Below are 144,179 nucleotides of genomic sequence, written 5' to 3' on the forward strand. Positions count from 1 at the left end.
CTGGACTTTTCACCACCGTCTGCAATTTGTTTGAATTTTCTTGCAGCTGGAAGTAGTCCATCTGGTGTCTCTGTGCAGCATTTAATTGTGGGAAAATGGACCCTTTTCAGAGCAGACATTTTGACATGAAGCAGGAAAAGCTCAGGCATAATTAAAAACATTAATGGTGGTTACATGCTAGGTATTCAACTTCCAGCGCACTGCTGTGCCTCCTTGCTCAATGACATGGGCTTACTGGGACACTTAAAATGGAGTTGAGAAATTATTTATTTGATTAGTTCCACCTTTGATTTTCCTGCTATGACGAGTCAACAGTGAAAGTATTGTAGCATTAGGGTAGAAACACACCTAATGCACTGAGGCCACCGGAAACTGTCAATCCAAATGCAATTTACAGCTGGTTATACTGGGACATATTTCAGAACGTGACTTTAAGCAGCTTTTGATCTTGATCCCAACATTGCATGTTTTTTTTGTTTGTCTTTTTGTCCAGTTTGAGTTTCATAAGTGCTTGTGTATTTTGCATTTGGTTTCATTGGTAGATATATTGCATGTTTTAACAGTTATTATTTGCATGGTTTTGTGGATTTGCTGTGTTTTGTTGTGGACATTGTATGTTGGACTGGGGATCAAGGTGATGAGAAGAAAGAATCTTGGGTGTGAACGGCTGGAGGAGAGTCTTAGTTTCAGTAGTTTTTATGCTGTACAGTAACCCGTTTTATTATATATATATATATATATATATATATATATTATATTGTATATATTTTTTAACAGTGGAAATACTTTTCTTTTGCTGGTAAAACAGGACCTTACACTACCATGTGACACATACAATAACAGGTAATGTATGATCATTTTCAATAAATATTTAATTGAAAAATCTCTGTAACCTTGTTTACTTTTCCAGACCCTTAGGTCACATTTCCTTTATTTATTTACTTACTTGCAATATCAGGCCCTGTGACAGCCAGATATCCAATAATAGTCTTTAGGCGAGCTAGGCCCTTCATCAAGCTGAAAGCAATTAGTGTGTTTCCACCCCTAATGACAGGCTGCAGGGCTCAGGGGCGTGCTGGTTGATGTTGGTGCTATCTGATTAGTGGCTGAGTTGCACCTGGGACACCAGGTGAAGCCAGTTAACTGTTAACGAGCTGGAAGGACAGAACCGCAGCACAAGTAGCAGCATTTAAAACCACTCTTACTGTGGTTTCGTAAGCTTTTACACCTTGATGTCATATTTAAACACATCTTAATGGAATACGTCACTGTTTGTTGAAATAGGGCTTGTCACGGTCTACCCTGGCTATAGATAGGTGGGCCAATGCATTTTTTGTCTCAGTGCAAGTAATTAGGTTGTTTTTTTTTGTCTTTTGTTGGCTCACTTTTACTCACAACATGCTAACCGGCAACATAGGATTCCATTCACTACGCTAAGCTAACTAGCGGCGGCGCTGCCGGTGTTGCACCGGACTAAAACAATGCATGCACAAAAAAAATGCATTGGCCCACCTATGACCAGCTAGGGGAGAACGTGATAAGCCCTATTTCAACAAACGGTGGTGTATCCCTTTAAATGACAATAAGGAATTAGGCCTATAATAAATAATAATGTTGTTTCAACCATGACACTCAATGGTGCTGAAAGAGAAAAATCTTCCATTCTCATCCACCATTACAGTGCACTGTATTACTTGACCATTCAGTTTCTGTTATCTGTAATTGTTATGACAATAGGCATAATGCTGCAGCGCGCTCCTTTTACAAACATCGGCTTGAGAAAACTCACTGGTTTTGTCTCTGGTGAAGGCAAATCAAAGTGGTATATATATTCTGTCCCTCATTCAGCTGAATGTCAGAAACGCTCATCGCTGCCTCCCCACAGACCTCATTATCCTCTTAATTTCCAATTATTTCAAAGACAAATGAGTACACCTGGCATCCAAGCAAAACCTGTCAATGATGAACACTGGAGACTGCCATCCTCACTTCTCTCACTGGAGATAAATGGGCTGATGATCAAACCTTTTTTTCATTTATTTCTCCTATGGCGTCTAGCTGCAATTTTAAACCGATGTACTTTTTTTTTCCCAACATGTACATATTTGAAATTATTTGTTCTTATATTCTATCCTATTATTATTATTTCATGTATATTGTATCCTATTATTTCCAGGTATATTTTGTATGTGTGCTGTGTGTCTGATATTTTGCTGCTGCAACACTGGAATTTCCCATCTATTTATCTATTTTTGCTTTCACTCATATTCACAAATGGGTCACATGCTATCCACCATGTCCTGCCATGCTGTTGTGCTGCAGCCTATTTGTGGTTGACATTGAAAGAGGATCTCCCCAGTGTTTCCGCCAATTTTTCCTAACATGTACAGGCGTCCTTGGTTTCCCAGCTGTTTGGAGCTATTGTACTGGGTTCAGCTTTTACCTGGGACCTCCTCTATTAGTTAACAATAGTAGTAGGTCTTGGATGAAGAGCAAATAAAAGCTGGATAAATGATGTGTTTGGCCATTGCATTTGGCCTGAACATCTCTTGTAAAATAAGTCAAAATAAGGTTACGAAATGCACATTAATCTGCTGCAGTTTAAATTAGTGAGATTGATTGTTTCTCCCAGACTCATACAAAACTCATCAAATTTGTGCATCAAATGAGATCAATATGAAGGAGAGAAAATAGCACTAAATATGTTGGAATAAAATTACCGCATTTGAAGTTGTTTATTTAAGATGATAAATTTTGCAATTTTTCTGATTAATTGTGGTCAACTCAAAATTTCAAATGAATTTTAAATATTTGCAGATGATTGTAATTTGTATGTTTTATTTGTACTTTTGGGACGCTTTTCATAAGTTTTGATAGGTTACCACCTGTGGGGCAAAGGATTTTGGAGCCCAGCAGTGTAATGAGAGTACAATTTTTGAGCATTAGTAATTCATTCCTTTTTAAATAAATAATTCCTGGCCGAACCCCAGGCTTCAGAAATGTCTTTTAGAAATCTGGGAGTGAAGTCACAGATTAGCTATTGCGCGAATCACTTCTTGCATGATTCACTGCATATATTATTTATTGAGTACGTCACATTAAAATTTGACCTAGTGTTGCTCTTAAGGAATTTTAAGGAGAGATGGCAGGTGTACTTTTGGGTATCAAGTGGGAACCTCCCATCACAGATGTTTAACTGAATTTAGCCCGTGAACACCGATCAGACCTTGACAAGCTCATACTGTGCTGACAGTGCACCGGCTTATATTAAGCCCACAAGAGGCCAAATTATTATCAAGATAAAAACACACCTCATTTGAAATCAGTGCAGTAAAGCATGAATCCACCCACTGAGCACTGGGAATAATGTTCTGATACATCAGAGATTCCATGTTGTGCAGTACATGTGGCTTCTTTCACACTTCATCATTTAAACTGTTGTGACTCGCGACTGTCAGAACAGTGGGGAGTACCAGAGCACCTAGATGAATTGTAAATGTTTAACATGCATCCGCAGTAATCATTTGTTTTGTTTATGGGGTTGTTGACAGTCGGGAAGATATCACCACACTCTTATTAGTGAAGTGCTGTGAAAATTGCTTGCAGCTGCCATCGCTCGTGTATTACAGTTTTCATATCTAACATGCTCTAACAGAAGATGATAAAGACATGGAGTAACTTAAGAACCATATCTGTCCTTTAACCACAGGTTCCTGCTATAGAGCAAATTATCTGTTACCTTGCACACTACAATCACGGGATCATGAGATCTAAAAAAAATCCATCTTTTTAGGCTTCAAGTAATGCATTTTTGTCTGAACCACAGCAGACCACTCAGCATCCTATGAGGAGCTACTGACAGCTACGGACGTGGTTAAGGTGTGTGTGACAACAGGCAGCTGTTCGTTCAATACAACAATGGCGGCATATAAAGAGGTTAGCCTATGCTGCAATAGCATCGGTTAAATCAAAACTGGAGAGTGTTTCTTCATTAAAAGAGCAAAGAACAGCACTGTAGGCTTTTCTCCATGGAAAATATGTTTTAGCGCGATCAACCGTCTGGCTTCAAAGGAGTTTGATAGACAGATGGGTCATCCAATCACCTGCTAAGTATTTCGCCCGCCCTTTTCCAAACAATTTCCAATGACGGCTTCTCAGATAGTTCTGTGTAACACCAAACAACTTTTCAAGCGATTCCACTATCGCAGACAAATTTCCAATATCGGAATGATATAAGTCTTGCTAGAGTTGGGGACACTCCTGTTGTCTCAATCGTTTGGCGTAAGGTGGTCATAAAACTCAAGAGTCCCAGTCAGCCTTTTTTCCTGTCTTGACGTTCCGACAAAATCAAACATGTTTGATATTATCGTAAGTTTTAAGTCTTGGTAGTGAAATCAAATCATGTGAACATTGTCAACAACCAAAGGGTTCGGTCCCTCCAGCACCAAACAGGAAGCAGCAAACGGCTAGAGCCAGTGTTGTTTATGGTTGCTATGGCGTCTTCCCAAGCTAAACGCTAAAGAGGAAGAAGTTGCGATTTTCAACCCTTCTGAAGTGCGTCATCCAACAGGAGTTTAACCGGCACATAAACACAGACCTCAGATGCAGATGAAGGTACTACCGCCCTTCATCTGCATGTACGGCAGAACAGAAAACCTGCAAACTTTCCTTTTAAGTTACCAGCTAGCAATAGCTAGCTAGCTTGGTTACATTTTAAAAAATCAATCTAGTTGTAGTCTTGCAATGTGTGACCCTGCAAGATCCCCAGTCTTTACATATTATGACAACGTTAGATGTGAGATGATTGTCTTTAGATGTGAGATGGTGTCAGACTTCTGAAGTCTGTTCAAAGTCGTGAAAGTGTATGGTAGACATTAGGTGATCTGATTAGATTTGCCAAATTCACATATTAATGGTGGAACATTTGATCATTAGTAGATTAAATCTTTAATTCTACATATTTATACAATGATACTGCACGTGTGATAAGAACAGCGACCAAAAGTCTGAGTCCATAACAGCAATGTGGATCCAAGAACAAGCCAAATGAAAAAAGCCAAGATACTCCAGGTACTTAAAAGGTTTTCTACTGGCAAACTGCATCCTCAACAACAGAGTAACAGTTTCCAAACAATTTCACTAAAAAATGCCACAAAACTTCACTACTGAGAACCAATATGAAGTCATTTTTCATAGATGAATCAAAATTTGAACTTTCTAATTTCAGTTGGAGAGCTTACATTAGAAGAAATTCACAACAGGGACTAATTAGTGCAGTAAATCCTAATGTTGGTGGAAAGATTCAGGAATGTTTTGCCTACTTAGTAGTCACACAGAATCAGTCCTCGCTCCAAAGACAATTGCTCCTTCATTCTGCAGTGGCCCTTCATCCCCTGAGGCAAAAAGCTGTGGGAAAGAAGATTCATTCTCCAGTAAAGTGACTGTAAATTTGCACCGTACCCGTTTCCACATGTATTGAGTTTAAGGAAGAGAAAGGAGTTCTGGCTTGCATTGCTTTCTTGTTGGATGTATTCAGGAACCTTGGGGGACCAGGTCAACAATGTCCAGGTGGAGAATAAAAACACTCCACCGCCATACCTTTCAATCCCCAGCTTTGAGATTAGAGCTCCATCAAAACCGACTGGCAGTGTTTGTGGGTGTTAGGCCACTGAGGATCCTTGTTTGAGCTTTATGAAATCTCTTAGGGCACATGTGGGGCAAGGGATGGTAACTAGAGTGGGTGAAACATGATTCTTTGAACATGTTACACCCTCATGAAGTCCTAGACCTCAGATTGAAAGACTTACTGTGTATCAGAGAAGGCACCTGGTGGTATGCACCCCTCTGAGCAAACAAGCTTCAGATGCTCGACATTTTTTAAGCTGTTGTGAAGGACAACGGTGAATGTCTCACACGCCGAGGCATTTGCTAAATATTAAATGAACTGATTGAACTATGAAAAAAAGTAAGTTGAAAGGTGTATTCAGACAAACATGTTGCAAATTTTGGAGGCAGTGCAAATGCATATAGAGTAAATACAAATGTACTCTTCCACTACTTTGACGGTTAGTAGATGTAATGCACTGAGTAATACGCACTGGGTAAAGAAGTAGAAGACTGCTAGGTAGCAAACCTTGTTTACATCGACTACGATTCAGTTCCGGGATTGTTCAGGTGCCGCCGGAACTTCCGCCAGATGTCCCTCATTTTGGTCGGATGTCCATCACCTTACGCTTTCTTTGTGTTGGCATTTTTAATTCCGGTGAATTTATGGACTATGGAGTTCGAGGACTATGGTTAACTGCTCCTCAGCTCTCTGGAGGGTAAATCGAGACAGCTAGCTAGACTATCTATCCAATCTGAGTTTTCTGTTGCACGACTAAAACAACCTTTGAACGTACACATGTTCCACCAAAACAAGATCTTTCCTGAGGCACCGGAGACCTTTGCATAGGCAACGTTGCTCCTTCCGGCGCCAAAGACAATAGTGATTGGTTTAAAGAAATGCCAATGAACCTGAGCACGTTTTTCTCCCATCCCGGAACGCTGTGTGGACTAGCCAGACCGTCCTCCACAGCGCTGTGGCGGAAGGCCTGGCAATGCGACACTATAGCAAACCTGAATGTGGACAAAGCGGATTTTAAATTGTCAAAATAATCAGCAGTAATTCTATTTAACATGGTTCAACACACTGAAAGTAAACATACGTTGTATTTTTTTTAAAATTTCTTTTAGAAGTTTTCTCTAAGACCGCCACACAAGCTGAAAATATTCCAACTTTAGCAAACAAAGTTCTCATGAGACTTGATGAATATAATTCATGAACATTTTGGAGGATAATTAAAGAGGTTCTGGTAGGTTATGAGCTCATGCAGAGGCTTTGACACAAAAACACACATACTGTATGTCCATAACTAACTAGCTACAGCTAGCAATCAGTGTTTTGCCTGTTTGGTACAAACAAGCATGTGTTGTTGGCATAGCTGGTTATCTTTAATACTGTATATAATGGTATTAATGATGAATTAGCAACACCAAATATCAATACATACAAAATGAGTTTTCATCCTTTCATTTAACTTCCGGAATTCCACAAAATAAACAAATACAATTCTGTAGGCAAATGCAATTATCTTAGTCTAGCTAACATACTAACTGAATAATATTTTGAGGGAATTTGTGGTTCATTATATGTGCATTAAGCAGCACATGAATCCGTCTCATATTCATTAAGAGGTTTCAGTTTCATGATGTAGCTTTATATTAGTCACACGCTAGTGAAGAAAGTCTGCAGCAGCCTGTCCTCACGCCTCCCCTGCATAACTTTTTAAGGCTATGTAGGTCAGCTGTCTCACTGAACGGTGCTGTTTTGAACCATGATTCTTCATTGTTTGTTCTCTCATTTCATTGAAAATTATTTATTAAGGCAGAGGTGACGTGTCGGGGAGACAAATGCTAATCAACACATTTATAGCGTTTTTTTACCCTTTCCCAAGGCATGAAAAAGCTCCACAATCAGAGTTATGTAATTGTACTTTCTGAATAGACTTATTTTCACAGTTTTTGCACATTATGGCCTCTCATCCATCATGGAAGAAGATGTGACCGATGAAGTCGCTTTGCATCTTAAAGTCAAAACTCCAACTTCTACAAAGAACTTTCTCAACAGCAAACAAACCTCAGCGTACCCAAACTTTTGGATAAAACAACTTTAATGATCGCAAGCTTGAATTTGAAAGGATTTTTAGTCTCTTTGATCTTTTATTTTCAATTCACCTTCACATACTCCAGAGTCATGAACATTTATAATATGCAAAGCCCTCCTCCATTAAATCATACCCCTATGTGAAGGCTTCAAACCTTCTGAGAAGCCTCTGACCTCAAACGATATGAAAAGTAGCACCGGCTGGCCCTGCTGGCCCTAAGGTCTTAGCTTACACAACACACTGAAAAACGAAAAAATGAAAACAAAAATTCTCCCTTACATCTCAGCCAGCCTGATACACAACCATATATGCACATCCATCCTTGACCTGATATGCAAAGTGCAATTAAAGCCGTTTTGGTATGCAAGCATGCTCTGCAAACAAAGTCTACTGTATGATGCATGGCTGCTCAACCAAAAGATATGGGGGTTTTAACGGAACATTATGGGAACCATCACCACTTGCAATAGGGTTGCTATTTTCTTAGATAATCCATTCTGCTTCTTTTGACAAAAGATAAAACCTCGGGAGCTATTTCCCCAACACATATCCTCATACGCCTGTGAGATATTACCCTTGCCTTATCTGGGAAACATATGGGCAGAGCTTTGATAGATTGTGGCTCTAAAAGGAAGAAATCTTTATTCAGGGAGTGACGGTTTAATCCATGTAAACCCCTCTCGGTGTCTAACACTTATCTTGCCATTCGTTTTCTGTACAAAAGCGCAATTTGGCACTCTGGAAACTTTACACCGCTTTTTAATTAATTAACATTTGAGTACATTTCTCAGCAGAAACTTGTTTCCGTAAGTGTCACATATGCTTAATTACCTAACAAGTAACTAATTGCCACAAGATTAGTTTTTCCAGTCATGGATGAAAAATTCCCTCCCCTCTCTTCCCCTCTTAAAAAGCTTTATTCAGAAGATTTATCGTCTACACAAATTGCATGCCTATGGATGTGATAAGAACATGCTGTGTACAATAGAACGTCACTGCATCCGACGAGGAAATTATGTCGATTTCATGTCATTACTCTGGCACAGCGATACTGCAGTGCAGTGTACAGACTACAGTGTCCATTAAGGGTCAAATTCAGTGCCTTCGAATCGAATAGGCTCCTTAATTACACATCGTAAGATCAGCATGCAACTAAATCATTTAGAAGTAGTAAATGATTTCCTGCTCTAGGGCTGTTTATTGACTTAAACATCATCAACTTTACAAAAGTCAGTTCATGTTGGGGTTTTAAAATTATGAGCTACAATATTGAACTTGCTGTTGGATACTTGTGCTCATTGGTCAAACATAGCTCCAAGCTTAACTGTCTGTATAAGTATGAAAACATACAGAAACTGCATATATTAAATAAAGAAATTAGCACGGATACTACTGATTATTTCAATTATTAATTGATCCGTTCATCATTATTCTTTTTTTTCAAAGAACACCTCGGGGAAATTGCAAGAAAGACCCACAACAAGCGCTCAAAACTGAAAAAGATGTCTTCAGTGTAGCTTAGTTCATCCACTCAGTCAAAAAACAAACATTCAATTGATACAAAACAAAGAAAAGAAAAATATCCTCACTCGAACCGGAGAATGTTTGGTATTTTTGCTTGACAAATAATAAAAAATTGTCAATTTTCTCCCAACTAACTGATTAATATTAATAATTTCCCCACTAGAATAATTCAAAAGGCTTTGCTCCAATGATTTCAAGAATGGTGAACATTTCTGCATATGCTGGATCCTACACTCTGTAATGCATTTTGGAATTTTTTTTTTTTTTTTTTTTTTTTTTTAAACCCTTCCTGCCTGGTAAATGCATACACTCATCTTTCAAACTCCACCTCTATGGTTTATAACTTTCTTTCGAAATATCAGTTCTGTTTAAAAAAAAAAAAAAAAAAAAAAAGCTTGATAAAGCTTCTTTAGAGCCACAGAAGAAATGATACCACTGCTTTTAACTGGCTGAGTAGTACACACAATAAGGAGTACAATGATTACAATGTGTAAAATCGGTGGACTGCCCTTTGAATGCTTATTTTGTTATTGAGACCAGTATACGAATGAGTTTTTAGGCACCTGACAAGCTCCCTTGGGAATCTCAACACAAATAGATGACAGTGCTTTGATTCAGGTCACAAACATTTAATAATTGTATTTTATAGCTTACAGACTATTTTACCATTCCCAACATTCTCCTGCTGTATGGGGGCCACTATCCATCTTCCAGAGCAAATCTCCCTTTTTCCAAATCTGCCATAGAAATTTCCAGTTTACAATCACCACCATCCAGGGTTGCAGTTTTGTGGGCTATGTTTCCCTTGACAACCACACTAGGAGAAAATGTTTTTTTTGAAGAATGGGAAATAAATACTTAAAAAAGGGAGGGGGGAGATAGAGTTTGATGCTGCGGCTGCATTCATCTGATAATTAATTCAGAGTCCAATCAAACACAATTCGAGCACTGCAATGCAATATACACAATGCCTCACATTGAAACTCAAGCATAGAAAAAGCTACTGAATGTCAGTTTGAGAACTTCTATGCTTGCCTTTGGCTACCTTATATGACCTTTGCCGTGGGCCAGCCCTCGGGCTCCTCTCAAATGTTGGAGGAATTTCTGTGCTCGTTTCCTCGTTTCAATCCAATTGTGAAAAAGAGAAATTCTCATTCTCATTCGTTCTCAGAGCAGAAGGAAATAATGAGCGAGAAATACGAGGAAGAAGAACGAAAGGGAGGATTGTTATGGAAAGAAGAGAGTTGTTATGTCAAGAGGTACGAGCGGAGGGTCTAAAATATTGATCATCTTCCCTGCGTCTTTCTTGAGACCATCGTCGGAGTTTCTGAAGGAAACAACGCTGAACAAGAGCATGACAGGTCAGAAGAGTCAGGGCTGGGTGGAGATAACTAATCGGCATGTACAGAAACACCATGTACTGTATAAGTGATGAAATTTCAAAGTTAGTGCTAGAGCACTACTTGTTTCCCGTCATTGTTACACAGAGAGCTGGGGAGTTTCGTTGCAAAATGAGACATTCACCATTCGTGGCAGCTACTGATCTTTCCAGACATGACCCCTTTTTAGAAAATGCTTAATAGCACAAAATGAAAGCACAAAATGAAAACACATCATAGCGTTTGGAGGTGAACTGGCTACTTAAACTCCCCCCGCCGAGAAAATGACAGCACTTTGAAGTTTTAGTTTTCTTGTCTCTTAGACGTATTACATAATAACGGCGCGATGATTCTTTCTTCCCTAATGGATGTCAGGGATGGTGGTGTTCCTTCCATTTGATGTCCTATAAAGTATCATAAAGATGTCACTATCTGGTACTTTGAATGGGACATGTCAGACAAGATTTCTTATAGAGAAGGCAAGACTTCACTATTACACCGACAGGAAATCATGTACTGCAAATTAAAATGTGATGAAGATCTTTCACGTTTTACTTGGCGGGTACTGAATAATTAACCCTAACAGGTTTGGCATTATCAAAAGTTGATAATCTGTCAGCTTGTTTCAGCTGCCTCAAAGCGGCCAAAAAAATCCAACCTTTCTCACTCCCAACTCGTCAACATACTGAAGCTTGGTAAGGTCCTCAGCGTCAGATACAAGGCACTTTCGCAAACAACAAAGAACTTTCTCCCAGGACACGGGCCCGTGTTCCATTTGTATCCTGTTTGTGTCCCGTTTGTCACTTAAACGTTAGTCTCACATTGCCAGACCTTCCTCTACAGCGCTGCGGAGGAGGGTCTGGCTAGTCCACACAGCATTCCAGGATGGGAGAAAAACGTGCTCTTGTTTATTGCCATTTCTTTAAAACTCAGATTGGACAGATAGTCTAGCTAGCTGTCTGGATTTACCCTGATCTGAGGAGTACTTAACCATAGTCCTCAGAAATCCACCAGAGTTTAAAATTCCAACAAAAAGAAAGAGGAAGGTGAAGGCCATCCGGGCCGAAAAGTAGGACATCCGGAGGAATTTCCGGCAGCACCGGAGCAATCCTGGAAGTGGAACGTCGTGAATATAGACTTCTTAAACATGCACCTTTTAAACCCCACCCTCAACGAAGCACGTTGAAAAAATGACGCAAGCGTTATACTCAGAGCCTTAAAAAGTGACGCCAAGGGGTACTCACCCACAGCATTAAAAAGTCACACAAAGGGGTCCTGACCAAGCGTCAGTTGATGAGTTGGGAGTGAGGATGTGTTGAATAATCAGTAAATGCAGTTTGAACAAGTTTGCTCAGCTCACTCTTCCCCTTTTGCATGACCCAAATTAAAACAATATACTAGTGCTATGCAGTATAGACAAAATAAAAATGTTGTAGTATACTGTTTTGGCAATTTCAATAGAAAATGAAAGAAATTAAAACATTCCATCGATTTATACTGTACTTACTTACAAGAAATGGACATCAGCACAACTGTGCAAGTTTAGTATGTGTACTGAGTATACTCACTTTTACACTTCCCTTCTCCAGCGTCCAACACTTAACACTGAAAAGCCTGTTCAAATTAGTACGTATTCATTTTAGGACACAGCATCAAAGTTCCTCTGTGCCATCTAAAGAGTGTATTCCCAATATCTCCTTAAGCAGTCCCATTGCGAAAAGCGTCACGCACGAAATAAAATTAATGAGCCGATGCAGAGAGACTGGCTCCTATAGAGGGCCACACAGACGCCTCATGAATTGGAAAGCTGACCATGAGGAGATCCGGGGGAAACTGTGGGATAACAAGGTTTTATTTTTTGGTTCTGTGGCTCCATGAAAAAAAGTCTGCTGCTGCTATTTGTGGGGAAGCAACGTGTTTTACATCTTGGTTGGGTCGCATGTTTAAGCTTTAGCTGAACATTTTTGGCTTTGGAAAAAAGTCGAATTATATTCATTGTTCTCCTTTAACTGATGAGTACAATGCTGTATATATTAAAGATGCTAGTTGTGGCAACGTGTTCCACATAAAGTTGGATTTGCCACTCTTTTCAGTTAAGCTTGGAAAAAAAATTGTACATATGTTAACACATATGGCTGATTGCTGAGTGTTTAAAAGATAATGGCAACATGGAAGAAATGACGCAAAAAATATTGGAAGACTGGAGATGTCATTATTGTGCATATGGCTGGCATAGCATCATCCTCTGCTTGGTGAATCACAAGCACCTTTGATAAACTTAACTGCATGCTGCATTGTATATCCATTCGTGGAGGAAGAAGACAAATGTACACATTTTTCACATATCCACTCATGTGGATTTTAGGACTTTATTGAGCAATAAAAAATATACACCAAGGAAAATTTCCTTTTCCCCCATATTGTTGTTCTTTCATCTTAAAATCTGTTTTAATACTTCCAGATGAACGACCAATAATCCAAAGCGACAAAATGAAAAAGAAAAGAAAAAAAAAAAATAGCAGTCTTTTGAGTTCAACAGTAAAAGTCGTAAACCACCAGAACAGTGTGAAAGCATCTCTGTTTGTTTATAGTGTCCACTGTAAATTTGAAAAAAAAAAACGTATTTCAAACAGATTTGGTTTGCACAGGAGCGAAACTAGGCAGACTAGGTCGTCACATCTGAATCTGCCTCTCCGTAGAGTTCTGCCAGTTTCTGGAACTCAGGCCCCCAGTCGTCCAGATAGTTATAATCCTGCTCTGATTGTGTCCCGGGAGTGTCTAAAGGGCTGATGGATCCCGTGGGTGAGCCCTGGCCCTCGTAAGCGTAGGTCTGGAGGGAGTCGTAGGGCGGCACGCTGGTGTCCACGTCGGCCTCCACCAGTCTCTGCTTGATAAACTCGTGCACGTCCACCTCGTCCAGCTCCACCGCCTTGGTCCGGCGGCTGCGGGGCGTGGCGCAGTGTTTTCTCGCCTCTGGGCGAACGTCCCGCCGGAACTTGAGCTCTTCGGCGGCGGCTGGGTTGCGCAGGGCGATCATGTCAAAGGCCTCGGTGTCCTCCTCGCCTCCGCCCTCGTCGTCGTAGGTGACCACGTTCTCTCGGATGTCCTCTTCGGAGATAATAAGGGGCTCTTTCTTGCTCCGTCTCAGTGTGACGAAGAGAACCACGATTGCTGCAAAGGAGAAGATTTTTTTTCTATCAGTACTTGCAGTTAAAAAAGTTCTGAGGATAATATCCTTAAAAAAATTCTCATGTTACAATAAATAATTATAATTCACGAAAATAACTTTATACAATAAACTGACTTAATAGTTGTAGACAATAGTCAGACAGAAAAGAAAATTGCTTTTGTCAACACTTAAATTGACAAACCGCTCAGCAGAACCACATCACATAATACAGAACGCTGAATGTGGTTACAATGCTCAGCCATGATTTGTAAACAGCCGACCAAATAAAGACGAGCCGACTTTATGTGCATATTTATCCTATTTTCCGACACTAAAACTAACCAAGCGTTAAAGAGTTGTAAATCAATAATTTTGAAATAGCCGGCATTAGCATTGATGTACTGTAACTATGAATGCAAGCTGTTGAGATGATGACAATATACACACTATCATCATCTGCAGAAGCAAATTTGATCTCCCATCCAGCCAAAATGCAAAACAGGGTGTCAGCATATGGAGGAATGTCTCATGTAATCATCTTTTAGTTTTAGGTGAAGCCAGTGATGGAAAAGAATGAGCCATTGTGCCACATTAAAGAAAATATAACATGATGTTGCTAAATGTCTCTGCAGATAACAATCTTCCAGTGTGAAATATATTTTCCAACGGGTTATTAAGTCAAGAAGCCGAGTAATATACGATGACATGCTACAGCTTGGAACTTGTTCGTACAACTAATGAGAGTTATAGTTCTTTGGGTTAATGATAGCCTCACTGCACTGATGTTAACACTAACATCCATTTAATAAAAGGGCATAAGCGAGGGAAGTGCATTCGTACAGCAGTGCAATATCTTAAAGAAGTTCATTATGCCGCATTGAGCGAGCTAGATCAGTGTTACTGCAGAGGCATTTTTGCTTCACAATCAAATTGCATTGAATATTAGCAGGAGGGAAAAACGAGAAATTGAACTGATGAACAACCCTTTTTTTTTTTTTTTTTTTTTTTTTTTTTTTAAAGGTGCATGTAAATGTTTTCAGTATCCTGGCGTTCCACATCCGTTAACTGTTATGTGCTATATTTACATAACCAACGACACTACTGCATTAAATAAGCCTCTCGGGATGAGACTCTTTATAACACATTCAAGGTGAGAGCTCGACAGAGAGACAGGGAGGTGGTGGTGGTGGTGGTGGATTAACAGGAGGTAGAGGTTTCAGCTTTTATAATGTCAAGGATGCAATGATGCATTTGGCTAATCTAATTTATTTACTCACGCAATACATTTTTCTATACATATTGTGGTGAATAAGGAATGATGTAGACAGACTATATAAAGCAATTTCAAAGAGAAGATTTAAGCCCCCTGAGTAGACGTAGACTAAAGGTGTGTTGACTCCAAGCTTCAGCTGTTTAGTCAAACACCGGAGCCTTTATTCCTTCAGTTCACGTGGGCGGGTAAGAATAACTCCATTCAAACTGTAGTAGTACTGAATAAGTGGACCAAAACACACTGAAAAACAAATGGAAACCTGAACCAAATACAGTGCAATAAATCCCCCTTTTATGGGGTCAATATAGATACTCGTCAGGGAGCCCCTATGAACAAAAATTAGATGTAGTCCCCTACTACTGTAAAGCCTTGTGGTCACATTTGAATGAGACCACTGCACAGACAGTGTGGTGCCAACGCAGGATAAAGAAAAAATAAAAAATAAATAACCTGCCTCCATTTTTGCCACAGTATAACGCAGCCTCACGGTCATCCCAATGATAGATACAATTATTGCCACCGTGATAAACTTTGTCTGATAGTGTTACAAACTGCTGTGCAGTGTTTTGGCATCCGATTGGCTTAAAACTCATTACTTAAAGAGTAACTTAACACCTGGTTAAAAAGTAAGGGTTTGCTGCCTTCTTTGGTTCAGATTTTCAATCTCTGAACACACTCAGCAGTCATGTTGGTTGTGCTCAAAGGTGAAACAGACTTCATTTTTTGTCGCACTTGTAACCACACCCAGCAGTGATGTCACAGTGTCCTGGAGTACATCTGTACATCACTGCAGAAAGGTGAGAAGGGAAACCACTGGAGGTAAACAGAGACACCATTTTCAGGGGGTGCTACTCTTTAAACTTCCAATATCACTACATGAGTGATGTAGCCAGATCACACTCCATCCCTGACACAGAGCTGTCGAGATAGGACTGGCAATGCGAGACTACCTCAAACCAAGTAGCAAAGTTCATTAGTATTTGCCTCAAAAACATAATCCAGCCCCATGTATGAGCAGACAGATAATTGGCATTTATTAGCCAGCAGTATATTTCTTTTTCATGTTTTAACTGTGGTGGTAACTGAACTACTTATGAGGCCATGAGGAATCTTCCTCAAGCCCTGAAAAATTGCAATAAAGTAAACTTTTCCATTATGGTATAAAACATGTTTGACTGTACCCTAAAACACCCTATGACCAGGGACGTCGTTAGGCCTTTTTTAGGGGTGCTGAAGCTACCCTAAAATGTTCCTAAGCCCCCCTAAACAATAATAAGAACAACAATAATAATTCAATGGTTTTTTTACAGTGCACTCTGTATCACTAACTACGGTGAATCAATCTTCCTTCACCATTCACCGTGTGTCAGTGTGTAGTGTGTCTGTTTTAATTCTACTTTACAACAGTCAGCTGGTCAAAATGGCAGTGTTAGAGGCTCAACGAGCGCCCATGTGCACGGTAACGGTATGTGGACGAGCAAGGTAGAGAGTGAGCTACTGAAGAGAGCCAAGCAGCATGAAAACAAAGCAGAGAATCAAAGATTCTGCAACTGCATCAAGCATCTCATTATCACTAACCATATCCCCATTCATATTTAGACACAACAAATGATATATATCCAGCTACAAAACAGCCGAAAAGTCAGAAGTTAGACAGAATTACAAAGAGTCTTTTTGCTATCAAGATGATGCACCGTCTCGTTGCACTGGTGTATGAACTGGCAGCTATCAGAGTGTTGCAGACTGGAGCGTTGCAAGTAACTGGAGGATTCATCTCGTCTCGTCGTTATTCTTTTAACGTGCTACTGCATGCAAACACACACACACACACACACACCGATACACACGCAGATGAATGGTGAAGGACGATTGATTACACGTAGTGGGTGATACAGAGTGAAATTTTAAGTTGTTTTTAATGCCCTGCTTACCTTTTAGCTACGTTTTCTTGAGGTAAAGGAAAAGGGATATTTTGGTTTGCTATGGAAAACAATAGTTTAGCTAGAGTGAACGAGCGAAATACAAGAAATGGTTAACCTAGCAAGCTATCCCCAGTTCTTTATTCATTGCCAATAATATAGCCTATCTCTGTAGTATTCTAAAACAATATCAGTCCCCATAGAATGTTGTTTTCACTGAAAACTAAATGTCATAGGGTCCCTGTTAATGCTATTGTACCGGTGTATCCTTCAATTCATTGAGCACATGGATATTTGAAGATATTTTATTCGAAGAGAGAAAGAAAAGAAGGAGATTGGCAGGGCAGTTGATTCTGATTGAGGTCAGTAGTGGTCTACAGGTCTAAGGAAATGTGGGGTGGTTTGTTTTCTTCTAACAATAAGCATTTGTTGGCAGGTCTAGGCCCTAAGGCATAGCCTAAACAAAATTATTTAATTATATTTACAGTATTATGTATGCTAGCTACATTCATGCTTTTCAACACTGCACAGCATTCATTGGCTGTGATAAATTAAATACATATGTACATGTTGCCTAAATGTAGGCCTTACAATTCTGGTTCTTTGGTTATACTGTATGCAAGTCAAACTACACAGCGAAATGAATGTGACTGAACCAATCCACAGTGCAGTTGCAGTAATAAGTGTAATTAAATAGCATTCTTTGGACAACTTATTTTATAGAGAGAGGAATTAGATATAGTACTGTATGCTATTACTTTATCACACATTTACATGAGCAGACAGATAGCATTTAAGTCACTGCCTACAGAAGAACTCATCAGGAGCAAAGTCCGGCCTAAGTAAATTCCCCCATGCAGCTTTGATGTGTCTAAAAGCTATCATTACAGTCACTTTTGTTGAACAGAGTAGAAATAGGATATGTCTGTCACGTTTTACTTCTTAACATCTTGGTTTCTTGACTGGTTGTTGAAATAAGTGTAGTTCTAATACAATAACAAAAGATGTGAGTGCAAAGATTTTGCAAACGCAAGTTACAAATACCCTGGGGGCTAAGCACCCCCTGTCTGTAAATGCTAGTGTCGTCCCTGCCCATGACTATAGTAATTATGCAAAGATTCATCTATCTACATATATTTCATTGTTCAGTGCGGTTCCTTGCCTGTATTTTTGATGAAATGTCCCCTAACCGGCATGTTATTAATCTCTGGAGAAAAAACAAAACCAAAAAACAAATTCACTTTACTCCACCTGGTGCACTAGCGCTGCCCGAGTGGGATTAGAGAGGGTGAAAAACGCAATTTGTGTGGGACAGTGCTTATCGCTCGACTTGTTTAAAGCAACCAATTACACAATGCAAGAATGTGAGAGTGGGCGGGGTGAGCTGGGTCAATCACTGTGAGCAGCAACTAAAAAATAAAGAATTTTGGTTTTCCATTTACTGCCGCATGCATATTTTCGAGCTGCTAAATTGTTTTGGCCACTATCTGCAGTTTAAGACTTCACTGTGGTTCAGAGGTACACAGACATAATACAATGACTCAGATAACACAACTATTATTTACCTTGCATTTCGTTCACCAAATGTACTTTTCACAATTGATGATACTTTTATTTATGTATTCCTATCCACTGTACACACCCTATTGTATTACACTCTCTACATTGCTGCTCCCTCAATGGTCCATTCAGGTCATTTCATTTAAGGCCAGTTGAGGTCTAACTGTTGCTCAGTACACTACTTTTGGCACCAGGGAGCATTACACCAGTCTACAGATACATATACATTTGCAGCAGCAGTAGCCATTGCAGAAGTGCAAATTATACTGCACTTATCCTGGTTATGGAAGATTACACTGGAAGACTAGAGGACTGTTTCATGAACTGTCTTTAATCCAAATAAGAGCCCATTCAGTGTAACTTCTCAAGGCACAGACCTCAGCTCAAATACAGCACATGTATAGAACATAAGTAAAAACACAAAACAAAATCACATTTGCAATATTTTAGGTCCATTTCTCTTGTTTTTTAATCTCATGTTCTCAAAATACAAGTAGAGTTAATTACTTCTTTACTATGATCAATTCTTAAACCGTGTCATTCATCACCTACAATTTCGAGTGTGAACAATCGGTTTTAAAACAGCTTTACATGTGGTTTATATTTCAAAAATAAGAGTCCTTGAAAGGGAATCTTCACCCAATCAGACTAATGTTGGCAGTTTGTGTACTAGCCCTTTAACTTGTTGCTGTGGCACTGGAATGAGAAGGAACTACTAAGGATTATTGTGTTAAATAAGTTCCTGAATTTAACAATACATTTTATATTTCATCAAATACATGGTATTTAAAGTGCCATTAGTATTTTGTTCTGTGTTGATACGTAGTCACTTGGGTTAATTCTACATTAAGCAAGTAATGCTTGCATTTCTAATTCAATTCCTATTTTAACCCAATTAATAATGTAATATTGTACCGTTTCCTTTGAAACTTAATTAGTAAAATCCCCAAAATGATCAACTTATGAATATTTAAGTCATGTGTAAAATGCCACTATCAACTGAGCCAGCTAAGAGATAGTTTGTATCAGTTTTCTGGTTTGCTGCAGGCTTAATTAGGGAGGCTTATTGGAGGGCATGGAGATAAAACATGGACATTAATCGGACAGACAAAGCAAAAAAGCAAAAACTAGCAAGAATTAAAAATATAAGTCATGTCTGTGTAGGTGATGTAGACATTGATGCGCTGGCTCGACCTCTTCTCAGTCTGTCCAATCAACTTTAGTGTAAATTAAAATAACAGCTAGGCACTCTTTCACTCTCTTTGTTCAGCTTTGAGCAGTTTGCTCTTCATGTTCATTTTAGTCAATAAAGCTACCTACCCTAGCCCGCAATAAAATGCTCAGGCCAAAATACATGAATCAGGCTTAATTTGAAAGTTAACATCGTCTAGTTCCTGAAAGTGTGGCTAAAACATATTTTTGGTCCTCATCTATGATATCTATATATACACTCACCTAAAGGATTATTAGGAACACCTGTTAAATTTCAGGTTAATTAAATTATCTTATATACCAATCACATGGCAGCTGCTTCAATGCATTTAGGGGAGTGGTCCAGGTATAGACAATCTCCTGAACTCCAAACTGAATGTCAGAATGGGAAAGAAAGGTGATCTAAGCAACTTTGAGCGTGGCATGGTTGTTGGTACCAGACAGGCTGGTCTGAGTATTTCACAATCTGCTCAGTTACTGGGATTTTCATGCACAACCATTTCTAGGGTTTACAAAGAATGGTCTGAAAAAGGAAAAACATCCAGTATGCTGCAGTCCTGGAGGGTGAAAATGCATTGTTGATGCTAGAGGTCAGAGGAGAATGGGCCAAAGTGATTCAAGCTGATATAAGATGAACTTTGACTCAAATAACCACTCGTTACAAACGAGGTATGCAGCAAAGCATTTGTGAAGCCACAACACGCACAACCTTGAGGCGGATGGGCTACACCAGCAGAAGACCCCACCTGGTACCATTCATCTCTACTAAAAATAGGAAAATGAGGCTACAATTTAAAAAAATTAAAATAAATTAAAATTAAAAATTGGATAGTTGAAGACTGGTCTGATGAGCCTTGATTCCTGTTGAGACATTCAGATGGTAGAGTCAGAATTTGGACAGAATGAGAACATGGATCCATCGCGCCTTGTTACCACTGGGCGGGCAGGCTGCTGGTGGGGGTGGGGGTGTAATGGTGTGGGGGATCCCTTTTGCCTTCAGAACTGCCTTAATTCTTTGTGTCATTGATTCAACAAGGTGCTGGAAGCATTCTTTAGAAATGTTGGCCCATATTTATAAGATAGGGTCAAACACGGTATTAGTATGGTGTTCCTAATAATCCTTTAGGTGAGTGTGTATGTGTGTGTGTATGTATGTATGTATGTATGTATGTATGTGTGTGTAAAACTAGGACATGCTTTATGCCAGAACTATGCAAATAGTAGTTGTTTTATTCAGTCATCCTAAAAATAATAATTATAAACATATCACAGTGTGAACTCCAACAGTTAATAGTGATTGAAAGGATTAGGCTAAAGCAAAGTTTATATATGCCTATCCTATGTTTTTATTGATAACCTTGGTTGAATGTAGCTACCTCAAAGAAAAAGGAAATCAAAACAAAACAAAAAATCAACACACACCATTATCTTGTCAATCACTTTTGTATAAAATTCCAGACCTCTAACCTTATGGGAGCTAGGAACTTTTTAGTATGGGGTGTCACTGTTCACCTCTCCAAAACTATAGAAAATTTATTAAAAAAAAAAGGTAAGGGGTAAATATATACAGTTAAGAAACAAACACAAAAGGGATAATGCACTTACTTAGCATGCATCCTAGACCACTATTCCACCAGGACACCCACATTCCACTATTTCTTAATGTACCTGCTTTGAAAACTAGAGATGGTGAATTATGAAAAATGGTGCAGGCAAGTCAAATTACTTCCTATTAAACGTGTGTGGAATCTGATTTATTTTGACCGCCACCCACAGACAAAATCTCTAATGTCTTGGGGGTTACCAAAGCTACGTGTGAGACACTTCACTTCAGAAAACTTGTAAATAGAAAGTGTGAACCCTAAATGCAACATGGGTCAGAAAATGAAAAAAAAAAAAGAAGGTGTGATCAGTTGCTGTCTCTCCCCATTTCCCTTTCTCTCTCCCTGTCCTAACTAGTATCTGCCTTGTGCTGATGATTAGGGATTCAGCGTGTGTCTCTCACTCAAGCGTTTGTTTCCGAACAATGGTGATGGCCTTTTGTTCGCCTCAGCCAGAGGCTTGGGCATGGAGGAGGAAGACAGCTAGTATGAATATGCATAACCTTCACGCACTAATGTCCACAGACAATCACTGAAGAGAGGAGGGGAGAGCCGCAGTGGTGAGGCCGTTTTTGTCAAATCATGTCCTACTGCAGTTTGGTTCTCCGAGAGAAGGAATCGGTCTGTGACATTCCTAACTTTAGCCGACAAAAAAGATTGTTGACTTTGGTGTATTTGATCTCAGATGGTGTGCCATCTCTCACACATTTCCCACCTGTAAAGCTGACTGTCCACAATTCAAATTCAAAGGGCCACTCGCCATATTCGCAAGTTTATAAATAATCATATGCTGTTGCTGCAACCGACTGGTTGCCTTAGTAACAAGGTGCACACACTCATTGACTGGGGACATGTTTTCTGGGTGCTGCAAGGAGCTGGTAACATGGATGTGGCTCCTGCTTATTTTCACTGTATTTCTGATGTTTTATATTCATGGCGCAGAACACATCCGTCACACATGATCTCAGCGAGAGAGGTTTCTATGTTGGCTGTCACCACGTTCCTCCATGTTTGTCCTCTGCTCTTCTAGCCACAACATGCCATGGCAAACGTGCCGGGCATGGACTGATGGGGAAGAAGATTCATTTGGGTAGTAGGAGAATGGAATTTAACACTGTCAACAAATGTGATTTAGGTCTAATCTTGATTTTCTGATTCGAGGTGCCTGTGTGAATATGACCCCTCCCTTCTCTAGGATTCGAGTCTCCACTCTCTAACCACTGTACGTTTTTATTCTCGGTATTTCAGTTGCACCTCCTCTCTGAATCACACTGACCCTGCAATCTCCATTCCACTCCTCTTTGCTGTCTTTGTCCCCGCCATCTCCTTTCAAGTCACCCCCCTCCAGCCTCCTCTCTCTGTGTCCTCCTTCTCTTCTGTCCTTCACACCCTTTTCTTTTTCATCCACCTCTGCCCTCTCTGACTCTTTCTACCCTCATTCTTAATTCTACCTGTGTCCTCATATGTCTTTTCATCCCTCTCTCCTCCTCTGCCCTTGTCAAACCCTTTCAAACCCTTCCACCCTTCCTTGCTCCTCTATGGTTCATCTCCTTCTTCCACACCCTCAGGATATTCCCCCTGCTGTGGGGACTGCAGCGGGGGAGGGGGGTGCTGCAGTCCCCACAGCAGCTGTCCCCAACTTACCCAGCAGGATGACGATGCACAGCAGGATGGCAATCAGAGCCCCCGTGCTGAGACCCGCCGAGGAGAGGAACGCCTCGCCTTGGCACATCCGGATCCTGCCGTGGCGCTGGCACGGGCACACCCGGAGGGTCAAGGTGCTGGTGCCGCTCAGCGACGGCTCCCCACCGTCCCACACCACAATGGGCAGCTCATACAGCTCCTGGGTCAGGTGGTTGAAACGCCGCCGCCTGCCAATGATGCTGGCTGTGCTGTCTATAGAATGACAAAAAAAATAAACATGCTTAGGGAAATAAGAACCATTGGCTTGATGGTTTCCTCTTTCTTCTCAATTGCGTCGCTCTTTCAGCGAAGCCTGCAATTGCCTATTTATACAGAGCCATTTAGGTAAGGGGTAAAAATCGTCAGCTAAAGTGAAAAGGGAGGGGGGGTGGAATCCAATCCACAACATTTCCCAAATTCCTATTGTGAATTGGACCTTTTGCTTTTGAAGTATCTTAAGCTGGCGGATCTCTCACTGTCATATGGCGGCTTCATTGTGTGCCAAGGCTAATTGATTACAAAGGTGTTTGTTTACTATTTAGATGTGCTGCAAAAAAGCAGTGCACCTTGGCCTCTGCAGAAAACACTTCTGTTAATGGAACATGTCATGCAGATAAACGGTAATAAAAAGGCTGAATTTGTAGAGAAGAAAAAGAAAACGAGAGAACTGGAGAGGATAGTTTTCTAAAAAGACTCAGCGAAGAGAAGGAAGCAAATAAACACACAGATGTAAACCAACAAGTAGGTCAGGGTTTGCCATACCAAGAACCACTGTAAAAAGATTCCTTATCATAAATTTAACATATTTAAATACGGTCTAAAAACAACTGTTTTTTATTCTGGCTTTTCATTAAAGCGCATGGCTGTTTTGGGAGTCAAATCTATTAGATACATACAGTACATTTATTTTTGCTTTAGACAAGGCTACTTTTTGTAGAGAAGAAAAAGCAAATGGGAGAACTCGAGAGGAATGTTTTCTGAAAAACATTCAGCAAAGAGGAGGAAGCAAATAAACACACAGATGCAACACTAAAAAAGGTGACAGCAAAGAAACAATGACGTGTTGCGATAAAACTACTCTAATTGGCTTGAACTCACACCTGTAGCAGACGAGCTGTGAACAACCACTCCACAGCAATATGCTGGATGAAAGACGTTCTGAATTCTTCAAAATGAGTGTATACCAGCCACCACCGGCAGTCTTATTCCCATGTGCTTGTCATAAAGATATCTAATTTATAACATGCACAGCAGGCTACTTGACAATATCCTATATATTGCTGTAGCCAGTATGTAGCTAATTAGGGGTAATTAGACAGACCCTATTAAAATTCAAATCTTCTTCTTCTTATTATTATTCGTCTGTGTTTGAGCACAGAACTGAGGTGCTTGGGCTACTCAAAAACACACTGAAATTAGTACGTATTTTTGACTTTGATGTGTGGCAAATTGGCTCGATAGTGCCCCCTATCAGTTTTCAAAGTTATTGCCCCCTCCTGTAAAGGTCCCATTACACAGTGCTCTTTGGATGTTTTTATATAGGCCTCAGTGGTCCCCTTTGTGCCATTTCTGTGTCTGTAGCTATTGAGGAGGAGAGAGGGGGGGCAAGGTGGAGGGTGGCGGTGTGGCCTTGACCAACTGCCACTTTGCTCGTTTGAAAGCCATGATGCCTCTCTCTCGTGGGTGGGCCAAATTCTCTGGCCAGGCAAAGCAGAGAAAGGGGAGGTAACCTTGCTCCTTATGACCTCATAAGGAGAAGATTCCAGATCGGCCCATCTGAGCTTTTATTTTCTCAAAGGCAGAGCAGGATACCCAGGGCTCGGTTTACACCTATCACCATTTCTAGCCACTGGGGGACCATAGGCAGGCTGGGGGAACTCATATTAATGTTAAAAAACCTCATAAAGTGACATTTTCATGCCATGGGACCTTTAACTTTCATGTAGACGCATGGCATTTAGTAGGCATTTATATCATATCCAGACATAATATAGAAAAAAGCCTCTCAGAGCCATTCCCTAAGCCCAACAGAAAGTCAGCCAAGTTGAATTGAAAATTCATTTTTTTGGATGATTTTTACCATTTTCAGGGGTTGTACTTTAACAACCTCCTCGCTATGCAATATATATATAACGCTATGCACTCCATGGAGGAAATGAAGTCTAACTCTTGCGTGCAGTGTCCAACACTCATATTTATACATTTATACATTATCGATGGCCATGTCGACTGGGAGCCGCCGGCACCCCCGATGTGCGCAGAGTGCAAGGGCCTGTTCATCGCTGCTTGCAGCTTTAATTTATTTTGAAATCAGTGCATTGTGGAACTACATGGAGATTGTATAAATAAGGAGCTCTATTATTATGTATAGACATATATTAATGCGTGTATATGCTACCAAAACAATCCAGCAGTGAGAAGTACATAAAGCTCATGCATGGTCAGCAACAGGGCTAACATCGCTGACGGAGCCACAAGATTAAGCATCTGTTGGCATTCATGGTCCGGTTGCTCACCAAATCCTACCAAAGCTGAGCCAAAGGAACTACCAGTGCCAACAGGATTGGCTGACTACTGATTCACTGCATCTGTAACTTAAATGTACACAAACAGATATAAAGTATATCGTAAGATGAGATTTATTTTCAGAGCTTGAAATGACATTTCAATTATAGGAGAATGTCAGAAGATGTTTACTTTACTGACATTACTAAGTAAAATATGGTGACTCTATATTTTGAATAACTTAATGACTGAAATAAGTGAGATTTCCATTTATATTTTTCTATTATAAAAATTTACTATTGTACAAATTATATATCCCACAACAAGTTTGCACATCCTGAACTACTACTAACTCTTTTTTTCTTAATGTTAAACCGTTATATGTACATATTTGTTTCTGTATTTATTGGTTGCATATTTCATATTAACAATTCAGATTTCTGAAATGCACACAGCCCATATTCAGAAACTGTACCTTTTTAAACGAGCCGTCAGGACTTCTGTACGGTTGTGATGTCACAAGTATAGGTCATAAGTGGCTCTATAGTGCCCCCTACACTCAAACTCACACAACAGGGTTTCTAATTTCACCTGCACCTTTCAATCTGCACAAAAATAGACGCTGTTCAGTTGTCTCCTTTTGCAACAGTACTGACTAAAATGATTTCCCATTTGTAAGAAATGTTAAGACACTTATTTTCAAATGGCATGCATGCTAAGAAGCTCACACAAAGACGTAGGCCATTACATGACCACTTCACATGCTGGGCTTGTCTCAGGGTTTATCCTAACATGCGATGCTTAGTGGATCTTAGAGTGAGATTACGTCAGCAGGAGATCACCAGTCTGTAATATGAAGGGCGTGCAAATAGCTTTAGTTTTATAGAGCACTAACACACCCCAGACTGACATATGGATAACGTAAAGCAAACTGTTCCTTTTAAATAGTTGTATTATGAGAAAAGGCATCAAATAATGTTTGAAAACTAACAGCTACAGTACTTTCTCATCCATCCCTGTTCATTCCAAGTGTATTGCTGTGTGAATCAGGTACCTGGATGACTAACTTGTGCCTCAAATGACTGACTAACCAGAACCTTGCAGATGACACGCTGATATATTTTTACAAGATATTCTGAGTTGCGAAAATGCTGAATCGTGCACAGGGCAACCTTTTCTTTTCCTCCCAGCGAAAACACCTCCGCTGCGCTGTACTATCGTGCTGCTGCTCTGAGACCTCGCCTCCCACTCCAATCTCTGCTCCATCTATGAATAATTACAATGATCGACAGTTGGAATGACAACACGTACTTCAAGCTTTATTAAGTCAGACTCGCAGTATCACTGTATCAGCAAGCAGATGGGTGGGGGGTTGGAGAGAGTGCAATGTGAGAGATGCAAATAACAAGGAAGAGAGATGCGGAGTTGGAGGATGAGCGGAGAAGGGGTGCCGGGTGGGGGGGGCAAGGGGGGTGAATGGAGGAGGTTGTGCGTGAGCCAAAGAGAGCAGAGAGGACGAAGACTGAAGCTGAGATAGAGGGAGACAAACAAGCTGTGTGTACGCGGTGTGCGCCGTCACAGCCTTTACACTCAGAAGCACAGACCCATCGCATGAAAGAAGGGCATTAATATGCATGTGTGTGAGGTTCATCTGTGGAATTCCCCTTGCACTGGTTTCGTTAAGCCAGAGTACTAGCCACTTCCTGGAAAATGACTTAATTTTTGTACTTTTCCAAAAGCATTAGCATGATAGGCCATGTACGTGCGTACTTGCATACGTTTTTTTTATCACATACACATCCCTGTCTCTACATCTCAAAATTGAGTGGCATTTCACAGCAGCAGAGAAAACAGTTGGATCCCTGTGGTCACTTTCTAGTCTTTCTGAGGCTTTGTTTTCTGGATTGAAAACATATTATGATGGTCATGAAAAGACAACAAAGCTATTTGAACTTTGCCATGTGGAAAGTGCATGTAAAACCATAATAGCCATTATTTACAATAAAAAAATGCCCAAGTGCATTTAGATTTAAGATATGTAAGATGATTGCAAATATCTTTGTCAAAGAGCTGACTCACTATACAACATATGAAGTGTGATTGAAAAAAAGATATACAAAAATATACCAACAACAATAGACATGCGACGCAACCACATCTATACAGACTTCACACTTGCCTACACATGCTCTTAGCTGAATTCCTTGTGAACTTTAGTGGGTGTGTGTAGGTGCCGCTTCTGGGATTCAGAACGAACCTTCCATAAGTTGCCACTTGGAGCACAATATGCATTGTGGTGGCACTATTTTGGGATAGACTATATATTCGGTCAATTCAACGGTGGGTATAATGTTGGGGTTGGCTCAAGTTTATACAGGCTACAGGCTGCAAATGTCAAATGTATTGTGTAGGTGGTGCAGCTATTTAACTTCACATCATTTTTCTTTCTGCTTACAGAAATAGCAACATATTTTTCTTAGAATCTTCTAAGGTTTTTTCATAAGCGTAAGGAATTTGCAATTGTTACAATCATTTGGGATTATCTTTTTAACTACAAGGCTCTGAAATAACTGGGCTGCATCAGTGAACCCACTATTATCATCGGTCCTAATATCAAGGTTTATTATAATATCATATATAATGTCACTAGAGACCTCCACCGCCTACTTCAGGTTTAGCCTAGTCTATATCGACAACGTTTAATTTCCGGGAATGTTCAGGTGCCGCCGGAAATTACGCCAGATGTCCCTCATTTTGGCGGAATGTCCGTCACCTTCCGCTTTCTTTGTGTTGGCATTTTAAACTCTGGTTGATTTATGATAAAACAAGTTCCTTCCCGAGGCTTTTTTCCGGTGCTTAGTGCCGCCCACGAAGATTGTGATTGGTTAAAAGAAATGGCAATAAACCACACACATTTTTTTCCCATCCCGGAATGCTGTGTGGACTAGCCAGACACTTCTCCGCAGCGATGTGGAGGAAGGTTTGGCAATGCCAACCTAGTCCTCCGCTAACTAATCCCTAAGAGAGATTAAAGGATTTAATTGAGCAGCTCTTCTAGAATTTCCAAATGTTATTGGGCCAAATGGATCAAATTCTCTCTAACGAGTCATTTTGAGGCGGTTGTGGTGCTGAAAAAAATGTATCCACTGATTTACAGATGTCTCTTTCTCCATGTAAGTCTATGGGAAAAAGTATTTTTGGGACAGAGGGCATCATGTGACAGGCCAGGAGTTACAATTTCATTGTTGGGCCTCTATGGTCAATTTGCTTCAAAGCCCAGCACACTTCCTGGGGGCCTGTGCAAATACCGTTACACATCTGGTATAATTATAGGATGGCTTTGAATATTGATCAGTGGCTCAATCTTGTTCAAACACTAATATCATTTAGTGTAGAAATAATAGGCCTGTCATGCAGAATAACTAACAGCAGATCAAGAGACAAACATACCAATCTCCTTTAAAAGAAGCCCTTGCATTCAATAAGGATTAGTCTGACTGAGTAAGGCTTAGCTTAACAAAACATGGCCAGCAGTGATGAGAGATAGCAGCCAGTGATCGGGCTGCTTTTAAATAAAAGATTATTATGTTTATCCAATGCATTGGTTTCACACGGTCACAGTATGGTTTGTTTGTTCCATAAGGTTGTGTTTTGTGTATTTGAGTTAATTAGGGGTTGGATTGTACGTTTCTGCAGAAACATTCAAAGGGGACTGCAGAGTACTATTAATATGTTTCTCTGTTCCACAGGAACAAATTGGCCCACAGCTCCGATGTGGCACCAACGACTGCTGAGGCCTAACTGCACACACATTGACAAACATTGGTTTATTTAATAATAATAAAAACAAATTCTATTCCTTTTTCCTAAATCATAAAAACAGAGTAATTAGGGAAATATCTTGAACTGAACTGCTTGAATAATAGTAAAGCTTATCAAAGCCCTCTTTGCACAAATCATGCTGTTTCAGCAGATAATGGGAATCTAGAAGTACAGTATAACACCCATTGCAAGTGAAGTGTGAATGACATAGAAGCTAATTAAACGTCCCGCATATCAATGGCTTAACATTGCTTCTTTCAACACAGCCCATTAACTGTAATATTATAAGGTCTTCTGAATGCACACTGGAAGAAGATGCCTTCAGAAATCAATTGATCTATTTAAGTATGTGGGTTATTTAGAGATCATAGCCCCCATTTAATTGCCTTTTCAGAAGCAAATGTCATCACAATGTGACGGATAACAAGATCAAAAAGGCATTCAATTTTCAGTCATTGTAAAGTAGGCATAGTCAAGTTGAATGTATTTAAAGGGCTTTTAACAGAACAGGTTTGTCACAAAGTGCTTTCCCGGGAGCAGATGAGCACAAGCATCCACCTTGTTGTTCAGCTTTAATGGTGCCTAATACGCTGTAGGAGTTTGACCTGCATTTAAGGTAGCACATCCAGCACTTCAGCTGCATCACACATCAGAATACATCTAAAACTAAAATTTGACCCCCAACCGCTTTGCTGATCTGACTTTGTTACACAGAGCTGGAGCTGTTACAGGTCTCGGTAGCAAAAGCACCAATTGTAACAAGATAATAGCTTTTAACAACTCTGATTGCAAGGACGGAAGACAAAGCTTTACTAAAAGCCATAATGCTTTCATTAATTGGTTCTTTTAAAAGTCATGATTGTTAAATTACAGATCAATTGCAGATATCATGCCTTTTAAACTAGTAAAGTAGTCATAAAACATATCAGAGTGCCTTCTGCAGAAACTAAAAAAAAATTCCAAGTTTCATGAGTTTCCATTGTGAGCAATCTGTAAGTGAGGAGGAAAGGAGGTCATGAGAGAGTTAGTCGTGTGAGAGGGATTTTCGTCAGTTGCACAACAACAGAGGGAGGTATTAGGCACTGACACAGAGCAGCTCCCAACTGTTGGACTGCTACAACAGCGATGAAAGGAAAATGTTTTGAGTGTGAAGAGCTTACTTTAATTATCAGACACAGGAGTCAACAGTATGGAGCACTGCGCCCCTCTCTCTCACCCAGATATTGTGAACACAGCAAATAACTTCTAATACTCAGTGGCAGTAGAACGCTTTATGACTCCGACACCTCTTTTCAGTGCTAGTACACCAGGGGTGACTGGAGATGATTGAAGCAGCATGAACTCAGGGTGCAGCGCCTTAAAATTAAGAGGGAGGTTGGGGCTTTAAAAATGCGGATGAGCAAGGGGAAATTATTAAGTGATATGAATCATTCTAAGTGGATAAGGAATTATAAAAAAAAAAAGAAGGAGCAAGCAAATGACCCAGCAGAACTAATCAGATAAGGTAGGGGAAAGGTAATACTGATGCAAAACACTTTAATATAATGGTTTGTCGTGTGGGTTTTTTGGTCTGAGAATGGTGCTTTCCTTTATTGGTAAGCTGTTGCATATAACGTTGGTATGCGTGTGTTTGATAGTGTGTGGTTCTAGAAACAACCCCTTTCTTGTCTAAAAGCTATAGCGTAAAAGAGTGCCCTCGATCAAGGCATTTAACTGCTCCAGTGCAGCTACTCCTTGGTCAACAGAACAAGTTAAAGTCTTTGCTGGGTGGCTGCCTCCCTTTCATGTGGTCAACTACCCATCCAGGTTGTTGCTCTAAATCAGAACAAGCTCTTTAACAGCTTTCTTGTTTGAAGAAGGTACGCTGTGTGAGGAAACACAAGTCAATTGTGAGTAATTAAGGACGACCTATTTATTCCAGAGGGATAATTTATCCCTGAGGGATTCATTTCCATGTCCATCACCAGTTCACTTTTCTTTCAAGCCCTCTCTGACAAACCATTCAAATATGAATAATTTCTTATTTCCATGTCATGACACATAATCAGCCCATCCCACATGGAATTTTATCACAGATATAGTTTGAGAAAAACAAGATCCTGTGGGATGGTGTGCAGCAGGAGCTGAATCCAAATTGAAAGGCACCATTACTCAAACAGCATGAACAGAAAAAAAAACTGCTAACAATCCTTCCAGAAAGAAGGATTTCCTTGCTGAATGCTTTGGGAATATTTTTTTTTGCTGCAGATGGCTCTGTTGTAATACATCTAACAATTTTTTAGAGAATCACTTTGCAAGAGTGTGGGATATATTTGGGTTGAATATCTAGTGTTTTAAGAGTTTCTATGCACTTAAAGAGGCTAAGGCCAAGTAGATCCGGCTCAAGCTGTCCCAATGTTTAAACCTACCCACCAGACACTTCTCTGTAAGGCCTGGCTCCAGGATGACCTGGTTTCCCTGATCCAAGCAGACCTTTCCAAAGACACTGATCCATAGAGGGCTTTGAATTGCTCTTACTTTGGCCCAGGGCTGGACTGGGGTAAAAAATCAGCTCTGGACTTTTGAGACCTGGACCAGCCCACCACAATCAGCCGGACACCACCAATGCTTGCATTCCCCTTCAACACATGTACATATCAGCCCCTAATACTGAGTGGTAATTAAAATAGTTTGATACTGTACTCACTGAGTCAAAAAGGCTGCATGGATCTTGCTGGCTAGATGGCTAAAGGTTTAGTGTGGAGCATGGGTGTCAACAAGATGTTTTGTATAGTAAACAAGTGACAAGTTAAACTAAAGCTGCATTGTGTACACAGTATGCAACTTGTGTTAGTGGAATATGGATAAATCAGAAAGCTGTCAGTCAACAAGTGGGCCAATCTTATCGTCTCTCTTCTCTCTATGGGCCGATCACAAACAAAAAAAAGCTTTCGACGCTGATCGACACAAATAGACCGGCCCACCAGGAAATCCCCTGGTACTCCCAAAGGCCAATCCATACCTGCTCTGGTCCCACATGGACATTGACTTGTTCTGAAAGATCCTAGGAGGAGCTATTACCCCCAACAAAAAGCTGCCAGGATCATGTGGCCGGGTTAGCTCAGTTGGTAGAACAGGCGCACATATACAGAGGCCCTTTGCTGCATATAAATCCCCCTCTCTCTCCCCTTTAATGTCTTAATCTGTCCTGTGGAAATAAAGGCCTAAAATGCCCCAAAAAAATAGCCGCCAGGATCACAAGGTCTGTAATGTATTATATAAAAAATATAAATATGAAACACTCACTCAAGAAAATGTTGGTTACCCCATACCTTTACATAAAGTACTACTTTTTGTGGCCATGGACACCATAATTAAAATTGTACCATCCACAACTATATTATATGCTTCACATTATCTGGCAGACATCATACTATACAGAAAGCAGAACAAGGAGCAGCAGCAGCAAATAATGAATTTGTTTCTATTACCTTTCTCTGAAGTCCACACTGTGATTCGCTAACACAGCATATGGAAAGTCAGCGAGAGAGGTTTTGTAGTCAACAGTGGAGGTGTATCTCTGCGTGTTTCACAGAAACACCCGAGAGAAACAAAGTGACGAAGATAAGAAATATATATTTAACACGTGTTTTTCACAACATATACAGCATAGTCAGCCAAGAAGAGATGCCAAAATAACAGTCCTCAAATAGTTGAGATAAAAAGGGTGTGATTGTGGCTTCAGGTTTTATACCAAGCCCAGAAACTTCCAATGTTTCTTTTTTCAAAGTTTTGGAGAAGTCAAATGTTTGGACCGGGGAATGTGGGCTTCTGCAGTAGACAGTAATATTTATAATAATAAATATAGACTATAAGGTTTATATGGTTGCAACTAAAGATTATTTTCATTGTTGATAATCCCCCCCCCCCAAATTCCATCACACTTCTTGGGAATGTTAAACAGCTCACTTCCTAGCTGCTCTACTGGGTTAATATGTGCAAAACAGAAGCAAACCTCTGCTGAATAAAACTATTTATACCACATTTGCACTCTCAAAAAAATAGAATGCGTTGTCCTTCAGGAGATATGGTACTTTGGAGCAGTTGATCTTTGCTTTGTTTGATTCATCTGCCCCTTAGAAGTGGAGGTAAGCAGGAGGTGAGGGATGTCTCTATGTGCCACTCACATGAATGCAGCAAAACTTGCCTCTGTAACTTAATGTAGTTGAAGTAGGCAAGGCAAGGCTTGTGGTGGGAAGCAACTGGACCAAGGGCTAAACAGACTTATCTCCTATTATCACATCGATTTTTTTTTTTATCTCTCTCGCGCTCCCTTCCTCTCTGTTTTCTTCCCCCTCTCTGGCTCAGAGATTCATCTGGAGTGCTGTGAACTCCTCCTCTCAGTGGGCAACTGTGAGATCTTCTGGCTGAGAGCTTTTAAAAGCCCTGTGATTGCAGACCGACCTAGTGCTAGGTATTCACCTGAGACTCAGATGGTTGCCATGGTAATGCCCACTTTTGGCGATGTGCCGGCACAAAATAATGCACACAGGAGGGGAAAAAGGGGGAGCGCCAGAGCGGGTTATCCATTTCAAACACAATGTGCAAACATGCCAAACCCCTATGACTCTTGTGTTTCATGAGACCAGACTCAGAGTAGATCCCGGTGGCATTTGAATCTCCAGATATCTACCGCACCCAGTTGACGGAGCACATATTTCCATTGCACCTTCAAGGTATGTGGAAATCAGTTCAGCTTATTGGACTTTGGAATGTGAACAATGAGGATGGAGTCCTGCCCTGAAGGCAGAGCGCAACACTCATAAGAAATGCAAACAAACATATTGATCTCTGTAATTACCTCCGTTGTCCTTCAGAGTGAAGTTGGGATTAACTGGTAGCTGGCTCGGCAAAGCATAGGAAAACCCCTGTCCATTGGCAAAGTCATCCTTATCCACTGCTGTGACAGTCTGGATCACCTGTTGTTAAGAGACAAACACACATTGAATTAGCCGCTGCACAGTTTGGAAACCCTTCTACACATTGATTGCATGCAGGACACGAGTTTAGTATCTGATGCATGTCTTGGTGTTCCTAATTGGTCAGAGTCAGTTTTTCTCTGACCTACATCCAACTGGTCTTGTATCATTTTCTCCTCTACCTGTATGCTGACTGGAAAAGAAGCGCTATGATTTCAAAATATGTGGCTTGTGCCAGGGGAGGAACTGGCATCTAACAATGACAGGGGTGCTCACAGGGCAAGCTCACTGGCACTTTTGTCAGCTTGTTGCCCCTTAATTGTTAAAAGAGTGCAAGAGAGCCAGCCTTGTGGGAACAACGACCTGATAGCCCCTGTCACCATGGGGAGCTCTTATCTTCAATATGAGATTTGGGGGTGTTGTTGTGATGATGTAGTATACCTGCACAAGCCTCTGTCTTTAACTGAGCAGTACTAGGATGTACTTATTGGGTGCTTGAGTTTACTTATGTAGATGTCATGGTTGACATTGTGCAAATGGTGGAAGATTCTAGCTGGAAAGAGTAGGGTCCTCTTTCTTCTAGTGTCAATGGCTCCAAAGTTAAGTTGTGATCATTGTGTTTTCCATCAGTGCGAACTGCCACTCCGCACTCTCCAGATCAAAAAATCCGACCCTAAATCAGTTCATTTCATTATTTATTGGCAGACACCCTTAACAACCTGCCATTAACTGCCAAATTTGAATTAAGTTAAAATGTAAATATTGTGAATCGTCATACATTGATATAAGGTTATAATTTAGCTAACACCACGCTAACCCAGTACTTCCTTTTAACACGGAAGCTCTGTTTCATGAGGACTCAATGTTTTACACAAGTGATAATGATGTAAGTTAATAGGCAAAGAGATGCTGTGTTATAATTACCATCATGTGTTTGTGGTCTTTTTAATTAATGGATAGGTCAGTTCTACTGGTGTATTGTTTCTATGGTTTCCTGCTATGGTTTTTTAATATACCTTGAGCATTGATCTAGAAAAGAGATTTATCTCTTAGTTTTGATGGACACCAATCAGAAATACATTTCTGCGGTATAAAACCTAAAATGCAAACAGATTGTAAAACATTAACGAGCAGCTCTATCCTTTCATACATGTTGTATTTTAATGGTGGTGTGCCACTGTCTCATTCAACACATTATAATTCTTCCCACTTAATCCCCTGGACCAACAACCCTGAGGCTGTATTGCAACCTTAATTCATATTTAATGCAAACCTTAATTCAAACTTTTCTTCCACAAGCTTAAAACTATTAAAAATGTATTTAGTTGTGGCTTCCCGGTCTTTACTCCATCATCCTTTGCCGAACCGCCCTTTCAGCCATTTCCATGCTGCTGATTGCTCTATATCTCAAAAAACCTTCTTAATTCGAATGAATCAAAGACTACTGAGAGCAAATTGGAATGAGCTTCGATTTAGAGCCGTCATGGTTTGCTGCTGAGATACTAATTTTGAATGAGGGATGATTAAGCAGCTCTCTCCAATGCCTTTACAGTTTCTTACAGCTCAGCTCTCAGTGAGCAACCCAAACTGCTGAGGAAAACAATAGTTCAGTGCAGAATGCATGGAGTCAGGGAGGCAGCTGACGTTAACGCACAGCTCTCAACACCCTCTCAGGTGTGTCGGCGGTGTAGAGAGATTTCAATATGTGAGATGAAAGGAGAGAAATAGAACAGAGATAGGTGCTGCAGATTTCTCACCTGCCCCGGCCTTGAGCTCTCACACACAATGACCTCCTCGTCTGTAGCTATTTCTGGCGGATTATCGTTCACGTCCAGCACCTGGATGGTAACAGGAATGTGGCTGAGCAGGCTGGGGTTGTCTGTAGCAGAGAGAGCGAGAGAGAGAACAAGTGACAGAGAAGATGAAAGTCAAATGTAAGCCTTAATAACAAAGTGGAGCGTCAACACTGTTATTTTAAACTGGGGCACACTGTGCTCTTCTTGTTAGACTACTTATGGGTTTTGTCTTAGGCTGTGCCACTATAAAAGCACTGAAGGACGCAACGTTGCAGAAAGCAATTAAGCACATCTGATCATCAGCATGCAGCCTTTTCTTGTCCCAGTTGGTGTACTTGGTTGTGATGCATTATTTGCCCCTTGTGCTGCATGAGCAACTCATGAAGCATGTAAATACCTCCTCTTCTGCCTCCTCATCATTTTAACATAAAGTAACCATTAAAAACGTTTAAAATATGTATTTTAGCACTTAAATTAAGATGTTAATTGATGTTAAGATGTTAAACTAACCCTAACCCCAGAAATATTACTGATGTGCCCTAGAGCAAGGCATTTAACCCTCAACTCATGGGGCACCTCAGTCCCCAAGAGAAGAAGACTGCTTTTACTCGGTAGCTTCCAGGTGTGAGTATGCTTTACAGTATGCATGTGTAGCAGGAAAGACCTGAAAAATAGCATGCTCGCTCAGCAATTCCTTGAATAGGAAAAAAGTCTTTCTATTAAACTAATGTTTCCTGATTTTTTTTATTTACTTTATCTTGTGCATGAAGGTTTCCATGCATGGTGTTTTTTTCAGTGCCTAAAGACAAGTCTTACATTGCACCTGCTGTACAATTGTTTCTTCTTTTTTATAACAAGTACCAGATGATCTAACAACTAATTCAATCATGCATTCATTCTCTAATTCACTCACTCACTATGGTCCATCTACTCCTGGTAGCCATTAGAAGGCAATGTAAAGTCTCTGAAGGATGGTTTGCAGTGAACTTTGCAGGCTGTTTTTTGTTTATGACACGGTTTGTCCCCGGTCATTCAAAGTGGAAAAATGTATCCTTTTTGTCAGTGTCTTGGCATTTAACTGTATCCTTGAATTCTAAGGAGAGGTGAAGAGATAAGGAAACATTAGCATGCAGCACCTCTGTCAGTTGGCAAGAGATTTGCCTAATTGTGATTACAAATTACCAAGTTACCTGATAGCAATTCTTGGAGTTAGCAGGGCCTGCATTGATTTAATTAATTTCCAATGTAGACAATGACACTGAAACAATTGGGACTAATTTGATTTTGTAGTTAATTATAAGAAAAAATACACTCTATAACCTATTTGAAAACATTCTAATCAACATGCAAATGATCTCCTTCATCCTTGTTTTCTCCAGACTTTAATTGCTACTTTCACTATTAACTCATCTGGTGTCGGATGTGTTTAAATACCGTTAGTGATTGTGATATTACTGTAAATAATGCTATTTAAACATCTTACTACCATAATAACTGGAGCGGAACACTGTGATGAACTGCACCATACTTATTGTTAACTATTGACAAGGGATGGACATTTTAAGCAATGTCCTTGGTTTGACCATGTTAGTGATTAAGAATCATGATAATACAATATAAAACAAATACTTATCCTTGTTGAAAGCTGTATTTTACCACTGAAATGGGATATTTTCACAGCATAACCCCAATTTTACTCTTTAAATTCAACATAGTAATTCTGTGACAAAGACTTATGTGTTACTTGGTTTTAGTCAAGAAAATGAGCAGAATACCAGCATCTATGCGGAATGAGTTGCATACTCTTCATCTATAAATACAATTTAGCAGACTAGTTAGAGTTGGAGGAATAATTAAAGGAAAGTACTGACACTAAACTGGTTGGCTGAATAGCTGCAGGCGACATCTGCTTATTGCAGCTTTGGTGAAGCCTTTTGGTTCTTGTTTTTGTGCATTATTTCCAAATATTGTAATTGGTCGAATTGTGGCCTGGCAGTTAGGCTATATAGACTGAGGCTACATTATCGTTGCTATGTTTTGGTTTTTAAGCTGAGTTTTGAGCCAAAAGCGATCTCCGTACACATACGTGTTTTTTCCTTTTAAACTAACACGCCCAAACTACACATCTCATCAACATTTTCATATATTGGGTATGTGCATGTGGATAAACGGCAGGCAGCATGTATACTCTGCCCGTTGCTGGTAGTTACCATGGTAACGTTATTAGCTTAGTCTCAGTGAACTAGAAGTCATGATCGATAAGACCCAAGAAGGTGGCGAAACTTTGGCGTCAGTGTTGGTGTTGCCAAGGGTCTCCGTTTGCGGCCGTTGAGACTGAAACACGTTTTCCGGTTAGGGGCTCTGAAATGCCAGAGCAGTGTGAATGCAAGGTGTAAAAGTAGCAAAATATATTAGTTTTTAAATCAAAAAGTAGCAATGTAAATGTAGCCTCAGAATGTGCTCAGTGGCAAAATGGTGCTAATGATTTTATTCCATAGGTAAAGGGAGAGCAGTGCAGATTCATAACATCATTCTTTTTTATGGAACGTCCTTTTTATTGATATTGATTTTAAGACCTGGGCTATTCTCTGACTATATGATCCCCTCAGGGTGTCTTGTTATCTTGTAGGAAAGGGGGAGCGGGGGGCTTCAGGGTAGAACTATAGCACCTACCATTATTTTGAATTTCTATTCTTTAAAGCATGTTGTTGTGGCACAAAGCCCACCCATTATGTCATTGCAATTCTGATAACAATTTAGAATGTCTCATATTAGCTTGGGGCCAAAAAAGATGAGTGTGGAAAGAAAGAGCAATCTCTTTTAACTACCTCTTTCAGGAAACTGGATAATAGTATTTCATGTGTTTACTACAGCCCCTGAAGGTGTCAAACATGGGAGAAATATACCGTGGTTATTTTAAATATGCATATGTCAGAAGGTAAAGAGAATGGTATGTATATTATGTTCAGTATGTACAGTATGCATGTGTGTACCTCTATCTGCTTATTTAACCTCCTGTATTACAAAATTGTAAAATCAATTTCTAATATAAATATACAAATACTATATACATATATTTCTGTTACATAAAATTGCTATTTCACATTAGCACTGAGACAGAACTGGAATATCTTCAAATCTCCAGACTTTCTTTAACTTTGAATGAAAATGAAATCATAATCTGTTTGTGCAATAGGAAGTATGAGAAGAAGAACCATGTCAACATGGCAAGCAAATCAGAACTCAAGAAAATCTTCATCTGCTCACTCATGAAGAATCACAAAAGAGCAAACAGACGCAGCAGGTGCATTACGTTTACTCACCCACTTGTAAACATTCTGTTAATGGAAAGCAACCTGGGTACCTACCAACCTCCGAGGCCATCACAGTGATGTTGTGCCAAGCCATGTCTTCTCTGTCCAGAGGCTGCGTCGTCCGTATAAGTCCACTGATTTCATCGATTCTGAAGTACCTTACTCCTTCCTCTTTGCTGTCCAAAAAGTACCTATTAGGAAAAGGAAAATATATTTTCAAAAAATACAGTGATGGAAAAGATTCCAGATTGCAGTAAATAATCTGCAGGCTACAGGGCACAGTTACGTGGTCATGCCCAGCAAGCATGAATTTTCTTGATTTACAGGTCAAAAGATGTCAGGACTTTCAGGTTAAAACTGTGATAAATGTAGTTGTGAAGTGAAGGTTGTATATTACTAGGACTGGATACCTTTTCAAGGTATCAGTAGAAATAACCCAGTACCAAGTAGTATCGGAACTTTGATACCAACGGTACCTGCATTCGGTCCTTTTTGTACCCATATCTAGAAAAAAAAGACTATTTGTATGGGTTTGTCTGCAACCAATCGCTGCAAGCGTTTTTTGATTTAATGTGAAGTGTGATTGGCCCACTATTGCAGCATATACAAAGTCGAGCACAGTGTATCTAATAGAGGTGGAAGTTCAGCATGCTGAGATGCTTCCATTCACAAGATGAGATATTGAATGAGGTAGAAGAAGAAAAAAGGTATCAAATGAAGTACTCTATTGGTATTGAAATCACCTTAAAGGTACTGGTATTGGTATCGTAATTAAACGATACCCGACCCTATTATCATTTTTTCAACTGCATTTAAATGAAATTTGAACTTGAAGACAAATTAAATGATGGTAATTGCAATGCTGTTGAAAATTAGATGTAACTTTACACGTTTAACAAAGACGTTTACATGTCTTGTGACCTGCAACACGGTGGTGTATCTCTTCCTTCTGTTAGTAGTTAGCAGTATCCAATCCAAGCTAAACCCGAGACAACTGGCTCAATGGTGTTTTAAGCCCCCAACGTCGACTTCAAGGCAGTGCTGTGACCGTCGACTTCAAGGCACCTAACTCTAACCCTAACCATTGCCTAATCCAGCAGCGCTGCCTGGAAAATGACGTTGGGGGCTTAAAACACCAAACACCAGATAACTGATGGTATCATCAGGGTTATTTTTTCAAACTTTGGAAAGCTCCCTTTAGAGCCCCAGGGCACATTAAACAACTGCTTTCACAGACTGGAAATTACTGCTCATTACGAGTAAACTCACCGTTGTGTAAAAGTGGAGTGCCACTTTAAAGCCAAATAGTAATTAGTTAAATGCCTGAAAACACAATGCAGGTACTTGATGTCTTTTCAGTCCTGGCTTTAGTTCACCAATTTCTATTGAGGCCTTGGAAAAGACATATTTACGTACTTTTGTAATATATATTTATTAGGTAACAAAATGTATCACACCAGAAAACTAAACCTTACATTAATGATACGAGATTCTGTCAACCAAAACCACGCTGTGAAATGAATGAAGTGCAAACGCAGCACAAGCCAAAGGGGATGCTCTTATGCTTCTGTGATCTTCAAAGTGTCATCCCAGCTCTAAAGCACACAGATAGAATAATCCTTACTGCTTTCAAACGGACTTTAGGTCTTGACAGAATGTTCTGAAAATACATATTTCTAAGTCAAGAGCAATTATCTTCAATATTTAATAATGACAAAAGGCAATGTTCTGCTGGCAATGTTTACACTGTTGTAATGGCTTTCTAGCAACGCGGTTATCAAACTAGGAGCAAAGCAGCCTGTGGAATACAAAGCATAAAATGGGCTTAGCTGCTCCCTTCATGAGTTCAAGCACAAAATGAGCATTGACTGTGTATTCCCTAATTTATCTCTTAATGACCTATTTACACCTTTAATCCAGCATTCATTCTCCTGAGTAATATAGCTGACACTTTTCAATTGGCATGAGAGAAGGAAACGGTATAGGGATATTAATGCTAGGATTGGATTTATTTGAAATAATAAACTATTTTCTTTTAGCTTGGATTGCTTACAAGAGTAGCCTACAGCCTCAGTAGAAATGTTGTCATGATTTATTAAATACTCAGGCCCATAAGAGCACAAAGGCTTTTCAGCAGTAAAAGTGTGAGTTTAGGTGCTAAGCATTTGCTTAGCACCTAAATGTGTTCTTGTATAGCTTGTAGGGAAATATCCACTGAACAACACTATTTAATTACTGTTACTGGTGAGAAATCTTTGATGTTAAGTTTGTGTTTTGGTAGTTTATTCTCTTATTCTTTCAGATAACTAGCCAAAAGTACAATATGTCACATTAGTTTCCAAAACTGCTTAATAGCATAAAGTCTTTTCTTTTCTTCAGTTAACATCAGGCTTGCTATCAGACACGCCTGAATCAAAAAACAAGAACTGCACACTGTACACATAGCTCCCATCTCTGGCATTCTGGTAAATGTAGGAAATCCAATTCCAATACAGTAATTGTAGATAGATCGTTTTCTAATTGTAAAAGCTTCAGAGTGCACTAAACATCAGCAAGACTAAAAGCCTAGTATTGAAGCCCAGTGAGGCGGTTATGCCTATTACACAGCACAAAAACAAACTTGTTAGATGGATAAAAAAACAAAACTAAAAGGAACTTTGCTGTTCTTTGCTGTACCCTTTCCACCCATGAACAGCACGGCATGCAGCCCTACGCAACAAACAAACTGAATGATTGATCCAACCCTCTGTCAGGAGGTGGTTGTAAGACAAAAAACATAACACAATATATTCACCTTTGTATAAGAGACACATCTGGAAACCATGCAGGTTCACTCATGTGCAGCCTGGAGAAGCATGTCCAACCTGTATCATTTTGTCAGCCTAATGTTAGCATGTTAGCATGCTTGGATGACATCTAAAAACAAATAAATAGCTGATGGAAATGTAGTTATTAGTATTAGAGGTAGTTTCAGACCAGAGTGAATTTTGACCTATTGGTGGCGCTAAATAAGAAGTACCAATCTCTAAAGTCATTGGGATTAACACTATTCCGTGGGGATCATTAATATTAATGAGTTGAACTTTTCCTTTAAATGACTAATCTTTCAGAAGTATATTTCATTTCAATGTAAAACTACTAGAATATGTTAAAACTGGGGTGTAATCAAGTGTCTTGTTTGGTAGCGTTCCCTAGCATCTATTCAAAACTCAGTACTTCTAGTTTATTAAGATAGTATTAGATATTTGATAGTACAGCAGTTTCCACTTGAAGGAACTTAATACAAGCTGAAGACGGGGCTCACCTGAATTCATGCAAGTTAAAAGTAACCAGGCCAAGAAGTTTCCCAACTGCTCAGATGATTATGATAATGTAAAAGAGCAACCAGAGGTAATGAGCCATCAATACTTGGTTGACTATTTTGATGTCATTTTCAGACTAACATTTGAAATGTCACTTCAATGACATGTTTATTTCATTGCATGCATGGGCAGACTTCTGATGATCAAAGAGAGCCAAATAGCCTACTGATCCCTTCTGCTTTGTGCATTCTGATACCGACACAGGGAGCAGTGGCACAGTTGTTTAGCTTTTTTTCTGGGTTCAAGTGGCTGTCATGGAAATACCTCCCGCTGCCTTCTTCTTTATGTGGTGAACATTGGTAGTGATGTACTGTAGGAATGGTCGAGGAGGAGGTATCCCACAAGGAGAGCAAGGAAACTCTTTCATATGTAGATTGCCTTCTTGTTTACAACAAGTCTTTTGCAAATTCTTAAGACTCCGACATGAATCAAAGAATCATTTTTACCCCATGTCTTAAGCACCCCATGTACCAAGGCTCAGTCCACAGCAGCCATTTGCTGTATGTCTCTCCCCCTTCCTGTCTATACCTGTCCTATTGGCAAAAAGCCCAAAAAAAATCTTTAAAAAAACTTAAGAACCACAGAGCTCACCTCTTCAAAACAGGGAGGACAGTAGTATGCTCCTATGTCTGACTGGGCTTAATGCTGTTTAGAAAACCTGTGGGCTCCGCAGCCTATGGCAAGGCTTTAAACTGTGATCCTATAACCTTTGTGATAACAGCAACAGAAGATTGCTTCTTATTGATATATCAGCAAATCCTTCTCTCATGAGGAGTTCCATGTTTACAGCTACTCCATCATTTACGCAGAGGCAATCTAGGGAATTCAAATTAATACAAGCAGTGCAGAGTTGCTTCAGTGTAATGTCATGGAACAAGGTAAGTGTGCATAGCTTAAACCTAGGATTATTCAACTGCCTAAGGCCAATATCAATCTTTTTTCAACAGTTGACAAGTATGTGTTTAGGTAACATACAAATGTGCTAAGCCTAGGGTTACTTCACAATCTTGCAGACAAAATAACAATTTATCTAATTTCATATTGCTACTTTTTAGAGGGAATGTAAAGCAGCAGGAACACACAAGGCCTGGGCTATTAAACATAATGCAGTACATCTCTTAATCTATTTAACATGATGCTCAATAGTGATCGTTCAAAGCCACCTGAAAAATCCTTAATTTGGCAGCCTCAATATTTAGAATATTGTCATACTGGGCTTGAAGACGAAAAACAGACTACTGCATATGTTGAACATGCATGTTGACATATAAAACTAGAGTCTCAAGTCATAGCTTAAAATGCTTTTCAACAGAAGCTACAATTATAAGGGGCATGCTAAATGGAGTTTTAGTTAGACAACATTTCTTGGAGGCAGAAATAATCACATTAGTTTGGTTAAACCTCAGGGGGAAAATTAAAAGCACCTCCGTTTTTTTTTTTTTGCAGCAAAATACATCTCACTGATAAACCTGAATGTCAAAAAACAAACTCTGGATAAACGATGAATAAATAAGCAAGCCATTTCTTTTAAGCTGCGGACAAATTTGGCAAGAATGGACTTTCTCATTATCAAAGTACATATGCTTTACCACCTAGGCTAATCCAAACAGATATGGTAACCAGCCTATTTGGAAATTTCATAGAAATCCATCTGGCGAAGACTGGTATGTTTCTAAAAAGAAATATGACGTTTTTGGCAACCAATTAGTTGACAAAGTGACAGTTCCATTGGCTGCTGGTCACATCTGAAAGAGCACTGAGCCTCAAAATAAGCCTCATAATATTCACAACCTCCTCTCTTACCCTTTGCTTTTGCAGTGGGCTTGTCTGATATTTCTTAACAAGAAAAGCCGTAGATCTTCAATTATATCCAATGATGCAAAACTAATAAGACAGCATGCCCACAGAGCTGCACTGCCTCTGAATATTTGTACTCATTTATGCAGATTGATATGTAGGAGTTAAAGTGTCTTACCTGACAGGACTGTTCCTGCTGTCAGGATCTCGAGCTGTTACGACGCCCACTTCTGTGCCACTCGGTGAGTTCTCATATACGTCCATAATGTAATGATCTATAGAAAACACAGGAGCTTCGTCCACATCCCCAACTGTGATTTTCAGGGTGGCGGTGTCTTTGAAAGAGCCAAGATAGGAAAAACGAGGATCCATATGTGTATTCGTCCCCTCGATGTGGAGAGTGTAGGTCTTCTTTCTCTCGTAGTTCAGAGGCTGTTAGGGGAAAGGCAACATGGGGAAATATAATTATATAGTACAAAGTAGTTACACTTTATCTGGATAGACCAATAAGTGAATGCTAACTTAGGGCTCACTAAGTTACTGGACAGAAAATAATCATCATTTTAGGTTTGTAGAACTCGTTATGTTTTTGCTATTTTCCACTCTTTATCTGAACCAGTGGTTCTCAAAAAAAGGGTCCTTGAGAAGGTTCCAGGGGGTCCCCAGCAAAAGGGGAAATTATTTATTTTTACTTTAAGTCCATCCATAAGTAACACAATAACAGAATGTATGACTATTTTGGTCATGGGTTTCATACACTTCCTGTAATAAAACATCTAAAGCAAAAAATCAGATGGGGGACCTGCGGACAAAATTGACCCAAATTGAACCACTGACCTGAAGTAATATTACAAACATAAAAAATGGATAGACCAATACTTACAAAACTAAATGTAGATGTAATATGAGTTGTCTGAGAGCTGTCAGTTTAATGTCATGTGTGTTGATGAGAAATCTAATTTCAGTGTACGATAGTTAGAATCGTGTGGAGTTTTCGCTGTGAACCAAATTATTTTATTTAAACTCAACACTACTACAAAATTGTAAGCCTCTTAGACCTATATTTTGAATGCATTTCCCACTTATAAACCCTAACAAATCCTACTTTTTTAATCATTTGGAACTTTTGGAACAGTGTACATCAGCAGCTACTCCTCTACCTTTTAAAGTACATTTCTTCCACCAACTTTTACCACCCTCTGCAGATGGCAGAATTGTGTATGAATGAGCACTACTTGTGGTCAAAACTCTCCACAGTACACCTTTAAATCAGTATCCAAGCAATTGACTGATGGCTATTTCCTCCTGAGGAGTCTCTGAAAGATCACATTTCTGTCTTGCAGACAGCATGTTCTTACCTTTTTGAGGCTGATGATGCCCTCTCTCGTGTCCCTGTCTGTAGATATGGAGAACGTGTTGGCCCCCTCTGAGTTAATGATGCTGTACTTGATGTCTGCATTGATGCCAAGGTCCTCATCATTGGCTTTGATCTTCCCCACCGGTTTCCCTACTTGGGCTGATTCGGGGACGTACAGCTGGTAATTTTCTGTGGATGAACAATGATGTGATGAGATAGCAAAAAATACTGTTTTAAACACAAGTTGACCTGCCCCTACATTGTCTGAATGTTCTCCTTAAAAGGCTTAGCTAAGCAATTTGATTTTGTCACCATTTTTTCCTGAGGGAATGTCATTAAAAATACTCTGCAGTGCCTCAATTGACACTAAATGCCAGGCGAGGTTCATAGCACTGCAGTGGAGCAGATGATTATTCAGACAATGTTGATGGTTTTGAAATAGTTTTTCACTGCAGCACAAAATGAAAAACTCTGAGCTGTGGGGGATTGTGCTTGATGAGGCACTTTCAAAGACAACGGATCACAACTTTATCATTACATGAATTTATCATTAAAATGGAGAAAATTCAGACTGCAAAAAAGAGGGTTTTGATGAATGCTAGTCTAATGTAGCTAAATATGGAAAATTTAACTGCAATATTAGACTACTGAGTCACACAATGATGAAGTATAATACATCATAGTGAGGAATGCTGCGTAGGTCTACAAGGGGAAGCCTCAATAATCCATGATTTGCTCTCTAAACCCTCGGGGGATGGATATATGGTTAATCATTGCATGCATGAAAAAATTATAATTAAAATAATTTTGTCTCTGCAAATACTGATGTTGATGTTTCTTCTTTTCATTCAAGAAGCTAGACCAGTGAATACACTGTAAAGGATAATCTGCTTGCCTTTCATGTGCAGACCTATTAGGACTTTGGCTCTACAGTGTGAATGATTTGAAAAATGGCTTTTCTTACAGTTTCCACTTCCACGGGGGACTTACAGTAAAGAACTCTTTTAAAAAATGCTTTTCGGGTAATGCAACTGCCTCAGGCATCTATAGTGGAGGTCTTCTGCTCAAGGCCAAAATGGCTGAGAACAGCTGATTAGATTTGCAGGCACAGCTTGGCCATTAAATAGGCTATCTAGTAACACATTAACATTGGTTATTTTGCTAAATTAGCCTCCTGGCTAGTTAAGCAAAGATACAAATTCCTCAGGGTAAAGAGTTTTCAAATAGAGGCTATGGCCAAAGACAATGTAGTGTCTTCCTTTTGTCTTCCCTAACCTAATGATTATTCATTTAACTGTTGTTTTTTACTGGTTGTTCTGCAAAATAGTTAACTTAAGCCTGTATTTTGTTAGCTGGGCTGTCATTTTCAGGTGATGATGTATACACACTTTGGGGAAACATGGGCGGGTTGTCGTTGACGTCTGTCAGAGTGATGTTGATGGTGGTGGAGCCGGAGAGACCTCCAACCTGGCCTGCCATGTCTTTGGCTTGGATAACAACGGTGTAATGTTCTCTGGCTTCCCGGTCCATGTCAGATAAGGCAGTCCTGATGATTCCTGCATGGATGGAGGAAAACATACCATTTGAGCTAAAATAGGTACCAGCCATTTTGGATAAAAAATAATAATCAGTTTGTAGTTACCTTCAATTAATAAATTAAAGTACATATCCCACCATAAAAAAGTTAGGTATTTTGAAAATAAAAACTAAATCAACCATAAAAATCATAATAATGCTTTTTTTATGAAGACACAAAAAGAAATCACTGTTTAGAGAGTGAAGATAACACTGTTACTGTTGTTGAGATGTTACTGTCATTGTACCAATATTTCCCTCATAAAAACCTCTTTCAGTTACAGACTACTCATACAGCGCCGTATCACCCTTACCTCTCAAGACAAACACTATAAAACGGTTATTCTTTCATTTTTGATTATTGTCAAGGTTAGCCTTTCTTCACTTTTCATTATATCGGAAATGACTATGCAACCTTGGATCGGGGGAAAATGCAACTTGCAAAGGCACCCCCTCAATCACATTTATTACTGCAATACTATAACAAACAAAAACCATGAACTTTCACAATGCTAACTCAGTGATATATGACTGCACCTCTGCCCACTACAGATGAACTGTACACGGGTACATTGCAACACAGTAATAAGCCAAAAAGTCAGGCAGAGTATTTTCTTTGAATATATTACGTACGTATGCACATATATTTTTGTCTGTGTGTGTGTGTGTGTGTGTGTGTGTCTATATTCGTTTTTTGTATGTCTATCTGCGCTGGAGGGTTAATTCGGCATCTTAGCTCCTGAAACCACATCACCACATGGAGCCTGATTTAATATGTTCTAACAGTTACATCAGTGTTCATTGCAAATATTGCTTTTCCCCAGAGACAAGAGCCTCTGGCAACCATTGAACAATTATGTTCCTGTGAACTTGTGAACCCTGCAATAACACACATTGGCTGACTGGGAGCAGGTATCTGCTTTTTTCTGTTGTTTTGTTGTCTTTTTAAATTGTCTCGATGTCATTGTAACCGCCCCTCAATGATTTCTCCAGTATAAATAAAGGTTAAATGAATATGGACTGCTGTTGCCTCGTGTTGTGAGTGGAAAACCCAACAGAAGACGATGTTTGATAAGAGGGCTTTAGAAAATGAATTGGGCATCACTAACAAAAAATGGAAGAAAATGTTGCAAATGAGAATATGATTCAAAGAGTATATATATATATATATATATATATATATATATATATATATATATATATTAGTGCAGTCAAACGATTAAAATATTTACATCGCGATTAATCGCATTAATGTCATAGTTAACTCGCAATTAATCACACATTTTTATCTATTCTAAATGTCCCTTGATTTCTTTTTGTCCCATTATTTTTTCTCATTTTAATGCTCTTATCAACATGGAAAAGTGGATCAGCTTGCTTTGTGCTTTTGTCGCCTGGCTTTGACGAGGGGGCGGAGAATTGGCATCAGCTGTGTGCTCGGCCATCAAGTGGTATTTCAGACTGGACGTGCTGCGATGATAGCTCAGTTCACAAGGACAAAACACACAGATCACTTTGGTCTTGTCAATGGAACCATTTGCCAACTTTTTAAAAGTAAACTTTCCATTCAGAATCTTACTGGCTTCCACTTCAGTGTCTCGCGCTCGCTATCCACTCAAAACGTAACGTTAGCCTGCTACTCTTTGGCCGGCTCGCAAGCCCAAACAAGTATGTGCAGCATGCCTGTTGTTTTGTTTACGGTCTAGTTTTTCTAACGTTACTAGTTGTTGCAACAGCATTTGAAAAAAAAACTACAAAGTTTGCTAGGCCAAAAAGAACGTTAATCTCGCGCTAAAAAAATTGACGCCGTTAAAATGGGTTTGCGTTAACGCCGTTAATAACGCGTTTAACTGACAGCACTAATATATATATATATATATATATATATATATATATATATATATATATATATATATATATATATACATAGTGTGTGTGTGTGTGTGTGTGTGTGTGTGTATATATATACATATGATTGAACAATCAGTCGACGATAGGCATGACCAATCAGATATAACTTTGTAAATACGCACTAGACACGCCCCTAACCCTAACACTCTAACCCCACCCTAACCCTACTATAGACACAACAGCAATTTGAAAAACACAGGCTTAAAAACTTACAAGCAGGACTCTGCAATTTGAAGAAAACATAATAAAAAGCCTACAAGCATTATCATACAATTTCAATGTGACATAGAAATAATTAAGTGTGGGAAATGCAGAAATGGAGAGCTGCACCGACAGTGCCGGCCAGTGCATCTGGCTGGCACTGTCGGACGAAGTTGGAGAAGCCCTTGATAACTCTTCTTATATCTAACCCTAACCCTAACCATCCTGTAAACCACCTAAACTGTAATTGTTATTGTTAAGACAAAGCAACCATCTATACACAGTGAAATGAACAGAGACCTGGGGCCTCATTTATAAAACTGTGCGTAGATTCTATTCTGAAAGATTTAGTGCGCCAAAAAGTCAGAATTTCCGTACGCAAAAACAAAATTCTGATTTATAACAAATGTGCGTTACCTTATGTGGTCATGCACAAGCCTCACGCTCCTCCCAAGGTCGTCCCATATTTGTCCTAATAAGGTCCATGTTAATCAATCAATGAATATTGCAGCCTTGTAAAGAAGCCCTAGATGACCGGAAAAATGGGGTAAAAACACGATTCAGTGATTGTGAGATTGAGGTGCTCCTAACAGAGGTAGAACATCGAAACAAAATCCTGTTTGGAGGCCTTAAATAGATTTATTTGTTGGATATAAATATCCATTTTTATAATTCATGGATAGACCTAATTGATTGTTACAAAAACTAAATTAAAATTTAGAGTGTGCTCACATGCAGTTTGTGCACTATGCATCCAGAGTACTTTATCCATGTGATATTTCGTGTTACCATCGGAGTTCACTAAAACGCAGTCTACAAAACCTTGGGAGCATTACGCACGATCACTCACATGGTCAAAAGGTTGCGGAAAACTGGGCTCATTTTTACGCGTGGAAATTCTTTATAAATCTCGACTTCTGCAAGGAATGTTGCGGCGGCAAATTTCCCCCTGCTTCACGCAACTTTTTCTTGCGTAACAGGTTTTATAAATGACGCCCCTGATCCACTAACTTCCACTACAGTTATGGTAATGATCTTCAAAGTTCTCATGATGATACTGTGATTGGACAAACTATTAAAATGCAGATACTTTTACATAATGAATTAATGTTGTGTATATTTCTTAAAAAGCATTTGCACTACAGTGTTAACTGGCTCAGTTGATTTCACAATTAAATGATCATGTATGAAAACACTTCTGTCAGGGCTCTGTTTCCAGTCCAAACCATAACAGCTTAAATTTCACAAAAAATCATTTAGGAGTGAACTCATGCAGTTTTATGGATTCCTAATTTCACAAAAGAGGCAGCTATAAAGCTCTGTTATACAATAGGTCAATTTCCTCTGTCTTTCTTCAAGACTATAGACAGAAACTAATCCACTCGCCTAAAGCAGAATAATCATTAAAAGTGGGTCAGAGGAGCAAGGCAGCCAACAGTATTAAGATCCAGGGGATCTTAGGTTACACATCATCTGTCACACTAAGCTGTGGCTGAGGTCCCATAGCCTACCTCTGAACCTGAACATATCAGCAGTCAATCAAGAAAACAGGGGACTTCTATTATAAATGGCATTATAGACCAGAATGGAATATATAACTATAATAGGCAATACAAATAAAAGAAAAACAGTCAGAGCAGAAAGAGTCAGTGTTCAGCTGAAAATTGCATCTGAGACTTGACTTAATGTCAGATAACTGTGTAATCTTTAAAATGTAAACCTTAAAAAAAAATAAACTTGACATGGTAATAAAGTTTCTGTGAATGAGCTGTGAGTAGAGTCTCTACCGCTGCATCAACAGTGATGTGAATAAACTCTAACCCATTCCTCTTATTCTCATATTTCTCTACTGGCTGATGCTTCTTTTTCAATGTAAAATGTCAGTATACTGTGTGTCCTCAAATACCTCTTTAATGCTACACAGAAACAGTCAGATACTGTGAGACAAAGCAAAACAAAATGTAGCCACTTTTTGTTAGGTATTCTCAAACATATTACAGGGATTCAGTTTTTTACCTGATCTGACAGTGTCTTCTACTTGTCTGGTGTCATTTTGTGTATATTAGTTCTGCTTGCAAAATAACAGCTAGACAGACACTTTTGTGTTGCAGGGCTTTATTCCTGGGGATATTGAAGCAAATAATTTGCTTTGACTGCCAGATTCTTCTCTGACACGATAAGATGTGTATAACAGCTTTTGTTCAATATTATATTCAGTTCTCGATTCAAGGGTTATATATTGTAACTCTAGTCCTAATTTACTGATTAGCCTAACTGAATGGGAGCCGACTGACCTGTGAGTTGGTGGCGAATTATACTTTGGTACATTCTGCCTCTCAAATGCTAAGCAGACAGTAACAGACTGTGCTCTGTTTGAACTCTGACCGAGTCAACGAGACAGATTAATATTATGCTGCCCTCCCTGTTGGAAATGCCAGAACTCTGTGTCAAATACAGCTACATAATATGTGTTCTCTGTGATCTCAAATAGTCCAACATGTCAATATACACCCACTGTATGAAATATCTGTCTCCTTGTCGCAGGGAAAATAATATAATGAAAGCAATTTCTTGATAATGGACCAATTACACAATTTTGTATTTAAAACACCCTTTGATCGTCAGTTGGCGACTCTTCTCATGCAACTGACTGCTTTATTTTTTTTGAATCCTTAATCTATTTGATTTCAATCAAACTCATGAGGTGCCTGGAAAAAAAGCATACAATGTCTGTCTTTTACATTCCACAACCCTACATGTGTATTAAAACATTTCCCAACAATCAGGACATAAGCACTTTATTTTTGCCATGCTGTTCTTTTTAAATGTCAGGTCTCAGCATGGATCCGCTGCTTTTCTTAGTTTCAAAAGTAATCAAAGTGCTTGCAGCCACTTCTTGTAATAAAGCAGGCTCTGTAAACTCTATTGGAAAACCTTTGTTATTAACTGGAGACTTAACATTACTTAACCTGGGGGTCCTTGAGACACACAGATTTTGACAAGTGGCCACACTTTCCATTAAAACAACACCAAGACAGATGATCTGACCTTTCAAATCTCTTATTACCCCCGTACTCATGAAGGCGCATCGCTCCCGAACAATATTTCACAGCAGCGGGATTAGGCACAATGTCCACACACCAAAAGTATGAGGTTTTCTTTTTTGGCTTTGGGAACTCCACTGTTGTCCACACCAGTGAGAATGATCCATTGTCAATAATTTGTCATCAAACAAACACATTTAAAGCCCTGCTGTTTCGGAACAATTAAAAAACAAAGAAAACGCTCAACAGGAAGAGAGATTTGTCACCATAGAGGAATGTGCAGGAACACATTCACAGCTGACGCAATGCAGCTACATCCCAAACGTGCATTCACTGAACTATTCTTGAATGGAATTCTTTAACAATACGGCTACAAAGGTATTTGGTGAAAAGTGCAAGTATCTGAGAAGTATGTCAGTACTTTGACATGGGGATCACACCCCTGAACTCTCTTTTCTGACCATTTCTGAGCTGTTATACCTTAGATAGTTGCAGCTAAATCTCTATGGAGCTCGTCAGTTAATTTAGAAAATAATTGAGAAAGAGCTGACTTCCTTGAACCTGGGCCCGTTTGACATAGTGAGGTGGTTAGCCTTTTCCTCAACCTCCCCAGTCTATTAGAGTTGATACCATCACACTATCCACCTCTTTGTCTGGCTGGAAACTTCTAAAGGAGGACAATCTCCTGGGTGAACAAAAAGGATTATAGGAGATTACGAAAGCACTCTTCAATCTCCAGCTTCAGGAATCTTGGTTTTTGGCTCATCCAATACAATGTTATCCCTGTGTGTCTGCACTTTAACAGCATTTCGGGAGGAAAAAGGTAGATAACACCAACCAAATCATGGAAATCATAATAGTACATCTCTCGTACAAAGTTTTTTTTTTTTTTTTTCTGTTCATTTATCGGATCATATATCTGATTGAGAATAATTGGTTGGGCCGCTAAAGACGACCGACTGCAGCAGTGACAGCTTTTTCCTTGATTTAACCAGAGGTAAGACTTAATCCATGAACCGCAAAAACTTGATCTGTGTCAGCTCCTTCAATAAACTCGAACACTCCCAAATCCCAGATCAGCAGAGAAATTAGCCTATTTAGAATGCAAAAGGGAGATAGGGGTTTTGCAGTTTGGTGTGTCTTTGCATGCGTGTGTGAGCCAGTACAGATGTGAGGTGGGGTTGGGGGGAAAATTCGACAACCTTGATGTCTCTGCGGGTAAGTGACAGATGCACAGCGGTGTTAGGAAAGACAGGAGTTATGACCCGACTGTAAAAAGGATAAATGCAGCCATGGCCTAAGATGTACTTTTGCTGAGAAATGGAAAGCTCTTAATAAAACTGCTGGTTTGCAGTTTTGCGATTTGCAAACAATTTAATCAAGTAAATCCATTGCAGCAAATGTTCATACCACAGTTAGCATGTTAATTAGCAAATCTTACTTCTCTGGTGATGTGTCAAGCTAGTATTGTAAAAGTGACCTGTCAAATGTACATTAGGCACCATTTGCACCTTTTATCCTGAGTCACTTACATACACAATACTCCGTTGTCCTTGTGCATCCACATTGAATGAGTCTGGAAGTTTTCACTCCAGCCGAAAACTGCACCTGGTGATTTCACTGATTAGCCTCTCTACTCTTTTGAACATGTGATAATTAGTGGCCTTCGTTGCTAACAAGCACCTGTACATTCACATTTGCTCTTTAATTACTTTTTTTATGAATTAGTGACTTTTTTCATTAAGGAAAAGATCATTAGTTGACCACACTCATTGGTCATACGGAGTGGTTAAGATATACATGTAAATCTCTCACACGACCACATAATATGTACTGACACAATGAAAATCCCGTAAAATCATTGGAATTGCACCTCGTATTGCTTTCAAAATGTCAATCCGACATATTTGCAGACAACTTTGCCATTGTATGTACAACTTTGAAAACATTATTCATGAAAAAGAACTGTAGAGGCATACAAAATATTTTGGAATGTCAAATTATTCTAACACTGTGCAAAGCTGACACATTTGTTTTCTTCTGCCCACATTCTTTCCCTTCAGGCCTTCCATCATTATCAGTTGTATCAGTTATATTTCTGTATTTACAAAGTCTGTGTCATGCTCATTTATTTCTTCAGCCAAGTAAATCTAATCCTAAATTCCTATCCCTCCTTGTTTGCATGCCGCATGACACCACCATAGATGCATCAATTTCAATTTGACATCCGTGATTGAATCTTATTTCCAGCGCAGACAAGCAGCTGCCTTAATTTTCTTCTCTGAGTTAATTAGTCAGTTAAGAAGTATGAACACAGATTTATTTTGTATTGAGCTATAAGCACATCTGTCTGAGTTATCTGACTTTAAAATGTCCAGTGGATACTGCTTCTGGTTTAGTAAAATATTTAAGAGAGTTATTGGTGTTTTAGTATCTGGTGTTTGGTCAGGGAAATAAAATGGAAATTGTGCTTTGCGACATTTTATAATGTTATTTTGCAGATCTTGTCTTGATGAACATCATATTTGATGTCTCCACAATTTAGGACACCTAAATTAATCTTAGACTCAGTGAATGGACTCAATGGATCTACAGGATCAGCAGGATAGTGTGTAAAGCCATTGGCTGATTTTGCTTTTGAAACTTTAATGTGCTTATTACACGTAAGTTTACTCATCAAGTAAACTTTATGCATTATTTTTCAAAATAAACAGATGCTCCAAAACGTTTTGGAACAATACATAGATTATATTAAAAGCAATGATTTATCTAACTTATTGAACAGGACAAGAGTAGAGTAACCACACGCACTGCTTAACAGTGGTCATATTACCTGCAGATCTGGATTGTTCTATGTCATTTGGATGGACTCTAAGCAACCTTTAAACCACCATTTACGGGGAGATCATATGAGTGGATTTATAAATTGGTATACGATTGTAAACCTCATACAGAAAATGCTGATGTATGTGTGCACAGTCCGTGTCATTTTTGTAAGAGTCAAAATTCAATAAACATATTGGAAAAAAAAATAAACAGACTTAACTCTAATTAAGCTATAGCATAGCAGTCTTTCAATATTGTAACAACACCTGCACATGTTTGATTAGGGACATTAATGTACAATATTTTAATTCTGACTGCATCAAAAATACTTACTTGGATATTTGATTAAAGTTACAGGAGCTGAAACTCAACTTAATGATTGATTTGCCAAGGCAGCCTGTTACATAATACATTTGTCCTGTTCTAAGGTTGAAACTGTAGTGAATTTACCATTTACCACAATTTCCAAACATTAAGACAGGCCTGTCATTTCAGTCACTGGTGGGTTTGAGATGATGCTATAAAACCACTTAGCCAGGGAGAAGAAACAGGTAAAACTGTTCACTTTGTTGCTTGCTGAGGATTTGGGTCAAGTCTAAGACGGTCCTTTGGGGATTCCTTTAGCGCCATATGTGTAGGCCAATGCTATCATTACCCTCTGTCCTTAAATGATCTTTCCGTCTACCTCATGGGTCTTGTAACATCTGTCACTCTTGTATCAGTCCTCCAGACAAAGGTCAAATGGAAATGGAGATTTGTCAGTGTTGAGTGGGAGCCAGGTGCATGTGGTTATAAAGAGATGTAAGCAAACTAATGCACTGTGAGACAGATGCCGGAGCAGTGTCCTCTCCCCAGTGTGGTGCTCAAATGTGGCAGCATGCCAACACAACTGCTTTAAGACTTGGGCTTATCCTATTAAAGATCACATGCAGGTGCAGCTTCCTCCATGTGCACATTTTCCACTGACCGCTGGAGTTCCTCGTCCTAATTTGAGGGTGGAGGCTGGTTTGCCAGTGGCAAAAACAAAAGCCGACTTGTATAAATTAATACTTGTGGGAGTGCAGCTGGCTAGGGCTTCGATCACCTCCCTATTCCTACTCTGCACGCCCCATGCTGAATTACAATGCAGACAAGATGCTGAGTCAGCTCAAGCAAAGCAAGCCATCTGATGTGTCCAACAGCACACTGCCTTATGGAAAATTGACAGAAAATGACTGCACAATAATCAGTCAAAAACGTGATTTAAAATAGATGTTAACTAAAACAACATATTTGATGGAACAAAATATGTGGCTTTGCGTGAGAAAGCCCAGTTTCTTTAAAAAAAAAAAAGCATTTCTTTTGCCTCAATACACTGCTGTGAAATTGCTTCATCAATCCCCACTGCCTTTTCCCTCGAGGTAAAGTCAAAATATTCAGCAATTCATTTGTGTTGCTCATTCAGCAAAGAATTCATGTTTTACATGGGCGGTACGGTCTCAAAGGGGCCAATAGTTGTTGCAGACGGCAATGAATCAATTCATACAAGTGGATTGTTGTTCGTGTTAACCGACGGCAGCAGCAGAAACAGAGGCAAGCATGCAAGACTTGAGATGTGCACGCGCACATACACGTGCACATACCCACTTCCTTGTGAGACAAAGAGAGATCCGAAATAAAAATACATGCACACACACTCACAACATTTTTTTTACATCATATCAAAGTTATATGTCTTGCACTTTGGAAGGTTTATAAACATTTAATAGATTCCAGCAGAGGCCTCTAAGACAAAAGGACTTTGAAAACTGAACACTGCGTGTGTGTGTGTGTGTGTGTGTGTGTGTGTGTGTGTGTGTGTGTGTGTGTGTGTCTTCTTGTGGCTCGCTCCCTCCTCCTTTCAAAAGGTAGGAAACAATGGCTTTCTGAAGGCATCTCTACAAATGTCTTCTTTGACCTCTGAGGACTTTTAGTTATGGCCCACAAAAAGCAGATTGCGTGTTCAACAATATAGCAGTCGTATGAGTAGTCCATAACTCTGCTGAGGCTGCTTAAGCTTTCATGATGTCAGACGTGCTGCAATAACCGAACAGGATGTTCACTGAAGGAAGCGTATGGTGCACATATTTCACACATGAGACACACATCACTTTAGGAGATCAACAATAAAGATTATAGCAACATTTTACTTCCATTTATAGTTATAGTTACCATGCTTTCAAGAGCAGGAGTGCTTACTTTGTCTAAGCATTTTTACCCAAGCACGCAGTAATACCACACCTGTTTTGGGGTCGACGGAGAAATATGGCTGTCCTTGTAGAATACTGTAGACTATTCTGGCACTGTTTCCATAGGTGGGATCGTCAGCATCAGATGCTGTGACTTGCAACACAGAAGTGCCTGCAAAAGAACACAGCAAAATTATTTCAAGGTATTTACTGTCTCTCTTAAAGTTTATCAAACGTTGAAAGAAGTACATTGATGCGCTTGAACCGGGCAATGGCTACACTATGTTTTGGGAATCACTTAGCAACCATGTCTGGTGCCTTTAGATCCAAGGGTAATTGCTGTGCACAAAATCTGAATATATGATAGCAGGACTAAAAAGAGACAGCTACTTAAAATGCAGGACACATCCTCACTAAAAGAAAACAGAAGAGTTGTAGCTTTTAGAGGATCACCTTATTTAGCTCCAAAAAGCAAACTAAAAAAACATGCTAATTTAGCATGCTTTGGCAAATACTAACAGTGTTTCACACGATAGAACACTGCACAAAACATATCTCTAAAAAAAACTAAAATAAATGTAAACATGTATGTTATCTGTGCAGATATTGTGGTTAGCTACCTAGCTAACAGGTCATGAAAAATGATTGGAACAGAAATTAACTGTCTGTGTAATGACAGACAGTAATTATATAGGAATACATTCACTTATTCACAGGCACTGACTGCAGTGTGCGTGTGTGTGCGTGTGTGTGTGTGTGTGTGTGTGTGTGTGTGTTTTGTCACATTAAAGTTAAATTGCAGGACATTTTTCAGCTGTTAAACCTTTGATGGGAAATAGGAGTGGTATGAGTCTGGCCCTGGTCTTAGTTTTGAAGCATTTTTCATTGCACAAGGTGACAAAAACAAAGACGAATGATTAAAAAACTTACAAGGGTAGCTCATTACTAACACTGTTATTTATAAATCCGGTGTTAAAAGCCATGCTGGCTCTATTTAACACTTAAACTGTTGCTCAACAGCATTACAGGCTTCATTAACCCATTATGATTACATGATGAGTGCATTGTAATTCTGCAACAAGCTTATATAATGCATGAGTATATTTTGAAATCATAGTACGACTGTGTCTGGAGACATATGAGCTATGTGATGCATCCTAAGGCATGCAAATCTTCTGGACACTTTTCTTTTTTTTCCTCTGGGACTAAAACTAAATTAAACAACTGAAACTCCACAGTGTCTCGCCAGATATGACTTTCTTTTTTTTCCTTAGAAACCCGAAGGAGAAGAGTGAAATGCCACCCATAATGAGCCATGCACTCCACAGTATGCTTGGGCACTCTGAATGTCTGTCAACCTTGCAGCGAAAATTGCACTGGGAATTATTTGGACTTAATCAATTCTGGGATTGCTTCGGAAGCCAAGCCGGTTCCAAATCATCTGTCTAAGAAAACTTATTAGTTAGTGCATAATTTAATTGATGAACCTTAAATTGTTCGGTGTCAATGGCTTAAGTAAAGAAAATGATCACCTTGTTTGATTAATATTTCTGAACGGCTTGGTGAAGAATCTGACTGCAAAATGTTCTGTGTAACTTTATCACTATATATTTTTATCTTCCCAGGTTATTAAAACTGTGGAAACAGATTCATACCATTGCAACTTTTGACTGATAATACATTCATTATGCGTAAATGTGTTTTCTATTGCTCACAATGCACTTCAATGAAGTGTTCAAGTACTATGTATTTGGAACTATTAAGGTGATGAGTGCCACATTAAAAGAGTCAATAGTCAGTATGCACATGTTTAAACATTCGCTGTAAAAATATGTTTAATGTTTTTATGTTACAGGCTTCCTGGTGAGTAAAAACACACAATACAACCAGTCAAAGGCTTTGACAAAGGCATCGCCACCGAACAAGACAGTCTGTCTTTTTCTTTTTTTGACAGGACAGCTGAAGAAATGAAAGGGGAGAGAGAGGGGGAATGACATGCAGCAAAGGGCCGCAGGTCGGAGTCAAACCCGGGCCCACTGCATCGAGGAGTAAACCTCTATATATGGGCGCCTGCTCTACCAACTGAGCTACCTGGGCGGCCTTTTGTTGTCTGTCTTATAATAAGGAGCCTGAAACCTCTGTTAGTGCTAGCAATTGAAACAATTATTCAAAACTTTGCTGAGTTTTTGGATTCATCCCACTTTTGGTGTTTTATCCCTTTAAAATTGAACACCTTTTGCAAGTGATAAATTGTAACAAATCAATTATTGATGGGGGAGCCCTTGCAATGAATTTGACATCAAGTCCACAAGAATATATGATGGTTGGTATTTCATGCTGCTTTGAAGGCAAATTGTATTTAAGGTTTTAGTTGTACCGTATACTTCACTTTGCATTGTACCTGGATTATTTTTTCCAATGGGGGTGTTATTTTTAAAAAAAATGCTAGGGCAGTAGAAACAGCAGGTGAGGGTTATTCAAAAAATATACTATGCTTAGCCTAAATCTAGACGACCCATAGCGGCAGCAAATGTAATTTGCAGCCAGGGTCGTCTAGCAAGTCTCCGTTGGCTTGCGAGCTGGAAAAACCAAACTCTAGTCAGGCAATCACATTGTGTATAGAGTCGGTGGGCGGGCTTAACATAATGACGGCAGAGTTGTGACAGTTCCGCGTGAATTCCCTGCTACTTGAAAACAAAGAAGATGGCTGCTGCTGCTAGCGAACAGCGGTCTTTCGAATCGGCTTTGGCCGCGACTCTGGCTGACTTGGAGTTAAACTTTTCTTTGAGAAAAGAACAAAGTACGGCACTGAAGTTCTTCTTAAAAAAAGATGTGTTCGGAGTTTTGCCGACCGGATAAGGCAAAAGTTTAATATGTCTCCGCTACCTTTTTTGTTGCTCTGGTTGGTTGTAGCGCTATCCTATTGCGTGCAGAGGGAATTTGACAGACAACCGCTTATCCCGCCACTCAGATTGAGCCCTGCCAATGGGGAGTTCCCAGACCCAACATCTTGATGTGGGTCTGGCTGGTCAGGCTATACTATGTTCGAAAATGTCTGAATATCTTGCAAAAAACATTTTGGAATCTGGACTTGGTTCAACATACAGTATTGTTCTTTCGAAATAAAAATGATTATTGCATAATTGTCTTATTGTCAATTATTTTATGTAATCATGGTGTCTTTGTTTAACCGCAATTACTTGCTAACATTAGCTTAGGTCCTAAGGGGTATGGATGGTGATGGTAATTGTCAATTTTGTTTAGACATGTTAACTTGTCAGTAATCAAGTAATCAAGTAATTATTGGTCGGACCATTGAGCTAAAACTATGCTAGTGGCAGCTGTCACTTGTTGCCATAGTAACTCCAAACATCCTGGGCTGTAGCTGCCTCAAGCCAGATAAATTGAACTTGCCCATGTTTCTGGCCCGAAATCAAATAACCTGCTGAATAGCCCGAACCTGCTGAATAAATAACCATCACCACCCTTGACTTTATTTTTATGATAGTAAAGAGGCGTTTTTTAGTTCATAGGCAGTGTACCTGTGTTATTACATTATCTGCGTCACATAATAGCGATATAACCTAAAGATGTATCCGGAATTCATTCAAAACTTGAACTTGTTTAAAAAAAGTAATAACTAAATAAATATTTTTTTAAATTTCACTGAAAGAGACAATTATATTGTTAATCGCAGTTATTTCTGAGACAATTTTGTACAGCAAAATGTGGAATAGTTACAGCACAAGTCACATGCTGTTTCCCATTTTTACATCATCACCTCCTTTAGGTTTCAATCCATCTATCTCTGCTGACCCTGCTGGACTCATTGCTGCAACCACAAGACATGATGTACTTCTAAAAGATCTAGGTTGGTCTCTGAAGGTAGATTACAAACACGAGGTTCTCTTCAACCTCCCTCAGTCTGAGTCAAGGCCGGCTCTTATGCCATTTGCAACATTCCCACTTTCATGAAATGAAAGAAACCCATTTCCTCTATGAGTACTGTAATGAAGCAGCAATTAGTTAGCAAGATGTTGGTTGAGACTTAATGGGGTTGAAATAAAATGCCATCTTATCTGGATAAAATATGTTAATACACAGTCTGTTGTTTTTTTTTAATTGGTCTGTGCTTTATGATGTTAAGCAGCGTCTACTGGAAACAACAAAATAGGGGGAAATGAATCAAAAGTATTTGTTCATTCCTTTATACACAACCCTGAATGTCCTTTGTTTTGTTTATAAAGGTTCAACATGTGTGCTATTTGGCTCAATTTCCGTACATTGGTTGTGATAACACTTTATCATAACTACTCATCTAATCCAACCACCCTGCCTCTGTTTTTTGAAATGACTATTAACCAGTGATTTTCCCAGAAGTGAAATGGTTGATAGGAAATGCAGAGATACCATCTCCAGTATGCCCATTATAGACATATCTACTGGGAAATATAGAGTAGTTGGAATATGATACTCCTTTCATGTAGCACTCTAAAACATATTATTGTATTGTATTGTATTAGGTATGAAACGGTGACGTTGGACTACGTGGCACATGCCCAGCTAATCAATTTAGACAGGAAAAAAGAACTTCACAGCAAATTAGTTGCCACACTCCCAGACAGCCTCTTCCTTCACTTGGGAGCACCAGTATTGACAAAATGCTGGGGGATTAGCGCTCTGGAGTGTGAGGACAGTTGATTGTTACAGCCGATTTGACGCTGCAGATGCCGAACCAAACAGGAATTACTTTAATGGACATGAGCAAAAGAGGGGGCGGGAAAAAAGGCTAATTATTTTCCCCTTCACAGTTCTTGATTTCCTCCCTTGGGTCATCAATGGTGATTGATTATTTTTGTGCACCCAATGATGAAGTTTGCAGCGAACATAGAAACTTTACAATGAGTTGTCTCATTAGAACTAAACGAAGGATGCAACATTTTAGGGCTGTGAGTATAGTCTCATTACCTTATTATGCATTCATTCAGAGATAAAGATTACAGCAACTGATGTATCTAATTATCTTTTTATGTTAGATTTAAAGCATACATTATTTGTCTTACAGTAGCAACAGCAACTTTTATCTACCTTAAAGTAAACCTGAATATTGAGTATGTGCCAATAAATATTCCACATAAAAAAGCATCTGAACATACAGTCTAGCACTCTCACAAGAGATTAAGACAAGTACTTGACACATCCAATTTAGGAACAAATATACTCACTGGCAAAGTTGTATGTGTGACAGGCCTGTCTGTTCATGAATATTGATGAATGCAACCAGGGAGATATTGACTGTTTATAAAGAGGGCGCCTACAGGTCTATTGGGGTTTCCATATTTAATCGGTTTTACATATTTCCATCTTCTTCCTGCAAGAAGCCAATGAAGCTGTTCATTCTCTCTCTCTTTGAGCATTTCTGCTTCTTTTCAGCAACTAAAAGGATTATTTTAGACAAACAGATATAAATGGAATGTTTTCAACAAAGTGTCACTGTCACAAACTTACTACCTTTTCGTATATGTGATGGAAAATCGCTCTGACAGCAGTTTGGCCACCATTTCTGTTTGGCCACAACCTACATATGTTTTGAAGGAGTGCTGTGAAATAGTTAAGTACCATACTTTTGAGCTATTGTGCTGAGATGCAGAATCAACCGGACTGGGGAAACGCAGGCTTTTGTTCACCCGGGCTAAAAAAAGAATGGTACAATACAGAAATAAAAAATAGATGTTTGCCACATGATGCTGGGCAGACGAGGAGCAACTGTCTCAGAGGAGGTGGATATAGGCTTTTCTTTCCTCTATGATGTGGAGGACTCCACAGTCTCGATGGCAGGGATTGCTGTGGAGGCACTATTGAGTGCTTTATAAAGACCTTCCCACCCGGGAAACCATCACAGCAACCAGAAAACAAAGATGAAAAAGAGGACTAGGATGGCTTACAGAACATCAAACATTCTGGAGAACATTATCATAGAGAGGACAAACCAGAATGCTGCACAGGACAATAACATATTTGATCACGACTTTTCATACTAATGCCTTCTTTTAAACCAGCTCTGAGCAGTACTTGGCCATAAGTCTACTTGAACCTTACACAAAATGTCCTGTAGTCAAAGGGCTTGCCATAATACGTTTCTCTTTACCGCAGAGATAAAAGGGATTAAAACATGAAGAATATCTAAAAAGCAAAAACAAATACCATGCAAGTTCAGACAGGTTTTTCATCTTCCAGCCCATACAAACAAAGGCTCACTGCTGCTGACAATCATTTCAAGGTCCAGTTTATTTTGTAGCACTACTCACCCACTTCAGACATCTCCGGCACCGTAGCTACAAAGGGTCCATCTGGAAATTTGGGAGCATTGTCATTGATGTCTTGTACTTTGATGATGAATTCCGACTTTGGTTCCAGCGCCTCCTCTGTGTAGCGGTCCAAAGCTTGTGCATGCAGGACATAATGTGTTTTCCTTTCGCGATCCAGACTCTTAGTGGCATGAATATCTCCTGTCACTTCATCGATGATAAATATAGTTCCAGCTCCTTCCCCGCTCAGAATGTACCTGACGGATCCATCGCCTTTATCTGAGTTTGAGTGAAGCTGCAAGGAAAACCAAACACAGACTGTGTGAATACAGAGACTAGAACATTGGCAAAATCCTGTCTTAGAGTTGCTTTAGACTCACGGTTTCAAAATGTTCAAAATTCATGGTTGTAAAATGTACAATGGACACAGTGCACTGTTGTAGAATAGCTGCATGAGAAATCCATGAAGTGGGACCACTATAGCGTCCATATTAGGGTGGGTTAGGGGTTAAGGTTAGGGGTTAGGGTTAGTGTGGTTGATTAATCCATTAGTCAATTGATATAGTGTATCATACTGTAAGTATTGTCAAATGGTTGATCAATTTCAAGAAATAAATACCAAACATTATCTATTTCCATCTTATGTAATTGTAAATTGAATATCTTTGGGTTTTGGACTGGCAAAACAAAAGCCAATTGGAGATGATGGCTTCAGATCTTGGAAATTGTAGTGGGCATTTTCACAACTATTTGACATTTTTTAGATTACTATTTGAGAAAAAAATCAAGGGATTAATTACAATATTGAGAAAAATCTTGGTACAAAATCATAAATCTGGGTTTTTATATTAAGAAATTATGATACGCATCTAAAGTACTACACTTTGATATAATCTCTCCCAAGGCCATTTTAAAACATCTGTGCTTTATATAGCAGTAACCTCTGCTGCATTACTGCACTGCATGGTGGTCCACAGCCCACATTTAAGATTCCAAAATCTCCCAGCATCTAACTGACGTTACATCATGCGCTATTCTGTTTCAGGCTTAACTAAACCCGAGCATCGCTGAAGAAATTCATTTTAAGAGATTAAAGATTTGGGGGAAATCCTTACAAGACTGTTAAAGGCGAGAAGACACTTTCTTACCAAGAGAAGGGGGAATAAGCAAAGACCGAGAAACTTTTTCAGCCATAATTGATACCAAGAGGATTAAGACTGGTTGTAGTTTTAGACTTCAAAAATATATTTTAAAATACCACTGAATTTCCAAACCAGGACATGCCGTGGTATCATCATAATTGAAACAACTTTATTTCCGCCCATGAATAAAACATGTTCTATTTATTTTTGTGTGCTTTTCCTCAGGGAAGTGTCACAGCTGAACATAACCGAACAATCCAATTTCATTGTGAATTGGCGACACTTTACGCACTGGTGGTACCGGTGGTATTTTTGTATTTCATATTTGTAGATGCACATCAATGAGCTGTGAACACAATTTTTTGAATTCCAACACTGTATCGTCATAAACAAGATTTCTGCAAGTCTTTGGAGAACATTAGATACACATGGAGCAAATAAATAATTCATGCTCTGTTTGTATTTCGGTAAGATGTTACTCTTCCTCAAATTATTATATATAAGTAGTCTGGATAAGCATGGATGTTATAAAAACTAGGGGTGTGCAAAAAAAAAAAATCGATTCACATTCGTATCGCGATTCAAGCTCTACCGATTCAAAATCAATTCATTTTTGTTTGTTTTTTTAATTGCATGTATACTATTGTCCTAAAATGAGTTTAGCTCGCCATTCATACAGATGGTGCTGTGTCAAATTCACACTGACGCCTGGGCACTTGTAATCAAAAGAAGAATGAGTGCAGCAGAAGTAGTTTTGTCGGCACAAACATTGGCAAACCTCACAGAATTATTCAACCTGCTCCATCCTCATTGAAGGCGAGAGTTTAGGCACATTTGGGCTTTTATAACCTTGAGGGGAAGACGGCACTTGATAGCAGTCATCCTATATGCAGGCTTTGCAAAGCTAAGTATTTTGGAAACACCACAAACTTCAGAACTCACATGGTACGCCATCACCCAGAGATTAACATTAAAGACGTGGATGAACAACAACCTAAAGTACCTAACATGCCAGTCAACCAACACACTCTTTCAATGCTCTAAACTCCCACCAAACTCTGAACAAAAAGCTCTTTTTTTAACAGTTTTATTTTATACCTGAATTAAATGTATTTGAAAGCTGACCAAAGCTTGGCACTTATTTTTGTATAAAGACATATAAAGTAATATCAAACTACATTTAATTTGTTGTGTTTCTTTTCTTTTAAAATGTATGTCTACCACAATCGCATGGGAAAAGTAACTACATTTACATACTGTGAATCGTTTTTTTTTTATCTCGAATTTTTTTTTCTTGATTCGAAAATCGATTTTGAATCAAATCTTGACCCTAAAAATCGATATTGAATCGAATCATGAATTTTCTGAATCATGCACCCCTAATAAAAACCTGTGTGCAAAGTACCAACATGTAGAGGGGGACGAAAAAAAATGGTAAAATGGCATCAAAAGGGACTTTAACTTCAAAGTGATAAATCACAATTACAACCGTTGCTACAAAGGTGGGCCATTTTCAGTTTAATGCCAATTAGCAACATCTGTTGCATATAACAGAGGTCTGGCACTCAGCACTTTCATATTGCTGTCAGACAACTAACAGAGCTCCACACAGGCTAAATCACCTGTTCTCGAACTGCAGGTGTATTTGATAAAACAGTGAAATAATAAAATAAAAAATATGTATTAACTACAAAGGAACATCAGTCACAAGTTGAGACTACACAACAGGGATATGCTTTGACTTTACCAGTGAAAATTTAAATATGTGTTAATTATGTAATACAGTCCAACCATACACAGCCAAATAAAAGTTTTTACAAGGTAACCCACTGTTTTACATCTAACTAAATTTTTTTTAAATTTGAATTTAGATGCTTCAACATATGATTCAGCAAAAACATTATGTAACTTCTGCATTGTCTCTGATTGGAAATAATTGTAATGTTGTAATGCCACTGTAATTTCACTGTATTTCGCTGATGCACCTGATCAGGTCTGGGAGAAGTAAATAAATTTTTGTTCGGAAAATTTGAAACTTTAATCTACTGCATTGCTTGACAATGTACTTACAACCACTCAAATCAGAAAAACGACACAATTTCTAACCATTCGTATGATTTTCTTAAAATATACACAGCTGGTGGCTCAACTTAAATCTTGTCATTGTTTGGTAGCAAATACCGAATAGTAAGACGGAGCGTTCTCTCAGGCAACGTTTTCGTGAAAGCATAAAAAACCACAGCTCAACAGTCCCCAAAACCTTAAATGTAACGACTTCTTGTGGATAAATGAGGTAAAATACATAGCGAGGTACTCAGAGAAACACAGCAGCTACAAATTGTAACATTTCCATAGGTAACTTTTGAAAATGAGGAAATTGACAGAACAGATAAGACAGAACAGATAAGAACATAACTGACCCAATAAGCCTCCTGGCTGTAGAAATGTCACCTTTCAGGGTTGAGACTGACAAGACTGAAAAATGTTGTTCATTTTTTGTAAATGCATTAATTTAATTAGATTCTGAATATACTTTCAGTAGTCCCAGTTGCAGAACACGCAGCAGGTGAAGGACCCAAATGAAATGAAACAAATAAAAACATTTGCAACAATCTCAGGAGCAGGCAGATTATAACACAAGTGAATTTTAAGGTTAATGGATTCTTTAAGATTGGCATAAATAGTGACAACATTTATATTGTGCTATTTTGTATAGTAATAGCAACAGATTTTTTATACAGTATATCATGATAAATTATTTGCCATATCACCCAGCCCTACATTTAATTGATACATAAAGATTTACATAATGTTCCCTTGCAAAGTTTGCAAAAATAACTGGACAACCAACTGCAATGATTTGGTTGTGAATACGTCCCTGAATTAGGACATTATACTTTCACAGTGACCCAACTTTAGAAACAATCAATCATCATATTGTCCAAAGTTATGATCAGCATTTTAATCAGGAGACACTTCACTTAGAGTGAATGAAAAAAGTTGTCTTAGACCCAGTCAGTACGTAGTCATATTTATGGAGGTAGTGATGCCATGGTTAGTACAGGAATTTTCCTGCAGAGTGAGAGAGATTTGTGAATGAATGAGAGCGTAAAGAGGATCTTCCTGATTGGATTTCTGCTGAGCTTCATTGAACTATGCACCCATTATTGACTGATTTGTGATTGAATGTCTGTTTGTTACATGATTCATTACTATTTCAGCACTGCTTATCTGCCATTGGACATCCATCAGACATCTCTGCTGGGAGATATAACATGACTTGACAGCCTGTATACCTGTAGTGCATAAGGATTCATGTGTAAAAAAGTGCTCATATTATGCTTTTTGGCTTTTCCCCTTTCCTTTATTGTGTTATGTATCTTTTTGTGCACATTATAGGTTTCACAAAGTGAAAAAGCCCAAAGTCCACCCCAAAGGGACTTACCATTTTCCAGAGAAAACACTGTTCACAAACTGCTCCAAACAGCTCTATTGTAGTCCAGCCTTTACTTCTGTGATGAACGTGCGTCACTTTGTAAGTAAAATTAATTGATGAATTAGTGTTACCTTACTGACCCTGAGGCTCAATTCGGGTCAACCTGGTTGTATTTTCCAATCACTTAAAAATGAGTAAAACCACAGTGGTACACATTTATATTAAAAAAACAGTACTATTAGTATAAATGCACAACCTAGTGAATAAATTAGGAAGCCGCTGTTGATTGCAGGCCTGACTCTTGAGAGCCGTATGTCCTTCCCGCGGTAAATATCAAGCCTGTAATTAGATGAGTTTATATTAAAAAAGCAGTTCTATTAGTATAAATGCACAACCATTAACAGTGACCAGTTATTTAACAAGCTGAATGGCAACGGTCCTCAGGCCACATCTAATCAAAACCTGGACTAGCGAATAAATTAGGAAGCCGCTGTTGATTGCAGGCCTGACTTTTGATGAGAGCCGTATGTCCTTCCCGCGGTAAATATCAAGCCTATGATTAGATGAGGAGTCAAAGATCCTGTTGAATCAGGTAGTTAATCAGTTGCTAGATTGTACTAATATTAAACACAACCTCCCAGGCAAGAAATCAGAACATGTTTACACATCAAATGCAGTGTGGATGGGAACAATTACTTTGTTGACACGCTTTGGCCCGTTGTTGCACTCTATGAATTTTTAATGTAGTGAAAGACATTTAGAAATAGTAGATTCCAGTGTTAGCTTTAGTTTGAAAGTCAATTCCTACATATACATTCCATTCCTACATCATTTAAATGCAGAGAACCACACTTGATACTTAAGGACAGACCATGTCCATAACTACTACTAGGATATATCCAATTCTGTTCAGCTGCACCCCAACAACTTTAGCTCATGAATGTAATTTTGCCTACAGTCAGAGTGTTAATCTAACCATTGACTTCCTTTGCAGCAGCTAATAAATTACGCTTTGCAATGTGCGGGCCATTGATGCATATGGTGTCGACTGCCTTCCAAAATCGATGGGTTATAAAAGTGTCAACAGGTTGCGTGTTATTACACAAATATCACAGCCAAAGGTACAGCAGTGTCAGGCCAGCTGGGAGTAAAGAATGTGTATGAGGATACTCAACATTCAAATCAGAAAAGAGCTATAACAGGGCTCTAGAGTGCGACCAATTTGATCGCACATGCGACCAAAATTTGTAAGGGTGCGACAAAAAATTTTCCCAGGTCGCAACGGTGCACCTAACGTCCTCGCATCCGCTGCCTCTCCACGATTGAAGCAATGTTGTTTATATCGATATGGTTTAATGTTGCGTTACATGACCAATTCTTTCTGGAAAGCCTTGCCTGTGTTTGGATTGCTCCTCCACGCAGCCTCGCCCCCCTACACACACACACGGCACACCTGCAACATGGAGAGACACAGTGCCGGTCCAAACTGCTGACATTTGTCTACAGTTTTAATTGTTATTAACATTATATTGTATATTGTTAATTATGAGAGGGAAACCTGTAGTGGTACCAGTGTTTCCGCTGGTACCTCTGTTATTGCGGCCGCCACGGCGAAAAACACATTAGATGTTATTAAATGCAACTAACTTCAGTTCGTTGAGTAATAGCGTGTGAGAGATGTGACCCATGGCCAAAATATAGTTCATAAAAATGCAGCGCAGTGACGATACAGACATTTCATAGCCTACACAAGACATGTGTAACGCCGCTGACCCGCCAAAGTGCATTCGACCCGTGCTGGACCCATTCATAATGAGTCCGCCGTCACTCTGTGAGTAGCATGCTTCAGTCCATCGAACTCCCCCTCTCTCCCTCTGTCTCCCTATGTCTTTCTCTGTTTTATTTTATTTTTTAAAGATTTCGGCCTTTATTTTGATAGGAAAGCTGAAGACATGAAATGGGAGAGAGAGGGGGGAATGACATGCAGGAAAAGGCTGCAGGTCGGAGTCGAACCTCTATATTTACCAACTGAGCTATCCAGGCGTCCTCTTTCTCTTTTAATCAGTCTCTTATTGTTGTTGAAAACAAGTGAAGGAGCTTTCTCTCATATATATATACTGTATATATATTTTAAATATATCCTAGGCTATTTATTTCAGATAACTTTCATTTACATTTGTTGCTGCTGTATATTTTCAAACTGGTAAAGGAAACCCTGTCTTTGCATTTTATTTTAATCACAATCTGTTTTAATAAAAGAGCTAGTGAAAAGTGGCTTTGACTTAAAACTGAACATTTAGCCCACTTTGTAAAAAAATACAGAGCTATATATTGTGTATCGCCATTCAGCGTTAACGGCAACGCAAGGAAAAATGTGGGTGCATCTAAATTTTGTGCTGGTGCACCTAAATAAAAAAAGTTAGGTGCACCAGTGCAAACAAGGCAAAAGAATTAGTCTGGAGCCCTGTTTAATGCATGAATATTTCCAGATGTTCTCAGTGTGGTGGTCTTTGATTGGTTTTAAAATCACTCTTATCTTCCCCAATACCCTGCCAGTGGGGATCAGAGGATCCAGAACTCTTCAGATATCTGAATATCTCTTATGCATTGGTTTCTCAACTAAATAGTTAGGTTTGGACCTTCAATGGTATGGACATAATATTGAGTATTCCACAAAAAAAGCTATACACAGAAAACTAAAATTGTATATCTGAGGTTTAATTTACAACTAAACACTCTCTCTCTGTCCTTTTACTGTTCAGCTGTCACAATTCAGCAATATTTACCTCATTTGGATGATCTGAACCTTTCACTTTATGTTCATTTTGCACTGACGTTTTTAACAATGTGAGATAATACTTCATACTTTTCATTCGCAAGTATTTAATTCACACAGGAGTATACAAAAATAGGCTTTACCGTGTGGTTATTTCAAACAGACTATTTATAGTATTACCAAAAAACATGCTATATTGTGATGTCATTATCGAGATATGAAATGACCTATATCGGGATAAAAGATTTTGGCCATTTTGCCCAGCCCTACTTGTAGTACTTTCATAATATTTGGGGTATATTGAGTGGCTATGGTCAGACAAAAAGTTAAAAAGGATCAAAGAGGTAAAAGCATTTGCTGTTAACTTGATTGGAACAGTCAAGTAAATTAAAATCATTTTAGGTCAACTGCAGCGTGGAGGACCAGAAAAATACAACATACAACAATGAATATTGAGAGATCTTACACTGATATACCTCTTGGCTGTAAGTAAGCAACTTTCTTATGTTCACTGACTGCTTGGTGATACCAAAGAGAGGAGAGGCAAATGAAAGAAAAAAGGCAGTTGGAGCAGTTACTCTGGACAGAGACCTCCCTCACTGCTGTTTGGGGGACAGTTTGTAGTTCCATTTTTAGTCAAAGCTAATTGTATAAAACTGAGCTTGGGGCAAATTTCGGTGACATGATTTCAAATGCAGGGCTCCACTTCTCTGCAGAGAACGCTGCTACTGCATTTTGACTTCAGCGTTGGGATATTTTATTCATACATCATTAATTTTGATCACACAGAAAATTTCATGGCAACAGGCCTTGATGTAATTAGTGTCAATTTTGTTACACCGCAGAGCAAGCTTGATATGAGCTTTACATACATCAGCTGTGGTGGCAATCTGGAATTTGGCAGTAAAAATGGCAGTAATGTCCAGTCCATGTAATATATAATGAATGGAAATGTATGGAAATCTCTCATACACACGGATTGGTCATGAGAAAGATGAAATTATGACCCCTGCAACCTTGTTGTTTTGTCGTCACCCTGCAAGGACTTAGAGGAATCTGTTTCCTCCAAAGGGCATCAAAACAAGGGATTGTGTTTATCTCTCTGTCTCTATGGGTGACTTTATTAAAGCCTAGTGGAATAGATGACTGGCATGTGGCTGGCAGCTGGCAATGTGTTTCTGAGTTTAAAGAGATCATCAGATATTGGAGCTCTAAAGTTGCTGGCGAAAAACACTCCAATCTCAAGAAAAACCTCGCTTATAATTTCATCATATGCCCAGAGCAGCAACCCGAAAGAAAAAGTATCTTCACTTTCTTTTGTCAAAAAGCTATGTGCTTTCACTGTTTGGGCTCTGTATACTCATTGTCGAGAGCAGCCTTAAACTGTTTGTGTTCACAAGCTAACTGGTGCTTAGAGTCTGCTTTTGGCCCTGTCGTACCATTTATCAGGTGTCTATGTCAGCTAAGGGGAGAAGACATTTGAGGAGGAAAGCAGTCCTCTAACCTGACAGATATGTGCCGCGACAAGAGTATTTCTGCAACAGTAAATAGTTTTTTTTTACTTGTGTAGTATTGCTAGATAAAATAGAGTTAATTCAAAATGAAGTCACAAATTATGACTTACTAGAGCCGCTAGAGTGGAAATTGCAATGATGAATGAAAAGAAAAGATGTGAGCAGTACCTGTATGACATACACAATTATCAGAATTCTAAGCAATCAATGTTGTTTCCCATTCACAAATTGATCAACTAATCTTTTCACCTCATAAATAATCAGCCCTCTTAAAATCACTATTACTGATATATTTAACTGTTTTTATTGACTCAATAACAACACAGGCCTATGAATCAATAACCACATTTGCATTTATTACATCTATTTATTGCATGACTTAATATCGTTTAAATCTTCATTGAAAGTCATGAGACAATGTTTATGAAATAATAATAAGTAGATTATAAGGATGGATCTAGTACCAATTTGTTATATTTAATGTGATATGTATGGTTTAACTAAAATTGCAATATTCATTGAAAAAACTACAACGAGAATACATTTAGTTTGGCAAAATATTCACACTATAATTTGATGGATTTGGTCTATCATGTTGCCCTGTTAGATGATGTAATATTGTGATGATATTGTATCTGTAGCAGCATTTCTTTAACATTTGATCATATTTTAAACCTAATCAAAGCGTGTTCTATTTCATATACTGTATATTACATATAACTAGGGCTGCAACTAATGACTCATTATCTATTAATCTGGTAGTCGCTTAATTGTTAAAGGTGCTGATTCATTGTTTACTGACAAAGTATTTAGTCCACAAACAGAGCTACCTTGCAACCAACTATTGACAACTGAATATCTTACAAACATTAATAAAGAGATAAGCACAAACCTTCCGAAATGATGCACAACCACCAATGAACCTGTTCACACATAGCAGATAAAGGAAGATTCAAATGCTTCATTTCTGGGCCAATAGACCAGCATGCACAATCACAGGATTTGGTCTTGGTTTAGATCTAGCCACCATGCCATATCCCAGCCAATTTTTCTGCTGAACAAATAAACAGGCCCTCCAGAAAAACATGATTATGCGATCAATGATTCAATGCATAATCAGCCAAAGTCTGCATATTTATGCGGGGGCCGCGTTATAAATTGCCAATTTCCACGCAAAATATGTGGGGCTTGCATGATTTCATAATCCCCGCATTTTCGTTGCAAAAAAGTCACATATATCTTAGTAGAAAGTTCAAAAATTTGCGTTTACTGACGTAAATTACGTAATTACGCGACGTGAACATTATCAAAAAGCAGGGTGTTGGGGGAATCACTTTTTTTTCTCTTTTTCATCAAACCGCAATTTTTGCAAGTTCCTGCAATTTTTGCAAGTTCCCGCAATTTTTGCAAGTTCCCGCAATTTCATCGCATAAAATTGCATAAATATGCCACATATTCCATAGCATTTTTTAAGACAACGTGCCGCATAATCATAAATAAAGTCCTGCATCCTGCATTAATCAGCCAAAATGCTTAGAAGTGGCTGCTTTTCAAACAGACATAACTCATGTCCCATTTCAGGTAGATTCAAGAAAACTACTTAAGCATCAGCAGAGGATACGCTCTATTAAGTGCCATACTGATATGAATTGCTACACAGCTTAACCTTCCATGTATTTTGCTCATCTACTTCTTCTCTCTTCTGTAACAGCTTTGTTCTTTTTTGATTGTACAGATCCTGGTAATGTATGTGCCTGGTTGGATTGCATTATCGGTGAATGCCATTTGTCTTGGCTTGGTCCAATTCAGTGTAGAGATCCACATAATGTATGTGCCTAGCTACCCTTGTTTGCTCTCTGCTTGTATAAAAGGATGTGGCTTTACTGCTGTCATGTCCACTCATTATGGAAGAATACATCTATGGTGCAGGCAGAAAAGGAATAAGTACGACATAAAACTCTGACTGTGATCATTCCATGAAATCCACGATTAAAGAGCAGGCACAAAGCATAAAATTTGTGCTGCCGCGATTAGTCAACTTAGTCGATGTGATCAACCATTAAAATAAGTCAACGGCAATTCTTTTAGTCGACGTCGTAGTTTTACTATTGACCAATTATTTATTTTTGGTCTCCTGTCTCAAACGGCTCACTGTAATTCACATCCACACCAGTCTGTATGCTGTGCGCGCCCTGCTGGTTAATCTGCTATCCTCTTTCTTCCCCCTGCCACCCCGCCTTCACTGCTTTGATTTGAAAAATGGCAGAGGCAGGCTGTACGGTGTTGAGCAGAGGATGCACACCATGTTTGACCAGCGGGCAGCACCAGGCCGCCGGATGGTGTTGCTAAGAACTTGCAATGTATAACTATTATCAGTCCGGCGCTCGCGGCCTCGAAACACTACCGGCCTACCGGGAAAAGTCCTGACTCAGCCTCTGAACGTAAGTATATGATTATTAATGAAACGGTGAGCAAGTCTAAACTGTTTATTGACTCTTGACAAGTACAATGACTTGTCTTTGGATGTTAAACAGGCTACTTAGACTTTGGCAGTAATGTTTTAAACCCCACCATGCACGCAAGTGTAAACGCGTGGTGTTTCTGTTGTGTGTCAGTTGCGTGGCTGCTGCATGGATTTTTCTGTCTTTTCACACCAGAAACGTGTCTGACGCGGCGCTGCTGCTGCTAGCCTTGTCTGTACACATGTATGTTTCTTGATTTACCGCACTCACGCAGTAGTATACTTCATGTTAAAAATAAATATATACTGATTTGATTACAGCAAAGACAACGTCGGAAGTATTCACAGCAAAATTTATATCTGCATTTATGTCATTTTTTTATTTGGTAACATTTGATTTATTTATATTGTTTATGGCACAGGTGACATTTTATGTTTTGGCCCTTCAATTGAGTTCAAAATAAAATGGACGCAATAAACACGTTTTTTTCACTTGATTTTTGTTTTAAATTTGTCGTTAAGATTAGTCGACTAATCGAAAAATTGGTCGTTAGTTTTTTTTTTCCAGCGAGTTTGACTTTCAGTGAGACATCAACTTCATGACACAGCTAAAAGAGTCTAGGGGCTACACCAGGGCACCGCACATTTATATAGACACACCAAATGGCTGCACATGCTTCACTGCAAGCTCAACATCTTTGTTTATCTGTGTGTTCTTTGTTGTGATTTCACAACTCATGTAATCAGACTGGCACTGGACAAACAATAGCAACATTAACTTCATGTTGTTTCCAGAAAGATTCATTAAAACTGCATTGCTTTGATATTGAAAGCAGGCCCTTGCTGATGCGGAAATGGGAGTTGAAGGTTGGAGTCAGGATGTGGAGCATTTATTCCATCAACAATGTGCATGGTGAGGGGAGCTGGGAAGGGGTGGGGGGGAAGAGAAGGAGAAATGAGCAGGCTGTGTGCCCTAGCTGATGATCAGTGCTTTGGCTTCATATTTGCAATTAGTGGAGGGGGGTGGGTTCATTTTTGATTAAATCTCGGCTCTTATGCTTCACTCAAGAGGACTTAATCATTTTATGTGGGCGTGCTTGATTGTCTGATTATCACCACATTTTGACCATGCTCCCTCCCAATCAACTCCTCCGAGCGCCCCCTTCTCTTCGATTGATTTGCAACAGTCACAGCAAACCCTGATGATGAAGCGCCCGCCTAATGACCATACATCAAGAGACAGTGATGAGGGGCGTGTTGAAGATGTGCCTCAGATGCACATCACGGAGATCCGCCCTAATAGTTGTCCTCTGTTTTGACATCTGCGGGGAGAAACAGAATGAATCGTTGTCTTCCCAGCAGGATGGTTGACTTCTTGATGTACAATAATGAGATTATTAGACTCCTGGAAGCAACTCTGACACTCATTTAATGGCTCTGCCTCTAACTGCTGCTAAAAATTGATATCAGAATGAGACAGAAATTAATCCGTCAGCAGATGAGCTTTAAAAAACATGAAGTTTTTGCCTGGTACTCTGGCAGTGAGGGAGGGCACATGGCTTTAGTCTCAAGTGTCTTAATGGTGCTAATATGTTTGAACATTTCAGCCAGAGGACAGGGGAAAGCACTTAGGATATTATGCATGCCTGCACAGACATACGCTTGTGTTATTTTCTGCAATTGTTGAATAAATGGTCATTCACAGGGTTAGCTTAATTTCTTTCATAACCATTTGTCGGGCAACATGGCATCATTGACTTTGCGTTAACATACACGCCACTTTCCTAAAGCCAAATGGCGTGTTATCTGTATGCATTTTGAGCTATCGACGTGTATGTCAGCGGGTGCCGTACTATCGCGAGAACGTCACACGCGTTTAAAAAAAAAAAAATTGGGTTTAGGAAAAAAACATTGGGAAAGGCTTTAGTAACACAAAAAAAACCCACAACAACACAAAAGAAACACGACGGTGAAAGTGTCACCGTATCAAGGACACAACACTGCAGATGTATTTCTATGCTCGACCAGATAAAGATTAGCCATTCCAAACGAAGACTGTTGATCCAAATTGCCTTAAACACAGCCGAGGAAAATCAATGGATATCTCTCTGCCACACATGCACACACAACTCTTACTGAATGCACATGTTGGTGCACACGCTGAATGTACACTTTTTCGAACATTTGTACATTGTATTATAAAAAAAACAGTAATAAAAGGGTAGTCAATAATTAAAAAGTTTTAGTTGTAGCCAACACACATACAAACACTGAGGCACTTCCGCACCCACATATGCATGCCATAAAAATGTCTCTGTGGTTGATAAATAACATTTCAGCAATTTTCAGGATGTTTCTCTTTCCAACAATGCAGAGTAATAATGTGACATTGGCTGTGAAATTTCCTTGTTATTTCGTGTAACACCTCACTGCTTTAACACTGAAAACATTCCAATCCGCACGCACTTGTTTCCTGCGTTGCAAAGAGTGGGTGAAAAGCAATTTTATGTAAAGACTCATTTCTCATTTCATTTTTTTTTTCTTCCTCCCACTGTCGAGCCATTACTACACATACAACAAGACAGTTGCCTGATTCTGTCACAGCACAATCTATTTTTAGATGTATGAATAAAACATTTAGGCACCTTTCTTATAGGTTGCTACTTTGCTCTTCAAATGAAGACAAGGGGTATCCCTCCTAGTCTGGGCTGAAGCACCTATTCTGTCAAATCTCACATTATTTATTGTATGTTTATTGTATATGTGGGCCAGACACCCAATGATGGTTCCACTCAAGGATTTGTGACCAAGGATCTATTTCTTTTCATCCAACAGCAGCGCTACATCCTCCAACTAAGACAGATTCACTGCAGTTCATATTAGGGGTGTGGATCTTCACTGGTCTCACGATTCGATTACGATTCTCCTGTCAACGATTCAAATCGATTCAATATCCCGATGAATCATGATGCGTCACCTCTTCAATATTATTATATATTGCTACACAACACATGGTTTTCATCAACAAATTCAAGATATATATGAACTCCTCTTTCTTATTGTATCTGCTCTCAAAAAAGACAGTTCCTGAATGTAGCAGAGTCTGAACACAACAGACAAAAGGCAAAAACACAAAAAGCAGCAACCGGAAAATCAACAAGTAACATTGTAAGGCCATAACCGGTTATGGTCTGTCACTGCATCGATGCAACGAAATGATTAATTTCAACACCCCTAGTTCATATTAATTCAGGGTTTTGCATCTCTTCTAAAAATTACCATCCAGTCTGTAACCTGCCTGACTACTTCAAAGCACCACACTGAGCTGATTGACATGAAGACATTCAAACCTCCCATTGGGAGAGTGGGTTGTCTCCTGTCTTGTATCTGGACAAGCCCTGTCCCCTACCAAGCATTTGCGTCTCACTCATGCACAACGCTGTCATTTCCCAAAAGTATCAGCCCCCCAGAGAGGTGTCATTGGGGATTATGGGATACCTCAGGGGGATTAAAAATGTTCTTGACAGACTGGCCGCTTCACTTATTCCCAGAAGTCACTCTACGCTATCCTTTATGTGAGAGTAGTAAAAAGTACACACAACATTACCAACTGCCCCGGCCAAGTCTTACATTATGGTATGCTTGTGTTAAAAGTGCCCTGCCACACAAAAACATTTTTCCTTGTATTTTTTAAATATGTTAGGTCCATATGTGTTTGTGTTATGTCGTGAATGTGAAAATGAACTGCTACCTCCTCTGTTAGAGTAAAGGACGCTGATAGCCAGGCTTTCATTGGCTAGCTGTTAACCAATCAGAGTCAAGCAGCTTAGCTTGTTGAATATTAATGAGAACTGGCACAAATCGACCCGAGTCTTCCTGCAGGCTTTCTATAACATGCTAGAATGGCTTGAAACAAGGTAACCAAGGCATTTTTTTTCCCACAAAAAATGTTACAGAGTCCATGGTAGAACTTCAGACATTATCATAAAGTTATGAAATACGTGTGGCAGGGCACCTTTAATGTTTGACCTTGCAATTTTTCTTAGCACACATCTGCTTTTTCATGTTGACCACGCAATAATTAATATACCATGTCTGTGTGCAATATTCCATGGTATCTTATCATGAAACATCTCTTTCAAAACTTTAATTTTTTTGATGAAAGTAATTATCGACAAAGACTGTGTTGGCAAGTCCTTGTAGTGGAACTGCTCATTTGCTGCTCGCTAATGTGCAGTTTTTAATCAAGCAAAGGGATGACAGAAAAAACACAATACAGCGCAATACGTGCCGACTGCATTAATCCTCCTCCTCCTCCTCTCCTGTCTTCGTCTAATTAAGGGTCAGTCTGTCTCTTGGTCACATTAGGACACAGCACACCGGTCCCAACCCACATAATTAAATGTGTTTTTGTGCTAACCATCTGGAGACCTCATCTCTTTAAACATGCATGTCAAATTGAATCCTTAATAATGTTTGTGTCTTCTCAGTGCTTTATTATCATCCAGGATTAGCTGTTTATGTTTATTTTGCTTTCATCAGCGGCAACCACCACACACACACACACACACACACACACACACACACACACACACACACACACACACACACACACACACACACACACACACAGACAACAACAACACCCTTAAGGTAGGAGTATTGTAGAACTAGCACATCAGCCAACCAGCCAGCAAACCAAACAATCAAGAATTTCCCAGCAGTGGACAAATTTAACGTCTAAATGATTAACCATGTTTTCGTGCAGTTCGTGCATCGACAAACTGACGCTTTGAATATGCTGCAAAATATCTTTGTTATTGTCAAATACATACATGCTGAGGGATTGTTTTTGTTGGCACTGTGGGATTTCATGGTTCATTCATGTGTCAAATAATATTAGCAAAAACATGTATCACCAATAAATAACCTTTCTTCTGCTTTGTTGGCTTAGCAAGGACATGTGTGATTAAAACCCCCAGGTTTATTCAATAAACAGACATTTGAGGCAGAAAGTTATATTTACTGTTGTTGTTTTCGTCCCTTTTCAAAAGTTTTTTTTCCAAGCATGTCATCCCTATTTTCTTTCATTTCGCCTTCAAATGGTGTACCGCTGTTGAAATACAGACATATGTGCAGTCAGAGGAGCGTTGTGCCTTTCTCATTCTCTTTCTCTCGGAGTGCAGTTGAGGGGATTAGTTTGTGCCTGAGTGCCCAGAATAATGATCACTGCAGCGGAGAAACACATTTTAACATTTCAGAAGATAAGGACAGGCAATCTGCAAGCAGAGGACTTAACCAGCGCCCTGTGGCTTATTGCGGAGCTAACAGAAAAATCACCACCAACAACAGGGATACATCGTACCCTACGCCCAGGCATAGAAAAAAATACCCACCAATATCTTTTCCACTGTAAGGGACATCCGTCACTTTGAAATTACCTTCATGAAATGTTCTAACTATGAGGGACCCTGGCTTACTATAACCCCATTGCACTACTATCCTATTTCTTACTGTGGTGGTTCATTTCCCACCAAGAGATCACATTTGGGTTCATTTCCCACAGAGACACCCAATCTGATATTTCAGTTCAAAGATAGCTTGATGTAGAGGGCTATTCTCACTTTCAAACTTAATCCACTCTTGCAAAGCTGGTTTCCCCGAGTGGCAGACATGCTGAGAAGCACTCCTTGATTACAAAGAATAGTACATTCTTTGGACATTATCATGACAGGTATTCGGTCCAACATCGTAAAGACAGAAGAAAAGAAGAAAAAAAACACCTTCAACAAATGAGCCCTGAATTTCCACATCAGAAGATAAAAAAAAAAAAAGTGTACAATGCCGACGTGGCGATCTACCTCAATAGAACAGCTTGCTCCTGCTGTAACCCATTTCTCAATAAACAAGCGGGGAGAGAAAAATGCCAAGTAAGCTGTTCAAAAGCAAGTTCCCTGGGATCAAAAGATGTCTTTGTTTTGTACAGTTCAATAAAACATCCTACCTTTCCCACATACTGTGCATCTGGTCCCAAGTGTTCTTCTAAAACAAAGAACTGGTTCCAGATCCAGCCACGCTTGGGCCTGTGGTGCACCTCCGTCTCCCCGTTGGCCAGTTTGGTCTGGTTCTTGGAGGGCACTTTGGCGGGGACGTGGTGGCTCGCCCCGTAGCACCTCTGGATGAAACAGAGGCAGACCAGAAAGGGATAGAGACAGGAGGTGGTGGATATCCTCATGGTGGCGCGTGCTTTTGTAAAAGTTATCCCCGTGTTCCAAAGTGGTAAGGTCCTCCCACCACCGCCGCCGCCACAACTTGCCACCGCTCCAGGCCTGTGCAATAGTCAAAGCGAAAGAGGAATCTATATCCAAACTAAGAAAATAGCGGTCCCGGTAGATCCTCTAAGGTTCATGGCCAAAAGCGGAAGGTTTAATGGAGAAAAAAAAAAACAAGCAAGATACATTTACATTATGGAATTTTCCAGGCTGTGAGATGATGTGCAAACAGACGTGAACTTCTGGGTAGTTCTACCAAGTGCAGAGGTTAATCCTGAAAGCCATTCTGGATTTCCTGGGAGAGAGAGGAGGGGAAAGAGAAACACAGAGTTAGAGATGAATTTGGTGGATATTAGAAGCTAAATGTCCACTAATACCCTCCAATTAAATTGCAACACATAAATCCTTACAAACGAGGACATGCACTTCAAACTCTGTGAAAACTGTGAAAATGTACAAACAGGCAACAAGAAATCTAGTGTAGTATTCCAGCCATTATGCAGATGATACTAACTAAGTTTAGACTTGAGTAGTCACAGTGCTATTAAAAGGATGTCCGCGTGGTGACTGATACGGCCCTGTGAGGTCATGCGTCAGAGCAGAACAGCGTGTGACTCCATGTGACTCGAAGGATGAGTTGGCTTTATTAAAAAAACATCCCCCCCAAAAAAAAGGTTTGATTTGGATGTTTTAACATGAACGGGGCATCCTGTGAATCTTACTGTGTGCCTCAGTGCGGTGAATAATGTGCGTGGCAGGAAGAAATACATTTACTGTACTATGATAAGGACAGACATCAAACCACTCAGACGTAAGGAAGAGGGTGATTTTTAAAAGGCAGTGGAATGGAATGGGGGGGAAAAAAGAAGGAAACCATTTGTTCTAAATCAAAACTGTATATTGAAGACGACATTAAAGTAGTAAAAAAACAACAACTGCAAGCTTTGTTGAATTTCTATGTTACTCAGCATTCAAGTGTAGCTCTGCTCGTCTTTTGCAAGAAGGTGCTTTAGACCTGCGTGTGCAACTCTGTGGTCTTTAAAGAGGAGGTATTATGGAGAGGTGTCTAGTCTTGGGATGGAGTTTAAAGTTAGATGTATTATTTATGTGCTGCTGAAGCATGAAATCGGTCCTCACTGCTGACTTTTTTTTTTTGGATGAGAGGAGATTGCATCATTTGACCTTTGCTGTTCTGAGATGCCCTTCGGTGTGACAACTAGAGATATAATAACCATTTCAATTCAGATTCCATGAATATCATTCAGGTAGTGATGGCCAAATGGAGCTTCATGACGCTTTGTGAACCATTGTCTTTATTTTCGGAGCCCACTAAATGGCGCCCTCTTTTCAAGAAAGGATTGAAAGCACACTGAATTCCTTGAGCCCTTTTCTTAAAACCTAGACTCAAAGTTTATTCTAAATAAAACTAAGTGTGATGAACACTGAACTGACTCCGTTTTTTTTCTTCTATTTTTTATCAAAGTGTGGCAAGATCTGTACAGCCAAAAGTACCCAGAGGCAGCAGCACTGTCCATTGTTAACACTTCAATGAAAACATTGAACCTTAAAGTAATAGTCTTGAACATATTCATTTAAATAAATCTGTGTCTGTTGAGTCACTATCTATCACTGAATGACACAATGGTAATAAGCCTATGGCCCGCTAATAAAAGCCCTTTGCATTTGCTGTATTACCAATTACATCTGTGGCAATATTCCTGAGAAAAATCAAGAAGCGGCAACGTCCGGGAAGTGAGATCCAAAAACACACCAATTACTGCTTGTCACCATAAGAGAACGAAAATGGAGATCATTGAAATTGTAACTTTAAATTGACCCTGGGCCCAATTTTATCAGCAACAAATAGTAGATTTTAAAAATGAGACTCAGGAAGGAAAACGTTGGCGAAGCTGGGTTTCCTTTGACAAATCAACCACATATTCAAAATGTATATGGTTTAATTTCCCTTGTTTGTCTCAAAATTGTTCAATGGTCTGACACAGTAACAGATGTAGGACAAAAGTATTTTAAAATGTATAAGTCTGGCTCATATTCTCGACCATGGCCACTCAGCTACAAAGCTTCCAAAACATCCTCAATAAATAAGGTGAAGGAAGAACACTTAAAAGGATTTGGATCACTGTTGGCTGAATGCAGACTTTGAATTGGGATAATACTCTGGCTTTTGACTGACATTAAGTCCAGAAAAGAATGCAACATGAGACAGTCACACAGAGTTTTAGTCACATTGTCTGTTTTGGTAAAAAAAAAAATGTCCCCAATGTAATTCTTAGAAACGCAGTTATCACAAAAACAGGAAAATGCCACCCCTAAATAATGAAAGCTAACTTTCTGCATTAGCAAGGGAAACCTGTTAACTGAGTGAACTGTGAGTCAACAATTTAAAACAAACACAACAAAGTAAAATGAAGTTGTTCTAATAAATAATAATAATAATCATAATAATAATAATCATAATAATAATAACATCATGTACCAGAGTCGCAAAAGCTGACTTAAAGCAGGAGAGTTGGTCCAACATTCAAAGTGCTCAAGTTGAATAGCAGCTTTGTGGGGATTATCGGGAGGACAAACACATGTATTTGATATTTAATAGGATATAGAAGCTGACAGACTTCAAAGGCTGCTGTGCTCCATCTCATACAATAAATGTGACACCATTAGGGGAAAAAAAACGCTAAAACGAGACATTAATGCAACTTACGGCTGTCACATACTTTGAAGGATACTCACTGAATTATGTATTTCTCTTTATAAATATAAATATTTCTACACATATATGGATTAAGATTTGCTTAGAACCCCTGACTAATCCCCATGTTTCAAACATCTCGACATGCAAATTACGCAGCTCAACTATAGTTGTTGGTGATGTTGACTAGGTGCAGTGGTTGTAATGGGTAATTCCTACTGCCAGCCCAGGCAGTGAAAGCAAAGTCAAGCTGTTCCACATCGACTTAGATTCAAGCAGCTGGCGATAAATACTCAGCCGCACACTAAACACGTGTAATCTGGGAAAAGATTCTCATCTGCATAGGTAGAGCTATGCCCAAATCCTGCTTCCCCTACTCTCTTGCAGTAACTGAGAAAATGATACCAAGCCCTGCAAAGAAAACTGATGGAGTTCTTTGGAAAATATATATCAGAGGTTTTAAGTTTGTTTTTACTCCCGGTTCAGTGTGATTCAGTAATGTCACAATTCAACCACACTGGCAAATCTCCCTACACAGTCAAAGCACCGGCGAGACTATCCTGGTACCTGAGTGAGTCAGACCCCGAGAATATATTTTCTAGTTGTTTCAATTGCACCTCCTGGGGCTCTCTTCAATCAGTCTTTTAATTGTCTTATTATCATGCTTATTCTAAGCACACAATAAAACACATTTCAGGGAGTCATGAAATCAACAGCATCTGGCTCTCTCAATGGAAATAATGTCTCCCTGTTTATGATGATGATGATATTGTTTTGTGCAGCCTTCTGCCCATGGCATGTTTATGTACGTGCAACGTTTAACAGGATTGGTTATGGACAGCGGCACCCACAGAGATTTTGGCCGGATGCACAAACAAGTGATTGTGTTTACTGTACATGCACATGCAATTCTGTTTTGATCTGGCTGTATTAATGGGACAAATCGTTGATTAGATGACATGCTACAACACGGGCCTGTAGTTTACTTTCCCACATGAACCATTCTGGTGCTGGAACCACTTGTTAGCGCACCAAATGTCTATTTATCTGCTGTAAAAAGAATAGTTTCCGACAAATGCACTTTTTACTGCTGCTTGAGCAGCGTATGCTAAAAACTACAGTGCCCAGCTGTTGTAAAAACTGAAATGACATGTCTGTGACCCATTTTCAAAGATGTACATCTTCAATAGGTGCTTGGCATTGAGAGTCACAGACGGAGTAGGGAAATTAGAAAATATTGAGAGACGGACTAACTTTACTCTGTTTTATCATAACTATATGTGAGATGTGCGAATTTAAAATTTTAAAATACGTTCACTGCATGATTCATCAAATCCTCAATCCTGTATAGTTGCTGGATCATTTGTTTCCCAGAAAGATATCCATTAAACCTTGCAAGTTTTTTTCTTTGTACTGAATAATTTAATATCTTTGAGAAAGGTTACATCACACGATTTATCACATCTGTATGTGCACTTGCACAAAAACCCCTATGACCAGCCTTTGTTAATTTTTCCAGAGAACCATTCCCAGCATTGTACCTTTTCCTGTCCTCTTTTGTAACTCCCAGTAGTACGTTGAACCTTTTCATACTTTATTTTCTTACTGATGGACTGTACAACCTGTGGCTAGGACACTATAGGCAGACAGAAAAACAGTGTCTCTGTCTCTTTACTTATTCATGGAAACAGGAAAACTCAATAACATGGCATCAAGTGGTCACATAAATAACAAAAATTTAGTAAGACCTCAGCCAGAGTACATCCAACAGCTCTTGTATGTTACCCCAGCCACTGATGACAACGCAGGTGACAAAATGCTTAAAAAGGCAGAATGATAAAGTAAAATGAAAGACAGCCAGAGAGGGAGAGATGTTGAGAGAGCAACAGAGAGACACCTAAATTTAGTCCGGCAAAGTGGGAGTACAGGCTCCTGTCACCTGCCGCTAATAGCTAATGTTTCAGGGCTCCTGCTGGGAGCTCACCCACTGCATTCGATTTCACAGCATCAGCTTTCTGCCGGTGTCAAACACCAGATAGCAGAAGACTGGGGCCGGTCAAAACACATATCACTGAACCACTGTTCTATCCTCAGTCTGAAAGAGACCACACTGAAAAAGACTCTTGACATTTCACCTCACCTGAAAAAGGAAGAAATACAGGTTTATTTTCCACCCATTTAAAGGGCCTGTGTGCTGCCTCTATACTCTCCGGCTATGTTACACTGAGCTGAGGTAAACAAACAAGAGTGTTAAAGTAAGTACAGGAAGACACAAACAGCACAGGAGAAAATTATCGACACAGCAAAATGTACTCGTATGAAATCAGACGGTAACACAGCTGCGAAGTGTTCATGAGGCCTGAACGTGAATTTATTTTTCTTCTTTGTTGTTTCTGCTGAATCAGAAGGAGGTCTCTATGAACCTGCTGTAATGGATGGCAAGCTTAAGAATATCATATGCACCAGTAGATGTAATGTGTGCTCTAGCATCTGATCTAAAAAACATTTTTTACCTTATAGCACGTAGCTATATAAAGACTGTATTGTAACAGGGAAAGGCAACTGAATTTGGCTGCGTTGGAACAAATGCAGCTGTGTCATTGGGGTGATACAACAATAAATAGTAAGTAAAGGTCGACCGATACTGGTTTTTCAGGGCCAATACCGATACAATTCTAGTAGTTTATGAAACGGATAACCGATATTTGGAACCAATCTTTTTTAGTTTGATTAAATGCCTTAAACAATTATTTAATACTTAATTCCACAGTAAAAAAAAAATAGCTTCTTGAAGTTTTTCAAGTTTGCAAGTGTTGCAGACCGAAGCGGAGTTAAAGTAGCACACTTTTTTATTAATTAACTTTATCGGTTATCGGTGAAATAAAACAGCAATACACATAATCTGCAAATTGCAAAATATCGGCCCCAATAATCGGCCAGGCCGGTAATTGGTCGATCCATAATAGTTAGACAATATACATTTGTCTAAATCAAATAGTGGTGGCTATTGTAGGAGGTTCCCCAGTTGACAAATTATTCAAGGAGGCAGAGATGGTGCAATATAGAGATCTTCATTTTAGGAACAAATCGTTTTTTTAATCTTTTTTCAAAACTATTGCAACTTTTGTATTGTTTGTTTAAGCTTTATTTTATTTTATCCTTTTTTATTCATTGTGTAAGGAAGACTGGAAAAGCAATATTTTCATTGCATGGTGTAATGGTGTCTTTACTGTGCATATGACAATAAACCTCTTGAATTTAGTCTGCAGAGCAACTGTCCCAAAAGATACAAGTTATTATAAACTGTGAAGAGTATTAAATCATCAAATCCCACCTGCCTAATGTTATCTCCTCTCAAAACTCACATACAGCCCTTGTTATTGTAACACAATTCTTTAAATAGAAATTTTAAGTTAAGTTTTTAAAGGTCCTATGACATGCTGCTTTTTGGATGTTTTTATATAAGCCTTAGTGGTCCCCTAATACTGTATCTGAAGTCTCTTTTATATAGACCTTAGGGGTCCCCTAATACTGTATCTGAAGTCTCTTTTATATAGACCTTAGTGGTCCCCTAATACTGTATCTGAAGTCTCTGTTATATAGACCTTAGTGGTCCCCTAATACTGTATCTGAAGTCTCTTTTATATAGGCCTTCGTGGTCGTCTAATACTGTATCTGATGTCTCTTTTATATAGGCCTTAGTGGTCCCCTAATACTGTATCTGAAGTCTCTGTTATATAGACCTTAGTGGTCCCCTAATACTGTATCTGAAGTCTCTTTCCTGAAATTCAGCCTTGGGGCAGAATTACAGCCACTAGAGCCAGTCCCACAATGAGCTTTCCTTAGTATATGCCATTTCTGTGTCTGTAGCTTTAAATGCTATTGAGGAGGAGAGAGGGGCGGGGCAAGGTGGAGGATGGGGGTGTGTCCTTGACCAATTGCCACTTTGCTTGCAAGCCATGATGTCTCTCTCTTTCTCATGGGCGGGCCAAATTCTCTGGGCGGGCAAAGCTTATGACCTCATAAGGAGAAGATTCCAGATCGGCCCATCTGAGCTTTCATTTTCTCAAATGCAGAGCAGGATACCCAGGGCTCGGTTTACACCTATCACCATTTCTAGCCACTGGGGGACCATAGGCAGGCTGAGTGAACGCATATTAATGTTAAAAAACCTCAAAGTGACATTTTCATGCCATGGGACCTTTAAGGACTGGCTTGTCCAGCTCAACCTGACCTCTTAGTAAACATGTTCCCATCTGATATCCTGTTAACGCATAGTTATACGCATAACGCATATGGAAAGTACTAGAATGTTCTTTGCGTCAGACTTACCAGAACTATACTTGTCAATTCACACAGAGGTTGGGTGATTAAACAACACTCATATTGAAGAATAGGCCTATACTATGGTTCTTTCTACTGCAATCATCTTTTATTATTTCTAGATGTATTTTGTTATTGCAATGTTGCAAATCAATGAGCAGGATTGTTTTATGGGAACAATCAATTTTGCTATGATTTCTGCATCAATGTGATGAAGTCACTTACATTTCCAGGTGTGTTTCAGGATTAGCCTAAAGAAAAAAATCTCAATATTAAATTGGACATGCCTTAAGCGGATTTCATCCACATAACCCACTCCTGGAAGGTACTGTTTTGAGTAAAGAGTTATGCAAGTTTATCTGCAGAGGCAAGTGCTCTTTGGTTCAATTGGAAATCTCAATAGATATAGCATATGTTTTATAAGACCCAGTGGAGTCTGAGGCTGAGTCATAAAATGAGTCTGAACGGAGTCACTTCATAAGCACACGTTTGTCTATAAAGTTTTTCCTTTCTTCTATTGTTTAAAATCTCTTTTTGTTTCTGTGTAAAAGCCTTTGAGCATTCTGCATTGACCTAAACAATGACTTTGAATTTATTTTGACAAATGTACTTTGGTCCCTTGCCAGCAAAACAAAAACAGTTTTCTGTTTCTAAGTGATGTCTTGTTGGCTTTATTAAAGCATCCATTGTTAGCCCAGACTTACTGTCTGTATTTACTTGACGATATTTCACTTCATCCCACTCCAACCCTGATAGCACTGCATTTCTACTAAAATTCAGATTATATGTAGTTTTACATTTTAAGTAGTTTTCCTAAAACTTTTAGTTTTTTTTAGGATTTCTATTTCATATTAGGACCATATAAATAAAAATTCCCATCTCGGTTTGGCTCTCTCTAGCATCAAAAACTGATATACTATATATAGTCCATTACATATAAAAGCAGCTTTACCTATCATATACCTCAAGTGCTGACGTGTGAATATAATCCCTCATGGACTGCATGCATCACAGAACGCTAAATGCTGTGTAAAATTATGTTCAGAGTCAATGCAAAGTGATATCTAGGATTGGGCATCGAGTACCAATTCCTACTTGGAATCCTTCCAAAAATTACGATTCCATTGGAATTGTTTCTTTATTGGATTCTTTGAGGATTTTGGTTTCAAATCCGATCATCGGTTCCAAATTTAACATGCGCAAGTTTTGGTTTCTGTAGCAGCTAGGCACCAGTTGTGTTGCAGCCAATGGAGTGCAGTGTGGCTTTGTTTTACATTGAAAAACCCGGTAAAACTGCAAACCACCATTTAATCAAAATAAAACATTCCTGTTATTTGTGAAATAAGCATGTGACCTGTTTCAACTCCACCCCTAAATGAACCGGAATTGAAAGGAAGAATCGGAATTGGAATCAGAATTGTTAAAATCCAAATGATGCCCAACCCTACTGATAACGCCACGTGTGTCAAAACTACAATAATGCTTTTGATTGATTTTGACCTGTTCTAAAAATAAAAGGCTTTTTGCCCTGAGTCTATTGGATGACTTGACCCAGCTCATTGTTTGTGAAAGGAAGCAGATTAGTACGATCAGCTTCACAGGCGGGGCAATCCTCTGAATGTGCGGCACACCCTGGCGGTTCCACGAAATTGGAGGAGACAAATAGGTTGGAGAGACTGTGCCAGCGATTCAATGGTTTAGCCAAGCAGACTGTAGGATTTCCACAATGTCATCATACTGGAAAACACACAGGACATCCTGGCTGAATGAGTTGGTCTAGTGGTTTGTTTTTCTACAAAACCTGTTTGGCAAGTGAGCACTTTTCAACTATTGGTCTAGTTTAGGGTTTGTGAGACATATGTTTTAGTAATATCAGGAGTCTTTTTTGGCAAATTAGCATCACCCAATATTGATGTGATGACAGTTTTGTCCGCACAGCCACATAACAGATGTAAGCTGTCTGGAATATCACACTTTCTCTTACCACCTTAAGAGTATTTGGTGATCCAGAAATATGTCTTGAGATTCAGACGAGCAACAGTTTTCCCAACCTTCCTGCTTCCCAAGCCCAACAATTATTGCTCACATCTTCACTAGAATACTAGAATTCTGCAAGTTTGACTTTTCCACAAGCAAATGATTGATATTTTCTTCTGCAAGTTAATTTGAGCACATTTTCCAACACCTGCAAGAATAGAGCTTTGACCACATTGCATAAGCCAAGCATGGTCGTCAAAAGACAACGTTAAAATAATCTAATAATAATCATGACCCAGCTCTATAACACTTCCCTTGACTTGTCTTCTTGTCAAACTGAAATCTGAAGATCTGAGAATCAACTCTCTTTCTTCTTGCCTAAAGTGATAATGCTGAGTAATCTAGTTTTCAGGCTGCAGACAGTACAACAGCTGAGTAACATTTGAAAGTTAAAAAAAACAAACACAATTGTACAAGGACAGTTAAAGCCCTCTGTGTAAACAGTCCAAAAATTCAGGCCTACACTGACGCTACAATTAGCCATCTGAAGCTTGAAAATATAAAATATTCTAACAGTTCCTGTCTCTTCTCTCCCTCATGTGCATACAAATGTAGAAAACAAAGAAAAACAAATGCTCCAACCTTGCATTTCAATCTTTTTCCAACACTTGTGGGTAATAAAAAGCAATAAGCAGCAGGTTTTTAAACTCAGATTAGGCCTGAAGGTAATTAGGCCCATTGCAGTAATGACTCCCACTGAGTCATGTGGGTCGAATGGTGTTGTCAGTCACCTCCTCCCACCATGTCTCCCAAAGTCAACAGCGACTTGTCCTTCCAGTACACTACCCTCCAAACACCATCTGTCCTAACCCACAGCTTTGATTACCTCGAATCCAAACGCACCACTCCTCACACGGCTCGGCAAGGCAAAGGTTGTCGGGATGAGAGCGGGAAGCCTCTGATGGTTTCATCTCCTCATGTTTACATGCCAAGTTAAACAACCTTTATTATATCCGTAAAGGAGGAGTTCTATGTCGGGTTTTTTTTGTTGGTGTCCAATTAAAAAACGTGCCTGCACTCGTCAACCCCACTATATGATGTGTGGCTGCTTAATGATAGCTGGGTGGAAGATGGAAAATGTCCCATCTGTTGTGTGTTTAATGGCTGGATTCTTGGGATCTAATCATACAGCGGGAGTGCCAGGATGGAGCAGACAGCACCCATCTGCTGGCCACTGCAAGGGAAAAAAAAACCAGCAGTTTTTCAACTTGCCTCCTCATCATCATTTCGCTCTTCTTTCACTGCGGCAACAATATCCAGACAAGGGTCCATCAGCATTATGCACATAAGATACAGGAACCTGGCAAATGTTTGGCTGTGGGGCTCCAACTCATGACTGTTCATTATTTATTGATTCATCTGTTCACGATTGATTTATCCTAACAAACCAATTAATTGTTAAACATATCGGCTTGATAAATGACTTGAATGATTAATCAGTTATAATAGGTCATGATAAATATTTCCTAAATTGACTAATACATGAATTGGCTAATCATTTCAGCACTACTTGGTTGAGCGTCTAATGTGTTTGGGATTTAAGTCATCCTCTCCCAAATAGAACTAGAGAAAAGGACACAAGAGTAGATTCGGAATGGAAATATATTCATTTCACCTCCAGCACTTGGTTCTCTTCGTGTCTGAGAAGTCTAAATTCAGGCTGAGGCTACCGGAGTTTGGCAGGTTTCACAGTTTCACACATGCTAACACACACAGAGCAGGTGGGTTTTACAACAAGGAGAGAGTGCCGCGTGTTCTCATCAACAAAGTAGAGCTGAGGCTATTCACATTAGCATTTCATACACAGATAAGCTTGCTTTCTCGCTGCCAGGTAAATTCCCTCGTGAGAGGATGAAGTGCAAGAGATTTGGGGCTTTCACAGATGCTCGCCAGACTGCTTTTCAAGTGCCCACAGAGACTTGTGGGGGTTGTTAGGAGCCGCAACAGACAAATATTCCACCTCACCGTCCAAATAAAGAATAAGTTGGCGATGACTGAGGAGTTGGAGGGTCGTGTGAGGAGGGTGTACAGTGTTGTCACGCTTGAATTTTCTTTTTCTTTTCCATCATTACAAATGCTGTTAAAAGCTGAATCTATTGCACTATGAAAAAGAAAGAAAATGAGGGGGAAAAAAAGCACATTTATAGGCCACATGGGAATTAAGAATTCTCCCACAATGTATTACCTTTTTATCTAAATCACCAGTGGGGTGTCTGACTCATCTTGTTTTGTTTTTTGTTCTTTTTTTTTATTATTCACTGTGTTATTGACAGCTGGAAGATTTGAAAGATAAGTTTCATTTTTGCTCAGTGTGCCTGTGCATATGCAAGTCATTGTCATTACTTGATCGGACTTCAAGCATAACACTAAATTCACTTTTTTTATTGGTGAATTACTATTAACATTCAGTCACTTTTTTTATACAATCTGTAACGATGCATATCGAAACAAATTTAAATAAATACTAGTTCTGATAATTGGGCTCCTGGCGGATTTATTTCAATACATGGAGAGCTGTCCGACACATGCTTTGACAGTTTGGCAACAGTGCACTAGCTTACATGCACATTCCTTGGGGCATGAAGCAGGCAGATGTTGCTACAAAGTGAATGGTTCAATCACTGTGCTGGAGACAGTTTGAAGAAAATCTGCTTACACACTACTGCAACTGCAATGGTAGCGGCCGAATAACGTCAGTGTTGACTGACAGTTTGATGAATTAGGCATTAATTCCCATTACTTTAGAAATCGTGTGTAAATGTATGAAAAGAGAAGCAAAGTCGTGCGTTCCAAGCTCAAAATAGAAAACGGAGAAAAAGGGAAAGACTTTTTGACTATTCTTGCTCCTGTGTCCATTCTGATACACACCACCCAAATAATATTTTAAAATTCATGAATATATCTAGGTTAACTATTGCGTGTTTATAAAACACAGCATTGAGCTCATTCTTTTGCAGAGGTATTCAAGCAGCATTTAAATTCCAGTTGTCGTCTTCGCTCTGGCGGACAGCCCCCTCCCCCGCAGCTCGCCTTTCATCCATCTCAGATCTGTGAATCAGTGGGGACGCCCTGTCCATCTCTTCCCCCCTCTCCATCTCACTCTCATAAAGCGTTGGTCCAATTAACATCTCTCTCACATTTAAACATCTCAACGCTTCCTGTGAAGGGTGAGCAGGTCTGACAGGCGCGCAGCACACTAATGTTTTACCAGTGCCACACATCAGGGTTTCCCATTGCACTGTGACACCGTGACTGGCCTTTCCTCTCCGTCACGATACTACATGGTTTTTAACTTAGAGTCCATAATCCACCGAAAGCAATATTTTCAGGTGCTAAAAGGGAATATTCTGGGCGCCCGGGTAGCTCAGTTGGTAGAGCGTGCCCATGTATGGTTTATTCCTTGACGCAGAGGCCCAGTGTTCGAATCCAACCCGTGGCAATTTCCTGCATGTCTTCCCCCTCTCTCTCCCCTTTCATATCTAACCTTTCCTGATGATTAAAGGCAGAATTGTTGAATATCGCGATAACGATATTGCTTGCGATAAATAAACAGATATCCAAATGTTCTGCATTTCTGCTGCTTTTAGTATTCTGCTAAAACACAACACATTGCTTGTTGAATTTAAAACTAATGAAAGTAAACCATATCCAACATTCTTTCATTGAACAAATTGAACGTTGAATTAAACGTAAAAAGGCCCCACCAAAAAAAGTGACATTTAAAGTGCAGTTTTCTACTGATATTTTCTTTCAACTAACACAAAAGATCTCTGAGTGGCTTTGCAATATATGGCAGGCTTTCGCAATGTGTTTACTGCGGCAGTTAATATTGCAATGATGATTAAAAAATGTATTGTACAGCTCTATTAACGCATCCGGTGCAATGCTCACTCCACATTAAATGCTCCAATACATCATTTCCAGCTAACTTGAAGGGAAACAACGAGGGCACATTCTCTGGTGTAGCGCAACTAAAACCACCAAATCAGTCAGTGCTGTGGAGGTAGGTCTGGCAATGCGACAATACCGGCAGGCTAACGTTACTGACGTTATTGTCATAGATGTAACCATTTATTGCAACAAATGGAAATACAGTTATACTTGGCGATGAAGGCTCTGTTCTAATGATGCTCCCTGGATCAGCCAAGCAGCATGCTAAGCTGAAACAGGGAGCACACTGCTGAGACCCCCCTGTACACAAGAGTAGGCCAAATCCAAGACATTAAAACAATTTCAGACTTAAAGGTGCCGTAGGTAGGATTGCAAAGATCCAGGACTTAGCCAAAAAATGTGAACATTGACAACTTCTCAGTCCCTCCCCCCTTTCCGCTAAAGCCCAAAACAGTCTCCTAAGCCCCTCCCCCACAAGGGAGAGCTGTGCACGATAGAGCACGTGTGAAGAGGGGGGGAAGGGGAAGAATCTGCAGCTCGTGCGCAGGGAAGGGGGAGGGGAGGACGCTATGATATGCGTGTGCCGCTATGATATGCGTGTGCCTGAGCAGTGATTGGCACGCAGTTAGACACCCCCCCTGGCCCTGATTGGTGCATCTGAATAGGGAGCTGTGGATTTTTGCAAATCGCACTACAGGCTGTAGGTGGTACCAGAGGAGCCAGATTTGTGTTTTTTTAATTATCTGCTTCATGTAGTTCTACTGGAACATAGGGTCAGTTTCAGCAGTTATGACAGAAAGTTAGTTTTAGAAGGCTTACCTACTGCACCTTTAAGGCCAAAGCGTACGTGCGTTCCCACAGCCCTATGTTCCCCCATTTCTAAGATTTTTTCTTAAAATTAGGCCCTAAGTCATTTTAAAAATGAGGTCTTGTGTTCCTACATTTCCCTTCAATTTAAGCCCTATCCTCCCACAAAAATTTTTAGGGTTAGGGTAGGGGTTAGGGTTAGGGTTAGGGGGATAAAATCTGGTACAAATTTATGAAAAAGGAAATGTGGGAACATAGGGCCCAATTTTGGAAAGAAATCTTAGAAATGTGAGAACTGTCGGAACATAGGGCCCAATTTTGGAAAGAAATCTTAGAAATGTGAGAACTGTGGGAACATAGGGCCTAGTTCTGAAAAAAATCTTAGAAATGTGGGAACATAGGGCTGTGGGAACATAGGCACGCTCCCGTTTAGGTAACACACTTGACTGTCCTGCTGTTACAGACGTGAACTAACCACAGACAGTTGTCTCATTCAGTGACTCCCGGCAGTGCATCGCTGCAGTTCATGGCACTGCGCAGCTGCAGAATGAATATAGGGGAAACACGGTGGATATTTGGTGTTGGCCTGGCGAGGCATGGTGGACCTTTACAATTGTAGAGAAAACACTGAACCATTTTTTACTAGCACGGTTATATTCTGCTAATCTCCCTGAGCAAGATGCTGAAAGTCTACCAGTTTATTTTGTGTACACTGTTGAGTATAAACGTGTTAGTGCAATGCCTAAAGCTTAGAATGTAAATCTAGAGGGGGATAAGTAAGATAAAGGATGTGCCCAGGTGAATAAAACACAGGCTTTCCCTTGAAGAAGCTGAAACCTACCGAATGTGACCGAAAGGCATACCCTCCACCCTGATGCCGTTGAACAGAGAACAAAATAAAATACTCGGAGGCAGCCCCGAGGATTCCAGGCAGAAACACGCACCCATAATGACTGATTTAAAAAGCTATTTAAAAAAGGGAAAGTCTCTGAGCAAACACTCGCAAATGCGAGAAACCCGATCCCTGAATAGTACATTCACTTTTTATTCAGGATGTTGGCAATAAAATGACTTTCATGGTTCTAAAAAACATTATTCCCATGAGACAGTGGACAAATATGCAGAATATTCTCATCTACATCTCTCTGCAGCTGCGTTTCCTTTCTCTTTTTCATCACACATTGAAGCTTTTGCTGCTGTTTGTTGTCTACATTTGTATCAAACATCCTGCAAAAACTGATTGTAGGTGTTAACTCACACTGCTAAATGGCACTCAACCCAAAGCCTGTCTGCTTACTTAAACAGTGATGTCTTGCAGACTTTGTTCACATGTAAGACATTGTTTTTTTTAATGGTTGGATAAGTGTTAACTTCAGGAAGTTAAGAAGAGCACACATTTATATTTTCAGAATTTTTTAGCATGGAAAACATATATTGATAAATATATCCTAAAGTCTTGAAAAACCACATAAATACTATATCATGTCATGAAAAGGCAAGCCGCAAAAATAGTAAGCCCATTCACTATGTATTAGTTAATTTATATTAGACAATTAGAGACAGCTATCGTTTTTCCTAAGTTCAAAATTCTAACACCCTTATGCCATGGTCTTATAAATATGCTCTGCCACGATCAAACTCAGAGTTCCTCTCACAGTGCTGAGTGTTTTTTAAGGAAACGCTTTGCTGCCCATTCGTCACTGACAATGTGAGCAGGAGATGAATCATTCTAATGTTGCTTTCACCCATACCAAGAAACCCAGAGTGCAATAATGTCAGCATGATGCAGTCTGCTCTGTGTCCCACAATAACAAAAGGAAAGTAAATCAAAAAAAGGAAAAGATAGATGACGATGGGCCAGAAAAAGGCGAGTTAGACATACAGGTCGTGCTGTTTTTTTTCCTTTGCTAATGGTATTGATGAGCCAGGTTTCAATGTTTGTTTTCCTCAAAGCATGAGAAGCCAAATGCCTCCAAGGTGTTCTCACTTTCTGCATGATTGCCATGTAGGCCTTTTTGCCACAACTACCTAGCTGATGAGTTTATGGAAAACACCTTCTACCTGATTGACAATTGCTGTTTGTCTGAGGCCAATTTAAGCCTCTAGAACCAAGAGCTCTGTAAGTAGTGCCAACGATGGTCCTACGACCAAAGCTTTCACTTGTCATTTTTACACTCTTAATGTGGAAAGTCAACCCCTTTTCTATTTTCTATTTTGATTGAATCTAAACGTCTTAAATGGCAAAGGCACAGCAGTTTTTATCCATTTATACTATTCCCTAAGATATTATAAGAATAAGAAAGAGATAAATAATGGTTTCTTTTCAGGATACAATTGATGAATACTGTCTAATTCAATGTCTCGTTAACACTGATAATCATATTGTCTGAGAAGCTGTTTTACTGTAGATTGAACCAGCAATACAGGTATGAAAGTTGAAATCTGAGAGAATCACAGTGTCACAATCATAGAAATAACTAAATAATTTCACAACGTGGCACTCCTTTTCTTTTTCTTTTTTTTTTCTCAATCAGCCCTGCTCACGCTAGGCTTTGGTCTCTTATTCCAAACAACCCCTGCTGGAGATCTAAAATACAATATTTCGTGCATGTTTAATGCTCAATGTGAGAACTCATTTTTGAGTATGTGTGTGTAAACATTCCCATCAGGGAAGCATGTCTGATAAGAAATTGAATGACAAAATGTATCATTTATCTTTTTAGACCACACAATAACATTGCACTGCAGCATTAAAAGCAGGGGATTAGTTTACCTTGTCGCATCCTGGATTTAAAAGATGATGAAATGACTGACAAGACTGCTCAACACTTGCCTTTTCAAAGCTATAATTGTTACTTGCCGAAAACCTCTACATTGCCAGTCTTGGTTGGCAGACAGAGGCAGTGAACAACCACTCTTTGTTTGCTATCTATGAAGAGACCATTAATGGACAAAAGCATGATTCATCTTTTGAATGGCCCTCCGACCGCACTGTTGGAACCATAATCCACTGTTCTTTTTCCTGTCTAGTCTGCTAGTGATATGATTGAAAACCCTATGGCGGCCATCACACTGTAGCAACCTGGGGTGAATCATTTCTGCATGGACCGTGACTTCTTGATGCATCTTTCTTGCTTTTAAGATTGATTTGGCACGATCGAGAGAATGTGTTATTATCGGGGGTGCTCCAGCTACTTAGTATTGCACTTCTATGATGTTGGGGTACTTGTGAGAGGAATCCAAGCATCAGATGCAGAGATGCCCTGACATTTAAACCCTAGTATGTGTCCACACCTCCACTTTCCAATGGAGGATTTCTGTTATGCACTAATGGAAGATAGAAAATATTCCTGATGATCAGGGTTACGACTCCTCCAGAGCCACAGAAACTGATCTTTGTAAAATTTGTTGGAGTGCACTTTTAAATCCATGTTAATATGAACCTGTGTCCATTTTAAGCCTTGATAACCAAGCCCGTAAACTTCTGATCAAAAACCTTCCAACATTAGCCTTTCAGGATCCAAACCATTTTTTTTAGGAAAATTAATTCAAAATTATCTGATTACCGCTTATTAAATGTGACTATGTTTTAGTTTCTTCACTCCTCTATGACAGTTAACTGAATGTCCTTGAGTTATGGACAAAACAAGACATTTGAATACGTCATCTTGGGCTTTGGAAAATACTGATCGACATTTTTTACAATTTTCTGACATTTTATAGACCAAACATCTAATCGATTAAAAAGAGAAATTCACACCGTTTAAGATGGCTGCAAATAAGCGACTTGATAATTGCACAATTGTCCACACTTAAGTGTCAGGTACCATAAGATTTTCTTCTTCCTGTTCCTTTTTTTTCATTCATGCATGTTATGAATGAATGAATGAATAAAAGTTGTCTCAAACTTCAGTGTAGGGTTTGTGTAACTGGCGTCAAATGAGGGATTCAAGTTACACGTATGCTTTGGCCTTAAAGATGCAGTAGGTAAGCCTTATAAAACTAACTTTCTGTCATATTTGCTGAAACTGACCCTATGTTCCAGTAGAACTACATGAAGCAGGTAATTTCAAAAAAATCTGGCTCCTCAGCCTGTAGTGCGATTTGCAAAAATCCACAGCTCCCTGTTCAGATGCACCAGGGGCCGGGGGGTCTAACTGCGTGTCAATCACTGCTCAGGCACACGCATATCATAGCGTCCTCTCCTCCTCCTTCTCTGCGCACAAGCTGCAGATAGGTTTCCTCCCCTTCCCCCCTCTTCACACGCGCTCTATCGTGCACAGCTCTCCCTTGTGGGGGGAGGGGCTTAGGTGACTGTTTTGAGCTTTAGCGGAAAGGGGGGAGGCACTGAGAAGTTGTCAATATTCAAATTGTTTGGCTAAGTCCTGGATCTTCATAATCCTACTTACAGCCCCTGTAATGCAGTTATCATGTTATTGACAACACATAGTTAAACACTTGAGTCTGTTTGTGGGTAAAACTGACATTTTCCTGAGTTGCTGTCTTCAGTTCGATTAATGATGGTGTAATGAGCTCAGTGCCCTTTACAAACAAGGAAACATCCACAGGCTCGGAAAACACACATACGATTATATCAACAAAGAGTATCTAATAAAGGGTAGTGAGGCCACCTTTGTCCTTTTTAGAACATTTGTAATTTGCTCTGGATTGCTTTTAGGCAGGCGCTGACATGTGTATAGTGGGATGTTCTAGTGGGATAGCCTACAAGTCACTAATGCAAGAATCAAAACATCCCATAGGTTAAATCATGGTTACCTCCCCTTGCTTTGCCCACCCAGAGAATTTGGCCCACCCATGAGAGCGAGACATCATGGCAACGAGCAAAGTGGCAGTTGGTCAAGGCCACACCCCTACCCCTCACATCGCACATACTAAGGAAAGCTTGTTGTGGGACTGGCTCTAGTGGCTGTAATTCTGCACCAAGGCTGAATTTCGGGAAAGAGACTTCAGATACAGTATTAGGGGACCACTAAGGCCTATATAAAAGAGACTTCAGATACAGTACTAGGGGACCACTAAGGCCTATATAAAAGAGACTTCAGATAAGGTATTAGGGGACCACTAAGGCCTATATAAAAGAGACTTCAGATACAGTATTAGGGGACCACTAAGGTCTATATAAAAGCATCCAAAGAGCACCATGTCCTGGGACCTTTAGTCATTCGATTTACTGATTATCCAGAAAATCTGTCAAACACAATTTCTATAATTTAACATTCATCAAGTAAAAATGACCAGCTTTACAAGGGTTTTTCTTGTTGATCTTGTTGAAGTTTTTTTTCTTGTTTGGTCAGACTGCCTATGCAATTTGAAGGCCTCTCTTTTGGTTCTACTAACTTGTTGGATTTTGTCATATTTATCAAAATCAGACCAATTAACAATGAAAGGGAGCATTACCCACAGCTGCTATTGAGTCTTACATAAATTCCTGTTCCTCTAAGCCTAAACATTGAGTATGTTTACATGTACACTAACATTTCACTTTTATTCCGAATAAGACAACATTTCGAATTTGATACAGGTCATGTAAACAGCATATTCTGTTTGGATATCCTGAATAAGACCTTTTTTCCGCATTTAGAATTTTCCTTTTGAGATGTGGGATATGCTGGTATTATTCTGGTTTTAGAAGCATTCTTCGGACATCTATACAGTACAGCACATCCAGAATATGGGTCTCAGTCTGGGTTTTTACCACAGTTTGCGGCCATTTTATGGCTTACGGTCAGCTCTGTCCGTTGCTATGGTTGTTGTACACAAGCAAACAGTTTGGAAGCATGCCCAAAAGAAAAGAAGAAAAACTTTTTTTCAACATTATGAAAGACTTGGATATCAACAGTTTTTTTATCAAGGCGCAAACATCGCAAAGCCGACCTTTTCAAGAAGGTGGTTAATTAAAGGAAAAGTCCGCCACTGGTGGAAAACTTCCAAAATCCTATTATACACGGCTTCATGTAAACAGGAATATTAGTGGACTACGCTCTTTCATTAGCAATGTAAACCACTTAGTCAGAATAGCGTCTTTTTCGGAACAAGGGTGAAAACCAGAATATTAAGTGCAGTTCACTTAATATTCTGCCAGTTCAGCTGATGGGCTGTTTTTCATATGTTGTCATGCAATTCCAGACTGCTCCACTCGCCAGATTACCTTTTATGAGCAGTGAATCTCAAATACAAGCACCAACTATTAGGCTTCTTTGGAACTCATTGAGCTGCCCCGTTTGCTTTAACAACATCTATTGAAGTGATGATCTTCAGACTGCTTCCAAAGCTAACACACTGCATTGTGGCTTTCAACTTCACATGACTCACCTCTGTAAATGTGATAGCAGTTGTGATGGTTAATTTAAAGTTCATGTCAGTAATTATGTACTGCAGGTGTTACATCTTTGCACATTTCAAATGTGGGAAAAGTGGGTAGTAATGGCTTTTACATGGGAATAAATTACCAGTAAAAGGATGGATGTTCAGCAGGGGGCCTGAGGCTGATTCCTTAAGCACATGCTACACATATATATGTGATATTACATATGGTATGTCATTCTGTTGCAAAATCACCAATTACTAATGACTGAATATTCTTTTGAGACATTTATCGAGCAAAAATGCAAACATTTGAAGAATAAAGCTTCTCAAATCTGTGTATTTTTGCTGTTTATATTATTGTCAATGGATTCTGCAACATTGGACTTTTTTTGTACTAATTTCAGACATGGTTTAGACTCAGCAATTAACCAATTATCTGAAAGATAATCAACAGATTAAGCGTTAATGAATTTAACAATTTATTATAGCCCTATAGTCACATGGCTAAACAAGAACTGCTACCAATGCCCCTAGGCCCCAAGAAAATAAAATAATTTAAACTTCTACTTCTGCACAGTGTTTCTGATCATACATGTAAATAACATTTACACGTTGTCTGCATCGATGTCAGAGCCCATCGCAAATAAATGATTCCTATAGTAGAGCCATTCTGTAAACTATCCAGCTATTATGGGAAAAACATATCATCCACAGCTTTTTTTTTTCCCTCCACACAACAACATGCTACTGAATGACATGGCACTTGCCATATTTTTCCTAAACATTTGCAAACACACCAGAGAGGTGATCACCTTGCAAAAAATTTGCAATTCCCTCTGTGCTCACCAGAAGCCAATCAATGCAACATTAAAAGGGACAGCTATAAGCGTCTGGCACTTGGCTCACGCATCTTTCTACACACACGACTGTCAATGCATTCAGATGACTGAGGCTTTCAACTCAAAGACTCTCTCCCTGTACAGAGAGATTGGATCTGGCGCGGAGAGAGAAAGCTCGACTTCTGGAGAGAGAGAGAGTCTGCAGTCAGAGTGGACTCCTGTTTCCTGCAGTGCGCGTAAATTTCAGTCTGGCTACACTGGTGCGGCACACACATCAGAGGTATCGGATAGCCTCCAACTCCCACTCTGTCATAGCAGCCTGTCTATCATTCAGAACTCCACCGAGGCGCTGGGTGCAACAACACCCCAGGAGGAAAGAGGGAGGCGCGCGCGTGAGCCAAATCCACTCATTTTAGCCGACAAAATGAGTGAGAGAAAGTGCGCACTCCTCTGCTTCTTTTCGCCTGTGTGCTTCTATCTGTAAGTGCCCAATTTCACTGGGGCACAATTACAAATGCGCGCACAGTCAAACTCACCGCTTATACGAGCGCGCGCACATGCTCTCGCGCACAAGACTCCTATTCATTTGCCAGCTCTGTCAACCACAACAGAGTATAGGCGGGGGGCACACGCCCGCGCCTCCGTCACGCGCACAGGTGCAAACGCAAAACTTAACACTCTAATACACATAACAGCCCAAAGCCAGACAAACTTCTTTCTCTCTCTTACCTGGCCGCGTGAACTCCCTTGAACACACACGGAAGCTGATAAACGGCAAAAAAAAGGTGTGTGGGTTTGTCCCTCATTATTCTTTCCCTCCGCCTCTACCTTCAGTTGCAAAGTAACGCTGCCATCCTTCTCCAGGGCAGAGCTTGACTGCACGGATTGCGGAGAGCCGAGACTCTCCCTCTCTCCGTGTGTGCGGGCGACGGGACGAGCGAGCCGAGCCGGTGAACGTGTGCGCATCTCTCCTCCAGAGCATCCTCCAATCCTGCCCGGGTACTGCGGCGACTCAGGCCGAGAAAGGCTCCCGATTGGTTGGTTTCCAGATCAATCAATGGCTATCAGGCTCGGACCGGCCTCCCCCTTACCTCTCTCTCTCCATTATCTCCCTCTCCTCCTCGGCTCCTCTCTTTCTCTGTTAACACGTGATTATATAAGATAGTGATCAGGAAGCGATACGTTATCCCTATCCCATTTTCTACCTTCCCTGACTGTCCCAATTGGAAAGAGATTTAAAAAAAAAACAAAAAAAAACGCTGCAGGTATGGTGGCTCAAAGTCTGGGCAGCAGCTCAGAACTGTGTGAGCTGCAGACTAAATGTTGCATAGATTTGTTCTCATTTTAAAACTAGAAATGAAGTGTTTAAAGCCCTTTAACCATGCCAAAAACTAAACGTTAGAATAAACCTGGACTGCTTTTAAAATGAAGAAATAGTCTACGTGAATTATTGCATTTGAGACTCATGATGTCATGTCAACCTCTCTTTATACGGGTTAAAGGTCAAAATCTGGAATGTCAATAAAGCATTAAAACAATAGGCTACTATAGGCAACTCTTTAGTGAACTCATTACAGTGTTGAATGGATCTCCATAACAACACACAAGGAGGAGATTAACCTGTGTGATTGTTTATTTTGCCTATAAGGACTATGTTGTAAGAAGTACGCTGACTGACAGAGAGATGCACCAATTAGATCATGTGCAAGCCTTACTTAAGAAGAGAGACTGAGGGTTAAATATATAGTGCAGTTGTGCAGACTGTGTGTGGCTTCATCTCATAACCCTTATTTGATAGCTTCTCGACTTCTCTGTCCTCGGCTGAACCGGAAGTTGTCCTGTACCTCCTCAGTGAAAGCCGTCCCCGAGGAGCTAGCATAGAGGAGGGATCATCGAGGAGCTATAGCCGAGGAAATGCGAGAGCTGCCTTTCCTGAAGCCGTGCAGCTGAAGGAGTTGCTAACTCCGCCCATACAGCTGACAAATTCATGTGACGCTTCAGAGGAAAGCACGTCTCATCCCTCTAAAACACATTTGCTCGTTGCCTCTCTCTCCTCCCATGATTTCCTCGCGTCTCCCCATACATCCTCGGTGGGAGGGACTAAGACGCCAGGAAGCGAGGCAAGTGGAAGACTCGAGGAGGCAATTTAAGGGCTATGAGGTGCAACCTGTGAGTGTGGCTATAGAGTGAAATAAGGAAGGAGCAAGGGGAAGACCTCCACTTTTGTAAGGTGATAGGATGTTATGGTCCAGTATTATGCTTTTAAAAGGTCCAGATAAAAAAATATTAATAAATAACATGTGGAACAAAAACAGTTTGTCAACACAATTCTTCTTAACAATGACAATGATTTTTTTTTTCCTGTATCCCTACCAAGATGGAAATCTGGGATTCTTGAAAGCTATATATATATATATATATATATATATATATATATGGAATTTATGTGGAAACATGCAATAATACATTCAAATATATAAATATATATATATATATATATTTATATTTGACTGTATTATTGCATGTTTCCACATAAATTCCACATAAAGCCCTAAAAAGTAAGCAAAAAAATGTTTCTTAGTCATCATAGAATTTAGCAAAACAATGCATTCTGATTACATTTTCAAAAGCAGGCTGCCACGCAGCCGACTCACAACAACCTGTTTTCACTGCCTGGATATGAAAACTCTCTGGTTCTGTGGGAATTTCTGAGTCTCAAAGTCGGCAAATAATAATAATAATAATTCTACTGTTTTTTGATCCCCAGTGGGGAAATTACAATTTACACTCTGTTTGTTAGAAATCACTACATACAGGCCTGAAATACACACAGACATGCTCAGGACCTATTCATGCACAAATGGAGAGATGTCAGAGTGAGTGGGCTGCCAGTGCTGGACAAGCACCCTGAGCGGTTGAGGGGGGTACGGTGCCTTGCTCAAGAGCACCTGGCAGTGCCCAGGAGGTGAACTGGCATCTCAACAGCTACCAATCCACAATCAGTACTTTGTTCCGTACTGGGACTTGAACCGGCGACCCTCCGGTTCCCAACCCAAGTCCCTACGGAATGGACTAAATGCACAATTTGGCTTATTTATCCTGACACAGGCAATAAAATGTAACCTAAATTGATCATGGACAACATTTGCGACAGGCCGGATTTGGCCCGCGGGCTGTGAGTTTAACACAAATCAGTGTCCAAACCAATCACTAATTTTAACAGCACACATCTCATGGTCCCCTAAAGATTATAATATATATTCATTTTTAAATCAAACTGCTCTCTGAAAAAAAAATGGATCTTTTTCTTTTCAGGTGTCCATTTTAGGGTGTTCTCCTGGGGCATTAGTTAGAGTTTGACCAACTTGTCTGTTAAATGCACAGACAAACAATTACAGGTTCCAAACCGTGATTTTAACAGCACACACATCTCATCCCCCTAAAGATTATAATATATATATTTTTTTAAATCAATAAAAAAAAAAAATCCATTTTACACAGGTTTAAAAACCTGTCTGTTGGACAAACAATTACAGGTTACCTGTAAAATCCTGTGTCGTTAAGAACAGAAAGAACAGAAAGCGTTTTGGCCAGTCGGAGGTTGTGGTGCCAGACCTCCGCCTTTGTCTGAGCCTCGCTCAATCTGATCTGTCAGAGGGAGAGCAGGAGTGCGTTTGTGACGTTTAACTTTGGTAGTCCCCAGAGAAAGAGAAGAAGTTGGTAATTTCATGGCGCAGATTACAACCCAAAATGAAATGTAAGCAAACTAAAATTGCAGAATGTTAAAACATTGTGTCAAATTGGTCGTTATTACTGTGACTTCTGTTCCATCATGGTTTACATAGTGTCAAAAAACGTTAGCTGACGTTGTTGTTCAGTAGCTAGCTCAGAGATTATCAGCTAATGAAATTACTGATTTAGCAGGGCGTGTTAACACTTTTGCAAGGCACTGTATCCACGTCACATTCTCATTAGGGGCTGAGCCCGCCTAAAGGTCTGATCGTAGAATCGCCCCTGGCACACTGTTCTTCTGCAGACCAACACATAAACCTGCATAAAGATGTGATCCACAATTACATTTTCCACTTATTGTTCGGCAAAGTTCTCTAAAGAACCATCTACCCTGTGTCAGGCATACCTGCTTTTGTCATCTTGGTTTTGCAGTATAGATCTCATATGCAGTAACTAAATTAAAAATGAAATACATTACTGCCACAATATCCACTGACGTGTTGTCATTTGAGCTAAATGTTTCCCAGTTTATAATACACGTCGCACTTTTTTTTTTTTCATTTTGACTACATACATGCAGTTGCCTCCTGATATTCACGCACAATATTAAGCACCTGAATATTTGAATTGCTTCTATTAAACCATGGCTTTGAAAAATATTTGATGGCTGGCAGGACACCTCAAAGTGTATCTTTATGCTACATTACATGTTATCTCTAACAGTAAAACAAAGACACCATTGTTTAAACTGACTACAAATAAACAAATCAAAACAATAGATGATGTTTCGATGACATGATGGAATAATGATGGCATCTTGAGCAATAATGGACATCTAATGTGTTCAGTATCATGCACTTAATGTCTAGAATGGATGACTTCATGACGTCAATTTAACCCTTCATTAGCCACTTTTAAGGAAGAATTACAAAATCCAACATATCTTATGAAACCTCGTTTCTGTTCTACAGCAAATCTATCAATCTCATATATGGCACACTTATCCAGTCTTCCACAAAGCATTGCTTTTTGAACTTTTTGAATTTTTAGGCTCAGACCCTTCTTACCTTCAGTCCTCCTGTTCATGTCAACGGCTTTTTTCCTTTCAAAATGCAATCACCTATTGCAACCAGCACTTCTCAGCTTGGCTGCACTGCGTTTCCTGATTTTTAAGCCCAATTACACAGTCCTTTTTAGTTTTTTTTTTCAACAGGACGCTCTTATTCTTTGACTTTCACTCTTCAGTTTTCTCTTGGTTTCTGTCAATCGATTAGTCAATCTGTCTGTCAGTCAGTCATTCTCGTTCAACTTCTCTCTCCTCCTCCCACTCTTCCACTCGCATGGACACACACACACACACACACACACACACACACACACTCTCTCATTTCACTCAGGTACCCTTGGGCCGGCTGTTGAGTCTGCCCATGAATTCAGCCGTGCTGTTGCTCACTCTGGATCCAAAGGGAAACTTAATGAATAATGAACAGAGCAGTGGAAGTAGAGGGTGGGGGTGTAGGATGGGGAGATGGACAGGACAAGAGAGAGAGAGAGAGAGAGGCCCTTCAGGACTAGGACACGATGGAGGGATGGAGGAAGGGCAACTTGTTAGTGTTCACCCATCAATTAGGCCACAGAGGAGACATGAAGAGAATGGAGGGTGATGCGTCATGGACCAGGGGAGGGAGGGGGGGCTAGGTCTATAAACTAAAGAGTGTGCCTGCTGAGGAGACAGATTAGGCATCGGAGACAAGGCGAGATGAGAGTTAGAAGGAAGTGGACATGGAGAGGCAGGGGTCTTGAAGACGTCAGAGGCTCCTAAGTACACTGCCTCCAGCTTCATCTATCATCCAGGCCTAGTTCTTCCTGCCAACACAACTGTGTCTCTGGTCCTCATCCACAGTTGGCACACAGCTTCAAACACGCTCTAACGTGGATGTGCTCAGTGTATTAAAACAAAAAATGTAATGACTCTCCTTGAAACTGCAGACAGGTATTTTCATTCTCAGCACCCAAAGAAAAAGAAGAATCGCACTTTCTGATATTCCAATTTTACATTACTGCTGAATGTCAGGGTGTTACTGTAGTGGTAGATGGGCATGTACCATGTTCTGTTCAAAGTCTCAACAATCTAGGTTGGCTTTTTGAAAACGTGACCATGATCTTTCTCAAACCTTAACCAGTTACTGCCTAGCTTTAGCCCTTAGCCAAAATGCAGGTGCAATGCCAATAATGTAAGATTAATTAAACTTACCAAAACATAGTCCTTTAATGTTATGCAGGGCTGAAGAAACATTCTTTATCATTGTTCTGTCCAAAACAAAATGTGTACTCCTAGCTTGACATTGTATGAGCAAGATCCTTTTTCACTTTCACTTGATTTTGTCAGGTTTTTATTTTCTTATCATTGTTTAAGATTAGTTTTCTTACCAGTGCATGCGTTCAGAAACATCTCATTAACTCATAAAATACTGTAAAATCATTGATTGGATATGCAATGTTAGAGTGTGTTACTTAACTCTGACTGGTAAAGTAAACTGTATCTTCTCTGTCTGCCCCAATTAGTATCTAACCAACCACTGTGCAAGAGTTTTGATTGGTTCTCGTATTTGAACACTTCTTCCCTGTTGTTACCAGCACATAAGTAAGGCACATACTGTTTATTTAAATTCAAAATAGAGATATCCAAGAGCCAATAATCTCACATTAAGGTATCAGGCCACAGCCCCTTTCTTTATTCCTTTTAATAGTGTCTGTAGATCAAAGAAGGTTTACCAGACTCTGCACATCATGCAGGCACAATGCATTAGTCAGACTATGCGATGTATGTGTCACAGCGGAACATCCCATATAGGTAGGAGACAAAACCTTGTACTAATAGCTGACACCCTTTGTGCATCACACTCATCTCAGGTTAAAACATAGTGTATGGATGGACAAAAATGATTTGAGGAAAAGAAATAGTAGTAAGCAGGCTAAACACCTGTGTGACACTGATGCAAAGTGCTTTCAGTGATGGTTTATTAATGGAGAGCTTCCTTTAACATGTGTGAAACTCTGTAAACACAAATGCATCACCCTAACAGTATGCTGCACAGTGCTCTAAGGGTTACTATTGATCCAAAGGGCCATTTCTCTGCATGATGTCTTTCCTTGACGTGTTTTTAATGACAGGTTGTTAAATCATTTAGCCGTGGGAGCTAATTGCTGAAGAACCTTTCGCGATACACTGAGATTACAATGTGTTCTCTGGACAAGTCTGCAAGCGGTTTACCTTGCGAGGACATACAAAATAGCCAGTGTATGTTGTTTTAAAATGGTGCAAGCTGATTCTGTGGACGCTCCCATATATAAGAGATATTTGGTCAATTAATTTTCAGCTAAGCAGAATTGAGGGATTACGCACTTGAGTGAATCTCATTTCAAGCTGCTGGTTCGGGTGGGTGTGTGCACGGGAACTGCTGTGGACACAGACAAATGGCGGAGGCAGCGAGCTCCGCTGGAGCTGGGAGACACATATCAGCAGGGTATGACTGGGAATATGTTTGCCTCCAGCAACGCATCTAATTTATATGTGGGTTGACAAGCATCAAGGTTACCCCTTACCTCGCCATTAAAAATCCAAATACAACTCTTCCCTCAGCGGAGAATACTGTACTGTCATTACTGTTACCCATGAGCACTTACCCAGCCTTAAGAAATTACTGCTCAGGTATCAAACAAATAGTTTGTTTCAGCTACTGACTCGTTAGAATGCATCAAACGTCTTGCTGAAAAATATGCAGCCTTTTAGAGGCAGGTAGTCATGCACAATGGTTTATGGGCTGGTTACAGTTAGATATGAACACTGAGTATTTGTACAGTTAACATTTCAGGAAATGTGCTGCGAGTAGGTAAAGGAAATACAGCATTTTAAAAGAACACAGACATTGGTTAAGTCATAAATTTGAATATTTAACTTGTTTTTTCTAACCGAAAACATCAATTAAAACAGCAGATGAATATATTGTATTGTCTTTAAAACACAAGGGTTTCATATTCCCAACCCACATTTTATACTGCCATTAATTATGAATTCACAAGATCTGATTTACAATACAAACACAGGCACTGCTGGGTGAGAAGGAGGGGAAAATGTCAAGAGTCAATCTGTTTTACACAGGGGGAAGTTTACATGCAGCTTATTTACATTCAGCTCATATGGATAGAGTGCAACCGTTGGAGTAACTGACAGTAACTGCAAATCCTATCTGACACACAATAATAGCCGTATAATTGAAAATATAACAACTGGAACAAGAAATTTACGAAAAAAAACAAAAACAATCAATCCTATGACAGAACAGAGTCATTGACTTTCAAATTTGAGTTTCTTTGCACTCATGTATCGAGAGGCAGCATTGGCTCAACCCAAGGAATTGGTGTGAGTAGGGAGACTGTCAAGAGTTATAACTCCTAATGGGCTGAATGCACTCGTGACTGAACAATGGAGCTGCTGCTAATGAAAACAAGAGCTATCATTTATAGAAGTGGGTCAATACATCCAATTCCTTATCAAAGTATGGAGAACTCTTTCAAATAAACTGCTTCAACTAATGATGCCTTTTCATTATTGATGAATCTGTTGATTTTTCTATTCATACAATTTCAAAACATAGTGAAAAAAACATATCGCCAATCAACATGAGGAAATGTTTTCTTGTGTCACAAACTCCTTTACTAAAAGTATCTGCAAAACATTAACTGACAATGTATTTAATTAGTTTCCCTCTGGCTCCTGGCAACTGAATCATAATCAGTATTTAGGCAAATCAAATCTCTTGAATAAGGTTCTGGGAAGATGGTGATCTTAGTTGAATACTGAAAAAGTCGACAATGACACAAGAAAAGACATGTTTTTAATAAATCACCAAAACCAAGATTTCGTCCTAACCTTAACCCTCTGAGCCTTACGGTATTTTTAACCCATGTTAACCTGGTGTCAAAGTCCTGTGCTTACATGCTACATGGCCACCATTTGTGACCACCACCAATCCTACGAAATATGTGATCATTATAATAATAATATAATCATGATAATAAAATAATTATTTTTATGATAAAAAATGTAAAAGTACCCAACAAAATTTCCCAGAGTCTAAGGTGACACCTTCAAATTGCTTGTTTTGTCTAACCACTAGTCCAATACCCAAAGATAATCTATTTACAAGGATATGAAACTAAGTAATCAGCAAATGCTCACATTTATGGAAGTGGCAAATATTTAGCATGTTTGCATCATAAACTACTTGAATGAATAATGTAAAATAGTGAACGATCTGCAGTCCGAGAGCACAATGCCCAAAGATATACCTTTCACAATATAGAAATGCACTTGGGGAGTGCAGATTTCCGCCAAGGCATGCCCCTCTCACAATGTTAATAAAGTGTGAATTTTCCGATTATTCTGACACCACAAGAATGCAGTACAAATACCCTATGTGGCAATGTTAACAAAAGTGAAAAATAAGTAATGTATCCACCTTGTGATTCCCATCCGCTCCAAAATAAAATGGATTCTTCCTTGGCCCATGCTACAACCTTCCACCAAGTTTCAATAAAATTGGGTCTGTAATCTGTAATCCTGCTAACAAGCAAACAAACCAACACCCAAACAAACCGAAAACATAACCTCCCTGGCGGAGATTAGTCAATAAGTGATTCATTATGATTAATTTCTGTATGTCAAAGATACATTGTTCATTTACTAAAGTGGTGATACTTCACAGTCGATAAGTGAAATATACATGAAACAGAGAGGAGAAGGCAATGACCTTGAAAACCTCTATAATGCACAATAATAAGTCGGGCCCCAGCGCTCTCATTCCCATCCTACTGTACCTGAAGGCTTAACTCTGCGGGATACCCTCATCCTAACCTCAGAAATACTATGGCAACCTGGCAACCTTGATGAGTGTCTTTGAGCTGTGAAATAACAGATATTCCTGTAATGCTGTTTTTGTCCTCCAACCCATGTTCACCTCCTCCAGTTGGTGCTTTTTTCACATATTATGAAGCTCCAATCAGTTGACACTTTGTACAAAAACTGACATTTGAAGACATCTACAGTACTACGATGAGGGGCTGCAGGAATATAATTAGGAAAGGATAACCTATGTTTACATTTACATAAATACAAATGTGAGGTACGTTATGCTACTTAATACTTTTTCTCAAATACATTCATTTGATAAACATGGCCAAACTTATGTGGACAGCCCTATCCACATGTTTTTATGTGCTATGGTTTTCATGGTTTGGGTTTGATTCCAATGAAGAAAAATCATATTCTCTATGGCTCTGGCTTTGTACTTGGGCCTTCCCCAGACTGATTCCATTGTTTTCCTGTGATGTTGAAGAACTTTAAAGGCTTACACCAAACTCTGACCTCAACTCCATCGAACATGAACTGGAAAGCTGATTGTGAGCCAGACCTTATCGCGCAACAGCAGTGGCAGACTTCACTTGTGGCTGGCTGAATGGTGGAGAATGGGACATTGCAAATAATCAAGATTTCCACCTCGATATATATATGCTTCTGTTCAAACAAGAAATCACGTTAACTTAAAAACAAGTACAATTTACTATATTTGCCCTTGAGGAGGCAAACACATGGCTTTAATTTCTTTCAGTAAAATAATCAATTAGATCAATAATTTCTTATTTTCTTTGGTCGTTTGGTCATACAGATATGCAGTGATGATTGCTGGGTAATACGTATGTTGATGTTGTCCAATGTCAAGTTTCTATTTGATCATGTGACGAAATTATATAAAATAAGTAGCAAGTTAGGCGCATATCTCAAGACTGGATAAGCACATCTGTCGAGCGAGCAGCCATGCCTTTCAAACTGAACAGGGCCCCTTATAGTAGTGTGCACTAGGGCCCCTCATAACTACCTTACGCCACTGCATGCAGCACTAAAATGCTTCTTACTAATACCAAAGTAATAATTAAACAATAATAAAACATAACAAAACATAAAATAACACTCTTTCACCTAATTCAGTTTAAAATGTTTACTTAAGCATATTTCCATTGTGGTATTACAACTACTTTTACCAAAGTAAAGGATATAAATACTACTTCTACCACTGTTTTTAGATTAGTTTGATTCTGTCTCATAAAAACATGTAAATGCAATTGTGATATTGTTTTGTGTCTTACTCCAATTGAAAGGTCACATTGTTATTTCTGTAACATGGCATGCTAAACCCTTACCCACTGATTTGTTAGAAAAACATACCCGTTCCAATTATAGTGTCTGATAAGACTGAAATGTAGCTTGAATTATTTAACATTTCACATGGTGAGGTATACAGCATTAGATATGCTATGTTGTGTGAAGCATGTTTGTGTGACATTGTAGGCGGACAATTTTTTGTTCTTACATTAGAGTGAATAATGGTACATTTGCAGCCAGATGATGAAATGATAACGGTATGTCACAAAGTATACATGTTTCACAGGTTAATGTTGTAAACTCTCCACTACTGTGTGCTCCTGCCTCTGGCAGCGCCCCGAGGATCTCTGTCCTCCCATGCACAGAGAGCTCATTTAGAGACCCACAGTATCAGGTCTGACTCAAAGAGTTATGTTTCCCGCTGAGACAAAAAGTGAGAATTATTTGTAAAAAAAGAAAAATTAATCAAATTCTGAAAAATTTTAGATGACAGATGTCAATTTATGTGATTATTTGACTAAATGACCTGAATACTTAGTTTTCGTACTTATACCTTTAATAACTTATGGCAACAGTGGATTTAAAGGATTTTTGCATTAATGTGACAAAGTACCTTCGTTTGGCAGGTATTTAATTCACTGGATTAGCCTAAAAGAAATAGCATCTGGGGTTTTTTAAAGATGTAAATGATTTTTCAATTGAATGTCCAGGTGATGTTTGCTATATGAAATATATGTGATCTGTTCTCCATCTAACTGCTTTCACTGAGCTTGTTGTTTATTGTCTGTTTTCTGTATAATTAACCTCTGCGTCTGTTCTTATTGTGTTCCTGTTATTGTATTAAAGTGTTACAGGGTGTTGTAAAAGAGCATGTACTCAGCCAACCCACTTCATAAGAATAACGATTAAATAATGAATACCAAGTGTTGATATTGCAATGCAAAACATCTAATCACAACCTTGTATCAGGGTATATGTCGCTCACCTCTAAATGGCATTATGTTAATTGTACATATACAAAATTGTATTTCTTTGCAAAAAGATAGTGGTCAAAAGACATCAATAATCCATAAAATGGTTTATGTTCACAAAATAATGGGCTTATAAACAACCAAAACTGTCGGTGACACACCTTGAACACAGGTAACACAATCTCAACTACATCCTAAGAACTGCAATGAGGTGGTATTAATGACAGGGCTGTCATCAGCAGATAGTATCACAGCGTGGCAACCACAGAATATGAGACCATTTTTACACAACATAAGTACCCCATTGTGCAAACAGTGCCGCCTCACAGTGTCCCCATGTGTTATAAATATGTTAACCTACAGTAAATACCTGACAGTCTGTTAATGTCTCAGTTAACAAGCTCAAAAATACTCAAAGTCCCAGTGGTGAGCTTAAAAAAATATACTTTGAAACATTTTCAAATCTCAGGATATACAGTATATTGTTATTAAAAATGCATGGGCTTACTTATACTCTAAACTTTATAAATATGAATGCTTAAATATGTTTTACAGTATATCCAGTAAAACCTATAAACATATAGCCTCTAGATCAGATTTGAAATATTAAATAATGAATGACAGATAAATGTTTTCTAATCCAAATAAACATGGGTTTTTTTGTTATATAAATTGCTGTGCAGTACAACTGCCTGCTTTGTGCTCATTACAGTAAAGGAGATAGAGCTAATTTAGCAGGATTAAAGGGCTTACACCTCCGTCATCTCAAATATTGTGGGTAGTGGTTTTAAGGTCAGTTGCCTTCCAAAAACACACAGAACTTACTTGATAAACTGGAGGACTGTTGACACGGTGCCTTAGTTATTTGAGGAATGATGGAATTAGACAAACTTGCTGTTTGTACAAAGACAAACACTTTCCTGAGAAGTCACAGCCCCAGCAAACAGCACAAAACCACATTTGGCCTTTGAAATGATCCACTTCACTCCACTTAATTAATCCTTTTGTGGAGTAAGTAAGAACGTTTATAGGTATTTTGTCCTTGCTGACAGCTCCAAATAGAAATGAAATGGTTCCCTAAATTTAAATTCTATTAATAATAGTATGTGTTTGTTATTGTCATTTCATTTCTGTTGGTGACTCACTTTGCCCTTTGAATCATTGATGTGATCAATACTGAGCAGCTACGGATGAAATCCAAGTTGGATTTTTAATATCAGGGCAGGCACAGTGACCACAAGGCATTGAATCCTCCATAATAATAGCTGCATGACAGACTGCATGGCGGATGATGGTCAACATCTAATGCATTAGGATTCATTAATTGTATCTTAAGGGTCAAAAACCTTGTGGTGCAGCCAATAATAGTGGATATCTTTGACTAAGTGACTCTACATTGTTGAAATGCACATGAACAAGAAGTGACTCCAAACATGCATTACTGTTCGTGTAGCGAAAAAGCTCTGTCATAGCTCACTTATTGACGCTGCACTTCTATTACAAATCGGAGCACTAGGTTAGTGCTAGCCAATGAGCAGGGTAGAAAAAAGCATTTCTGACCAAACAACCATAACAACACGCTTGCTCAAGGGATTGATATTAGACATCAGAATCATAAACTTGGAGAGATTAACTATGCAACGTGTACTATCCTGTGCTCAAACGAGACTGTCGTCCCCCAAAAAACGACCCCATAAGTCTTTTGTTCAAGCAGCAGTCACGACCCATCCTTGCATTTGAAGTGGCAGCGCCCTCTAGTGGCCACAGAAAGTAAGAAAAAGACGCAAGCAATGCAGGAAGTCAAACAACGGGAGACCACTGTTCGTGTTTCGCTCTTGTCCTGCATGTCATTAAACCGTACATTTTGTAACCCCACCCATGATCTTTTCCTAAACCTGAACTGTCCCGTTCTTGTGCCACATGTCGCACATCTAAAAATTACGCCAAAGGCTAGACGTTAAAGGAGACTTTTTGCATCAGTAACAAACGCCAAAATGCACCTGACCAAGCATTGCTTTTTGATGCGCTAGGAGTGAGAAAGTGTGATAACTATTTAGTCATATTTTGATGACATTTTGTGTTTGGGACATATTTGGGAACATAGCTAATAAGTAGACAAGTGGATTATTAGCTGATTGGTTGACAAGTTTCTGTGAAAGTTTAGAATTGTTTTCTCTTCTATAATGGGTTATTAATTAGATTTGATCTGGCTGAAGTATCACATATAGTACAACTTGTAATACATTTTATTTAAGTCCTATCTTTTTATAAAAACAAAAAATGCTGCTGCCACACAATAGCAAATAAGGATATCATGTTTAAGTCTTTAAAGGTAGCCAGTTATGATTTAGCAATTAACAATTTGGCTACATGGCAAGTAAATTTGGAGAATCAGCTATAGGCCACATGTATCTGTTTCACATGTAGAAACAGATCAGAGTCTACTGTATTTTAAGAGTGTCACGATGACCTAAGACACATCCTATTTCTCTGCAACATCAGTTCCAAACCTAGCTGAGGACTATTGCGATACTGTTGCGTGTCACCTTCTTTTTTCTCTTTCCTTTAATTTTCTCACCTTGTACTGTTAAAAATAAAGGCAAAAAGGGTTACCAAATTAAAATAAAATTGAGTTAACTGTATTTTGGACTGTATGTGTGAATTCAAAGTACCTCAAATTCTATTCAAGGTTTCAGGCTTTCAGGATTCCAGACCATAAATGTTCTAGATCTTTTAGACTTTTATCAGGGAAGAAGAAAGATCTTAAGGGACCTATGTGAGAAAGAGGTCCAGTAATATTTATGGCTGGATTTATGGATGGCGGATGGTCATGGGTCAAAAGGTTTCACTCTCTGGCAGACAGTGTTCGCCACAGTCTCTGTCTGCAGATCAGCTTTACTAGGCTATACTATGTTTTAACCCTTAACCACACTTGATAGATATATAAGCTTGGTGAAATATATGCAGCTAACATTTTTTACTGTTTGTGAAACATGGTTTGAGTTTTCAGGAAAGGATGACACATATATCAAACCCTTACTGTACAAATCTTTACAATAAAACATAGTGTGCTACCTTTTAGATGGGAGGACATGCAGAAAATAGTACTTTCTCATATTTGTCAGAATATAGGGTACTTTCGAAAAGGATATCCCCTTGCTAAATAAGCACTCTGAAGCTTTTAGTGGATGTTGTGTACCATGAAAGAAATGAGAGTAATATTTAGTGACAGTTGAAATTGCAATATTTCCTTAGAATTGCAGGAATACATGGGGAACATTCAAGGGACCAACCTTTTACTGTTGAAGTCTCAGTCAGCCTGTGTCTCAGCTTGTGTCCCACAAACAGAAACTAACGCTGATAGGCCTGAGGATAACTTTCAGTATCTTTTACAGCCTCTTATATGGTTGAACTAGGGCTGGGCGATAAAACAATAACGATATGTCTTGCGACAGACACATAATCAATATCAATAGAAAATGCGGTCCATAAAACGTTCTATAACTTGTTTTTCTTCATCAGAAGAAACCAGAGGTTTTGAAGCAAGTTTGGTTGCATGAACGGCACTCAATCTCTGGTAACCTAGCAACGTAGGGAGTGACACTCTAGCAGCCAATCATGTAACAGTATCAAGTTTGGTTGCGCCACATCGCTGTCTCGTGTTCTTCAATAACAGAACCGGCGTGGAGTGATAAGTGGAAAGTGAGTGCCGCAGCGAGGAAATTGTTGATAAAACAAAGTCAGTATGGCAGTTTTGGGGGATTTTATAAGTCTGACAGTAGACAGACCAACGTCGCCAGACCGTCGTCCCCACCAACACTGGTACTACCACAAACTTGTTTTACCACCTTAGCCTCGCTCACACTCTGGAGCACAGCCGTATTCGCCAGCAACGTCCAACAACATCTGCAGCTGCAACACGGCACAAACAGCAGACCGCCATGGAGAGGTACTCTGCATCAGCGCCTTACTAAACGCTACAAAGAATTATTACATGGCTTGCTTGAATTCTAATGTAGAATGCGGTCTGTTATTTCTTGATAACAGACCGCTGCTAAGGATAACATACCGTTGCCATGCAAAAGCAGAGCGTTGCCATGGACGCAGTTCTGTTCACTCTGGAGGACAGCTATCAATCAATCCGCTGAAAGAAGGCCGGATAATTTAGCCTATCAGCTGTGGCAAAAAGTGGGGAAACGTGGAGCAACTTCTGTCCTCCAAGCAATGACAGCAGATCTGATGAGCGTCTAACGCTAATATACCGTCTATGATCGCTAGCTACGCAGTAACAGCCGTAGGGACAACAACGCTAATTAGTTAGCTTACATTGCAACTTGTTTAACGTTAACTTACAGGTGTGTCAACATGCAGCGGCTCTGCAAAAAGACATAAACGTCCACATAAATATTCCCAAAGAAGCCATTCACCGTGTCTCACTTCACCGTCAACAGAAATGTTCAGTTTAATGTAAATTAGAGCAGCCGATAGCCCGCTAGCTCACTACAACGCTTCAGCTAATGTTGTGTCAATTCCTGCAGTGATTAAAACAGCAGCTGGGTCATTTGTCCACCACGGCAGCACCCCATAAAATATACGGCTACTACCACAGCCCGTAAGGTGGTGTTGAGTAGCTAATAGACGAAGGATTGCATTACAGAGTTTTTACGTTGCTATGGACGAAGGATTCCAACCGTAGAGACGGAACGGACTATTTTCTCTAGTGGAAGCAATACAATCATATTTAAATCAATAAACTCCCATTTAAATCAATATTTTGTCAAGTTATTAGTCAAATTATTGATTTATTTGGTAAGTAGCCATGTAATAAGCGGGATAATGTAGAGCGAGGCGGTTGTTATAGCGAATACAACCCCTTCAGGCTGATTCAAGTCCTGATCACACTGTCGGGGTTGTATTCGCTATAACAACCGCCTCGCTCTACATTATCCCTTACATAACGAAGGCAGACATGCTGAGCACTGTCCAGAAGCCAGGTTACCAGCCTAGCACTAAACCTGCAGAAAATAGTTCTTTTCCGGTTTCTTATATTTAACATTTTGCACCATTTTATTACACTTTATTAAGCATTTCTTACTTATTCTTTAATTTTGCACCTTAATTTTAATAAAGAGATAATTGTTAAGTGTTCATTGTGATTTTAGACCTATGTTTACATTTTAATTATTTGAGTGTTTTCCATGGTTGTGTTGACATTTCTGCTTTTATAACTGCGGGGATTATAATCAGAGGAATGTTAAGTTTAAAATAAAAATGTTTAAATTTAATATATTTTTCTCCTGGTCCTTATTTTAAATAGGTCATAAAAAATATCAATAATTATCGATATCGACCGATATGAAACACTTATATCGTGATACAGTTTTCAGCCATATCGCCCAGCCCTAGGTTGAACACAGTTACTGTAGTTCGAACGCATCACTGGCATGGATACAGGTTACATATTGGTAGTGGCTTTAAGAGCTTCTCTCATTATGCTGAGTCAAGAGTGTTTGATGAAACATGAAGTGACAAGCGTGTTTTCTACAGCAACACCACCTAAACGTCTGAAAGGGAATTGCTGTCGACGAGACGAGCAGGAAGGTGCCTGAAGCCTGAACCAAATTTTTCAGTGGAAATCGACACTGTCAGATGTCATTCACGTAAAGAGGAGGCAATGTAGAGACACCTGCGTCACTCAAATTGTCTTAGACCCGAGGACTAGAGTCCGCAGACAGGAAATGGTGACAGAAAGTGATAATACATGAGTCACGTAACAAAGGGAAAGCACTGCATTCCTTTCAACAGAGTTTGAGAGTTTTAGGTATATAAACACTATACAAAGTTACATTTTGAAGACCCACACTTTTCTTGCTAAATATAGGGCTAAAGCCAAAATAAAAAAACAAAAGGAATGAAGAATGAAGAAAGTAACTAAATGAAAACTCCCCCCTTAAAATGGCCATTTGTACATCAATTACTCACCAAGCGTTGCCTTGAATTCATGAAGAAATCTTTGTTATTGACATATGACTCAACGGAGAATCAAAGAAACGGAGAAACGTCTTGATGCATTGATAAAGTAGGGGTCCAGGGATTGATATAGTTTTGCTGTTGTTAAACACGGACCCCTATTTCTTCAATGCAACAAAACCTCTCCAGTTTTTGATTCTCCATTCCCCATGGAGCGGTGAATGGAGAATCAAACCACGTCAATTATTTCAAGGCAACGCTAGATGAGTAATTGTAATACAAATGGTCATTTTGAGGGTGTAGTGAAGTATTGCTTTAAGTTTGCTGGGGAGTTCTCTGTTTGACCCATAGCTGCTCTAGGTCATGAATGAAAGAAAAAAGTCATAGCCATTTCTACTCCAATGAATATGTTTCTGAGAATTCCTGCTTTCAATTTTGTTGAATAACAAACTCAACTAATTAGATTACTTGCACCAACAGAGCAGCTCTGCCTCTATTAAATGTTCATATTAATCCAGTCTGCCTCATTTGGAGTACACATTGTATAACCTCGAGTTATTTAAAAAGAACTGCCTTGTTGTTGTTGTTAACAGAAAATGGGGGAGTTTCTTTACCTTTTGTCTGCTGGGATAGAATCAAGCCCACCCATGACCATGAACAAAAATAAACAGGAAGGAAGTGGGACAGGTTTTTGTCTTTACAGAACAAAAAAGGTTTGGTGCCCACAATGAAGGCTCATTATTATTAGTTTTTAACTTGTTTTCACACAAGAAAAAGTCCAGATTTAACAAAACTTTGACAGCGATAAATGTACACCCCAATTATATGTCCCCACGGATTAAACAATTCTAACTTTCCACAGACGTTAACAGTAATCAGGCTCCGCTTGTAATGGCAACAGTTTGGAAAAAGTTTCTGGTAACATAAAGCAAAGGCAAAAATAGGAAGTATAAATGACCTCTAAGCCCAGACTCATTAGCAAAGTGAATAATAAAACCACAAATGATAGAGATAGTGTTTCTGCAAATTACATTTTAGAAATCAGATTCACACAATTATAAACAAAACACGAAAAGCTTGATAAAGCCCTCTAAAATATAAAGCTGAAAACAAAAAAAATAATGAGCTGTGGAATGAGTATAGTGAAGCTATAGGTGTAAGATGTTCAGATGTCAGGAATAATGATGTCCCACCAGTGACAACGACTGTATAGACTGGTATAGAACACATCTTCACTTCTCCATACATTTATCACACCTTCTGCCAATCAACAACACCCCCCACTGCCAAAGGCTTTTTGTGTGAGAATTGGCTTGTCCTTGGCGTTATGGCACAAGTGTATATATATATATATATATAAACTCCTGTTTTATACAAAAAATCATTTTCATACTCATTCAGTAAAGACAAATAAGCATTGCGAACAAAAATCTGGATCAAAAAGACATCATGCATAAAAGTTATCTTGAAAAGATGTTTACTTCCCTCTGCAACATTTACTGTGCAGATCAAGTGTGGTTATAGTGCAACTATACAGTCTTTCAGTCTTGGCTGCTTTGGCACAATACACACTCTTTTCCTTTGAGAATAAGGCTCCATAATCTTAGAGCAACAAGATGCTCTCCCACTGAGAAATGAGACTGTTCACAAATGTTTCAAGCTTCCTGATCTGTGCGGGTCCTGCTTTAGTTCTCGTCTCCCACACAGCATGTTCCTCTGGAGTCAGCACTCATTATGTTCTATAACACCAAAGTACACTCTAAATGCATTGAACATGTCTCACATTTACAAGCACATACTGAACATTACTGTGACTGTGTGCTATCTAGGAAAACATCAAAAGACAATGTAACTATACATTTTCAACAATGTTAATAATAGTGTATAGTAAGTACATAGTGTATTTATATTTAAAGTCGTAACGTCATATCTAAACCTAACGGTCGCAGTTTGGTTAGGTTTAGCCAACAGAACTACTTAGTTAAGTTTAAAAAAAGACCCAGATTTAGGTTCAATTCAGTACATTTGTTACGATACTTCACATCTGAATTAAACCCCTTGACGCAGAACATGGCAGAGTTCCATTTGTTCCATAAAGTTACAAAAAGTTAGCTCCGCCTTCCAACGTAATTCCGCTCAATTTTCATTTTCCTTCAGTACATCGTCTGGGTTTGCGGAATATTTGCGTTTTTTCTCCGGCCAATCTTTACCGGTCCAATCAGTGAACAGAGGGAGTGGCTGAGAACGATGATGTTGAGGTTGTGTGCTAGTTTGTGCTGTAGTTCCAAAATGGTGGCGGAGAAAGATGTGAGCGAAGCCATTCGGTCCGTTGTGGCAACGCTGCTGAATATCCAGAAGTTAAAGCCCGAGCAAGAACAATCTTTGCTGATCCAATAGTTTTAAACTTCAACAGAGCCTTCAACACTTGTCAATGGAGAGGGGCCAGACTCTCTGTACAAATGAAATGTACGAGAGTCTGGTAGGACCAGGCTAACAAAAAGGTACATTGCACTTTGATTTTTAAACAGAACACTGACCCCCAGCTTCCTGGGTGCTAGTCCTGTGTTTGTTTAACCCATCCACCGTACCTCCTTATGCGGAGGTTTGGCGCTCTTATACTTCCTGCTTTGCTTCTGTCTCAAATACTATGGCCACTATAGGGAGCCGCCGCCCAAAAATAAAACGTAACTGCTGATTGTACAAATGACGAGTAGTTTTTTTCGGGAAGGACAGTCTCCGGGGTCCAACGTGTAGTCTGGTATGTCTCTCTGCCAAGTAATGGCAAGAATATATGCCAATTGAAATATATTTTTTTAACTCACTTGCTTTAAAGTAAAATACATGTCCAGGCATAGATCAAAGTGTTCCACCAGCTGCTAAAAAGATGTAAAAATGACATCTCCTTGATGTTTTTGTTTTGATGAAACCCAACAAAAACAACTTCCCTCCTTCTCCTGCTTGTGGGGAAAAATCATCATCATCTAATGTTTGGGAAAGATGGAAATAGCTCAATGAATATTTGAAAGCCACTGACTCCAGCAGCTATTTACTATGAGCTAGTTTCAGTGTGGTTTAAGAAGAAAAAAAATATTAGACCAACAAACAGTGGGGTGGGGGGTGTTGGGCACTTAAGGCTTGCCACTTCCTAGCCTTGCATGTGGTTGATTTCTCCTGTGCTAATCTTTGAGACACAGATCTGGGATTAGAGAATCAGGAGCGAATCACCAGGTAATCCAGCTTCTGTGTCTTGCCAGCAGAGGTCAAGCATGTGAGCGTCTGCTGCTAAATGTGGCCTCCAGCCGGCGTGCTGCAGAATGACAGGAAGAATCCGGTGGGATAAGCTTCTCACCCACCCTAACAAGCAGGGTTTGTAAGTCAGGTCACTGAATCTGGCCTTGTTGGGCGGTCCAGTAGTAGATTTACGAATATCCTCAAAGCGTTTATAGTGCATTCTCCTCTCCAAACCTTTACATTTCCAGTCAACCCTTTGGCAATTCCATAAATCTAAACATAAGTGCTTCACTCACGAGGGCTTTAAACATTTAACAACAGGTAATCAATGCGAGGGTTTATGAGGTCAACCGCCGCCCCTGCTGATCTCTCTACACAAAAGAGAGCAGCTCTTCCAAACTCAGATTCCAAAAGGTCACTCTCTTCAAACTGCCAGAAAGATCAAGAGTCAACATCTCACCCGAGGAAGTGCCATGCTACCCCCACACCCCCCCACCACCACTACTCCAAGAAACTCAGACCTCCAGACATCACACTTAAACACTGGAGGCTCTCTACAGAGCAGATCCAGATCAAAATTGGAGAATTACAGTATATTGGTTGTGAACTCCATGCCAGTTGCCTTTACACCCAGCCTGATCAATAACATCCCTGCAGCCTTGTAATGTAACACAGGCACTGGATTGCATCCTGACCCAAGGAGGAGGAGACCTTTACCTCCCAGGTTAATACAGCAGCAGAAAACAATCCTCCTTTCTTTCAGTCTGCAACCACAGCACTGGGGAAGCTTTCTGCTCAAAACACCTCTGAGCTTTCAACTGGGCCAAGAAAAGACAATGAAAAGACATTATGTGGTACAATTATCATATTTTGCTCTCTCCAAGATACAAGGTCTATTTTTTTCATGAAATTATGATGAAATATTTGAAAGTCCCAAATGCCATTGTCACTGTTGTCATACAAGGTGCTTTAGTGTTGTATTCCTTAAGATTTCAGTCCTATTTGGGTTCGCGACACCCATGGTTACTTTAGCAAGTGTGGTTTAAACTACAGCCAACACTCCTTAAGCATATAAATGATCAGAAATACAACAGAAGTAACTGAAGTATAGGCTAACAATGCAACTAAAATGTTGTGGGTATGCGTACGGTATGTATGTATCCAGGGCAGGTATGGCGGACTCTGCCAATGTCAATGAAAACGTTGTCGAATGGTAATTACAGAATGTAAGTACATTGAATGGATATTGTAGAAAGAAACATACAATCATAAATAGTATCAAAACTATTTTATTTAGTGGAATTGTAACATGAATTGTGTGATATGTATTGTTTTAGTTCAAGAAAAAAGATGTATATGAATACATAAATACACTTATAATTTTAAGAAGAAAACTCCCTAGCACTATATAAAGGTTAAAAACTGATTCTTTTGAAAGTACCAACACATCATCATAGTATAATTACATCATGCAATAACCTCTGACTTAAATCAAATGAAAGCTGTCTGGCCGACCTATGATGCCAACAGAAATTCTCGTCCACTAATTCCAAATTCCACAGCTAGAAATTACATCCAAATTAGAAATTTGTGGAGTAATCACCAACTACTCCATCACTCTCACCCCAAACAATGCCGCGGGAGGTAGCCGCAGAGCAGAGTCATTTTCAATCCAATGTGCTAATACAGCCTTTGCAATGTGAGGGCAACATCTTAATCTCTTACCTCATTAAGCTGTATAATGTGCAATAAAATTCCCATTCCAGGCACAGAAGCGGAAAGCGTTGACTTCGGAGTCCGTAGCAGGGATGGTAAAATCCCACATGGGCAGCAGCAGCAGCAGCAGGCGGCTTGTTATGTCTGTACAACCATGCGCTTTTACCAGGGCTTCCTATTAATACCTGAATAACCCCTGTTATCGATTTTAGGGACATAAACACATGCCTTTTCATAATTCCTAACACATCTTTTTTTGTATGAACAACCTTAAATTCAATATTAAAGTGCTCATATTATGCTAATTTTCAGGTTCCTTATTTTATTTAGAGTTCGTACCAGAATAGGTTTATGTGGTTTAATTTTCAAAAAACACCATATATTTGTTGTACTGCACATTGCTGCAGCTCCTCTTTTCACCCTGTGTGTTGAGCTCTCTGTTTTAGCTACAGAGTGAGGCATCTCACTTCTTTTCCATCTTTGTTGGGAGTCGCACATGTGCAGTGAATACTGCTAGTACTGCTAGTACTGCTAGTACTTCTAGTCAGTTGCAGAGCATGAGGGTGTGCCATGTTAGCAGCTAGGTGAGCATTATAACGTGTGTTACAAATTGACGCACGTTCGTCATGGAAGTAAAGGCTGGACTACAACAGAGCTGTTTGGAGCAGTTTGTGAATAGTGTTTTCTGTTGGAGATGGTAAGTCCCTTTGGGGTGGACTTTGGGCTTTTTAACTTTGTAAACCGATTACATGCACAAACAGATATATAACACACAATAAAGGAAAGTGGAAAAGCCAAAAAGCATAATATGAGCACACAGAAATGTACACTCTAATCTTCTGATTATTGGTCAGTTTCTCAGGTAACTTTGTTGTGCTATCAGCTTGAACAATTAAAAAAGCCTCAGGGTAACTTTAGGGTTTAGTCATTGTCATTCACTGCCAAGACAATGGGGGGTTTCTCCATCAACATAATCAAATAAAACTGTGGCTAAATGTTTGATGTTGAACCCTCTATTCATTCATTCATTTAATTGTTAAATAATCTATTTTAGAAATAAAATTTGTCTTTAAAGATAATTAGCATCAAATGCTGCTGCTATATTTAACAGATATAATGAATGTACAAATAATTTTTTTATTGCTGATCGATTAACTTTTAAGCTTCCCTATACGTGTGTATGATCACCTGAAAAGATTTCAAAATAGTATCCATTTTCCATTGGTTACTAATGTGCAACTTAGTTGTTGTGTCTGCCTTGCTGCCAAAAAAAAAAGAATTCCCCCTTAGTGGGACAATAAAGATCTGACCTGATCTAAGTCAGAGCAACTCTGTCGGCATACATTGAAAATATGTTTCAAATGTGTTGGTAATACTGCCAAAAAGGGGACTCAACACAACACAAACTATTTTATTTTATTTTTTTACCAAATGTCATTGCACAGGTCATTCACAATCAAAAATGTTAAGGTTTTGACGTTATGCACCTATATGTATTGAACATACGGGATGATCCTTTCTTGTAAGCATAGTTCAGTTTGCTCTACTCAAGGCATGCATCATTAGGAGGTTTCAAAAGTAGCCACAGTGAGTGACATGTTCATATATCTTTTGGATGGTTGTCTTGTGCTAAATCTTACACTAACGCATCAACATACCAAATTAAATAATAAAATGCATTGTGGAGAGTGCCACAATGTCAGAAGTAATCTAAGACAATTGTTTTTTTTCCTGTAATGGAATGATTTTACTGTCGCATCAAACTACAGTCCTGCGTCGTTCATGCAATTACAATCCATCTTGAGATATGGAATCACATGTCAAATATAATGCATCAGGACATAAGGGGAGGGCCGTCTCATCGATCCAGTCCAAAGGGTGCTTTAAATTCTTCCACTATCACTATAGATTATAGCAGGAACAGCAAAAGAGAATGCGTCCAGCTGAGAGCCTCCATTCACTGCCCTTATCAGTAAAACATCCCTAATACTGTATATCCCATTTATGGTAATTAACAAACTAGATTTTGAATCTTATAAAGACTCTTTAGTCCAGATGCCTTAGATTTTCCCCGCTTGCATCGCCAACACTCTCCCCAGGGCTTTGCCTGCTCCAAAAAAATCTGTAGGAATGCAGGAACGCTTCTGCTCTGTCAGTCCCAGTGATCTTCAGGAGGAATGGCCCTGAAGAGATAAGGCAGCCGGACAATGAGTATGTCCACCTGGCAAGGCGAGATGCTCCATCACAGGGCCCAGGGTTACTAAGGTGTCAGTAGCTCTCCCTGTCCACTACATTGAAGAAGTGCCATATCCTCAATGGTCCCTGGCAGATACTGAATACCTTCTGGCATAGTTAACACTGCTGACTGCACTGACTGTAATGTGTGATTTTATTCTAAACTCAGTGACCAAAATCAAAGCTGCTCTAAGCAAGAACATTATGTAACAAGGACACACAGTGTCATGCTGTGAAGCACCTGAAACCAGGCCCAGGAGAGCTGCAGTGCTAGCACTTCGAAAATATACATTCTGGACCTGGGTTTATGTGTCTATGAAGGTGTGTTCAGGTTTTAACTTGGTTGATAGGATTTCATTTTCCGTGGTATGACAATGTCTGTGGATATTGGCAGAAAGAAAGAAAATGATCCCAACCAGATTATCTCCGTGCCAAGAAGCACTGCTTAGGGGGTAGGCAACACATCTAAATATTAAAGATGACATATCATGCTCATTTTCATACTTTTATTTTCTTAATGGACTGTATTTATATAGCACTTTTCTAGACTTAACAACCACTGAAAGCACTTTTACTTTCTACAGGAACCATTCACAATTCAGACACATTCATACACTGGTGGCCCAAGGACACTTTGACATAGTACTAAAGGGACAAGGGGATTGAACCACCGACCTTCCGATTGGTAGACGACTGCTCTACCACCTGAGCCACAGCCATGCGTTTGGTTATACTTGTAGTTACCCTCTGTCGGAAACACTCAGTTCAGTTTTGACACCTGTCTCTATAAGCTCTCCTATCAAAAGCACGGTCCGCACTGATTGGCATGCACCTTTGCAAAAGCAGTTTTCAAGCCATGTATGGAGTTACACACATAGGGGACAGTGTAGTTTACTGAGCCTGCATGTAACATAGTAAGTAGACCTCGTTTTTTGTAAAAGAGTTCATTCAGATTCACCAATAAATATAACTATAACAAAGTAACCGATCCAGGCTACGGAAGACCAGTAACTCTGTGCTCTGCGAGGTAAAATTGCTGTTTTTGTGAAAGGAGACCGATGGCTTTAAAGCAACACTAAAGAACTTTTCCCGCTTCGGTCCCCCTACAGGTTGGAAGCGGAATTGTCCATTACATTACATTATGCAAGTTTGCCAGATCGGCTAGCGGATCTGTAGTTCGAATGATCTGGACAGTGTAATGGACAATTCCGCTTCCAACCTGTTGGGGGACCGAAGCAGGAAAAGTTCTTTAGTGTTGCTTTAAGGAGAGCCTGGATGGATATAACGACTTTAGTCCCCTGTCGGAAAACACTTTCTTACACCAAGGCATAGCGTTAAAATGATTCTAAATAAACTGTAGACTTAAACTATTACTACTGTTTTTCGGTGGCTAAAATGTGTTTTGCTGCTGCCCCAAGTCCACAGCAGTACATTTCATAGCTTCCATGTCTGCACTCGGGGCGTGCCGACCGACATCTACTGTAGGTAACACACTGACTGTGGATAAGAACCTCACACAACCCCACTTCAAAAAATCATAACTATCCCTTTAAGCGTGAAATACAAAGTCTCCCAAATTTCCTGAAGTGCAGCAAGCATATGTTCCATCTAGAGAGAGATGGACCCACCAAACTAGATTTAGGGTACAACCAGGACGATTGAAAAGGGGAACGAATGAAACTTTCCAGTTTTCTCCGAGTCCAACAACCATAGACAGACATCATTTGGACAAAACATAGAAGATATTAACCTCCGCTGCTCAGCCAAAATACTTTCCTGTTACGTCCTTTTATCACGGAGTTACAGGCGATAAACGATTTTTGATAGTCAAATGTAAACTTCATTAGCGGTTTATTTTTTTTTTGATTATTAAAGAGTGTTATTCATCTAAAAGTTTGACGTCATGCTTATTCAGTAGATCATTTAGTGCTCTCTGAAATCCCAGACTTTCACATTGCATGTTTGTTTGCAATGGATGCAAAACAGACTATAATGCTAAATGTCTATGGCGGGACGAATGAAACCACTGTTTCATTCATCCCGACCAGGCAGCAAACCCCATGTGTTATAAGTAATTGCACACATATCTATGTTTATGCTATATTTTATGCAGGTGAGACATGGAAAAGTGCTTTTAGAAAGATGTTAATATATTTGGGGCTATCAGATAGGGGGTCAAGTTTTGCCATGTTAACCTATGGCTGTGGGTCATGAAGGGCACTTATTTGGATGTGCCGTGGCCTTACCCACATTAGAACAGAGTGAAATAACATTTTTTTACCAAAGAAACATTATATAATAGAAAACATGTATTATTCTAGCTATATAAATGTGCATGATATTTCCATATCCGCGAGATATGCGCCTCACGATGACGGCAATGATTTGTTAACAGACATTCACCAAGACGTATAGCCCTACAGCAATCTATCTGAAATAAAACTGAAGTACCATTCATGATCTACCATTCAAATAAATATTGAAGTTGTGGGAAGTGTACATAGCTTGAACTGTATGTTTCTCTCGTCCCCCATGCCTGTTTCATTCGTCCAGGCAAGAAGGGACGAATGAAACAAAACGCAAGTCCGACTTCTGCTTAAATAACTCCCGAACAGTTTTGTTCAGAGCTGAAAATGCAACAGAGGACAGATGTAGGTTGATAGTGACAAAATAATAATATTATGTTTTACGATGTCTTTGTAAATTACGTTTAATTAAAAACTGTTTCATTTGTCCCGGTTCTCCCCTATTTGGTGGACTGACGTTCGAGCTGGCATTTAAAACTTTTTGATTCTCACTCACTATGTGGCAGGTTTGTCTCTCATCTACTAGTGACTTAACATCTGGAAATAAAGTTTCTGCTAACACAAGGCTAGTTATCTGTCCACACAGGGAGAGACAGAAGATTAGATTCCATTTTGGGTTGAGCCAACATTACAGACTCTTTGATACGGTGCCATTGTTTTTCGATTTGATTTCATTGGCTCATCATGAGACAGAGTAGCCAGGGGGTACATTTCAATACAGGAACTCCAGCAACTGTATATAGGCCGTCCAAATTATATCCTTCAAAAAAGTTACTGGTTAAAAACTACACCTAAAGACATTTCAATCATGTTTCAAATCTCTGTTGATAGATTTTGTCAAAGTGCATCCTCTATGATATCATGAAATTAATGGAAACTTCAATAGGAGCACACACATCCCAGTCAAATGTCCTTGTCTTAACTCTACTACTAATACTACTACTGTCTAAAGCTGTGTTTTAACTATATACGGTATGCTTAGATATGTATATAATAACAATGAATGATCATTTTGCCACTCTTCCTGTGGCAAAATGTCACTCTTTTCAATATAAAATAAAAAATAGATAATATGCAATATAATATAATCAAAAGAATATTCTTAAAATGTCCTTGGTGCAATATTAACATTTTCAATTCACAACACATGCTGCACAAATAAATAAATAAAAAGAAAAATCTAGGGACCATATTAAATCACTAATGGTGTTTTGCTCTTTTTTAATTGACTGAAGTTGTGGCCAAGTCATTTCTGAGCTGTTGCCATCCTTTTCTTTGGTCGGGGAGGAGCTGGTGTTGAAAACAGTGTAGCGCACTGCTTAAATCACACCAGATGGCCCAAGAAGCGACACAAGAAGTAGGTAATCTGGATTTATGACCTTGCACATATGCTGAGTGCAGGGGCATCTGCTGTGATGAAAATGGCAGCTATTTTAATGAAAGCAGGAACTTTGCACTAAGATCTCATAGAGAGGGGGCTGTAAAATCACAGCACATTACACCAAGGTTACTCCTGAAACAGCCCTGTTGTTTGGCCTTGCAATCATTGAGCAGCTTTGAATCAAAAATGATCTCAACATGTTGTTTTCTCTCAAAGCCATCAAAACATTTGTGTGGTGAAATATGCAAGTCGTAATAAGGAAATCATTACCATCTTTAGCATTTGTATTCATATAGCAGCTCTTAAATGCTCTTTGTGGCTGGTGTTGCATCCCTTACATCAGCAAGTCTTACTATTGCATGAATAAACAACTGTCAGGTACTGTTAAAGAGGAGGGAAAGAGGTGATAGAGAGACAAATGAGATGTGTGTTGATGAGTCTACGAAAACTGTCATTTACTGTGACAAAACAAAATCAACTTAAAAAGTCATTTTCAAAAAAAGCATTTTCTTGCAGCCACTTCATTCAACAATTATCTTGAAAGCAAAACACCCAACTTAACTCTTCTTCGATCATTGTTATTTCCTCGCTTTAGGGTTTGTCTCTGCTCAGTGTCAGGTCACGACAGATACATCCAGCTGTTACTTGAGTTACACGGAGAATGCCTCTGCCACAGAAGCGAGTTCGACTGATTTATTTCTCTCCGTCACCTAAGCGTTGCTCATGCTCCTTTTCTCTCTACAAAGTTGCAATTTGGTATGACAGCCATAACGCGTAATCCTCACAGGCAGATGACAAGGGAGTATAAGTCATGTCACATTGACTCTGAAATAGAAACTGAATCATAGGCTCCCTGATGAGGGTCTTGCATTCAGAATAACAACCTGTTCCTTAGAGAACTGACAAGCATGCTGCTTATAATGTGTTAACCATTGATAATGACCACTTTGCTCCTATGGGAGGAGTTGAGTCTTTTTATACCTGATGCTAATGATATTTTGGCGTGAAAATAAGAGCCTCAGAAGTAAGACAGCTCTTTTATTGGAGCCTGGCGGGGAGGACTGTGAGCTTTCATTTTGTCCATTTGAATTGTGCTTAAAGCCTAAGCTTTATGACTAATTTGTTGTTAAATGACTCGAACACAAACAGATTTTGTTTTCCTGCCCCCTCATCAGGGGAAGCGACAAACGCAAACAACATCATCCATTTGATCTGCGATTGTTTGACTCAGAATGGGGGTGCCTCAATCAGAACAAAGCCAAATCCTCATTAGTGATCAGAGCTGTCAGCCTCAACAAAGTCATTTCACACATTAACTTGTGAAACAGTCTGTAATGTCCGGGCTGCTAGGTAAATGGAAATAAAGATTTCTTCTTTTTGCCATCCATATTCGCACAATCCAATATGATGCCTTTGCAATAGATTCCCTGCAAAATGAATTCCACCCTATGTGAACTGCTGCACATTATCAAACGTAGGTACCAGGCAAACTAATCCTCCTTTTGAACTGGTATTCCAAGTGTGAGAACAGCTTACACAGGAAATAATGAATGAATGACAAGGATGTTGATAAGACAGCTGAAATGAAGCAAAGATAAGGGTCACATTTTGGGCAAAGTCTTTCCAAGTTTCTTCAACGACCATTTGTCTTTAAATTCACACTTCTCTGCATAACTAAAGGTTGACTGATACATTTGCATACATACTTACTACAAAACAGTAATGTAATGTAATTAACTTTAACACCTAAGATTGATACTCTTAGATAGATAGATAGATAGATAGATAGATAGATAGATAGATAGATAGACACAACAAACACATATCTCACATACATAAAAATCACTCACAGAAATTTAAAGAGTTAACAATTTAAGGTCTGGTATGGACTGACCATGCGATGCAATGACTATGATAAGGTGCTATGGTAGAGAGTGTGCAATGGTGGTAGTGCAAAAGTGAACCGTGCAGGGATTGAACAATGCAATAGCTTATTATTAAATTTTAACTATGACTATGAAAAGACAAGAATGTAAACATACTAGAATTGCTTGACAAACAAGAAAAGAAATAATATATCTTAAGAACAATATATAACAGGGAATAAGTTATAAGATGTAGATGTTATGACCACAGTCCAGATTGTGTAGGAGGGCTAATATAGCCTATAACATGCAGGTTTCATAGATTAGATCCACTTGTTTACTTCCTTAGTCACACAAGTTAAGTTTTGAATGCTGTTGTGGCCCTGGAGAACTGCGACCACATCCTTAAGAACCTTTAGGATTTACAACACATCAGGAATATTGGTAACATTTTTCTACTGCAACACAGTGTGCTGATGCAGTGTAAATTAAGGGAGCTCAGTCCGGTCTAACTGACAACACTTTCACCCTGAAAAGTGATCCACAGATGGCAGGTGATGAATCTTGACCGATACATACTCTCGGCTCTATCAAATCAACTCAGCCTTCTCCAGTCAGACGTAGTTTATGCGAAGCCACTATGGGGACAACAAACTTGGATAGGAAACCTTTGTTTTCCTGACACAGAAAGGACCCTGTTATCCCTTGAAACTGCAAAACTGAGTCATGAAGCTTTTGGATACATCCATCTTCTTTTTTGCAGAGCTCGAGAATGTAATTGAGATGCTTCTAATTCACTATGTCCAAATGCTAGTCAAGTGTTTTAACATTTTGTAATTTTTTTTTCCGAAACCTGGCTTGTTCAGATTGCTTTAACCACTTAGAGCCTGTCAGATACGCCTCTTTCTCTCTCTGATGATGAACCCGAGCAAGTGTGAAACCAGATTTTTAGCCTCATCTCGCAGCCATGCTGTTTATCTTTTTTTCCATTTTTGCTCCCCACTACTACTGTTTTGCATACATGCCTATTACCCGTGTCCTGAGCTGTCACGGCGGATCCTTCACTCTTATAACCTCTTTGCAGTGCAATTACTGTTGATGAAGATCCAATGCAAGCTGTGTAACTGACAATCAAACCGGAGCAAAGTCAATTTGATTTAATTGGTTAGAAATCAACTGTGGAACCATCATTGCACGGCGCTCCTGCTTTCATTGTGGCATTTCTTTCTCTCTGTAAAAGCACACTTTAATTGATGGCGGGACAGTCATGCTCACAAGCATCCAGGGTAACTGCCGTTCATTGTCTGCAGGGGTTTGCATGCTGACTACAGAGGTAATGACACCTCTCTTCCAATATTTGGGTGACAAGAGCACCACTGTATGGCATATGCTTGAAATTTGCTGTGATAGGGTGAACAAGCTGGCAAATGCACATGACCCAGTGCCCCCGCTGCTACATGCTGCATTGGTTACCAGACAGCTAAATTAGAGCTTGATGCAACTCGATCCAGTCTCCCTAAAGAGCCTGACTTTGTATTGACAATTTGCTAATCAAATTAGACGATGGATTACGAACTGAACATCTGGTCTTTGTAATAACACTCATTATTAAGCTCCACTGTGTAGGCGATGAGCAGACTGTCCGAGCACCTGCATCCTTGTGTTTCTATCCCAGTATACTCTGTGCTTATTGCATTTGACGCACAACATAATAAATTCCTGTACTCGCCTGTCACTTTGCCTTTTCTTTACCCTCTTATTTAATTTGCTTTTACATATGCATCTGCTGAAAAAGAATAGAATATTTCATTTCGTTCCTCATATTGTGGGAGATGGGACACTTCAATCCTGTGGCTGGTGAGATGGCTGGCCCCTCAGAGAGCTTATCATCACTGATGTATTAACTTCAGTGTAACTTAATGAAAGCTACTGTGCAGCACAAAGCTGCAGTGCATTATGTTCAACTCAACCTCAGAGTTACAATTTCCTACATGCAAGCCAAGCCTGATCGTCCCTTCCAGGGGAGAGGTTGTAACTCTTAATAAGATACAGTATGTTCCCTTCTTCATAATCATTAATCTGTTAGCATCCATGTTCTTTGAGAACAGAGGACCTGTATTTTTTTGTGTTTGAGTTTGTTTTTCATTTAAAAAATGAAAATATCCAAACACATCTAAGGGCAAAAGACAAGAAAAAAAAACATTTCAAAAGTTATACGGTAATTAGATCGCTCAGTAGCAGTAACAGTGACATTTATATTGCAAGCACACAACTGCTAATCACGTGTAATTGGTTATGGTTAGCAGGCACTGCCAAGACTGTAAATGTACAGTAAATAGCACTTCATTTCGAAATGGTGGCATAAAAACAAACCTTCCCAAGGTGGTAATGTCACATTGCTAATTACCTAAAACTAAATAAAGATTTAGAGTAATTGCATATTTACCACTCTGTTCTCTTATTTATCATTAGGAGTGCACACTGGCAGTCATAAGGGGACTTACAGCTGGGATTACCAAAGTAAATCAGAAAGCTTCTTAGCCCCATGACCTACGACATAGCTCAGACAAAATGTGTCTGTGCGTGCGTATGTGCGTGTGTGTGTGTGCGCGCGTGTGTGTGTGTGTGTGTGTGTGTGTGTGTGTGTGTGTGTGTGTGTGTGTGTGTGTGTGTGTGTGCGTGTGTGCGCGCGTGCGTGCGTGCTGCGGGGGATGCATGCAGTGAACTCAGTAGGATGTCTCTAAATGAGTTCAGATTCTCTGTGGAATTGTTCTATTAATTCATCTCCTACTCATAGATGCCATCTCATGCCACAACACAGAAGCCACAAGTTGCTGTGTTTACAGTTTGTTAAATCAAGAGGTCTCCTCTTGCTTTGCTCTACACACATTTTGGCTCTCGTCTCCAATCTTGCTAATGGCTGTATTTTTGCTCGGCCTCTTTAATACTGGCTTGCTTCTCTATTGGCTTCCGCTTTTAACGAGAGAAAAAGTACGTACTGTGAGAGTTTTTGTTCTCACAGTAAACATGTGACTTTATGAAATACTGAAAACTACAGTTTTGACTTTGTACACTTCTTTTTGCCCGGTTTGTGGTATTGTTACATGTCTTGACTAACCCTATATTGTCATTTCAGGATGAGTTAGGCTACCCAAAAAATTCATAGTTTGGTTTATGAGAGGCACTATTTGTTTGTATTAGAAAAAAGCTGTGCAATTTGAGATTGTTATTTTTCATGTAGGTCTCTGCATGACTTTTTAAACAAAACACGTCAGTAAAATAATAAGGAATGGTGAAAAAGTCAGTTATTTAGGAATTTAACAACCATGATGATGAGACTGTCTAGTATCAGTGCTGCCAAAAAATGTTTTGACAGTGTTTTTTTCTTGTTTCTTATTTTTGATAGCTTCTGAGTTTTGGGCACCACAGTCATGCTTTGGGTAAAGCAAACAGGAGGTGTAGTAGATTTGGCTGTGGTCGTCATTCATGCAATTCCTAAGAAACAAAATCACGCAAAATAAAACAATTGCAGACACTTGTGTGATAAAACCAAGCAAACAAATGAGTTATGAGAGGCAGCAAATATCCCGACCTGATATGCCAAGAACTGTAGACTATATGTGAAATATCAAAATAAAACAGGGGAAAGAATAGTAACAACAAATCATGTAAACTATAATAATGAAGCGAACAAAGAGTGACAATTACTTAAAAGCAGTGCTGAATAAATCATTTTTTTTCAATTGTCGCTTGCATCTCTTATAGCCTTGGGTAAGGAGTTCCATAGTTTTGGTGTTAAAAATAAGGCTGTGCTGCTGATTTTTTTTATTTGTGTGATAGTTTGCATTTAAATCTAAGAGGCCATGAACGATTATAAAACAACAAAAAATGATTAATGTAGGCTGGTCCATACTTTTGCAATATCTCTTAAATGAAAGAAAGCTGCTTTGGTGACCTTTTTAATGTGGGATTTAAAATGTAGGTCAGAGTCTAGAATAATGCCCATAGTTGTGACGTCTGATTTAACCTGTGGGGTTTTGGGAAAACTAGGTCTCTTTTTGTTAGTGACCAACTAATTAAATGTCTGTTTTCTCACCATTTAAAGTGATGGTTTGGAGTAATTTACCCTAGGGACCTTTGCACCATGACCTCGAGCCAAACACACCCCCAGAAGCTTTTTTCAGCTGGGTCTGACATTGGCGAGTTAGCGTAGAGTAGCGTTAGCCGCTGAATAGCTTAGCGCTGGGGCTAATGGACCCACGTTTGTATCTCGTAAATGACCCCACTAATAATGCCCGAAATGATAACAAAGGTCTACACTAGTACATATAGGTTATGTACTCATAAAACGATGGATTGGAAAGTTTGTAAGTACACCAGAAGTTTATGTAAATAACACTTGCCTGCTGGCTTCTGCTCTCTGCTGTTGTTGCTGCTGTGAGACGAGTGCTTAGGGACGTCTACAAATTACAACACCGAAAAGAGATGCAACAAAAATATGTTTTTAATTTAACTTATTTTTTAAAGTAAGTGCTGTAATATAACTAGCAGGAGACAAGTAATAATTGAGGTAAGTTTGGAGACATTACCTTATTTAATCATTAAATTAATAAATATTTTTGTTGTATCTCTTTTCGGTGTAGTAATTTGTAGACAGCCCTAAGCACTCGTCTAACTGCAGGTAGCAGCAGCAGCAGCAACAACAGAGAGCAGAAGAGAGCAGGCAAGTGTTCATAAACTTCTGGTGTACTTACAAACTTTCCAATCCATCGTTTTATGAGTACATAACCTATATGTACTAGTGTTGACCTTTGGTATCATTTTGGGCATTATTAGTGGGGTCATTTACGAGATACAAACGTGGGTCCATTAGCCCCTGCGCTAAGCTATTCAGCTGCTAACGCTACTCTACGCTAACTCGCCCAATGTTAGACCCAGCTGAAAAAAGCTTCTGGGGGGGTGTTTGGCTCGAAGTCATGGTGCAAAGGACCCTAGGGTAAATTACTCCGAACCATCACTTTAATAATTAAAAAAAATGGTTCGGCATCCATTGTTTCGCTTCTCCACACGCATCAAATGATCATGTCCAATAAACAAACACAGACCAACAAGAAACCAACGTATTGCTTAGTTACTCAGCTTTTGTAACAGTTTGGAGTATTTGAGACCCTGAGTGAAAAAATTAGAAAATAAGTGAACAATGTGGCCTTCAGGCGCAAATCCCTGGGGTTTGTATGGCTCAGGAGACGATCCTCCATCATCATTCTCCTGTTAGGGTAATAGGAGTCGGTGAGTAGCTCTGCATCAATTTGTCTTTTTGTGAGCTGTGTCTGCACCATAAACCAGTCTGGAAGGCAAACAGATCCTCTGTCTCTCTGATTGTTGTCTAAAAATCACCCCTTACGTCATATGACAGACCACTGTTTGTTGTCATTTTGTCGATATGATTCTGTGGGAACACCCTGGTGCAATGAGCATCCTCATAATGGGTCTGTTTTTGCACACAAACCACATAACTGCAGAGGAAATCGAAACCAGAGCACATTTGCATGAACTGCTGAGGTTTTCTCTGGTCCCAATGTAGTCTGATGAGACTTGCGCTTTGACAGCCTGGGGGCCTCGAAGCTGAGCTTAGGTCTTATTGACATGGAGCTTGCAGCTTTGCTGTGACCGCCACCGCGGCGGCTGAGCTGATCCACCGACCCCGCCGCAGAGACACAGATGCCAATGTTTAAGAACCCAGCAGGGAGCAGTGGAGAGGGGGGGGATAAACCAGTGCCAGAGAGTGAAGGAGTGATAGAGAACATTTTAATACCCTTCTTTAAAGAATTTGAATTTAGATGAGACAGAAACCACTTCAGATAGTTAGAAACACTATTTTAAGACAGGCATCCAACTTTTGCTACAACACGAGTAGCTAAAACAACAGAGAGGTTGTTTGGAATCCAATCTTTCCAGACCACAACCAAACCACATTTGTGGTTCTGCACATGGTATGGATTTTTGACTCCCCCCCCACACACACACACACACACACACACACACATTTGATGTCGCACATTGGAACTGAAGGAGCGAAGGTGGAGGTGAGCCAGGAAAAGAAAAAAGAAAACACCGGTGCCTGCGTAAAGGACAACATTTCAGTTCACGTAAGAGCGTGGTGGATGTTCTTCAGTCCTGATGTTTGCCTCACGTGGCAAATGCATTCTGCAACGTGACTAGTAAATGCCACCATTAAAGACAGTTGGAAACTTAACATGGTATTAGTGCTGTTACTATGCCAACTGGTGATGTAATGTCTCCCAACGAATGTACAAGCTTAAAACAAAGAGCATGATTGAAATACTGTTCTATAAACACATTGAAACTATTCAATATTTTATATCCATGCATGGGGGTCTAGTACTCTCTGTCTCTTGTTTAATCGACCGGTAGCTGGAAAGGGGATGCGAAGGTTATGACCCAATGAGAAAGGGATGATAAAGACTAAAACAGGGTTGTGAGCGCCAAATCAGCATGAATCTCAGAAAGTCATTTATTTATACTAATTTTTAACTATATTTTTAAGACATACAGCCACCTTAAATAACTAATTCTATTGATTTTTGCTGTGCTGGGCTCTACGGACGTATCATTCCACTTCCCTGTTGAATTTAATTGTATTATTCTGCCCATGAATAATACACTTACTGGATTAATTGCTTGATTGATTTGATTCCAGCTAAACAATTATGGTCACTGTTGCCGGCTGCCTTTCTGTCAAGAAAAAACATCATTAGTATTGACTGTTTCATAGAAGCAAGTGAGAAATATTGCCATAAAAGGCATCATTATTGTTTCATATCTCACATTTTGTATTCAGCTCTTGTAACTGATGGGCCTAGCTGAAAGTCTTTACATGTCAGGAGAGCTCCTACACACTGTCTGAATGAATACAAATCTATCTTCACTTTGGTCAATTTAAGTCTTTTGTTGTCGTGTGAAGGAAAACTTTCCCATAGGACACTTGAAAAACAGAAATGGGCAATGTTGGTGACAAAGAGTAAGCATGTCTTTGTACTGACGACTCATCATATTGCACTGAGCAAGTCAGACACAAAGAGAAAAATAGATTAAAAGAGACCATCAGAAGCCTCAATAGACAAGAATGCATTGAAAAGACGTTATGTTGCATTTTACACTCCTCTCTAGAACATATAGGCCACAGTTAAATACTGGTAACAGCAGGAAATCATGTAGTATCTTAACATTCTATAAACTTGTACTTAAGATAAAGAGATTCAAATGAACTTTACCCCACTTTCACAGGAAACCTCCACAGGAAACATCTGGAAAGCGTTATCAGTGGGGCCCCCTCCTCAACATAGAGATGTCTTTGTTGGCTTGTAGCCATTGGTCAAATTATTGCTCCCACCCCCCATCTTATGATACACAAATAATAGATCTATACTGTGTCCCCAAAAAGAGAGGCAGAGAACGACTATTCAGAGAATTGGGAAGCTGTCGTCTCTCTGTCTCGTAAATTGATGCTGAATTCTTTGATGTAAATAAACTTTTATAATCAAGAACAGTGTCAAGCGGATTCCTATTCATACAGCATCACAGCATCGCTACTCAAGATACAACAATCACTAGCAGGTTGAGGGGAAGAGGGAACACACACAAACCTGTAAAGCCAAGAGTGAGGTGTTTAACCGATGCTAGGCAAGTAAGGTGGTTTGTTATTCAAATAGTTAGATAACAATTGACAAAGTGGTACAAAGCCTGCTTATCTGAAGAGGGTTACGGTTAGGGTTAGGGTCCCTGCAAAGCAGTACAGCGACACCATCTAAGAGCACAAACAATCAGAAGGATGCCGAGAACTCCAAACGCCTCTCTTCTAAAATGACTCCTGTGAAAACCACTTCATTATCAATTTCATCTGCTTTTATATTCAAATCAGGAATAACATTTGTCTGCATGTTTAGTCAATTCGGATTGAGTGATTGAATGTGTTTTGTGGTCATACAGAAGACTCTCTGATGTTCTAAAATGATGACAGAGCCTTTCTGCCTGTCGGGAGGCACAACATTTCCCATTAACTTGTGCTGGCTCTGTTTCACTTGATTTGATTCAATATGCAAAGGCCCTTTGAGAAATCAGACAGCCTGTAGGGTGTGTGCCATAGTAATGTGGCCCTGAATGAAAAGCATGATTATGAAGAGGGTAATACAGAGCACACAGCAAATGATTAACACTCTCTGTCTGTCTATCTATCTATCTCCCTCCTGCATCATCCTTCTCTCCTTTCCTTTACCCTTCACCCTTCCATATAATTTATAGAACACTTATTAATTGCAGTGCTAAATGTGGCCTTGACCTAAAACAGCCACTCTTAGAACAGCTGTGTCCACAGGGTGCCACTTTTTAGCCAGTAGTGCTAATAGGTTGTATGTGGGAAGTGATGGTTTTGGCTTTTGTTGTTGCTTAGCGAATATATAAAATCAATTTGAAGCGTCTTTTGCTAAAAAAGGGTACTTGAAACTGTAATCCTTACAAACATGCTAAGCTCTTACAGTGATAACGGACACCAGGTGGATCAGATGTAAGTCTACATCTACAAAGAAAACATGTTTTATTCATTGTTTGTGTTACAATGATGGCCATGGACCTATGTGTGCAATTTGCTACTGATATTAGACAAACCAGTAATGACAACATGTGAACCACTTTTTTATCACTGTATGCTGTAGCATTGGAATTAGCCTTAATTGAATCTAAGTGGTTTAGCCCAAAATATGAAAATCAACCATAAGTAACCTAAAGTATGTGGACTTGGGTGTCCACATACTTTTGACCAGATGGACATCAGTAATATGTTGAAGACATTTCACCAGGTGGCTGAGATGTGATGTTTTGACATATTTGTATATTGATAGTGTTTATTCGGATGTCCAAACAGAGGGAAATTAAGTCTATGAATTAAACCGCACAGAATTGAAATTTAAGCCATCTTTATTTCCTTTCTTTAGTCTCTCCTTTATTGATCTAAGTGAAGTGGACACAATAGACCTACATAATAAACTGACAACTGAGTGGATATTTGATACCACATGTCATGGAGATCCAAACACACAAAGAAGAGCCAGAGTGAGACTCGGGAAAATGATGCGATTTTCGTGACGTTTTCCTCACTTTTGAAAGAGAAAAGTGTGTTATGAAAACAGAATAAACAACAGCTGCAGTATACTCTCTTGGTACTCGTTTCTTCCCAACACAAAAGGAATTTGTGCTTTTGCAATGTCATTGTGGCAGACACAGCAAACCTATAGTGCTGCAACTCACAAACCCAATCTGGTCACTTGTAAAACACAATGTGGACAGTCATCCATAAATATCTCGATTCGACAAAACAAATTGCATTTGCTTTGCTGTCTGAGCACCTCTCTCTGGAAACTAACAACAGTCCTCCTGCTCCATTCAAAATAGGTAGGAAATGAAGCCAGCGCTGTAAAGCGAGGCTCCCAGCGGGCCCTTAAACTGTAAATGTTTTCACACTACGCCAACTGAACCAGCGATGTGCAGCCAAAGTGTGACATGCATTCTCACACAGTCGGACGGCGTTAAACCGCAATCAATGATACGTGGTGGTCAGGTGAGCAGGTCCTCAACCTTGACACTGGCGGAAGATGAATGGTGTCGTCAGGAGGAAATGCTACGACTCAGCAAGCCAGGTGCAAGTTGAACATGGCGCAAAAAAACAACCTCAATTTGCCATCCTGCATGGCAGAAAAGATTAATATGGTTGTTTTGGCTGCTTAAATAGAAAGATGTAATTCACAATAACTTGAAGCACAGACATAAAACTAATTGCAGATGTCCACGTGCATCCTTTTGAAATTCAAAGTGGTTTCATTTAACTGCCAGAGTGACTTTCATTTGTCTTTGCTGGTAAATAAATAAAGTGGAATAAATGAGTAATGCTGCCATCTGTCAATGTCAATTCAATGAGCCATATAGATGAGTCCTCAGGTGTAGAACTTCTGCGTACATGTGGCATTACGTGTAGGGAAATCAGATGCACTATTTCATATAATGCGCATTTGGTTTATTGCATCTTAGCTCTTGATTGCTACCTTGTTCTTTGTCACCCCTCCGTTTGCTTGTATTTAACACCAGAGTATTCCCACCTGTATAAAAACAAGTCTTTTGAACCCTTGAACATCTCTGACAGCTCTGCAGGAAATAACTATAAGCTTGTGAAATGTATGATACCTGCTAACTGTAATACGTTTTTATTGATTTATTTATCCTTGATTTATCCAGTAAACCACTTCAGTTACAGCTATTCTTTTATAAGAAAGACTGGGGCAAAATGGCAGACTAAAATATAAAACATGTAAATTGTTTAGGATATGATACTGTAGATCGATCGAATTTAGTTTAGAAGTTAAGCGTGCATAGCTTAACGAAGTACGTCCTTATACAAGTACAATGTATATTGAAATGCTATATGGCCATTGTCCAAGATGTGCAATGTGGTACTAGTATGACACAGACGTGGCACCGGCAATGACAACATGTGAACCACAGGCTTAAAATATCACTTTATGCTGTTGCATTGGAATTAGCCTTAATTGGGGCTAAGGCATGTTGCGTGAGCGTGTCAGCTCCGTGGCGTGTCCGTTTTTATTTCGGCTCGCATGTTAACAGGTTAGAGCTTTCACACCGCCTGCGTAACATGCACGTCCCAGGCACGGCTCGAGCTGCGCCGGAAACGCGTGCGCGCTAGAAATAGGACCGACGCCTATTTTTCACGCGACATGCAAGCGTTTCCAGGCAAAATAGAATACGAAAAGATGTTTATATGCCAATTTGACACAAACACATTTAATAAATGACATTTTAATGTTTGAAAGTCTCTAGGTCTTGACATAAATGCAGATATAAATTTAATTTAAAAAATAATAATAAATAATTATCGATTTTCAAATATTCAATACAGAATGAAATATTCTGTAGCC

At 39.4% G+C, this 144,179-nt stretch overlaps 1 protein-coding gene across 5 annotated transcripts; it reads right to left on the reverse strand.

The window, feature by feature from the left end:
* Window positions 1-12,986: 12,986 nt before the first annotated feature.
* On the reverse strand, window positions 12,987-103,484 carry LOC114549021 (cadherin-18). Of its 5 annotated transcripts, none has more exons than XM_028569114.1 (12): window positions 103,277-103,484; window positions 81,343-81,905; window positions 64,010-64,304; window positions 57,754-57,873; window positions 47,326-47,493; window positions 45,939-46,126; window positions 44,759-45,012; window positions 39,476-39,612; window positions 36,069-36,190; window positions 34,194-34,311; window positions 22,988-23,239; window positions 12,987-13,780 (listed from the first exon to the last, which is right to left on the reverse strand). In XM_028569114.1, exons 2-12 carry the CDS (start codon window positions 81,571-81,573, stop codon window positions 13,275-13,277), a joined length of 2,391 nt encoding a protein of 796 aa, XP_028424915.1. In that variant the 5' UTR covers window positions 81,574-81,905; window positions 103,277-103,484; the 3' UTR covers window positions 12,987-13,274. The 5 variants fall into 5 exon arrangements, with proteins under 5 accessions (XP_028424915.1, XP_028424917.1, XP_028424916.1 ...); XM_028569116.1 differs by lacking the exon at window positions 103,277-103,484 and adding an exon at window positions 89,599-89,682; XM_028569115.1 differs by lacking the exon at window positions 103,277-103,484 and adding an exon at window positions 82,072-82,161.
* Between the last annotated feature and the right edge of the window lie 40,695 nt (window positions 103,485-144,179).

The sequence above is a fragment of the Perca flavescens genome, chromosome 22, assembly GCF_004354835.1.
Source record: "Perca flavescens isolate YP-PL-M2 chromosome 22, PFLA_1.0, whole genome shotgun sequence".
NCBI classification, from domain to species: domain Eukaryota; kingdom Metazoa; phylum Chordata; class Actinopteri; order Perciformes; family Percidae; genus Perca; species Perca flavescens.

Bases quoted from the DNA above. Each gene is read 5' to 3' on its own strand.
- LOC114549021 (XM_028569114.1), bottom strand. From the start codon at position 81,573: ATGAGGATATCCACCACCTCCTGTCTCTATCCCTTTCTGGTCTGCCTC. The intron at 57,874-64,009 runs GTGAGTAGTGCT...GTTCTTTTGCAG, and splicing joins GCCGGAGATGTCTGAAGTGG to GCACTTCTGTGTTGCAAGTC. The intron at 36,191-39,475 runs GTAGGTACCCAG...TCTCTGCTACAG, and splicing joins TGTGATGGCCTCGGAGGTTG to ACAACCCCAGCCTGCTCAGC.